Source organism: Mytilus edulis, chromosome 12 (assembly GCF_963676685.1).
Source record: "Mytilus edulis chromosome 12, xbMytEdul2.2, whole genome shotgun sequence".
NCBI classification, from domain to species: domain Eukaryota; kingdom Metazoa; phylum Mollusca; class Bivalvia; order Mytilida; family Mytilidae; genus Mytilus; species Mytilus edulis.
Window position 1 is genome coordinate 39,495,355 of NC_092355.1, and position 120,835 is coordinate 39,616,189.

Here is a 120,835-nt window from a genome sequence, read left to right on the forward strand (position 1 = left end):
TTAGGTTTTATACTGTAACCAAGAGATAGGTGGCATTTCAACTTGTATAATGATAATAGCTAGATGCTTGAGCAAACATTTATGCATTTATACAAACAAAACAAGCAAGCCAACCAAACCATTAAACTAAATGCAATTAGGAAAATAGCTGTAATGAAAAAAGATGCAAATAGTGAATGATTTGCAAAACAAAAACATATTCTATATCTATTATGTCTATAGATGATTTCGAAAAAAGTAATTTGTTTAACCTTATGTTTTAAAAATGTACCTAACTGGTAAACAATCAGTATGGGCTTTGCTCATTGTTGAAGCCATACAGTTACCTGTAGTCATTAATTTCTGTGTAATTTGGTCTCTTGTGGAGAGTTGTCTCAATGTTAATCATACCATATCTTTCTTGTTATATACTAGAACACACCCGTGATATCACGGGTCCGTGATTGAATTAAAGTATATAACTATGCGCAAGCCTTATTTTAGTATTAGTATTGTCATCTGTTAAAGTCATGCCGATTATAAGATACACAGTTTTTCTCTGCTTTCAAGTCTTTCTGTTTGAACCCGTCGAACTGGAATTAATCAATTATTGGTAATATTAATTATTTGGAAAACAAAAGATCCTGGAATGGAGTATTTTTAATCAACAGCATTGTCCTATATAAGTTTTAAGTAAAGTTGAATTCTTTGCCTCGCTGTTTTACGTCATGCCCACTAACAAATTGAAAACTGTACCTATACGCCTTATGTTTAGTCCGGATTTTTAGTATTCGTATTGTTATCTTAGAAAGTCTTACTGATTAAAAATACTACAATAGGTAACAATTTGACAATTTAGTAGTGTCAACCCTGTGGTTATGACCCGTGTATATATAGCATATTAATCCTGAATACAACGTTTGGTGGTGCGCCTGTCAGATGCGGAACGTACAGATAAGGTAATAGGTAGCAGGTGAATATACTATTGGTATCGGTAGCGGACTCGACCTGGAACTTCTTCATTATTGGCAATATTAATTACGTTGAAAACAAAAGGGCCTGGAGTGGTGTAATTTTTAATCTACACCTTTGTACTATATTAGTTATATATAAAGTTGAATTCTGTGATTCGTCGTTTTTACGTGATGACGGCTGACAAATTGGACCTCGTAATTTTAGTATTATAAATATGCAACTTTTAAATTGCCATGATCATTTTAGATTGAAAATACCACAACTACAAGTGATGACAAAAAGCCAACCAAGACACCATGGATTCACAGTAAAGTTCAACCTGATGTTTTAGCTCAGCTTGTTTGTGAAATGCTTGCTGAATGCCACAACTCAATATTTGTACCTGAAATTCTAGGCATTGTGTGCATAAAAACCAAGGTAATGTCTAAGCTTGAATTTGTTAAAAAAATCTTTTTATGTAAATGTACCTGAAATTATAGAATTGGTGTAGCTTTGGAAAAAAGGTTTCTGCTCCTCTATTGCAATTTAAGGTGGTACCTAACACCTTTACTAAAATTAATTTGGCTCGTTTAATTCTCTTAAAATTTTGATAACGTATTTACTTTGAACCTTTGACAAAATATAAAAATTTCAAAAAATTTGAACCAACCGTTTTGTCAGAAAAAATACACTGGTTATATAGCAGTTTGACAAACACCAATTTTGATCATTGAGAAACTTAATATTCCCTTTACAAAACAACGTGATTAGAACGTTAAGCTGACTTTACGGAGTTATCTCCCTGTAGTTGTAGGTACCACTTTAATATTGATATATATGAAGTGTTATACATTCATTATATCTGTCACAAACTTTAAAGAAAAGATATACCTTGCAGCTCTTCTATAAAAGCTTGTAAAGCAAACCTTTGGTCAACTTGCTTTCTCTATTTGTCAACAATAGGTAAGCAGTCTGTTTCAGTCTGTTTACTATATACTTGAATTTGAGCCAATAAACAGGAACTTCATAAAATTGAGAATGGAATGAAATTCATAGTATGTTAACTTTTATTGTACAATCAAATGCCAGTATATTTTAAACAGACTGAAACTCCGCCTACTTATTGTTTACAAACATCCAAACAAACAAAACAAGCAAGTCAATCAAAGTTTTGTTTTGCATGCTTTAATAGAAGAACTGTAAAGTAAAAGCACCAGTATCTGTGCCAGTGTGTCCACAGACAGCTCCAAAATACACATACAGTCATATAGTATGCAATAGTGTTTTTTTCATAATACTTACTTTTGACTCCATATTGAATTTTTTTTTGACAGATTACCTAATCTGTGTTTAGACATCCTGGTACTTTGTAAATAGATAGCAACCAAAAAAAGTAAAATCAAACATACCATCTGTGCTCTTTGGGTGGACCTTTTAGCACAAAATACAATCATGCTCAGTAAAGTAGACTTAAATACATTTCATCATATGTGTTTACCTAAAGCTTGTGTATTAAGCTATCAAAAATAAAATCATTGCTCTTACCTTTAAAGAGAGCTGAAGTATGCCTCTATGTGCGGGATGCTCCCGTGTATTGAAGACCCTTTGGTGGCATTCAGCTGTTTTTTGTTATTTGGTGTTTGTTGTTTCTTTGGCACATTCCCCTTTTCCATTCTCAATTTTATTTAAATTCATTTATAGAACTATAATATTAGATTTATAACCTTTAAGAGATAGTTTATTTTAATCCTTACATATTTACTTTTCAGGTTATCTTCAACTACCTCCAGCTTTCAAACAAACATTTTATGGCTATAAAAAGATCTGAAGATATAGAAAATATGAGTTCACATGTACAGTACACTCAAATATTTGACATAATGAAAGCTGAACATAGGAATGAACTTCTAGATATTTTGTTCTGGTTAGGATGTGTACAGAAAAAAGGATTAAAAAATCATTATATTCTTAGGTAATACATGTAATAAAGGCAAAGGAAAGCAAATCTGAATCTCTCTTGCAACAATCATCTCAAATGAACTTCTGGATATATTATTCTGGTAAGAATATGTACAGAAAAAGGATTACAAAATCATTATATTCAGAGCTAATAAAGGCAGCAGATATTAAAATCTCACTTGTAACAATTATCACAAATGAAATTGTCCTTACAAGCATGGCAATTTTTATTGATGGTGGAGTGGTGCTTTTTGAACTTGTTACCAAAATAAAATTACTCACATTGGAACTAAAGGAAAGTAAAGAAAATTGACAAGACAATTTCTTTGAGTCACTGTTTCAATTTTATTTTGCTTAAACCTGTAAGAAGAAGAAAGATCTGTATAATAAAATGTGTAAGAAAAAAGGATTACAAAACTTTTATATTCTTAGCTAAAACACACAGAGGAAATTTTAATCTCACTTGCAACAATTATCACAAATGAAATTGTTTTTACAAGCATTGCAAGTTTTATTGATGGCGGAATGGTGCTTTTTAAAACTTATTATCTTACGCATTGACATAAAGGAAAGTAAAGAAAATTAAAAGAACAAAATCTTTGAGTCATTGTTTAGATATAAAAAAGAAGATGTGGTATGATTGCCAATGAGACAACTATCCACAAAAGACCAAAATGACACAGACATTAACAACTATAGGTCACGGTATGGCCTTCAACAATAAGCAAAGCCCATACCACATAGTCAGACTTTATTTTGCTGGGAAAAAAAGATGATGAATTATCTGTATTATACACTAATTTTAAAACCAACACCAGAATATGCCATCAAAGTGATTTTTCATACCCCATTTTTGCATTCTTTTATTAGATATTATACATAGGTAGTTATTGAATAAATATTAAAAGCAATGTCTAATGGTGCTCAGTTGATAAAAAAGTTAAGAATATGTCTGACATGGTAGTACAATAAATGACCTACATAAGCTTTAGTTGTAGATTACAACTTTAGCTTAAATAGTTTGGAGAATTGTAAATGCACTGGCTACAGTTACATGGAAATGTAACACTAATAAAATAATTATTATTACATTGGAGACTTATTCATGTTATTGTCGAAACACAGGGTTATGTAAGCAACTAATTAATTACGAATGTAACATAATATTTGTGTCTACGGGTACATTGAGTTATTGTTACATTAAAGACTGCAATGAACGCTAGATTCATTAAATTTAAACCTTCTATAGTTAATAAATACTAGACATGCTAGATGATATTAGTAATAAAAATAATATTATTTAAGATATCTTGACTTTCTCAAAAGACGACCAAATGAAAACTAGAAGAAGGTAAATAACTTTACAAAAATTTGGGACAGTTAATATTGAGGCAACCTGTCGGCAAAAGTCAACATCAAGTGCTTTCATTATTGACTTGCATTTGTAAATTTAATTTTTCAGCTATGCTAAGTTGTATAATGAAATCAGAGGTGAACATAAAACCAGTAATGCACGGCAATACAATCAAAAACAACATAAAACAACTGCACATGCTTTTAACAAAAATATTGGACAAAAATATAAATATTTTTCAACCAAAGTATATGGCGGACATTAAAAGTTTCTCCAACTTCAAAAAAGGATAGTGTAGAATAGACGTTCACATTGCGGAATCACTGGTTTGTGATGGCTGCTTGGAGGAGGTTTTACCAAAAATGTGTAGAACTAAAACATGACAAATAAATATCAAAATACTTGATTTGTAGAAACTGTCATTGTAAATAAAAAAATAAAAATAATAAATTGAAAAATTCAAGTTTTATTCTAATACATTTTATTAGTCCAATCGTACATTGCAATGCAGTAATGTAACTAAAACACAATGCAAAATATGTAATAAAATTAACGGTACCAATTTTCTTGCACCAGATGCGCATTTCGACAATACATGTCTCTTCAGTGATGCCGTAGATACAAATTTTATTGTTACATTCGTAATTAATGGTTCTTTAACCAACCCTGCATTCTTGGATTTAGTCCCTAATGTAACAATAATATTTTTAGTATTGTTACATTTCCATATCGCGCACGTAACCGTTGCCAGTGCCAATTGTAAACAAAAACATATAATCTGTGGTTAAGGATTATACCTAAAGCTTATTAGTAGACGTATAATCGTCCTAAAAAGCTGTTGAGATGCAGTACACCGTTAGCTTAAATTGTAAAAGTTATAACGTCCTACAAAAGTTATGGTAATTGAGTATTTGTTTAGCTCAGTTGGTTGAAGTATAAACGTCATATAACTAAATATGCTTCGGCGATGGAGTTGACCTTTAGCTTAGTTGACATGGTTGAAGACGTATAACCTGCTACATAAGATGTGGTGGTGGATTACGTCTTCAACACATTCGGTAGAATAACAAACGTCCTACAAAAGCTTTGGTAGCTGTGTCCACCTTTAGCTTTGTTAAAAGAGGTTTAAACAGCCAACATAAAGTTTTGTAGAGATTTAAACGTTCGACAATATTTAGAAGAAATACTAAAGTCCTTCATAAGATGTGGTAGTTGAGCTCACCTGTTGTTTCATTGCAAGAGGTATTAACATCATTGATAAGCTGTGGTAATTAACTTTACCTTTTACTTGGGTTGTAAAGGTATTAGCGTTATACACAAGCTGTGGCGATGCAGTACACCTTTAGCTCAACTCGAAAAAGTATGAATGCCCTACAAAAGATGAAGTAATAGATTTTACCTTTAGCTCAATTATTCGAAATAAAAACGTCATATAACTAAATATATTGTAATGATAGAGTTCACCTTCAGCTCGGTTGGTGGAAGTATACAAATCCTACATGATGAGGTAATTGATTTAACCTTTTGCTTAGGTTTTAGAAGCATAAACGTTCTACATAAGATCTGGTGATGGAGTTTACATTTAGCTTCATTGGTAAATGAAATAACATCCTACATAAGATGGGGTGGTTGTTTACAACTCCAGCATATTTGATAGGATAGAAAAAGCTGTGGTGGTTGATTTCACCTTTAGATCTGTTGCTAGTGGTCTTAACATCCTACATAAAATGAGGTCATTGACTTCACCTCTGCTTATGTTATAGAAGTATACAAGTCCTACGTAAGCTTTGCTGGTGGAGTTTACCTTTAGCTTCATCCGTAGAGGTATTAACATCCAACATAAGATGAGGTAAATGATTCTACTTTTTGCGTAGGTTGTAGAAGTTAAAACGTCGTACAAAAGCTGTGGTGATGGATTTGAAGTTTAGCTCCGTTCGAAGATGTATAAACGGATATGAGGATCCAAAAGGGATGGGCGTACCCCTTTCGTGGAAAGAAATGGTTGGTTATATAGGGAATCACTGAAGCATGACTGGAGCCCCTCCCCTTTAGGTCAGTCAGCGCCCTTTTTCTCCTTATGAAAAGTTCTGGATCTGCCACTGAAACGTCCTACATAAGATGGGCATATTTAGTAGAATTGCAAAAATACTACATTAGCTTTGTATAACTAATAGATTACCTTATCCGTATTTGACACAACTTTTGGGTTATTTGATCTGAGCGTCACCTGTGAGTCTTATGTAGACAAAACGCGAATCTTGCTGATTAAATTATAATTCTGGTACCTTTGATAACTATTTACACCACTAGGTCGATGCCACTGTTGGTGCACGTTTCGTCCCCGTACGTTGGTATCATCAGCCCGGTTATCAACACTTCGGTGTTGACTTGAATATCACAAATCTTTTATTTTTTTTGAAAAACTAAGGATTTTCTTATTCCAGGAATAAATTACCTAAGCCGTATTTGACATAACTTTTTGGAAACTTGGGTCATTAATGCTCTTCAACTTTGTACTTGTTTTGCTTTATAACTGGTTTGATCTAAGCATCACTGATGAGTCTTAGGTAGAAGAAACGCGTGTCTGGCGTATTAAATTATGATCATGGTACCTTTGATAACTATAATGTCCTTTATAAGCTGTGGTCATTGAGTTCACCTTGTTGGTAAAGATATTTATATCCTACATAAACTGTGGTTACTTATTTACCAATTTGCTTCACTTAAAGGATTATTAACGTCCTACATTAGCTGTGGTAATTGAGTATATCTCAATTGGTAGAAAAACCAAACATCCAATCATAAATATGAGACTATTTACAAATTTACAAATGTATGGGGAGTTAGATATGAGTCTGTGTATCTGTTTTGTGGTTGCAATATAAACCGATCCAGTTTAATTGAATCATGATAATGTCGATATCGTTAGATAGATAAGAGAATATAGGTAAACTGTCACAATATTTTCTGGGGCAATATCCTTCTACCTTCTTTTCATTCATTCTTATATACAGATACATCAATCTCTGCAGATCATTATGAACTATTGTTTTTTCCTATTGGTGACTTGATTGACTACGGCTATTAAATTCGGAGCGTTAAAGACGATAAGACACATATATAAACGACAATCAGGTCAGTCATTTTGTCAAAACGTGTTACTTATCTAACGGCGAAAAGGTTAAGAAACTATCATTTCTGTTTTTCTCATACTTTTGTCATTTCAAAACTTGTTTGCAATAAAACAAAATAGTCAAAAAAAAAAGAGAGACCAATAGTAACAAGTGTAAATATGAACTCGAAAGTCAAATACAAACTGACACTACAATGGCAAAAATAAAAAAAAATGTCTAGGAGACATAAATATATACAAATTGAAACAAAACAAATAGCCTAAGAAACAGACTAACTAGACAACTACCAATAACTAACATTTAGTGACGGGAGAGAGAGGATGTTAGTGACTTCATCTTTTTATTCATGTAAATACATAATTGTTTTAATCTCATTCAATATTTCCAACGAGTGTCACAGATGAAAATGAACATATTTGTATTTATTATCTTTTATTATCTTTAAGAAGTCGTAAATAGCAGGGAGATAGCTAGGTGGAATTAAAAAAGTAACAGGTAGAAGATACATTGAATATGTGTTTGCAGAACAAAAAAGATAATAAAAAAAGAAGATAAAACAGTCAGCAAAACACAAAAAAAACAAATCTAAAGACGACAAACACGAGTTCAACAATGATTATGGTCGATCATCCGAATTCCTTTGAGGATATTTGTCAGATGTTCTGACTCCTTGTTCTATCCTACGATACAAGGTTAATATTCTGCCCAATATCACCCTTTTTTTTTATTTCATTTAAGACTTCCATTACTCATAAAAGCTCGTTTTCCAACATTTGAGCAGGTTCTTTATCTCTTTTCATTCGAAATGAGACCCATATAATGTCAAATCAAATATAAGGTATAATAAGTTGGTTTCTTAATCGGATATTGTATTCGTGACACGTAGAAAGCTAAATTTGTTAATGAAAAGTTAAACTTTAGAAATTTTGTGAATAATTTATGATCGAAATAGTTGTTTAAAGTTCCGTTAGTGAATCAAAACAGGATGAGCAACCCAAATGTGAGGGGGTTCATGTGTGTATGATCAAAATAGTTTACTAAGATCTTTCATCCTTTACAACGTAAGCAGAAATATAACCGTTTGCATTATATTGAAATAAGGGGGTGGGGGAGTTCAAATGCATCTATCTTTATTGATGTTAAACGTAGTATAATAAGTTCCCATTATTTCCAGATTGAGAATGTTTCTTTTTAAGAACTAATTTTCTACCAGAATTTCTTAAATAGATGTTGTATGTTGTATGTTTTATGTTTTTCTTTAATTAAAACCAAATATAATTAATGCATAAGTAGTAAAATGTCTCATTTAATTGTGTGTATCAGATTTTGCGTTCAAGCAACCTTCGCAAATAATTGTAGCACGAAGATTTACTATATAAAATTATTTCTCTGAAATTGATAAGAGGGTGGTAAAGGGTAATTTTCGTGCAACGTGTTTTGCCATTTTTATTTCACGTGCAGTCGTGAAAAAGGTTTGTTATTCACCGTGTTTCGTGAAATCGGTAAAAATATCAACGTGCTGGAAAGTTTTGATAGTTCGTTCATCGTAAAATGGCATTTCGCGTTCTTCTGTGCAGATACCCTCCCTTTACGCTCCTCTGATAATGGCAAAACCAATCTAAAAATGTGCAATTCATTTCTAATTTATCAGACCCTGTTATATTATTATAACAATACAAATTAAAAAGTTAAGAATTGAATCGTTTAGAAAACATTTACAGATGGCGTTTGCGCATAAAATATTATGATCCTTATGGGTAATGATTTAATCATGTTAATGATAAGAGAAGCAGGTATAACACTATATTATATTAATACATGTAATTACTGTGCAAGTTTATCTTTAATTGCTAGAAATATATGTTATCATATATGATACCACGCGTGTGTGAATACTTTGCATTCTTTAATGTAATCAGACATTGTTACTTGTTAACGTCGTTCATTTACTTTCTTTACTACCATTTTTTAATTTGTCTACATTTTTACGAAAAACATCTTACATCGATTTAGCTAAGATTTACATTTAACGAGCCTTTTGCTACACATTATAAGGAAGAGATGTGTCCTTTGAAATAATTTGTAAAAATAACACAGGTTTGAAATTAATCTACAGTTTATCCGATGGAAAACGTTGTATTATCAGTTTGTTTTCGGTGGTTTTCGAGGAGAGAATGATATTATTTGTTAATCTGAAGGAAATTGTTTCACCTTATTTGATATTTCAAAAGTTGCAAATTATGATACGTTTACTTTTTTGTTGATTTTTCATTAATTGTACTGATCGTTAAGAATTTATCACATATTTTGTATAATACATTTTATTGCATCATGTACATAGGTTGCAAGAACAATATACAGAACTGTCATGACTACGGCCATGCTGTATGTGTGGAGCCGAAATATGAATATTGGGTGGCAAATAACTGTGCGCTATTTTGCAGAAAATGTGGTATGTGATATCTTAGGGTACAGCTCATGTGAAGGTTTTTCAGATGGATACGTTTAAATCATATTTTTGTTGATAATTTCTTATAGTTTTAACTTATTTTAACTCGTATACATATATCAGCAAAATGTTTCCCACAGATTGCCATGATAACATATATAATTGTAAAGGCTATGCCATGTGTATAGACCCGACATACGACTCTTGGTTAACAGATAAATGAGCATCATTTTGTATAAGTATTGATAAAAACCGTAGGCTTCTTTTGTTTTAATTGTTCTCATAGTGAACACCAATATAAGTATAGTAGTCAGGCAATTTTGATGAGTTTAAAAACTGCTGAGTCCACAGTCGCTACTGATGGGTGCTTCATTTGCCTTTTCGTAGATATGTAATTTAGTGGTTTTGCCAAAGTCTGTATACGACCTAATACTGATATAAAACATGTAAAAATTAACCTTCGATGAAGATTTGTGGTTCACCTGAACCCATGAAAACAACGAAAAATTGTATCCAACTATGAATAATAAATGAATCCGCAGTAGGTTTGTTCTTATTGACATTCTATTAAGTTGGTGTAAGTATCACATTAGGAGTCGGAACTCTTCTTTAAGGAGTAGTTAATGGAGGACACAATGGTGTAGAGTTTTATCATTTGTTAACATACATTTTGTAACCTTAAAAAAGATTGTTTCGTTTACTAAATTTTTTTTAAACAAAATTCAAGATTGAAGAAACTCATCATATATCTTATCATCTTTCAAAAATTCTATTTTGTGAATAACTGTTTAAACCATGCATTGAGTTAATCCTTTCAATTGATATTTTAAAGTGTGTATTCCTATGTTCTGATGTTATACTACTGTTTCAGAAAAGGGAGAAGGTTTGGTACTATTATAACGTTTAAACCCGCTGCAATTGTTTCCACCTGTTCTAAGTCAGGAATTTGATGTTTAGTGGTTGTCGTCTGTTTATGTGGTTCATTAGTGTTTCTCGTTTCTCGTTTTATGTAGATGAGACCGTTGGTTTTCCCGTTTGAATATTTTACACAAGTATTATTTTGTGCCCTTTATAGCTGGCTGTTTGGTGTTAGCCAAAGCTCCGTGTTGAAGGTTCTACTAGTATTCTTCAAACATGACGCTCAGTTACGGTTTTATAAAGAATGTGTATACTTATATTTAAAACATATGTTTTAAATGTTGTGTTGGCTATTATATTATTTGTTTGTGTTGTGTTTCTGTCAAATAGTGGTGTCATTCTAGCCAATATTGTTTTACATTGTCATAAAGCGGGAGGTTGACAACAAATAAAAACCCAGGTTCACCATATATTTTAAAATGTCCTGTACTAAGTACAATGTTCCTGTTGTTCTTTTGAACTCCAGTATACTGCTGTATCTCTATTTATATATAAGTTTTAATTATCCAACACGCTGACCAGGTCAACAATTGCATCGACGATGCAATGACTTATGTTTTGAATCAACATTAAACTCGATAAATCATAAGTTTTGTATCAGGTATATCATTAATGCGATATTTATACAGTGACTTGTGTCGACAAAAGAACAAACTGTGCCAAGTATGCTCGTTGTGAAACATGTACTGATTCTAAATAAATTCTGTATACAGTATGGGTCAAAGATAATTGTGCAAGAACCTGTTTATGTTGTAATTATATGAAACTAAGACGAATTCGAAATGCATTACTATATCTTTTTTTTATTATTACACGAAACATGTTTATGTTGTAATTATATGAAACTAAGACGAGTTCGAAATGCATTACTATATCTTTTTTTATTATTACACGAAACATGCACATTTATGACGTATTTGTAAGAATGTAAATAGTTTGAAGTCTAAATTACACTTTACAGACGCCATCACGAGTTGGTTGACCGTTATGGAATAACCGTTTCACAAATGATATCGGATATGTTCCTGACGTCGTAACTACAATCCCCTTCCCTTTTATGAATGTGACCTACCGAATTAGACTATTTACCGTATTCGTTATCACATAAGCAACACGACGGGTGCCGCATGTGGAGCAGGATCTGCTTACTCTTCCGGAGCACCTGAGATCACCCCTAGTTTTTTGGTTGGGTTCGTGCGTGTTATTTATTCTTTAGTTTTCTATGTTGTGTCGTGTGTGCTGTTGTTTGTTTGTCTTTTTCATTTTTAGCCATGGCGTTGTCAGTTTGTTTTAGATTGACGAGTTTGACTGTCCCTTTGGTATCTTTCGTCCCTCTTTTACACAATTCTGTAAATATTGATTTTGTTGTAAGTTCATTAAATTATGAAAATGCGAACACAAGGTCATGAATATTAGATAATTAGCATATATTTAACTTCAAAATCTTCTCAAATCACATTATGTTGCATAATACAGGGAAAAACAGAAAAATACAAATTTTCCGTATAAAAGTGCATCGATAAAAATAAACCTAGAACAATAGACGCAGTCATTATCACACATTATGTTGTTAATCCCCCTAAACTTAGCATTGCAAATGAAATCGGTGTCATTGGTTAAAAGTAAACAGCAAAAAAGAAAGAAGAAAAACCAACACAATATTCAATTAATTTATCGATCACAAACATGTCTAATTAGTTAATTATACTGAACAATGTGAGATTATCACCATTATTGCAATCTGTCAATTTTAGCTGTTGGTTCTTATTACACTGGAAGTTTTGTAGGATCAAGCGGAACTGGATCAATGACAGGAACTGTAAGTGGATCAATGACCGGAACCGGAACTGGATCAATGATAGTTACCGGAACTGGATCAATGGCCGGAACCGGAACTGGATAAATGATAGTAACCGGAACTGGATCTATAACAGGAACCGGTGGAACTGTATTATTGACTGGGGGTACTGGAAAAGGAACAATCACCTGTATTGAAAAATAAATTACTTTTAATTTGCTTTTGTAAGCGGAGTATAAATAGTCCCAATAAAAAACAATTTAATAAACAATTAAAAACCAATTGTTCAGAGAACAATTGTAGGTCTTTCCACTAGAAAAGATCTTTTTTGATATTGAAATATTAGAAATCAGTTTAAAATGTTAGTTCCTATGGCTGTATGATGTATTTATATGAATTTAAAGCAAAGGTCAAAATCTAGAACGTCATATTAACCTATGACCTTGTCCTCAATTTCAAGTTCACAAACCAAGGACCTTAAATCAAAAGACCCAAGGTCTTTAATATGTTTGGTTTATTAGTAATATCACTTTACGCGTAATTCTAAATGTAAGATGGGCAAAAACTCCTATTTATTGTCTGCGCACCCTTTCAATCAAAATATACAAGTAAGGACATGTCGCAACTAACAATTTATGAAAAATTATTTGTCGATATGTCATAAGGTATTTGAAAATAAATGAAAATAAGCCAAAATCAAAATTTAGAATATGACCTTGACCTTTGACCTTGACCTCATTTTTATTATTTTCGACCAAGGACCCCAAATCTAAAGACCCTATGTCTTTATCACTTATGGTTTACCATTTAGAAATGCATATCACTTAATTTAAGGGAAAAGGGGGAATAACTCTCATATGAAGTCTCCGTAAAGCTTCGGTCCAAATGAATATCCTAATCCTGAAGATGTAACGAGCAATTTGGTAAAATAAATTTGTCGTAATCTTTAACGGTTGCGAAGGAGTAGTGGCCACAAGAAAAACAGTGTTTGGGGAGATAACTCTTACAACGTAAAGTATTTTGTTACACAGTTGTAAATTTTTAAAGCGTATAAACTATACGATACCATATTCCAAATATCTAAGCGACATCTTTTGAAACATCAATAATACGCAAGAAAAAAAATTAGGCGGAAGAAAAAAAAAAAAAAAATAATAATAATAATTAAAAACCAATTGTTCAAAGAACAATTGAAGGTCTTTCCACAAGTAAAGATCTATTTTATTATCAAAATATTAAAAATCAATCTAAAATGTCAGTTCCTATAACTTTATAATGTATAAATATGAATTTAAAGCAAAGGTCAAAATCTAGAACGTCCTATTAACATGTGACCTTGACCTCAATTTCAAGGTCACCAACCAAGGACCTCAAACAAAAAGACCCTAGGTCTGTAATATGTATGGTTAATGAGTTATATCACTATAGGTATGATTTTAAATATAAGATGGGCGAAAACTCTCATTTATTGTTTACGCACCCTTCCAACCAAAATTTATAAGTTACAACATGTCGCAACTCACAATTTAGTAAAAGGGATTTGTCGATATCTTTCACGGTTGTTGAAAATAAGAGGAAATAAGCCAAAATCAAAATTTAGAATATGACCTTGACCTTTGACCTTGACCTTATTTTCATTTTTTTGGACCAAGGACCTCAAATCTAAAGACCCTAGGCCTATATCACTGATGGTTTACCAGTAAGAAACACATATCACTTATATCAAATGCATAAGGGGAAATAACTCTCATATGGAGTCTCCGGATAGCTTCGGTCCAAATGAATATTCTAATCCTGAAGACGTAACGAGCAATTTGGTAAAATAAATTTGTCGTTTTCTTTTACGGTTGCAAAGGAGTAGTGGCCACAAGAATAACAGTGTTTGGGGAGATAACTCTTACAACGTAAAGTATTTTGTTACGCAGTTGTAAATTTTTAAAGCGTATAAACTATACGACATCATATTCCAAATATCTAAGCGACATCTTTTGAAATATCAATACTACGCAAGAAAAAAATTTAGGCGGAAGAAAAAAAAAAAAAAAAAAAATAATAATAATAATAATAATCAGAACAAATTCAATAGGTCTTTCCACGGAAAGGTGGAAAGACCTAATAATATTAAATCAGAACAAATTCAATAGGTCTTTCCACGGAAAGGTGGAAAGACCTAATAAGCGTTTTTATCTTAGTCAGGTTTTGTTAAATATAATTTCACAAGAACCTCTATATGTATAGTTCTTCAATTTTGTTTTGATTTGGACTGTAGAAAGTAATACTTTGCGATCGATCGTCACTGATAAGTCTTATGGAGACAAAACGCGAGGCTGGCGTACCAATTGATAACCCGTGTATTTTCATTAATTCAATCAATCACCGCGTTTTGGATTTTCAAATATTTTAGCCTCGAGCATCACTGAAGAGACAATGATTGTTGAAATGCGCATCTGGTGCACCAACATTAGTTCTGTTTATGTTATTATAAGAAATAAATGTGTATCAGATTTTTCGTTCAAGCGACCTTCGCAAATAATTGTAGCACGAAGATTTACTGTATAAAATTATTTCTCTGAAATTGATAATCGCAAAACTAAGCTAAAAATGTGCAACTCAACGCAAAGCAGGTGTAACACTATATTATGATAATACATGTAATTACTGTGCAAGTTTATCTTTAATTGCTAGAAATATATGTTATCATATATGATACCACGCGTGTGTGACTACTTTGCATTCTTTAATGTAATCAAACATTGTTACTTATTAACGTCGTTCATTTGCTTTCTTTACTACCATTCTTTAATTTGTCTACATTTTTAAAGAAAAACATCTTACATCGATTTAGCTAAGATTTACATTTAACGAGACTTTTGCTACACATTATAAGAAAGAGATGTGTCCTTTGAAATAATTTGTAAAAATAACACAGGTTTGAAATTAATCTACAGTTTATCCGATGGAAAACGTTGTAACATCAGTTTGTTTTCGGTGTTTTTCGAGGAGAGAATGATATTATTTGTTAATATGAAGGAAATTGTTTCACCTTATTTGATATTTCAAAAGTTGCAAATTATTATACGTTTACTATTTTGTTGAATTTTCATTACTTGTACTGATCGTTAAGAATTTATCACATATCTTGTATAAGACATTTTATTGCATTATGTACATAGGTTGCAAGAACAATATACAGTGCTGTATGTGTGGAGCCAACGTATGAATATTGGGTTGCAAATAACTGTGCGCTATTTTGCAGAAAATGTGGTATGTGATATCTTAGGGTACAGCTCATGTGAAGGTTTTTCAGATGGATACGTTTAAATCATATTTTTGTTGATAATTTCTTATAATTTTAACTTATTTCAACTCGTATACATATATCAACAAAATGTTTCCCACAGATTGCCATGGTAACATATATAATTGTAAAGGCTATGCCATGTGTATAGACCCGACATACGACTCTTGGTTAACAGATAAATGTGCATCATTTTGTATAAGTATTGATAAAAACCGTAGGCTTCTTTTGTTTTTAATGTTCTCATAGTGAACACCAACATAAGTATAGTAGTCAGACAATTTTGATGAGTCTAAAAATGCTGGGTCCACACTTGCTACTGATGGGTGCTTCATTTGCCTTTTCGTAGATATGTAATTTCGTGGTTATGCCAAAGTCTGTATACGACCTAATACTGATATAATACATTTAAAAATTAACCTTCGATGAACATTTGAATTCGTGGTTCACCAGAACCCATGAAAACAACGAAAATTTGTACCCAACTATGAATAATAAATGAATCCGCAGTAGGTTTGGTTTTATTGACATTTTATTAAGTTGGTGTATGTATCACATTAGGAGTCGAAACTCTTCTTTAAGGAGTAGTTAATGGAGGACACAATGGTGTAGAGTTTTATCATTTGTGAACATACATTTTGTAACCTTAAAAAAGATTGTTTCGTTTACTAAATTTTTTTAAAACAAAATTCAAGATTGAAGAAACTCATCATATATCTTATAATCTTTCAAAAATTCTATTTTGTGAATAACTGTTTAAACCATGCATTGAGTTAATCCTTTCAATTCATATTTAAAAGTGTGTATTCCTATGTTCTGATGTTATACTACTGTTTCAGAAAAGGGAGAAGGTTTGGTACTATTAAAACGTTTAAACCCGCTGCAATTGTTTCCACCTGTTCTAAGTCAGGAATTTGATGTTTAGTGGTTGTCGTCTGTTTATGTGGTTCATTAGTGTTTCTCGTTTCTCGTTTTATGTAGATGAGACCGTTGGTTTTCCCGTTTGAATGTTTTTTACACAAGTATTATTCTGTGCCCTTTATAGATGGCTGTTTGGTGTTAGCCAAAGCTCCGTGTTGAAGGTTCTACTGGTATTCTTCAAACATGACGCTCAGTCACGGTTTTATAAAGAACGTGTATACTTATATCTAAAACATAGGTTTTAAATGTTGTGTTGGCTATTATATTATTTGTTTGTGTTGTGTTTCTGTCAAATAGTGTTGTCATTCTAGCCAATATTGTTTTACATTGTCATAAAGCGGGAGATTGTTAACAAAATAAAAACCCAGGTTCACCATATATTTTAAAATGTCCTGTACAAAGTACAATGTTCCTGTTGTTCTTTTGAACTCCGGTATACTGCTGTTATCTCTATTTATAGATAAGTTTTAATTATCCAACACGCTGACCAGGTCAACAATTGCATCGACGATGCAATGACTTATGTTTTGAATCAACATTAAACTCGATAAATCATAAGTTTTGTATCAGGTATATCATTAATGCGATATTTATACAGTGACTTGTGTCGACAAAAGAACAAACTGTGCCAAGTATGCTCGTTGTGGAACATGTACTAATTCTAAATAAATTCTGTATACAGTATGGGTCAAAGATAATTGTGCAAGAACCTGTTTATGTTGTAATTATATGAAACTAAGACGAGTTCGAAATGCGTTACTACATCTTTTTTTATTATTACACGAAACATGCACATTTATGACGTATTTGTAAGAATGTAAATAGTTTGAAGTCTAAATTACACTTTACGGACGCCATCACGAGTTGGTTGACCGTTATGGAATAACCGTTTCACAAATGATATCGGATATGTTCCTGACGTCGTAACTACAATCCCCTTCCCTTTTATGAATGTGACCTACCGAATTAGACTATTTACCGGATTTGTTATCACATAAGCAACACGACGGGTGCCGCATGTGGAGCAGGATCTGCTTACCCTTCCGGAGCACCTGAGATCACCCCTAGTTTTTTGGTTGGGTTCGTGCGTGTTATTTATTCTTTAGTTTTCTATGTTGTGTCGTGTGTGCTGTTGTTTGTTTGTCTTTTTCATTTTTAGCCATGGCGTTGTCAGTTTGTTTTAGATTGACGAGTTTGACTGTCCCTTTGGTATCTTTCGTCCCTCTTTTACACAATTCTGTGAATATTGATTTTGTTGTAAGTTCATTAAATTATGAAAATGCGAACACAAGGTCATGAATATTAGATAATTAGCATATATTTAACTTTAAAATCTTCTCAAATCACATTATGTTGCATAATACAGGGAAAAACAGAAAAATACAAATTTTCCGTATAAAAGTGCATCGATAAAAAAAAACTAGAGCAATAGACGCAGTCATTATCACACATTCTGTTGTTAATCCCCCTAAACTTAGCATTCAAATCAAATCGGTATCATTGGTTAAAGGTAAACAACAAAAAAGAAAGGAGAAAAACCAACACAATATTCAATTAATTTATCGATCACAAACATGTCTAATTAGTTAATTATACTGAACAATGTGAGATTATTACCATTATTGCAATCTGTCAATTTTAGCTGTGAGTGGATCAATGACCGGAACCGGAACTGGATCAATGATAGTTACCGGAACTGGATCTATAACAGGAACCGTTGGAACTGTATTATTGACTGGGGGTACTGGAAAAGGAACAATCACCGGTATTGAAAAATAAATTACTGTTATTTTGCTTTTGTAAGCGGAGTATAAATAGTCCCAATAAAAAACAATTTAAAAAACAAGAAGCGTTTCTATCTTAGTCAGGTTTTGTTAAATATAATTTCACAAAAACCTCTATATGTATAGTTCTTCGATTTTGTTTTGATTTGGACTGTAGAAAGTTATACTTTGCGATCGATCGTCACTGGTAAGTCTTATGGAGACAAAACGCGAGGCTGTCGTACCAATTGATAACCCGTGTATTTTCATTAATTCAATCAATCACTGGGTTGATGACACTGCTCCGTTGTCAGCTCTTTAGTGTATATGCCTGAATCAAATAGATGTATTCTTCAAAATCCGTAAGTTCATTGAAATATAAGATGTCATTTCATATAGGGGCAAATGGAAGGGAAACATACACGCCAACAGAAGGGACCAATGGAACCCCTTTCTAAAAATGGGACACGTTCGCGTTTGTTACTATTTTTTATTTGTTGACCTGTGTGTTGTGTGTGTTTCAACTCACGGAACAAATGGTTTGCTATAGTGTATCTTAAATACCAAAATAGTTATTGAATATGAAAATTAACCGTCTACATTATGTATACAATCGTCAGATTTTTTTTTACTCCGTCTAGTTTTACTAAAATATGAAACAAAATAACTCAGTCGAAGCATCCGTTCTACATGTAGCTCTTTTCTGAATTCATTCTATTTCCTTAGATTTGTTTTCTCTTGGTACATGTATGCACATATTCAAAACAGATTTATGAGTCTTGACAACTGATAAACTACTATTCTTCTTATAATCGCAATTCATCTGTCTGAAAAAGGCAAGTCTTTATAATTTTAAACGACTTTTTTCAGTCACGTGTGTCGACAAAATACCAAACTGTTCCGAATATGGCCTTAGAGGAACATGTACTGATCCTAGATATATGGCATGGGTCAAACTAAATTGTGCAAGATTCTGTCTATGTTGTAAGTATTTATCTCTCGGACCTTGTAGACCTGCGTTACATGTATAATTACACGAAACATTTAGAAAATTGGCAATTAATATAAATTATTTGTAAATATCTAAAACAAGATCAAGTAAATTAGTAGCTAACATTTTGCTTTTGTTGTAAGTTCAATCAGAAAACTCACAACAGATAATCAACATATGTGCACCTTGAGAATATTGTAAAATCTTATCAAATTCCTTTTGCTAACTATACACTTTGCCCAAAAAATTATTGCAAAACAGAATCGTACATTGTATTTGCGTTCAAGAACTAATGATATTTGGATAAATTCACAATCATTTTTTGGTTTATTGTAGCCTTATTTACAATGTAACAACACTTAAAATTAAGAATTATTTTTTTAATTGATACGATTTCAATTCAGTTGTGTTACACAGGACAACAATTTATTAATAGGTGTATATATATTGACAAAATTTAAGCAATTATAAAGTTGTTTCTTGTGTGTGTACATACTATGCAAATAAAATATATACCTAAATTTTGATGAAAATCAAAGAAAAGCCTGATTGACCCCTACTTCTTTGTAAATTGTAGCCGGCGGATCTTATTACACTGGCAGGTATGTAGGCCAAAGTGGATCTGGAACCATAACATGAACTGGTGGATCCGTAACAACGTCCGGTATTGACTTTTTTACTTGCTTTTTATTGAATCCAAAATATCAATGTGTAGACATTCAATAAGAACAAAACTTACCTACAACAAAAACGTCACACACAGTCTGAGAAAAGCATGACCTTCTATAATGCCATGCTGTACGAACATAGTATTGCATAGTGGGGCAAATACATAATGTCAATCCTAAAATCTATGATAAATTTATTTACATACTGTGGATTCATTATTTGACATTAAATACAAATATTCATGAGCTTCGTTGGGACAGGCGAACCACAAAGGAGTAGGTCCAGTAAGACCCCTTTTTCGACCGAAAATATAACAGTATAAAATTGTTAAAATGTAAACTTTTAGTTATTTATAGGCTAGTTACATGCTTCTGCTGCATAAATATGGGCTGTTTTTGACAATACAATGCACATATATCGGGTACTAGCACCATTAAGTCATGCTAAATTACTGAAATCTTCACAATTCTAGCATTTTAGTTAAATTTTAGACGATTTCTGTGTAAAACGAAAGTGCCCGCATTCGTGTTCATCCTTAATATTGAAATGTAAGTTGTATTTGATGATAATACATAACATATATAAAGGTTGAGGATGAACAAAAAATCTTTCGTCAGATGAACCTGAAATTTGAGGCCAAAATCGGTCCTTACTTTAAAATTTCAATGTATGACTAAAATTCTATAGGTTTTGTGTTCAGATTTTGCAAAACCACGGAATGATATATCCACGAAAATACAAGAATTAAAATAGGTACCCACGAAATTAATAAATCAACAGTATCAAGTAGGATAAAGTCAATCAAAACAAAATGTATATTGTATTGTATCCATAAGATAATAATACAAAACCCACTTGGGTGGTTATTTGATAACCTTTAAAGATCATATGTAGCGTATCTAAATTAACGGGCTTTACAAAACAAAACAAATACTAAATGAGGGGCGAAAAATACCAGAAGGACATTCAAAGTCATAGATCGATAATAAACTGACAACTTCATGGCTTAAACATAAAAAGACAAAATAGTATGTCATATGCCGTTTTACTTGCAAAACGACTCTCACAAGTAAAGCTTAACTCAAAACATCAGTATTGTATCTATAAAATAATTTATAAAAATTCAAATCGCACGTACATACAGTACTACCTGTGACATTATCTTACTAATGGTGGCCACAAAAAATATGATCACTATGATGGCCCTATATGTTCATCACTATACCACCCCCTGTTGCTTAATTAATAGGTAAAATATTACTGAGATTACGTCAAGAAATTTAAATATAAAATTAAATAATAAAACAAGTTGAACATAAAGCTTAATAAATCAAAAATGTCTCCTTATTGTCTTCCTTACATTTTGAATAATTTTATCAATTCAAGTTAATTTTATCATGTATTTCTTGGCAAGTGAAGAATAAATGAATATCATCATCTAATATAATGCAAACTTTCACAATGCCTGCCTTTTCTATTGAAAAGGTGTTTCTCCAATTAATTTTCTAAAATCAAAATTGTTTATACATAGATAGACTGATCTGCATTCAACATTGATTGTTAAACAAATCAAATGTTTAAGGTTATCTCCAGGACTTATTCTAAATAAAATTTAGGCAATTCATTATTTCTCTATTCAATAAATATATTAAAGATATTGATTACAGCAAAATTTGATAGTACTTGTATTGTCATATAAGCATTTTTTACTTCAATTGTGACAAAATAAAAACCAAAACAAACATTATGATGCAAAGAATAACAATTCTATACATGCTATAAGAAATCAAGGAAAACGTTATTAGGTTTCTGCCCTCAGTTCTAATTACTATTTTATAAAGGAGCAAATATTGTAAACATGTTCTATGTTTTAGAGGTTTATAGCTTTCTTTTTAAACGTTTTACTCTTGGGTTAGATACATTATTATGAGAAGCTAAGGTAAAAAAATTTCAAAAAGATTATCTCTTAGTTGTTTTGTTAATTTTACAATCAATTAGAAAGTGTTCTTGACCATCCAGTAAATGGTTCAAAAAGAACACAATTGCAAGATACCATCATCAATTTGTTGATGGTTTGCTGTATTAGCATGATTAGATCTTAATTAAAAACCAAAGTAGTTTTTGCAGTAGCTTGCGTCGATAAACAAGGTAAATGTACAGAGTATGCACGTGAAGGAACATGTACTGATACCAGATATACAGGTTGGGTCAAAGATAATTGTGCAAGAACGTGCTTATGTTGTGAGTATATGAAACAGGAAGAAGTTGAAAATGAATAGAGGTTATGATATTTTATGATTATGAATCTAATTTGTTAAAAAACGGAAAAAAGGAAATCCTACCAGAAGTTTATATATTTGCATCTCGAGATTAACTTTTTATCTACTAGCGAAGTCCGCACTGACGTTTGGAAATTCATGGAACAAAAATCAATAACACTTAAGAAAAGTAAAAACGTCGAATCAAAAGATATTTACTAGTACAGTTCACATAGTCTTAAGGATGGTCGTTTGTCATGTTTTGGGATTTTTGTCAGATTTTCGGGAATGCTCTGTTTTTTATTCATTTGAATGCCTAAAACAAATTTGCCATTGACCCAATTTTTCTTTTATAAATCTTTTTTATGCATAATTATAAGCCATCTGTAAAAGTCTTTGTTATTTTTTAGTAGTTTTTAAGAACTACAACTTGTCAATCATAAAGCTATGAAAAGTCGATAGAGAGAACATTTTACCGCCAAAATTTCAATGGCTAATATCTCGAAAACAAGCACATTGACCTATATATATATATATTGGCTTCTTTGGTTCCTTTATTAAACCCCCTATGGATTCTTTGGTTCCTTTATTAAACTTCTATCAATATACTAGTGTTATGAAAAGTTTGTTACTTTGAAACTGAGTAGAGAACTTCCTTAGCAATATGAATGTATAGCAAATATGGCAATTTATAAATTTTAGCTGGTGGATCTTATTACACTGGCAGGTATGTAGGATCAAGTGGAACTGGAACAATGACAGGAAACGGTGGATCCGGAACAATAACTGGTATTGACTTTTTATTGAATCCTAAATATCAATTAAATTGAGAATGGAAATAGGGAATGTGCCAAAGAGACAACAACCCAACCATAGAGCAGACAACAGCAGAAGGTCACCAACAGGTCTTCAATGCAACGAGTAATTCCCGCACCCGGAGCCGTCCCTCAGCTGGCCCCTAAACAAACATAAACTAGTTCTGTGATAATGAACGCCATACTAAACTCCAAATACACAAGAAACTAAAAGTTAAAATAATACAGACTAATAAAGGCCAGAGGCTCCTGACTTGGGACAGGCGCAAAAATGCGGCGGGGTTAAACATGTTTGTGAGATCTCAACCCTCCCCTATACCTCTAGCCAATGCAGAAAAGTAAACAAGAGAAGTCAGAATCTGATGTCAGAAGATGTAACCAATGTAGACATTCAATCAGTACATATCTAACAGATCTACAAGAATACGTCACACAGTTTGAGAAAACCATGACCTTGTAACCATTCATTGTTTCGAAATATAAATTTTATTTGTATAAGGCTAAATAACAGGTAGAAAACGCGGCTTTGCCCAGCATTTGTATCCAATTACGAGCACAAATAAAAATTTATGTTTCGAGACAATGCATGGCTATTCTTCATATACTGCTACAACTGTTTCAAATGAAATATTAAGGGTAAAAACCATCATTTTTTTCATTTTGAGCGGACAACGTAAAATTTCCACGAACCTGTATGTTTTATTGACGTCATAAATAACATACGACGGAAACACATTTGCAACGTCATAAACAAGGCGATATATGCGGTCAGTAACTATATCACATTTGAATATACGGTCGATGCAATTTTACTACGCAAGTAGCAGGGCTGCAGTATAAAATCATGATATACATGATAAACATACATTTTATTGACAGTGTCGGATAATAGATTTATTAAGCGACACTGATGAGTCTTTTGAACACGAAAGGCGCGTCTCGCGGAAATACAAAATGTTAATCCTAGTTTCTTTGATGAGCTTATTTACATAACGTATGGTTAATTACTATTTGTTGGACACCAATTTCCATGGGCTTCGTTGTTTAATATGTTACAGAGTTCCTATAGACTTTGTGTGCATAGATTGCAAAACCACGAAATTATATAAAAACTAATAATTAATAAAATTTGGTACCCACGAAAAATAAATGAATTATCATGCAGTATCTATTAAGGATTTAGTCGGTTAAAAACAAAATGTATTCTGGTATCAATAAAATAACATTCAAAAACTCATTAGGATTGTTAAATGATAGTCTTAACAAACATGACAAATATGCATATCAAAAGATTTAAGAAGTTCACATTGATCGTAATTAACGGGCTCCCTAAAAGAAATTTTATTATATATATATATAGTTTTTCTCTTGTTATGCATATATTCAATACAGATATACGAGTCTAGATAATTGATAAACTACTGTTGTTCTCATAGTCGCTATTTATTTATCTGACGATGGCAACCCTTTTCGCAATAGGCTGCGTTGATAAAAGAGGCGACTGTGCCAGTTATGCAATTGAGACGTGTACTAATCCGAAATATACAGAATGGGTCAAAGATAATTGTGCAAGAACGTGCTTATGTTGTAAGTATTTGAAACTAGAACAGGATGAAAATAGACAGAAGTTATGTCATGGTGATTTGTGATAGTGAATCTGATTTGTAAAAATGCAAAAAAAAAAAAAAATCACAGCATATCAATATAAAAGAGAGGCGTAAGATACCAGAGGATATTCAATCTCATAGATCGAAAAAAACTGCTAACTCTATGGCTAAAAAAGAAAACGACGAACAGACGTACACAAGGCACAACATACACAAATGGTTGGAAAGACACAACATAGAAAACTAAAGACTAAGCAACACGAACCACACCAAAAAACTTGGGATTATTTCCGGAAGGGTAAGCAGATCGTGCTCCATATGTGGCACCTGTCATGTTGGTCATGTTATCACAAACCTGGCAAACAGACTTGTTTGGTAGGTTTTAATCGTGAAAAGGGTACGGAATATATCCGACATTTTCAGTGAAACGGATATTCCGTAACGTTCAACTTTCTCGTGATGGCGTCTGCAAAATTTACAAAAGGATGATTTTAACGTTAGAAATTTAGTTTAAACAAGAATACTGTTTTCTTTCTTACTGTCTGATTAGTTTTCTTTTTAGGTTTTCATGAATGACCGATTTTTTTAGGACACATTTCTCTCTTAAAGTACACAAATAAAAATAAATCAATGTACATTAGAATAAGTCTAGAACTTTTTAATCCTGGTACCTTTGATAACTATTTTCAACATAAGACTGTATAGCAAACACTATTTTCCTTTAAAGTGATAAAGATATTGTCCAGCATGCATCTTAGTAGTCTTTAATGTATGGTATTTAAAAAATGACGAATATTTGATTTAATAATAGTTCATGTTTTTTTTTTTTTTTTTTTTTTTTTTGGTATTTTATAAAGTTATAGTTTGTACCATTTGAAGAAAGAAATGAGTTAATGCATTTTGGTTTGAAAAAAAAAAATCAATATCCATTTTATTTTTAATCATATTTATGTATAGTGGATTGGAAAACAAGTTACTTCAACATATATTAATCCCTTTCCTCTTTTCGTGTGCGAGTGCTGCTTTGTAGCGGCATTAGCCTGCTTTTTATTTTATTTTGAAGATTTTGTGTACATCCTTTTTCATAGGTTCAACTGTCTCATATTACCTCAAATACACAACAAAATCAACAAAATCATCCAGCTGATGAGTTAAGCTTTTTTCAACTGATTTTATAGTTCGTTCTTATGTTGTACTGTTATACCACTGTCCCAAGTTAGGGGGAGGGTTAGGATCCCGCTAACATGTTAAACCCCGCCAGATTATTTATGTATATGCCTGTCCCAAATCAGGAGCCTGTAATTGAGTGGTTGTCGTTTGTTTATGTGTTACATATTTGTTTTTTGTTCATTTTTTTTACATAAATAAGGCCGTTAGTTTTCTTGTTTGAATTGTTTTACATTGTCTTATCGGGGCCTTTTATAGCTGACTATGCGGTATTGGCTTTGCTCATTGTTGAAGGCCGTACGGTGACCTATAGTTAATGTCTGTGTCATTTTGGTCTTTTGGGGATAGTTGTCTCATGGGCAATCAAACAACATCTTCTTTTTTATATTAACTACTAATATTCAAATTTGTAAATTTTAGCTGGTGGATCTTATTACACTGGAAGGTATGTAGGACCAAGTGGATCTGGAACCGGAACAATAGCTGGGAGCAATGTACAAGTTACAATAACTGGTACTGAAAATGAGTTGTTATATATATTTACCTTTCGATACATACCTATTAGAACTAGAGGCTCTAAAGAGCCTGTGTCGCTCACCTTGGTCTATGTGACTATTAAACAAAGGAAGCAGATGGATTCATGATAAAATTGTGTTTTGGTGATGGTTATGCGTTTGTACATCTTACTTTACTGAAAATTCTTGCTGCTTACAATTATCTCTATCTATAATGAACTTGGCTCAGTAGTTTCAGTGGAAAATGTTAGTAAAATTTACAAATTTTATGAAAATTGTTTAAAATTGGCTATAAAGGACAATAACTCCTTAGGGGGTCAATTGACCAATTTGGTCATGTTGACTTAATTTTAGGTCTTACTTTGTTGTACATAATTGCTGTTAACAGTTTATCTCTATCTATAAAAATATTCAAGATATATAGTAACAAAAACAGCAAAATTTCCTTAAAATTACCAATTCAGGGGCAGAAACCCAACAACGGGTTGTCCGATTCATCTGAAAATTTCAAGATAGATAGATCTTGGCCTGATAAACAATTTTAATCAATGTCAGATTTGCTCTAAATACTTTGGTTTTTCAGTTATAAGCCAAAAACTGCGATTTTGACCCAATGTTCTATTTTAGCCATGGCGGCCATCTTGGTTGTTTGGCCGGGTCACGGGACACATTTTTAAAACTAGATATCCAAAAGATGATTGTGACCAAGTTTGGATTCATTTGGCGCAGTAGTTTCAGAGGAGAAATTTTTATAAAAGATTACTATAATTTGCGAAAAATGGTTAAAAATTTACTATAAAGGACAATAACTCCTAAAAGAGTCAACTGATCATTTTGATTATGTTGACTTGTTTGTAAATCTTACTTTGCTGAACATTATTGCAGTTTACAGTTTATCTCTATCTATAATAATATTCAAAATAATAAACATAACAGCAAAATTTCCTTAAAATTACCACATAGGGTGTGTTTGGATATACGCCTGAGGCATCCTATGGCTACCAATAGGTACCTATGGTTTGATATTTTGTGTATAAAATATCAAACCATAGGTACCTATGGGTAACTATAGGTTGCACTTTGTAAATACAGCTGTTTCTCAAAACACGCCTCTTTTGGGGAGTAATTGAATATTCATAGAAAATTGATTTTGTTTGCATACTGGTTCCCAGTTATACTCTATGTGTTCCATTTCACAGAGACAGAACTTGGGAATGTTACCAGTAAATAAACACGTGCATATTGTTTACATTGAAATCTGTGGTAACCTTTCATTCGAGGTAGGGGTAGTTATGAAAATTAGTGTAAGTTTAAACTCTGAGAAGTTCAGGGCATATAAACGTTGAAAATATGCCGCACAGCCCTATATTTTGACCTTTGAAAAAAATTGTGGTGCATATGAACTTTCAATTCTAGGATAAGTTTTTTTTCAAAACTTCATAGTAAAAGTTGTACAGTTTTAGCCGTAAAAGGAATTCCTAAGGAAAATTGCATTGTCAATATTTACAGAAATGCAACCTATATAGGGTGAAAAAGGGGAACATTCAGAATTTAACCAAATTTGCTTTATTTCACAGATTTTAAAGAAATTAACTGAAATAAGAAGTTTTATAAATATTTAATGAAGATTGATAGAATCCTGGGCCTTAAATATGATGACTCAGCATAAATTCACAGTTTACAGTATGCATAGTTTACTTAAAGTCCTGGATACAAAATTAAATCATAATATTTGCATATTTGTAAGTTAAATTGTTAAGAAGTGCTTATATTTACTCTTCGCAGTCATTGAAACTCATAGATCCTTCCTGAATATTATTTATGGGGTATTTGTGTCCTTTCGATAACCCAAAAGTAAGCCGCAACACCTAAGTCTGCTTTTTTGTCACCACGGCATAATAAATACAAGCTAGAAAAACAAAAATATCTCAAGAAAACTTACAATAGTGTGTTCTATTCTGAATATGTACTAAATATTCCAAATTGCTAGAAACAGCAGAATGATTTAGGAAATTTGAGGCCCTAGGGGCAAAAAACATAGCAAATTGTCTACCCCCTAGGTCATAAAACAAATAATTTAACTTGTAAATGCTATGAATTTATGATTTTAAAGTTCTTGATATAGAAAACAATAACTATGCTAGGAAGTTATGCAAAAATCAGATGTTAGCAGTCATCTCTACAACATTTTAAGTGAATTTATATCTCAGACTGGTATCTGCATACATACAACTATTGCAAATATGGCTTTGTTTGAACACTTCTAGTATATATAGGAGCTAAATTGTGTCAGATATATGGTTACAGATGATACTGTTGTGACAAGAATTCTAAATTGACCATTTGAGGCAGAAAATGTGTTCTTTAATTGACAAATAGGCATACAGTAAGATGTGGACTGGAGATAGAGGCTGGATTGGATACTTTATATAATCTTGAATGTTGTAATGATTGACTGCTGAACATTACAATTATGATATTCTGATATGCTTTCAATATGTTATAAAAACAGTTTTTAACAGGTTTTAGGCATTTTTTATCAGAAAATATGCAAATAGGGTAAGCTGGCAATAATTAAAGTCTTGTTTTCAAATTCTTTAAAAAATTGAAACAGGGGAGGGGGTATAAAATGTATAGTAAAGAAAAACTTAGAGTATACACAGTGATTTCTTTAAGACTTTAATTCTGATAAATGAGTATTAATGTGAGAAAAACTGATTTTAGAGAGTTTTCTGTTTGAATAAATGTCTGTATAGGTTGCACTTTGTAAATACAGCTGTTTCTCAAAACACGCCTCTTTTGGGGAGTAATTGAATATTCATAGAAAATTGATTTTGTTTACATACTGGTTCCCAGTTATACTCTCTGTGTTCCATTTCACAGAGACAGAACTTGGGAATGTTACCAGTAAATAAACACGTGCATATTGTTTACATTGAAATCTGTGGTAACCTTTCATTCGAGGTAGGGGTAGTTATGAAAATTAGTGTAAGTTTAAACTCTGAGAAGTTCAGGGCATATAAACGTTGAAAATATGCCGCACAGCCCTATATTTTGACCTTTGAAAAAAATTGTGGTGCATATGAACTTTCAATTCTAGGATAAGTTTTTTTTCAAAACTTCATAGTAAAAGTTGTACAGTTTTAGCCGTAAAAGGAATTCCTATGGAAAATTGCATTGTCAATATTTACAGAAATGCAACCTATAGGCCGCCTCAGGCGTATATCCAAACACCCCCTTCAGACTGACATAGCAGTGATTGGCACAAACCGTATATATTGGTTTTCAGTGCTGATATTACCAATGTTATTTCAACTGATTGGGCGGAGCTAACGTTTTAATTTGCATAAGGACAGTCTATTTGAAGATGTGTGTGATAATGATGATTGCCGTTATAATTATACATGATTTCTAATCACCTATCAGTGTCATCAAAGGAATTTACAAAAGTATGACTGGACACTTCATTGATGAGTTTATTCTAAAAACACCTACCTATAGATGGACTCGTTTATTATGAGCGAACCGGTTAAACTCCGCTCAGTCAAGTGAAATAAATTTAGTAATATATATGTAGACTAAACGCACAAATGGAGTACTAACCTTTCAGATTAGTACAAATGTAGTATTAATGAATAGTTTCTGAAGATTAAATATTAAAAGAGGCAAAAGTTGCAAAACTAACATTTAAAATCATAAGTAAAAATAGATAATAACCCCATGGTTAAAGATATGAACATATTAAACGGAAGCTGGGTACACATACTGCTCCGTACGTGGCCTCTGTTATGTTGCTCATGTGAGTACAAACACGGTAATAATTTTAATTCAAAGGGAGGTGGAACGGAATTACTGTTAGGATAATGAAAGCATATCCGTTGTCATAAACAAATTTTTGATGGTGTCTGTAAAAATTACTAAGGGATGATATAGTTCATTGAACATCATTTTAAAAGCATGCATTAGTATTCGTGATTTAGGGCGGTAAAACGTATGTTTGAATTAACATTAGACACATGTTTAACACGCGCTGTAACATATGTCAAATGTGCGTTCTATTCCAGCATTACGTGGCTAATCTTGCACATATATAGATATAGGGAGATGTGATGTGAGAACCAATGAGACAACTCTCCATCGAAGTAACAATTTATAAAAGTAAACGATTATAGGTCAAAATACAGCCCCAGGTACTGCCTTCAACACGGAGCCCTTGCAAAAATGTCTTCTTTGGGTCCGTCTTATAGATGATGGTTCATCCGTACGTTGTTATTCTTTATATGTACACAGTTCGAGAATCTACTTGTCCTCAAGTAATGCAAATACTGACATCAACCTTTTTTCCCGTGACTCTATGTTAATAGGGTTTTTTGCAAAAAAATCCCGATGAATGTGGCTTTGCTGTTTCGACTTGCACACGGAAACGCATATTCTGACATAATTCCTTCATTGACAAATTAGTAACACGTAAAATAAAATATTTGACAAAAAAAGTGCCACAAGGATCCTCTCTAAACAGGTTTGACAAATTTTGCATTAAGCATTGTGCTAGTCGATCCTTTCTAGTTCTGTCTCCAAAAATAGGAAATACTGAGGTGTTGTTCCTTTACAATTTAAAAAAAGAAATCAATCAATACATGAACACAAATATACCCTGTTATAATAACAATGTATCATTTCAGCAATAACTACCCCAGTTCCAAAGAAGACTACTACATCAAGTAAAACAACTCCTTCAACAATGGGAATATCTGCTTCAACAATTAGAAAAGCTACTTCAACAGTGGGAACAACTGCCTCAACGATTGGAACAACTACTTCAACAGTGGGAACAACTGCTTCAACAATTGGAACAACTATTTCAACGATGGGAACAACTACTTCAACAATTGGAACAACTATTTCAACGATGGGAACAACTACTTCAACAATTAATGGAATAACTGCTAAAAAACAACCCTGCATGGATGATCCACGTCTTGCATGCGATATATCTGTGTGCAATACTGACTTAAAAATATTTTGTCAGCTTACATGCAATAGATGTCCGTGATGTACTCATGCATGTGTTGATATTAAAGATTAACGTATAGCTTTTAGTTTATACGAGTTTATATGTCACCTTATACAATATCATCTTAAGCGCTTAGGTATTTGATACCGATACTTTTTTTTGGTTGATTAGAATATTCAATTTTTTTATATTTATAATACAATCTATCAATTTTGTGCATGTCTCACCTAGTTTCGAGTGATTTGAACGACTCAGAGAAAATTTTACAACCCATAATAAGAAACAAAAAGGCAACTAATTCGATGCAATTTTTCTGCTATCTATAAATAAAGAAATTGCATGACCTTCCTGGATCCCCGAACTTTTTCCTTGCCGTTAGATCGCTGACATCGTTTATATTTATCAAATCTGTATTGTTTGTAACATTTTTAATCCATCTCCAGCATATAATAAAAAGTTTTTAACTATTTGACTACTTTCAAATTTACGTGCCCGAAAGTTGACTGTTTTTCCCGAACTTTTTCGGAACATCTCTCCGAATATCATTATTTTTTATAACCTTCAACAAATTGTTTTGCTTAATAACTGTTTCAGTCGGGCTTTCTTTAGAAATTGAAGAACCAATATTGTAATATAGTTTGAGATACTGATTTAGAATTCTACCCTCCCAGACAAAACCGGGATCTTTCCGGATTGTGATGTGGTACAAGTTGTTTATTCTTTGTTTCATATGTTGTGTTTTACAAGCTATTGTACATGTTGTATTTGCGTGTTTTTTTGGTGTTTTTTGTAGTTTTTTTTTGTGGCCATAATATTTTTGTATAATAAGAATAAGGTTGTATAGTTATATATGAGACTAATAACCATCAACATTCAATGAAACATATATAAGCAATTATAGGCAACCTTATGGCCCTCAACAATGAGAAAACCCCATACGGTATGGTCGGCTATAAACGACCCAACATAAAAAAAATAAAATAAAAACGATTCATTTGTGAAAATTAACAGCCTAATGTTTTACAAGAAAATGCAAGAAAAAGATTCCGGAAAAGTTAAACGATGATGACTGATGTACCCATATTTTGACTATTTTATTTATTGTGTCTGTTTATTTAACGCATCAATGTAAAAATATCGGAACTTGATGAGACTGTCATTAAAGTGAGAGGGTTAGCGCTATAGAACCAGGTTTAATCCACCATTTTCTACATTTGAAAATGCCTGTACCAAGTCAGGAATATGACAGTTCTTGTCTATTCGTTTTTGATGCGTTTTGTTTGATTTTGCCATGTGATTATGGACTTTCCCAATTGATCTTCCTCTAAGTTCAGTATTTTTGTGATTTTACTTTTTAATGTATAAAAAAAAGGGAAAGAAATTATTTAACAAAGATCTGTATGTGTATTCACAATATTTATTTTATATAATTGTGAAATCAATTGTACTATAGATACTAATATTATGAATAAGTCATATCTTACCAAATAGTGCTTTCCTAAACTATTAGGTAAACTTACATGAGGGATACTAAGTTACAAGCTGTAAACTAAGTAAATTGTTACAGCAAATATGCAATAAAGATATTATTACGTTTAAAAAAAAAAGAAAATGCACAAGAAACAAAAAAAAACAAACACGAACCAACGACAACCAATTACATGCTCATGACTGGGGATTGACACATAGTAAGTTTGTTTTTGACTTATGTCTTAATTCTTTTAGATACATGTATCATAAACAAGATCCATTTGCTCTATATTTAGAAAAAAAAAACCAAATCAAATGCTTGTTTTATATTTTATGTGCAATGTATAAGTGTAATGAGCACATTTTGCGGTAGCACGTCTGGCTAAAAATGTGCGCACAATCGCGCACAACAATCGACTAAAGTTTTACAGTTTAAAATACAAAGAAAATTCATTCAATTCATTAATTACATTATATCCTATAATCACAACGTTATATCATGTGTTACGTTGTTATCAGGATCAAGTGCAGTGATAAATATTGCATTTCTGGGAGAAATTATGTAATTCGGGGTTGCCTGGCGATTGTCATCCATAGAAAAGTACGGATTGTTACTTTTCATTATTAAAGTGTTGACCTTCATAATGTATACACTTATTTCTATGAAATGAATACACAAATTTCCTTCATAATGATTGTCTTGTTGAACATAAGAAAAAAAGACATTGATAAACATGTTTTGGTGAGTCTTATGTAGACGAAACGCGCTCCTGGCGTACTAAATTATAATCCTGGTACCTTTGTTAACTATTGACATTAAAATTAACAGATAAAGGAGGTGTGAAATATACCAGGACACTCAAACTCATAGATCGGAAATAAACTGACAATGCCAAGGCACAACAAATGAACACATACGGACACATAATAATACAAGAAACACAACATAGAAAACTGAACACTATGCAACACGAACACCACCGAAAATCGGGGGTGATCTAAGGTGCTCCGGAAGGGTAAGCAGATCCTGCGTTTCGTTTTCACGAACGTTCGAGACTAACACTTATAAACCGTTTGAGAATTTTAGCAGTCTTAATGTAATTAATAGCATCAATTCATTATTTCACAATAATCGATGATATTTTTGCTAGTGTACATTACAAAAAAAACCAACAACAAAAAAATCAATCAAATTAAAAATAAGCAGACAATGTATATCATTATGCAGGATCATGATCAAAGTAAATATTTGTGGTTCTACTAAAAAAGCGTCCCGGAGAGCCCGAGAGCTCCCGGGAAAAGAAAAAGCGCCCGGGGAAGGAAAATTAGCGCCCGGGAAAATAAAATAATGATATTTTATAAAAATAAATTGTTTCCTTAAAAAGAAATATCATTGGTTGTTTTGTCCTTAATATAAATGGGGATATGTACAATGCTACATCTAAAGTGTTGTTGCACTTATACATTTTAGATTTCAAAATTGTACATAAGTAAGTAAATACATATTAATAAGAATATATAGAAGAACGATATTGTCCTCGATCAAAACGTATATTTTGTTATTTAAAAATAATCAGTGCCTGAGGTCTAATATTTTCTCAACTGCATGGTGAACACTTTGTTATGCATATGCTGATATATACATATATTTATTATATCTTTTTATAAAACCAAAACTGTTTTTAATGGCTATGCTTATCAGGGTTTTAATGCTTACTTTTGACTTTAAACCAAACTCCTGCTTTTAATCCCCTTGTTTTAACAACGGAACATGTACAGTACTGCTTTATTTGCTGATTTATTATGTGTAACTCTTTTAATTTTGATTAAATAAATATTTATCTGTGGTTTTTTTTTATGTCGTGTTCATTTGAAGAACATGTCTTTTGATGTCTTTACATTTTATAAATCTTCCGCATAAACTGTGATCCATTATTATCTGTCTTTCGAAGTAGTATTCATATAATATTGTTTGAATTGAAACATTTATACTTGTTTTTGTGCTTTATTACAAGTGTCTATAATCTGAATTTGCAAATCACTTGTTAAATTAAAAAAGAAACATCAATGTGCATACCTTATTTCATCGACAAAAAGTTGTCTCATGCCAATAAAATATCTATTATATATTTTACCCGGGCGCTTTTTCTTTTCCCCGGGCGATATTTTATTTTCCTCGGGCGCTTTTTCTTCCCCCGGGCACTTTCGGGCGCATTTTAGTACGATCGAAAAATTTGAGGTATTCAAAACCTAGATTTTTTTTTAAATCACAGAAATATTTTGTTATACAAATGAAGAGAAATATTTCTGATTACATGTGTATTGCATGTATTTTATATACATAAAGACTAATACATCAATACAGTACTTTTGTGGAAGAATACGGTAATAGCGGAAGCCATTTTCGTCAATGCCGTCTTTTTCCCAAAACTAAATTCAAACAGTTTTTGTTGTTGATGAAACAGCTATTCTAGAAAACTGCATGTATACTCAGAGCTAGGTTAGATACCATTATGAGTAAAACATGAATCATTTTATCTGTCTAACGTTTAAGATATGAATATTCAGTACTGATCAGTTTTTCCAGCCGATAAAAGGTTAATTGAGAACACTTCATGCGTAAATAATCAGAACGAGGTTATATACATGGTTATATCCATGGTTCGATCTGGATGAAGGTTGTGAAGTTTCATTAGCACTGAAAAAAAAAAAGAATACTGAACTCAGAGAAAAATCCAATCGGAAAGTCCATAATCAAATGTCAAAATCATACGACAAAACACATCAAAAACGAATGGACAAGAACTGTCAAATTCCTGACTTGGTACAGGCATTTCCAAATGTAGAAAATGATGGGTTAACCCTGGTTTTATAGCGCTAACCCTCTCACATTGTTGACAGTCTTAAAATACAGTAGTCATTATATAAAAAAAGAAGATGTGATATGATTGTAAATGAGACAACTCTCTACAAGAGACCAAAACATGACACACAAATTAACAACTATAGGTCCCCGTACGGCCTTTCAACAATGATCAAAGCCCATACCGCATAGTCCCCGAAATGACAATGTAAAACAATTCAAACGAGAAAACTCACGGCCTTATTTATGTAGCCATTTTTTGTTTGCAACAATCGAATAAAGTACCCCTATTTAAGTTATTGCCTGAGGGACTACCTTTACATTGCAACAAACATCTAAATCTTCCATCACGAGGAATTGAAATACACGTTTGGTAAAAATATTTACAAAGATACGCGTTAAATATGTACATATCAAATTTTGTGTAAATAGAAAGACAGCCCTACATTAAATACTTGCCAAAGAACACTTATCAATCAAAACAACAGTATGGCGGTGTCTTATTTATTTTACTGCATCTATTTATTGGGTATCTTCTTATCTTTAATAAAAAAAATTATATACATTCAAATCTTCATTCATTTGTTTTCCGTTTTTGTCGAGCATGCAACTTTTGCAGAAAGCTCGACATAGGGATAGTGATCCGGCGGCGGCGGCGTTAGCTAACTTCTTAAAAGGTTTATATTTTAGAAGGTGAAAGACCTGAATGCTTCATACTTTGTATATAGATGCCTCATGTTACGAAGTTTCCGTCAGTCACATGTCCAATGTCCTTGACCTCATTTTCATGGTTCAGTGACCACTTGAAAAAAAACTTCAGAATTCATGTAATGTTGAATTCTCTCTTATTATAAGTAATAGGATAACTATATTTGGTATGTGCGTACCTTGCAAGGTCCTAATGCCCGTCAGACAGTTTTCACTTGACCTCGACCTCATTTAATGGATCAGTGAACAAGGTTAAGTTTTGGTGGTCAAGTCCATATCTCAGATACTATAAGCAATAGGGCTAGTATATTTGGTGTATGGAAGGACTGGATGGTGTACATGTCCAACTGGCAGGTGTCATCTGACCTTGACCTCATTTTCATGGTTCAGTGGTTATAGTTAAGTTTTTGTGTTTTGGTCTGTTTTTCTTATACTTTATGCAATAGGTCTACTATATTTGTTGTATGGAATGATTGTAAGGTGTACATGTCTAGCGGGCAGATGTCATCTGACCTTGACCTCATTTTCATGGTTCAGTGGTCAAAGTTTAGTTTTTAAGTTTTGGTCTTTTTATCGAATATTATATGCCAAAGGTCAACTTTATTTGGTGTATGGAAATATATTATGATCTATATATGTCAGTCCCACAGGTTTATTTGACCATGACCTCAATTGCACGGTTCATTGCACAGTGTTAAGTTTTTGTGTTTTGGTCTATTTTTCTTAAACTATAAGTAATAGGTCAACTATATTTGTTGTATGGCAGCTTTGTTAGCTGTACATGTCTGCCTGGCATGGTTCATCTGACCTTGACCTCATTTTCATGGTTCATTGGTCTTTGTTTAGCTATCTTGGTTACTGTTAAGTTTATGTGAAAGTTGTAATATAGCTTTATACTTAGGACTATCAACATAATATCAATGATTAGTAAAGAAGGCGAGACATTTCAGTGTGTGAACTCTTGTTGTATAAGGGTGTGATTTCTTTCGTAAAATATGAATTATTAAAAAGTATTTACACACAAGAAGTGTGTTTACAGTACTTCATATCACGCAAATTTCGGATATTTGTATTTCCGTCCACTTCAGAAAAATGTGATGTAATTTATAATTACTTTGCACTTGGACTTAGAACTAACAGCACGAAGCAAAATTTTAAACGAGAAAATGAACGCCATTTTACTTTTCAATCTAGCTGGATTTGCCATTTCTGTTGTATGCGGAGACGACGGTTCATGTCTAACAAAATCATGCAACAACAAAATGGCAGCACCATTGCTTGATGATCAAAACGCACCTCTTGTAGTGATGATCGACCTGTCAAAAGCTGATGAACACATCAAAGAGTATGTCAACACAGCTTTAGAAACAAAAATGGCGAATCTAGTTAAAACGAAACTTGAAGATGTTTTCAAACCATTACAGATTGAGGAAGATGTTAAACTTTATGTTGACGAAGTAAGACAAAATGTGACTTTAAACATCACGGACGATATTAAACGAATAATAGAGGAGGTTCTTGAACGAAAACGTATGTAACTTAAAGCATTTTTTCTGTAATGGAAGAAAGTTCCTAGTGTGGGTATTTACTTTTGTATAAAAAATTATATTCATTACACCTAACCATAACTTATCTAAATGTGTTTCCCATTTATTGATATACAATGATTGTCCAGCATAAACTAAGTTTCTTACTAAGTTTTATTATGATCACGGTGTATACGTCATTCGGGTTTTTTCAGAGCCACATAGGATTTATTTTTATGTGATATACAGTCATGGATCGAATATTTCGTTAGACGATGCTTTCGCGACCGACGACACTTTCGCTAATCGGTTGTTAGAATAGTTTTCAAAAAGTTAACACAAGAAAGGTTTAAATCTGCTTGAAACTTCAGTTTCAACATGATAAAGTCAACAGAAAGTGTAAAACGTATTTAAAAAAAAACTTAAAATAGTTTATTAAAGCAATGGGTCCCTGTAGCTGTATTCGACCAAAATTTTTGAAGTTGGGTCTAGTACATGTATTTATTACAAGTTTATTTGTAACAAATGGATCGAATTCGACACAAATGGTATCACAACCCGCGGTTTATTAAACTTTGAATATGTTTTTCTACCCAGGAAAGAGATTATATTATCTTAATTTGACATAATCTGCTGACTGTTTGGTCCTTCAATTCTTTTGTAGACGAAACGCGCGTCTGGCGTATATAAAAAATTTAGTCCTGGTATCTATGATGAGTTTATTTTCAACTTCGTACTATAATCTAACTTTTGTATATACATATATATATAACTCGTCTACACATCAACCCTACAATGTTAGATCTGTAAATTTGCTTTCGCAATTGTTTTGTTCTTCCCTCGCCGGGATTCGAACCTATGCTATTGGGATATCGTGACACCAAATCGCCTGTACTGTAGCCGTCCCGCTAGACCACACCACCACCTGGGCTTCACAATAATAAAGCTTTCGGTGGCCGTGTGTTACCTTTCCTCGTCAGTTTTAATCTAGCGTCGTACTACAGTACATGATATATAAGGCATGGAGATGTTATTTTTATATATAGCGTCGGTCTATTGTAGACGGATCGGTGGTCATGCGTACACAGTTGTAAGCATTGTTTGTTTGGTGAGTTTGATTATTGATTGAATGACAGGTAGACAATGCAGTATTTTCTCGCTGTATTGAACACCCATTGGTGGACTTCGGCTTTTTTCTGCTCTGTGGTCGGGTTATTGTCTCCTTGACACATTCCCCATTTCTATTTTCAATTGTATTGCATGTTTCCCCGTTTGAAAGACGTAGCATTAAAACGTTTTATGTCCTTATTTGTTCTTTGCACGTGATTTCATTGATTTTGATATACCCAAACAAAAATGTATGTGTGTTTACTATCACATGCTAAAAAAAACCAGGGGAGGTAGGTTGGGATCTTTTTTTTTTTTTTACATTGAGTCTATAGGACCAACATTGTGACTAAACAGTGCTTAATCAAAAACGGCCAACCAAACTTTTGGGCAAGGGATAAAAATTAGGGCCAGGTAGGGGTACAGTAAACACACATACTTTTTTGGCCTAAGCCATATTCTACCAGTTAGAAGGTTACAGACCAAAATTAGTTTCCTTTATTTGTTTTTTATAATGTTTTGTCTCAAATTTATATATCCTGTTAACGATTTCTGCATTTTTTTTGGAATTTTGCAATTTTAAGTATAAGTGCCAGAATCTACATGAAATTTAGAAACAGGATACTGATCGATCCAGTTGAATAATTTTGCCAAAACACATACTTACTTTTATAGACAATGCAAAATATATCTCGAAAACTGTAAATATTACCATTTTGCACCAGACCTAGCCACTAAACAGTTAAAATAAAGCATACAAAAGTTTAATTTTACTCACTTCTTTTATTTTAACCACAACAAAACGTAAAAATAAACGAAAAAGGGAAAGTTAAAGATTTAAGAAATAAAACACTCTGATTAAAAGTTTACTATGACGACAACGAAAATAGGAGGCACTAATTGTGATCATAGGATAGTACCTAATCGATTCATTATCAATAAATGCACGAGAGGTATGTATAGTAAATGTAAGAGCTTTTAATAATGACCGTTTTTATTAATGTCTGGTTATTGTATCAATAAATACTAGAAGGACTATCAAAATGCTGACACACGTAAAGCTATGATAAATACCATTGTGTTTTGTTTTTTTTTCATTTTCAGAAATGAACCCAGCTTTCTTTTCAACATTAAAGACAACTCAAAACCTTGGGAGAAATGACGTGCTAATATTTCCAAACGTAGTAACCAATAATGAAAATGGTTATGACGTCAACACTGGCATTTTTAATTCACCAAAGACGGGGGTATATGAGTTTTCCGCAAATTTCATTTCAAATGGTGACATGTGGCTTGAAATAAACTTAATGAAGAATGGACATGTTATTGCTCGGGCTCATTGTGCAAAGACACATGGCGTTGCTGGAACACTCCAAGTAATACTGACACTACAGAAAGGTGACACGATATATCTACAACATCCACGAGATTCCGGATCGATTGATGGTAGCGATTATTCCATGTTTTCTGGACATATGCTTTGACAAAAAGTATGACTGATCCATGAATTCATCCGACAACATTGTGTTGCGAATATATTTGATTTAACCGCCTAGAAATTAACGCTTCAGTACTGGCATGATTTAATGACACATCGTATTTGCTGTATTTCTATTTTATCTTGTGAAACATGTTATTGTTATCCCAGACACATTTGATCATTTGTTGATTCTATCTAGACCTTCTTCTGTTGACTTAATACTTTTCTTCTGTTAATTGAGATAATTTAAACCATATATATTCACAAAAAGACCAGTCTTTTCTTACCTTCAAATATTCAGAAATAACAAATGCTTTGATAATGAACTTTTGAAAATTAAAACACAATGGTTTTTTTTCGGATTCGGGTGTCAGTGATGAGTCGTGTGTAGACGACATACACAATATAAGTTCTTGTATCTATTTTAAGATTATCTTTATAATTCATATAAGGTTTTATTCAAAATTGTCTGAAGACAATAACAAAAATGAATTTACAAAAATGTTGACCTGGGATCAAAACATGAATTTCGCAATAGATGAAACAAATGTTGTCTTTTCCTTAATATTGAGTAAATGCCTTTTGCAAAAGGTCGTCGCAATTTAGAAAAAAAATATTCTGGATTGTATTGGTTTTTTTTTCAGAATTGAAAAATTAACCGTTATTAAACAAACTTTTTTTTTCGAAAAAATAAGGAATTTCTTGTCCCAGGAATAGATAACCTTATCCGTATTTGGCACAACATTTTGGAATTTTGGGTCCTCATTGCTTTCAAACTTTGTACTTGTTTGGCTTTATAAGTATTTTGATCTGAGCGTCAGTGATGAGTCTTATGTAGACGAAGCGCGCGTCTGGCTTATTAAATTATAATCCTGGTACCTTTGATAACTATTAATTGACCATTCGGAATCAAACACCTCGTCTGTTTTTCATCCGGATAAGAAAAAACAAAACAATATTTTTGGTTTTTGTATACAACTTTTACATTTATTTAAAGATAGATTATCAAATGTTATACTGGATCAATTGATTACAATTTATCGTGTGATTATCAGTGTTAGGATTAGAAATGTGTGTTGTTTTACGTTGTAACTTTTCTCTGACTGCCTTTTTTAGCACCTGAAAAAAAAATAACGAAAATTATTCAGATATTTTGACTCCATTCAGCTATGTCCTTGCTTATTCAATTGAAAGTACTGAATACTGTAAAGATATCAACATGCAACATGTAAATAAATAGCTTAAGCTTATATGTATCTACATTATGCAAATGAATGAGAAAGAGCAACTTGACGTGTTTCACCTGTGGAACGAGACTGACTAACCATTTCCGGAACTTCGGAGACCATTCCCGGTTTTGCTTCGGGTTTGTTTTGCATTTCGTTGTTATATTGTTTTTTTTTGTACAAATGTGTGTCTATTGCCGTTTGAAGGGGATTTTTTTTAGCATGGCTTTTCCAATTTCTCTTTGAATAATGGGTTTAAATATCCCTTTCTTATCTTCTGTCTCTCTTTTACTTTTCTTAACATAATATAACTTAATGTACATAAACCTATTTCTTTACAGGTTCCTAGACAAAAGAAGATGTGGTATGAGTGCCAATAAGACAACTCTTCATCCAAAACGCAAAATTAAACCATTATAGGTGAAATTAGGGTCTTCAACACTGAGCCTTAGGTCACATCGAACAACAAGCTAAACAGCGTCCCAAAACAATGACTAGTGTAAATCCATTTAAACGAGAAAACCAATGGTCTAAACTACATGTATGTATAAAAACGAAAAACGAGAAGCAGTTATAAATCACATAAACAAACGACAACAACTCAACATCAGATTCCTCACTTAAAACAGATGCGAATGAATGCAGTAGGGTTAAACGTTTAAATAGGTACCAAACGTCACCTTTATCTGAAACAATATTGAAACATCACAACATAGAAAAACATACCTATATGTATCGCCATCATTGGGTCATCTGAATTACTCCTAATATTGAAATGAGCATTTCCATCTCCATTTACATGTACTTCTTTACCAGTGCATTTGCTACCATCATAACTTCCGGATATGACATCACAGTAAGTGCCTTGTGGGAGTCCAGTTTGTAAGTTTCTATTAATGTCAGACGTTTCCAAATTTATCGCAATAAATCCTTTATTTCCTCGAGAAAATGCTATTTGGTAGTTTCCATTATCCCACCAATGTTGCATATTGGTTCCCATTACAACATTTCTGAATGCCACCATGTTAAATATTTGACGCCATCTATGCTCGCACACCTGTAAAAAAATCGATGGTTGCATGGTTTGAAGGCAACTGTTTAATAACAACTGCAGTTTTCTTATTTAAAAAAAACAACATTCATTTATACTTTAAAATTTATCTTTTACAATCTGTTGACCAGAAAGTTACATGTTCCTCTTCATTTTGTGGTGCATTCTGTTATAAATAAATTGGTTGATAACGTATTTCTTTCATAGAAGATTTCAGAAGCGACGAAAAAAACAGTAGTTTGTTTTCCTTTGATTATAGAGTTACAAAACAAACTTTTCCTGTATGAATATGTATACAAGCAATTTGTTCTGTATTCAAATCGAAACATACATTTTGCTATATCAGCAATAATTGCATAGCCAATAAACACGAATATCAGTGCGGAATAGTTATCATTTGATCTCGATGATTATAAAAGATACCATCAGAACCAATTGTCGTACAATGTATAAACATACATCTTGAACAATCTTCCTTTTCAACATTGTATTTCTTACGTAAAATAAACCTTTATATGTATATGGTTAAGTCTTTAATGATATAGTAGAACGGTATCGACAACTCGTATATCGGTTAAACAGACCATATTGTACTTGAAGCGCCATGTCACATTAATTGTGTTTTCTTCGGGAGGTCCTGAATTTTACGTAATAATGAGATGACCAATACCAATGGTGTCCTTTTTTTATGAACTGTTAAGATGTTGTTGTTTTCTTAAATATATACATACATGTAATAGCTCAACTATAAATCTGTTATTTCTTATGAGTTTGTAGCCATAGTTTTATTATTGTAAACTAACTTATTTTCGCGGAAACTTTGTTCAGCGTGTTTTCCTTTCTAGTTCACTACGCGGCTATCTAGTTTCTTCTTTACTTGATGTAGCTTAACAAGGAAAGGTTTTAGTTTTACATATTCGCAATAATTTTTCTACTCGCAAAAATAAGTTGGTTAACAGTATTTTATCAAAATTTAATCATAACATACCCAGCCATTGCCACATATCGTTTTCGTTCCCAAGTTAACACTCTTTGTAGACATATCTCCATTATGAGGAGGTCCGTCGTCGGAACTATAAAATATATTTGAACATTTTATTGATTGAATCATTTACGTAAAATTTTTTATCAAAGACAATATCAACAAGGTATGGGGCTATAGTTCGGGTTGTCATAAAATCAAAAGAAACACAAACAAACAACAGTGTTAATATTTTGATCATGTTATTTACATTTAACACACATCATTTGTTTTCTAAAAAATGAATTATTTCCATATCTCAGGAAATGACTAGGGATAACAGATGTCCGAATCACGTAAATGGACTAGGAATGCACACATAAAGATAAAAAAATCAAAAGAAAAAGTAAAGTCGCAAGAACTCGGAAATGACAGAGAAAAGTTGCTTCGTCAGGGTAAGCGTTCTAAGATATGTATGCATCACATGCCATAAAAACCAAACTCATTAAAAAAACACAATTTGGAAAGGAACACAATCGGCTAAAGACGAGGTATGAGGTCTATTATATATGATATCCGCAAAACTTGTAACTAGCGAGTCAAGACAATGACATACAGTATCGGTCAATCTATTCGTGATGATGACTTTAATCTTATAAAGGAACGGTTTCATTTGCTCTTCTTGTGACATCGTGTTTGAAACTAAGAAGGAAACATATGTCTGCTTGCATATGACGTATATTTTTTCTAAGCGAAGCCATTAGTTTTTTTTTTATTCATGTTGAAATCATTACTTAACAAATATCGATTCTGATTGGGGACCTTATTATTGGCATATATTCTATTCACTTGTACAGGATAAGGAAATAAACACATGTTTTGGATATGACAACTGTTTACAAACGAATGATAAGTATTGGCATTCAAGACCTTATAAACTAAAATATGTATAATGGCTTCATGTTGACATAATTTATTTAACCTATCTTTTAAGAAATTGTCAATAAATAATCGTTTTTATTGTTCTATGTTATATTTATGCAGCATTTTTTTCATGTGTATCTGTTTTGGTTTTTTTTAGCCATGAATTTGTCAGTTTATTTTCGATTTATGAGTTTGCAACAATGTTTATTAATGCGTGAGACAAAGATGAATTATATGTGTGAGACTTGAATTTATTTTTGAGAAAAATAAATCGGTTAATTAAAAAATGTATGGAACTGAAATAAGGATTACCTTCTCGATAGAACATTATACCAGATAAATTACAATAAGTTGTTGTAACTTTTATTTTCCACTTAGAAAATGAAGTTCTGTGAACAAATTATCTTTCAGCGTTTTTCCTCGACACCAAAGCTCAAATGGTATCTAGCCATGTCCTGTGTTTGTTTTTTTTTAAATTTTATTATTTGGATTTTGCTTTAGGGGTTAGTTTGAAGTCATTGACTTAGTTTGACCTCCTCCATGTTATCAAATACAATAATAAAAAGATAGTCTAATTAGCACATTTTACAATATTTATGAAACTGTTACCAAGGGTATTCTATGTATTAAAGTACACAATCCTACTTTTTTTTTTATTATATCCTAATACAGATTGAATAATGAAACACCATAAATAGATAATAAAAATGACCTGCCAAAACTGAAACTGCTCATCACTCTTGTGAAACCATAAGGATGTGCCAACATAAAAGCAGTTGCCATTTTATATCTTTTAGGGTCGCTATGTGTCAGTACACCTCCTGAAAAAAAAAACAGATTACTGTTGAAGAAAAATTAGTACCATTGGTATAGTTTTAAATTTCTTCCTTTACAGCCTCTTTTACTTGCCTCTTTCGAAACAGTCCATATAGTAGTTAGCTTTCCGTGAATTATGAATTTTATTCGTCTGAACATAATATAACTGAAACAGCTTAAAGCATGACACATAAAAATATTGCTTATGATTTTATTACTTATTGATTTATTCATCAAGTATTAATCAGGCCATTCGTTTTTTTTTTATAATCAAACATTCCGAGTTATTGTCAAACATGGGTTTCCAATATGGGATTTGCTCATCGTTTATGTGGTTTTGTGAATTCAAATTGTTCACATGGCTGTACTCAGATTTTAATGGAAAGTAGTCTGATTTAATGGCATGTTCACCCCGTCTACTTGCATGTTTTTTTTTACATATATATTGTTTAGTATGTATTAAATTCCGTATATCGTCAGATTATCGGAATTCCAATGGCGACTAACTGTGCACCACTTATTGCGGACCTGTTTTTGTATTGTTATGAGTTACAATTTATGACAAAAATAAGCAAAGACCCATCGAAACAACATCTGATAAACAAATTTAATAATACTTTTAGATATTTGGATGATATTTTGGCTCCCAATAATGACAATTTTAGTTATATATTAATGAAATTTATCCTGTTGAACTTACTATAAATAAAGCTAATACAAACAATGACCACTGCCCTTTTCTCGATCTTGATATCTATATCACTAATGGAAAGCTGAATACTAAAATTTATGATAAAAGGGATGATTTTTCATTTCCTATCGTTAACTATCCGTTTTTAGATGGTGACGTTCTCTTGTCACCATCTTACGGTGTTTATATATCTCAACTTATACGATTCGCTCGTGTATGTAACAATGTTTTAGATTTTAACGAGAGAAATTTATGTATTACTGAAAAATTATTACACCAGGGTTTTCTTGTCATATATGTTATGATGGTATGATACTAAACCCCTAACGGGAAGGATTGTGCCTAATGTTCATATGATGAAATCATAATTTTTCAGTCAGTTTAATTGGAGTCTGGAGCTGGCATGTCAGTTAACTGCTAGTAGTCTGTTGTTATTTATGTATTATTGTCATTTTTTTCATTTTCTTTGGTTACATCTTCTGACATCAGACTCGGACTTCTCTTGAACTGAATTTTAATGTGCGTATTGTTATGCGTTTACTTTTCTACATTGGTTAAAGGTATAGGGGGAGGGTTGAGATCTCACAAACATGTTTAACCCCGCCGCATTTTTGCGCCTGTCCCAAGTCAGGAGCCTCTGGCCTTTGTTAGTCTTGTATTATTTTAATTTTAGTTTCTTGTGCACAATTTGGAAATTAGTATGGCGTTCATTATCACTGGACTAGTATATATTTGTTTAGGGGCCAGCTGAAGGACGCCTCCGGGTCCGGGAATTTATCGCTACATTGAAGACCTGTTGGTGACCCTCTGCTGTTGTTTTTTATTTGGTCGGGTTGTTGTCTCTTTGACACATTCCCCATTTCCATACTCAATTTTTTTTAATCTTGACAGTATTCTTGAATTCGACACTATTAAAAAGCAATAAGTTAACATCGGACTACTAAATGAAATTGCAAGCAAACAAGCATTATTAATTCCACTTTTCATAGACCATACATATCTTTGTTCTTTTGTCACTGCTGTAGACCTAATGACAAATCTGTTCCAGACAAGACCAGGCCTAAAGTACATTCAGACAATATGTTTTCTCCAAATTTTCATCAGGTTCTAAGTGTGTATTTGACTACAGGTTTAACGTGTGTATTTGACTACAGGTTTAACGTGTGTATTTGCCTACAGGTTTGACGTGTGTATTTGACTACAGGTTTAACATGTGTATTTGACTCCAGGTTTAACGTGTGTATTTGACTAAAACATGCTATCAGTTCGTAATGGATAATAAATATACATTTAAGTTTAACCCACCTCCTCCACCATGACCTCTCTGGTTGTCATGGTTATCAATGAATACGACAACATCATTGCTACTTGGCATATTCCAGGGTCGACCCCAATTCCTTAAATATTTTGCCGCATTCTGTCTCCTGAAAACTTGTGCAAGTTTAATTCCATAGATGAAATTCGTAACACGTGCAAATCCTGTGTATTCCGAAGCACTGATAGCTTCTCCACCCATATCAATTACTTCTTGAAAAATGAATGGTCTCGGAGAACCAGGGAAATACTGTGAATTTAAGCCATGCAGCTTTCCATATATAGCTTGTAGGTCACCGGGCCACATGTGTTTAGCAGCATCCATCCGGAAACCAGCAACACCTATGGAGATAAGGTGGTTCATATACTCTGCTATCTTGCTTCTTACATATTCTTTTCCTAGTTTTAAGTCTGTCAAGGACACCAGACGGCAGTTTCGTACTTCCTCTTTGTTTCCATAGTTATGGATATTCAAATCTCCAGAATGGCATTCCCTGTTTCCGTTGAAATCCCACGATGAAAAAGGAACGCCTGGGTAACTCATGGCACCACCATTCCAGTGGGACCCACCTGTTCCTGTTCCATGCCCACCGGCTCCTGTCATGTGGTTTATTACAGCGTCAACGTAAATCCTAGAGAAAATTTTGATATATTGATTTCGTTATAGTTTGCTCATACAGAACTTAAAGAACATGATATATCTGAAAACGTTTGCTATTTTTCAACAAAGAAGAAATAAACAACGTAAAAGGCACACAAAATGAATGCATGCTACTCCAGTGATATGTATATTTCTTTGAGAATTTGTATGGAAATAGTCAAACCATCATTTTAAGAAATATTTCAGAAATCAACTAGCCTTTAAATACGACAAGCAAGCTTGTATCTAGTGTAAGATCTGTAGTTAAAATAACATATCCATCCATGTTATCAATAAGTCATTGATTAAGAATTTATTTTTTAAAAGTTAACACGATCAATTGAAGAAAATCTAAAGTAACATATATAATACAGTTAAGAAACGATACCGTGTGTTGACCTCTTTTCTGTTTGACGGTTTCTGTATCATTCATATCAAACTAAATTTGTAATTACAAACGACAAAGTCAAGAGGCGTTCTAATGATACTATACAAGAGTGTATGAATGAAAAAGGATTGCTGTTACAATATGCTTGATAAATTTCTCACCTCACATTAGCTTTATTACATCTTTGTACCATATCAGTGAACTGAGCCTCGTTACCACTTCTGGTGATTAATTTATAACTGACAGGTTGATATCTTTCCCACCATGGTCGATTTGGTGACGTCACAACACGGTTCTCGTTTGGCGGAGAAACCTAATACATTATTAGAATATAACAAAACGTAAAAATTAATTAATTGACAATTGGTGTCTATCGTCAATTTCACCACTATTGTGTTAATTCTTTGCGGTAAGTGTTTTTTTTTTTTAAAGAAGCCGAAATGTTCGGAAAGAACATTCGACTTTTGGTAGGAGAATTTATAATCCTAGTCAACTAAGATATGAGTGGTGCGAGATTCAAACTTACAACTTCACATGTTTTAGTGTAAACAGGGTAGTTATACAATACGTTAGGATCAGGTGTTTTAATCTTAGAATAAACTTAAATATAATACATTTCGATCAAATTAGAATTCTTACAAAACAGCTATTAATTGACTGTCTTTTCAAATGATTCACCAGTAAAAACTGGACAACTAGCTAGTTGTGAAACTGAAATGACTAAGTTTAATCCACATTTTCTACATACAGACTGCCTGTACCAAGTCAGGAATATAACAGCTTTTGTTTTTGTTTGGTGTTTTTGAGCTTTTTATTTCTCCATTTTCATTGATATGGGAAGTTTCGTTCTGAAACTATTCATGGAGTTAGGTATTTTTGGTTATTTGATCTATAGCTTGTGTATAAGGTTTAATGTACAAGCTGTTGGCATAATAAAAAAAAGATGCGGTATCATCGTATAATGGCATATCAATTTACGAGAGACATCTAGGGGTAGTTAACCCTGACATTACAACATTGGAAAGTGCCAATTAGAACAATAATTAAAATAAAAAACAATAGAAGGACTTTTATCATAGACAAAAATAAATAACAGACTCCTTTCTTCGGTCAGACTTCTAAAGAATATAGTTGTATTATAACTTTCAAATTCTGCCCGTACAGTGGTATTACAGCACAAGAGAACAAACTAGAAGTTTATTTAAAATAGGTTTGGCCATCCGATCCAATCAAAGCAGATCTAAAGACAGTAAGAACAGTTGTTAAGTGTACCTTTAGTTGAAATTATTCATAAATAAAATTTCTGTTTCAAAGAATACGACGAATATGTTCGAATTTTCTACACCGTAATTCCGTCCTCTTTTCCTCGAACGTAACTTAAAAAATACGAAATATCGTTGGGTTTATTCTTACATGAGAAACACGACCTTGCACAAGGTGGAGCAGGATCTGCATACAGTTCTGGATCACCTGAGATCACCCACTGGGTGTTTGGTGTTCCGTGTTGTTCAGTTTTTAGTTTTTGTATGTTGTATTTGTGTACTGTCGTTTGTCTTATTTTTTTGTCATGCTATTGGTTGGTTACGACAGACGAGTTTGAATGTCCCTCTGGTATCTTTCATCTCTTTTAACAGAAATCAATTTATAAAAACATTATGTTTCCTAAGTTGGCTCATCAATCAGTGTTATCACTTGTCAATTATTATTATTGAATAAATATAAATATTTTTGATAATAAATATTACTATTTTTGATAATAAATATTACTATTTTTGATAATAAATATTACTATATTTGATAATAAATATTACTATTGTTGATAATAAATATATTCCAAATTGAACGAAACGTTATGATAATATATTGCCAAACAAATCCTCGGTAGTAATTGTCACTATAAAAACATAATTATAAAAAAAACTAACACATCAAATAAAACCTCTCTTCGAAGCCAAATTTGTATGTAAATATAAAGATAATTATATGAAAATCAGTAACAGACAAACCCTACAACATGGCATTACAATTCGTTTTATTTACAATCATGATACTCTCGAGGATCGTCTGCCAGCCTGTGAATGTATAACCACTCATGCAAATCATTTAAATATTAGCATTGTTTTAATTGCTATCGATCGATTTTGACAGGTAATGCTTTATACACAATCACTAACGGGCCTTTAAAAAGCGTTCGGATTTCGTAATTAGTAGGAATCGTTTGGTGGTTTTTTTTTCATGTTCAAATAACGTTAAAGGAGCACTAGCTTCGAGATATATAACAAAAATCTAATATATTATTTTTTGGGCTCAATCAATAATGAAATGCAAATAATGAAATAATAATTCCCTTTTAGCAGCCAGTATGGTTCAATTTTGTCAAAATAACTAAAAAAAAAAACATTGAATATGAATAATTCACTTGCAAGTGAATAATTGGACCTCATTGAATCCGTATGCATGTGAACATCAATTTAATCCCTTGGCTTGAGATCGATAACACTTAAATGGTACGTGTAAAATTATTTAAAGGAAAAGAATCGTCAACATTGAAAGTGAAACAAAGGTAATTTTTTTATCACTGATTCGATCCACAGAAAATCATTTTTATACAGATACAAACGATAATAAACATTTATTTTTCATCTCTAATATGAAATTTAATAGACCTATAATAATTCAACAACACGAGTTTGCTTAATCTATTTATATCTATATTTATGTTTACATCGCTTATATGGTCATCAGATGACTAGAGAGGTCAACTCGATAATTGATTAGATGACGTCTAGACTAAAATACACACGAAAGATACGTATGTTCATGTCAGTTCCTTGTTAATTGTTATTTGAGACTTTTAATAGTTTGGATAAATGTTTTACATTGTTATACATCAAATATCAGAATTTGATTTAAATCGGTGAACATGAATTTGACAGCTAGTGCCCTTTTAAATAATATAGAAATTTGATGGGACTTTAAAAATTGTTCGGTTTCATCGGGGTTCGATTTTTACAGGTTTCACTGTATTACATAAAAGATCGTTTGTCTGATAATATTCTGCAAATGCTGTGCCTTTAATCTTAAAAGGCGTTTTTTTATATCAAATTTGCTATGACCAATTGCAACTTCCTGAAACTAAATGATTCTTTCAGAAATGATGTTCTAAAATTCGAAGACTTCTGAAACAATTTTTGGTGCCTTTGTTATAATCTTGTGTTTTTTTAAGACATAGGCTTACCTGTACTCCGCAATAACCATATGGTCCCAGGAATTGCTCGCATTCTGTTGCAATATCTGACCATTTCCATTCAAAAAGATGAACAATGGTGTTTCTACCAGGAGCGCAATTAGGATTACTCCATGTTCCAGCAAACACTGATTAACATAAGTTAGTAGTTAAGAAGGCTTCAATCAAACAAGGATGTATCTGTTTTATCTAGTAATAGTTCTAACCAATACCATGCATTATGAATGTCCAAGAGGATAATGAATATAACAGTAATCGATTTGTTTACAAAGGAGAATTGTCCAAACAAGTTTTGAGCGCTACAACCATATTTGACCTCCCAACGTCTTGGAAAGCTTCTTCAAAACGCATATCGTTTGTTTTCTTGTTTTAATAGGTTTTTTTTTCATTCAAGGATCTATTGTTGATTACGATATGGAATACGATTTTGTTATTGTTGCAGGCCTTAATATGTACTATAAAAGATGTAATACGCCAAAACGCCATATTTTTACATTGCATTTAATAGAAAAAAGTGGTAACAAGATAAATAAAAGTGTATATTGCTAACGCTATGCATAAAGATACTAACATATTTTAGTTCTTCGTTTCACAAAACAAACATCGAGCTTTACTTTTTTCGTGATCCGATATTTGAGGAGGAAAACATGTTTTGCAAACTGACGTGAATGACCTGTATTTATAATTACAGTTTATTTTAAGACAATGTCAACATGTAAAGGTAATTAGATAATGTAAATCTTCTTTCACATGTTACATAGTGAAACATTACAAAACTTAATTCTATATAGTACTACACTGTAGATGGCATATGTGAGAATTGAAAAAAAACATTTGACGAATTACTTAATCTTGACCGAACGATTACGCGTGATTACAATTATTTGTTGTGGGTGGTATCATTTCTGTTCAATGCAAAATTAGTATATACATGTATATATATTTACCTGAGGAACAAATACTAAGTAAAGATATCCAGGTAGCCAACATGGCGTTCAAAGACCCAACAGTCCGGATATTCATGATATTGTAAAGGTCTTATCAGACTGGTGTTTTATATAAAGTCGATTACGAATTGGAACGAAGTCAAAAGGCATTTAGGTAAACAAATTCAAAATTTTAGTGTTATAAGTTAGGTCGATCTTAAAGTTCTTACGTGCATAAATAGGCAAAGGATAAAAAAGGACATTCCAATTCATAAACCCAAAGACTAACAAACAACAGTACACAAAGCAACTTAGAAAAGCAAAGACCGAGCAACACTAACTGCACAAAAAATGGGGATGTTCTTCGGTGCTCTAGAATGGTAAGCAGATCTTTCTCTGCAAATGGCACCATTCGTGTTTCTCGTGTAAGTAAAAATCTGGTGATATGTGTATTTATTGAGGTCTCGGTGGAAGGAAATAAGTTTGCAGTTACGACAATTATAACATATTACACAACATAGTTCTGCAAACAAACCTGGTAAATTTGATGGCTATCTGTCTGTTTTTAACAATCATAACAGAAATTTACAGCTAATTATGGAGAAAATTAAATTTCTAATGTGCCTGGTTGTTTTTAAAACACACCTGCATGAAGTCTTAAACTATAAATTGAAATTAAGTTTCCTCAATGATTTGCAAATCTTCAATTGTCTCGAAACTCAATGCAATGGCATGATTTGAGACTAAATATTAAAACATTAACTTTACTTTAAAGTTAACATCTATGCACGCATGCTATATGCTAGAGAGGAAATTATTGCTGAAATGCTATCCGGCTATCCGGCTATTGACCCTTACTTGATACGAAAGACTGATCAATTTAGTTACATCAAGGAAAACCGTTCTTATAAACATCCTATTGTGGGAGTAAATTTACTTTGAGGTTTAATAAAATAAATTATTAAAGCTTCGGATACATCAGTTTAACATGTTCACCTGACATATTGTGGAAACATATATAAATTTTTTAAATCTACCAACAATGTTTATTCTGGCAAGGTCTTGTTAAAGTCGACCACCTTTATTGCAAATACCTTTCGTGACGTATGACAGTATTACTATTTAATCATGTTGTCTGTAAGAAATATTAAGGTCATAAACTCGTACACACTTTCTAACCTTTTGGTGTTAATTTTAGTGTTGATATCAATGATGTTCAATTACATAGTACTTAGTATCTTAACTTATCTATAGTTGTTAATGTCTGTGTCATTTTGGTCTCTTGTGGAAAGTTGTCTCATTGGCAATCATACCACATCTTCTTTGTTATATTTACGTTTAAACGGAAACGGACGAACATAGTTTTATACGTTAACCTCAGATCTATGCCCAGTCTCAGATCTATATTCGCCACTCATAAATGTGTCCTTTTAATGTTGCATCACAAATATCCCACCTTCATGTTCTGTCTCTTTTTGAATGTGTGTCCTTTCAAACAAATATCTTGACGCGAGAATTAACAGGCCGGTATCGCGTAAAGATAGTGACGGGGAATCAGGACACGACCGTAGATGAGAGAAACATTATTTCAAGCAATAATGTTATAGGTATGAATTGGTATTTGTGTTTTTAGCCTCAACTCTAATGTGTAGGTTTATATGATTGTTGAATGCCGTACGGTGATGACCACAAGGTGCTTATATTCACCTCCGTAAAAAATATATATTTACTATCAGATGAATGTTATGGATTGTTTTTTTTTTTTTTTTTTTATTGTCCCTTTTTTTGCCATGGCATGACATTGTTAGGTTGTATTCGACTATTGTGTTTGAATGTTTATTTTGTATGTTCAACCTCTCTTACAACGTCATTAATAAAGCATGAAAAAATTATTCCGCCCAAAGAAGGTACAAATTTAATCGATGAATTAATCACCAATTTACAATTTTGAATAGGATCGATAACTTACTCTTAGTCAATATAATTAAATCTTGATGGATTCGATGTACTAGTACACCAATTGTGTGAAAAAGTAAACCTGTTCCGAGTTCTTTAACTCGTACGGCCTTTTTAACATTTTAAACTCATGCGTCACTGATGAATCTTTTTTAGACAAGTCTGGAGTACACAATTTTAATCCTGATATCTATAATGAGTTCATTCGGAGCAGGCATTCGTATAATTTCTATGGTTTAAGACCATCATGTAAAGCATCCAAGCTAAAGTTACTTTATTACATATATCATCTTTAGAAATAATGAGTAAAATAAATTTACAAAAAACAAGCATATTAAGTTAGTACGTTGCACGTGTCGTTAGCATGGTTAATGGGGTATGTGTTTTGTACATGTCTGATGAGGTAAGCACTTTTCCCCGTATTTATTCTTGTGCGCGCTGTGTTATCACACCACCTTCTTGGGAAAGATTGGGTTAAGTGCTCACAAAACAGTCACATTATTATCCTTCCATCCAAATTCAAGCGCCAATATTCAGGAATAGTTGTTTGGGATATTTTCCATAATTGTTTTTCGAAAATCTTTCAGTATTTAAAAGTCGATATATATTTTTTCTCCTTTCCAATTATTTTATTATAGCTTCATATACAGTGGTTAACTTATTTAGTGAATATAAACAATATCAAAAATAAAAATAGTCGATCAACTATGTCTCTATAAAAATCATCAGCTTTAGAGTAAACTTACATTCGACATTTAGTGTCTTTAAATTATGTTTTTATTTCTTCACTTTCTTGTAATTCATTTTTGTTCTATAAACATAAAATCCAAGAAAATTGATTCCTAGTGTATTAGGTTGGGGTTAAATTTTAAGCACAGCAAAACAATAGAAAAATATGATTGCTTCTAACGTTATCTTCATCATGTCATCCAACATTATTAAGTACTAGTATACCTGCAATATCACCTCAATTATAACAAACTTAAAAAGCTGTTTCCACAACGGAATCCCCGTATTGTGCAATTGTTGTTATTTTGGTAACATAACTAGGGACTTGTGCATGCTTCCTACCAAAACATAACTCCATCAATGACATTCTGAGATCCCTGTTTCCTATTCCGTATATTATCGGATTAACTGTAGAATTGAAATAAGCAAGAAATACGACAGGATACCAGAAGACCGGATATCCGGAAGATATGCATTGTTCAATAACAGCAATAGTAAAAGGTGTCCATGATACTATGAAATAACCAACAGTTACTATTAATACACCGACAATTCTGAACTCACGTATATTGTTAGTGCCCTTCTGTTTACATATTCGAAAGTTCCTACATCGAATTTCTTTTGCATGACGACAGGCTATTTTCAATATAATTCCATACAAGAAAGTAATTATTATACAGGTAACGCCAATAACGGTGAACACAAATGCAATGTAAGGACAGGAAAGTAGATCAAGCGTAGAGCATGATTGGTCAGAGGAATTTCCTGTGGAAAAAACGTCCGAAGTTGTAAAGGGTACTACAGACACACAAAGTGGAACAGTCCAAGCAAGAAAAATCAATACTGCTACTTTATTACTTGTTATAATGATAACATAACGAAGCGGATACACAATTTTTACAAATCGTTCCAATGCAACTACCAGTAAATGAAGTATAGATACAAGTGGTATATATATCATCACGACTTGATGTGCTAAGCATCCATAACCAACAATAGTAAAGTTTTTCTGTAGAGTATGGGCTACTTCTACAGGTGCTATTGTCGCTCCTAATAAGAAATCGCTGATTGACAGACTGGCAATGATAATGTTACTACTCGTGCGAAGACGTCGTTTACGAAATATAATCCAAACAAGTAGTGCGTTAGTTGAACAAGACGATATCCCAAGTACGACATAAGCAACATGCATATAGGGAATCGTACTGTAAACCATGGTTGTTTTTCTATTGTATTACCGTTGACTGTGTTTCATGCTATAATTAAGTCTGCTATATTTCTGGGAAATTGATTGAATGGTAACTATACAGATATTCCTGTCATTAAATCACTTAGTTTTGAATTTCAAATTTAGTGTTTGATTTCGCACTAGTATCTAATGAATATTTTCCGTAAGTGTTGGGAGTGTCAGAGAAAACGTCATTCTTATAAGGATACGGATATCGAAGATAGTGATAAGTTTAAGATTCCTGTTTGTTTAGTGTAATGACGAACCATAGTTTAACACGTTCCAGACAAGGATTCCTCATCTACGTTGCAAAATTATCTTTTATATGGTCTTTAATTCTGATCCATGAGGGTGAACGAATATTCAACAGGATGCATTTCAAATGTCACATCCAATTAAGGCCTTTTAAAAATATCTTGTCAGTTTGAAGTATTTACGTAAGCAAAGTATTTCAATTGAGGATTCTGAAGGCATTATTTTCTTATTACCTTTTAATGTCAAACAGTATGTTCACAAATTCATTAAAAATGTCTTCATATTGTTTAACCGGAAATAACAACATTGTAGAGATTTTTAATTGAAAATGCCTGTGTTTTGAAATGTTATTCTGCTTTTTGCTTCATCTATTCGTGATATTTGTTATTATAAAAGGTTTTGAAATTATCACACGTTTTAAAAATATGTTATATAGATATCCTTATTAATTATTAGGGATTTTAAGACTTCCTTGATTGCCTAGGTGTTTTTATATATATATTCATAAAATCTCGAGAATACATTGTTATTAATAGTTTTTTGTTCTCGTTATGATCCAGACAGAATAGCTATTGCGAAAATGACAAAAAGAAAAAGAATTGACATCAAAACATGAGCACAAAAAAAGTATTAAATAATATAAATCTAGTTATCAAAGGTACCAGGATTATAATTTAGTACGCCACACGCGCGTTTCGTCTACATAAGACTCATCAGTGACGCAAGAATCAAAATATTTATAAAGCCAAACAAGTACAAAGTTGAAGAGCATTGAGGATCCAAAATTCCAAAAAGTTGTGAAAGCGGAGATGAGTTTTGTTGCTTCGGTCTGGTAGGGAGTTACTTCTTGACGAACGACACAAATCGTATACCTCATGCATTTGAAATAACATACATTTCAACCAGAAAACACACAGTCAAATATAAAAGGAGGTTTGTTATAACATAATCATGTCAGCAAACCACACTAAAAATATTTAAAAAAAAACATATGAAGCCAACGACCGGTCTAAAATAGACATATCCTCAAACCCTAGGTTATATATTTCTTTATTGTATTGACGTATTTTACAAAATATTTCCCGTTACATCCTCATTAAAATATCATTTCCACGCAAGCGATTTCAATAATGAACGGAAATTTGTGAACAGAGAGATAATAAAATTGTATACCTTTGAATGCAGGTATTCCTTACAACATCACGTACGCAGCTTCTTGTACTAATCAGCTATCATACCATATAAACGGTAATTGGATAGTTTTCTATGTTTTACAGCCTCGATAAGAACGAACATGAAACTATAGATATATATAGCACGCCAAGCAATCGTTTACATATATAAGATTTGCCAAAATTGGAACCATAAGTACGCTTGGTGCTTATATATTTATCTAATTGATACTGTCTATTTTATACCTTGATTTATAAAATCAAAAACCAAAAGAAGCTTTTGAATATGAAAGGCCTACTTGAAAACAAGTTAAGTATAGTTTTTCAATTATACAATTGTTCATTTCAATATAAAGTAACAAATAAACTAATCCATGGACTTATTTTCTAGACTCATATATACAAATTTATTTATAACTCTCAGATATTTCGATAAACGAGTTCCAGACGTGTCCTTCTCACCAAATCGTGTCAATCTTGCTCAGACGAGGACTTAAAATCACAAATTTTACAAACCTGTCGAAGACACCCTCCCCCCCCCAAAAAAAAAAAATGTCCATTATTTTTTTCCAGTCAAACGTATGCACTTATTTTCATCCGCCTAAAAGTTTCCTCTTTGTAATACCCAAATCACTCAAAAGTTTCAGCGTTTATATGTCCAGTGTAACCTCAAACATTTCTACGGTAGGCATAACACAATTGCAAACATTGGCAAAAGGGACAAAAAATGCAAAACCGATAATAAGGACACCAATACCTAAGTAATTAGGGTACTCGGAGTTACTGAGTCACAAAACATTAAATGCAACGCATATTGTATTAATAGAGCCACATTTTATAAACTATAAAGACCCATGTCATCATTAATTTGTTGGGTTTTGTCAAGGCAAAGTTCAGGTCTTATACAAGTATACATATATTCAAGTCGCAGATGAATACATCTATGTCTCACGTTTTTGCAAAATGTACCCCGTGTATTTTTTTTCTATCTTGTCCTGGATATACATGAAATATTTGCCACTTGACATCAAGCGAGCAACATTTAATCACCTGCCAACAGTTGTATCAATGAAATTATTTAGACGATGATATATATGTAGGAAAATCCGGATATTCCTAATGTTAAACCTTTGTTTCTTATTATAACAATGTGTGTGCTGCATTCATTATGCTTTTATAGCCATTAAATAATTTCCTATCTTGCTCTAGCCGTCTTTGAAACGATACTTTTAAAGACACAGAAATCAATTGACGATCTTAATATATATTAATCAATAAAACTCTAGTCTTTGAAAAGGAAAATGTTTTGAAATCAAAATCAAACAAAAACAGAAAATGATTTGTGTAAATAACAAAACAAAGTTCAATGCCATGTCAATTACCTTGAAGAAATCTTAAAGGAGAAATATAGTTTTAAGGCAATGTTATATGGACATATTTAAAATAAAATCACCATATAGGTGAGTAAAAACTTAGAGTTCATTATAAAACAGCTAATGTTGATTCATTAGCGAGACTCATTAACGAAAAATGTAGATATACATAATGTCAGAAAAATTATCCATGATAATAATGCATATGTCTGATGATTTTAGTTTCTGGAATAATTCTAAAGTGATATAATTCGTCTGAAAGTATTCACCAATAAAAATGCAAAAATATAGGGGGGGGAAAATTAACATAAAAAGCAACATTAACATGACTAATTCACTAATGGGTCCAAAATCTTTAAATTATTTTTCACAACAGTTGCACTTGCTCGTTGACATGTTCATGTTGATGGAATCTATCATGCTGTAAATCATGAGTTTAACTGCAAATGTGTAGTTATCAAAACTGAACGCTACGACAGAATATATTTAAATAGGTTTGGTTTTCGGTTGGTGATACTCCAACGACTTCTTTTCCACATTTTAATTGAAAATCGCACAAAAAAAATCCCAAAACTGGCCAGGGTCCTTTCTTCCATAATACCAAAATAAAAATGATCTTTTTACACTGTGCGATTCAAAACAAATTTATTCTGCCTGAGGTAGAACGTCAAACGTAATTGATGAAAACTCAAAAAGCTTTCTTTGCACTAACTATACATAAAGGTCTTGATGGCGGATAGAGAAAAGAATTATGGGCATGACCTTAGAATTTGAAAAATAAAGAATGGAGGGACAACCCATTTAAACCTTCATGTTTAAGAAGTAATTAAAGTATAATCATTTTAATATATTCTTCTTTTGGACACATCTAAGGGTCAGATTGTAAAAAAAGGATTCCGAAATTTAAAAAAAGGGGCGAGTTAAATACACATAACTTGTTTTCTACAAAACTATGAAATTACGACGAGTTATAGGAAATTGTTTGGATGTCCTATACAAATCAGAAGATGTTGTATGAATGCCAATGAAACAACTCTTCACTAGAGACCAAACGACACAGATATGACAAGTATAGGTCACATACTTTACTACCGTCCTCAGTCAATATACTTCTTTCAGGTCAATAGATATAGGAAGATGTGGTGTGAGTGCCAATGAGACAACTCTCCATACAAATAACAATTTAAAAAGTAAACCATTATAGGTTAAAGTACGGCCTTCAACACGGAGCCTTAGCTCACACCGAACAACAAGCTATAAAGGGCCCCAAAATTACTAGTGTAAAACCATTCAAACGGGAAAACCAACGGTCTAATCTATATAAACAAAACGAGAAACGAGAAACACGTATATATTACATAAACAAACGACAACTACTGTACATCAGATTCCTGACTTAGGACAGGTGCAAACATTTGCAGCGGGATTAAACGTTTTAATGGATCCAAACCTTCTCCCTTTTTCTGAAACAATAGCATAACATCACAACAAAGAAAAACATACGATAAAATATCAATTGGCAGACTTAACTCAATCAAAAAACGTATGATTAAACAATGAACGAATAAATTTGATCTGCGATATCTGAATACAAATGCACAGTTACTTAAATATTAGAGACAAACATTCATGACCAAAAAGCTAACAAACAAATTCAAAAACAGGACATGACTGAGAAATATTTAACCAATCAATGTTCACTTTAGAAAAAAAACCGGTTTTTTTATAATCTTGAAGTTTATACAAATGTTGTAAGAATAAGTGAAAAATTGAAGATATTACAAATAATCAAAGCTGGTGTACAGACAAGATCCATATAAATAAAAAATAACAAAAAAGCATTATAAACAGTATCAACAGGTAGAATTAACAAGAAAATACGATTTGAGAGTACTCGCAGTTACTGACAGCTAGTTAAAAGCCAAAACCAATTAATAATAAAAAAATCATGCATCAGAGACTACAATCGACTAAAACACATCACAGGGATTTAGTATTTTAACGTCATTAATAGTCAAAGAAGACACGACTTGTGCAATGCCAAAATTAAATGTATCGACAGGTAGTAGTATAGTGAAGAGCGACTTCTATAGAAATAAAAGTTAACGTGTCTGTGTCTCTATACATATCGCCTCAAAAAATAATGAAATTTAGTTATGTTTTAATTTGCTAATGACAATATCAATACTAGTGCCAATGTGAACTATATTCAGAGATCTTATTACAATATTGGTACGATAACCCTTACTTATAAGTTTGTTTAAAGATTCGATGAGTTTACAAGGATCACATAGTGATTTCCTCGCTTTACGTACAATATTACCATAAAATTTAGGATGTGAAATACCATTTTTAATAAGCTTTCTACAGGTATAGCCAAATTTACTAATCAAATCTTTGTATCTATGAAAGAATTTAGTAAAAGTTTTAAGTAATTTATGGTATCGAAATCCCTGACACAACAATTTACCAGTGATGCATTGATTACGTTCGTTAAAATCTATGACATCAGAACACACACGGGCAAACCGAACGAGTTGCGATATATAAACACCGTATGATGGAGCCAAAGGCACATCGCCGTCTAAAAAAGGAAAATTAACAATAGGAAATGAAAAATCGTCTCTTTTGTCGTTAATTTTAGTGTGAAGTTTCCCGTTTGAAATTGAAATGTCTAAATCTAGAAAAGGACAACTGCTGCTGTTTATGTTAGATTTAGTTAAAGTAAGTTCGTTTGGGTAAATTTCTGAAGTATATTTAGAGAACTCTGGATTATTCAACGAAAAAATATCATCCAGATAACGGTAGGTATTTTTGAATGTATCAACCAAATGTAACAATGATGGGTCTTTACTGAGTTTGGTCATAAACTGAGATTCATAGCAATATAGAAATAAATCTGCTATTAAAGGGGCACAGTTGGTGCCCATAGGAATACCTACTACCTGACGATACACTTTATCGCCGAAACGTACATAAATGTTATCAAGCAGAAAGTTTAAAGCTTCAATCGTATCCTCACATTTCCAGTAAGTGTATCTAGCATACTTTCCTTTTTCGTTACAGAAAAAGGCCTTAAACGAGTTACAGCAAATAAAATTACAATGAGATTTTTCGAAAGACCATTTTATCAAATACAAAAACTTTTTCTTTATAAGATTGTGTGGAAGTGTAGTGTACAGAGTAGAAAAATCATAACTGTCAACAGAATTGTAAGGACCATTGAAAGCATGTATTTTATCTAAAACCTCTAAAGAATTTTTAACACTCCAAAAATAAATAATTCCATTATTTTCATAAGCTTTATTACAAAAGTTAATAACCAGTTCTTTGATAGTAGTAAGGGAGGTGGTTAGAAGCACTGATAGATTAGTAGTAGAACACTTACTGAAAGCGGAGATGAAACGGAATTTAAATGGTTTTTGTGTAATTTCGGTAACCAGTACATGGTAGGGACTTTCAAATGTTCGGAAGATGCTTTAAGCTGGGCAGTGGCAGTGGTATGCTTGTTAACGATTTGACTCTCTGTGGTGCGCACTGACCTGAATGTAGAGGAATTGATAATTTCGTTTTGAAGAACTTTCGTGTAGTATATGCGTCACACCACCACTACATTATTTGCTGCCTTGTCTGCCGGTACGAACACAAACCGCTCTGCGAGTACCTTGAGTTTGTTTTTTATTCTAGAAATGGGTATATCATGGTTCCTATCATTAATTTCAGAATTGTTTTCTAAATGAGATATTCGAATATCAACCGTATTCATAATTTTATTCAAATAACTGTCTAAAGATTTTTTATCGGATTTTTCACGTTTGCACCAATTTTTACAATAGGCAGACAGAGCGTCTTTAATGACCTGACGACACTGTTTCCAATCTATTGTAGATGGAGGACGGTATTTCGGTCCTTTCTTTAGAAAAGTTATGACTTCACGGTCATCGACGATGTTAAGGTCTCCTGTGATAACATGACCATAGGGAACATATTTAAAACTAGATGTTTCGCAATCTCAAGTGGAAGGAACATTATTTGCTATATTGACGTCTGTTGTAATTGACGTATGATTGAAAATCAAATTTCTGCTTGGTTTTTTATAAGAATACGAAATAATGGGTTGTTCTATATTATCAAAATATGGAGGTATTAAGCTATAGACAGAAGAGTCATTGAATATGCTAGACAAATTAATAAAATCAATACCTCTATTTATATATTTTAATTTGAGAAAATGTCGTTTATGATTTTCAGGTTTATCAATAATAGGAAAAAGCCTGTGATGACAAAAGGCTGTAATAATACGGGTGTATTCATAAAATGGGCTAAAAAAAGAAATTTTATCACACTCCAGAAAAATAGCATATAATTTACTTATAGGTATCTGACCCAGTTTGCATAATACTTAATGTCTGCCATTATTCTTTATTATAGATAACAGATCAGCAAGTGTATAATTTATACGATGTTTAATACGTTGATTACGGTTCTTGCGTTTACCATGAGACCTATTATTTCTAAGTCGTTTATCAACAATATTAATGACATCGATATGAGTTTTAGATATGTTCCCCTGCCCTAATATTTTATCATTTAGACCGAGAGGATAAGCTGTTTGAAGTCTTTTTATCCAAAACAATTCGCGAACTTCGCGCGATTTTTCAAATTGCTTGTGCGATTCTCCAGGTTGTTTTTGAACGGTTTCGAGCGGTTAGAATTTTATATATTTCAGATTATGATTATGCTTATCTAAAAGCTGATATACTAAACTTTTGAATTTTTTGGGTCTACGAAAGCGGTAGAGATGTTCTTGATTTCTTCTGAAATACTCTCGTCCCGTCTGTCCCACATATTGAATACCACACTTAGGTTGGGTTCAAGTTACCACATATATTAGGTTTTGAGTTTTTCAGGTAATATCACAGGAAAAGGAGAGCGAAAAGGTTCTCCCGTTCACTGTTGACCTTATAGTATTTTGAGAAGTTAATCTAAAACAGGTTAGTCATTTTTTGGCATTGCACGGGAAAATTTGTGGATATCCACGTGCATTTTTGTTAAATAATATGGCTGTAGTGGCATTACCAATACGTTTATTTATGCACGTAGATAACCTAGAAGTTGTGTTGTTGATAATATTTTTTCCATTGTATACTTGTATCGACCTCATACAAAGGCTATAATTGTTATATAATTAATTTCCGAACATATTTGTATCAAAATCGTCATTTCATGTAGTTTGAATTTTATAGATATCATATTGTCTCCTTATTACTATTAGTTGTTTTTTCATTAACTTTTTAAATTGTTTACATCTTATGTATTTGATAAAACTGGGAAGGTTTATTTTACTAATTAGGTCTTTCCACTTTTCTGTGGAAAGACCTATTGTTTTTCTTCTGATTATTTTTTTTTTTTTTTTTTTCTTCCGCCTAATTTTGTTCTTGCGATAAACATTTGTTTCGCAATAAGTCGCTTAGATATTTGGTATATGATATCGAACAGTTTATGCGCTTTTGAAATTTACCCTGCGTAAACGAATACTTTTCTTTGTAGGAGTTATCTCCCCAAACACTGTTTTCCTTGTTAGCGCATCTCCTTCGCAACCGTAAAAGATTATGACAAATTTATTTTACAAAATTGCTCGTTATATCCTTGGCATGATTTGTCCAATTTTGACCGAAGCGATATGACCCCTCCATATGAGAGCTATTTCCCCTTATGCATCTGATATAAGTGATATGAATTTCTATCTTATAAATCATAAGTGATAGAGACCTAGGATCTTTTGATTTGAGGTCCTTGGTCCCAAAAAATGAAAATTAGGTCAAGGTCAAAGGTCAAGGTCATATTCTAATATTTGAATTTGGCTTATTTTCACTTATATCCAAAGACTGTATAAGATATCAACAAATTATTTTTACTAAATTGTTAGTTGCGACATGTCGTAAGATGTAAATTTTGATTGCAAGCGTACGTTGAATGTAAAAGGGAGTTTTCTCCCCTCTTGTATTTAAAAATACGCGTTTGGTGATATAACTCATTAACTAAATATAATTAAGACCTATGGTCTTTTGATTTGAGGTCCTTGGTGTATGACCTTGAAATTGATCTCAAGGTCATAGCTTAATTTGACGTTCTAGATTTTGACCTTTGCTTTTATTCTATATGTATACATGATAAAGATATACAACTTTTAGAAAAAGGTTTCAAACCATTTAACCTTGAAAAAAACAACCGGAAGTGACCTTTTGTAAACCGGAAGTAGCTATTTTTTTGTACTTTATTAATATAAAAGTATAAAGAACCAGATATTTTTGGAATTAGTGTCAAGTAAATATTCAAATATAATCGGAAGTAACATTTTTCAAACCGGAAGTAACAAATTATCTCCCTTATTTAAAAAAAATGTATGGAAACAATATATTTTTGGAATCAGCTTACCAGGAGCTATCATTTGACGATTGAAATGACATTTTAAAGTTAGTTTTTTCCATATTATTAGGTCTTTCCACTTTTCTGTGGAAAGCCTATTGTATTTGATCTGATTATTAGGTCTTTCCACTTTTCTGTGGAAAGACCTATTGTTTTTCTTCTGATTATTTTTTTTTTCTTCCGCCTAATTTTGTTCTTGCGATAAACATTTGTTTCGCAATATGTCGCTTAGATATTTTGTATATGATATCGAACAGTGTATGCGCTTTTGAAATTTACCCTGCGTAAACGAATACTTTTCTTTGTAGGAGTTATCTCCCCAAACACTGTTTTCCTTGTTATCGCATCTCCTTTGCAACCGTAAAAGATTATGACAAATTTATTTTACAAAATTGCTCGTTATATCCTTGGCATGATTTGTCCTATTTTGACCGAAGCGATATGACCGCTCCATATGAGAGTTATTTCCCCTTATGCATCTGATATAAGTGATATGAATTTCTATCTTATAAATCATAAGTGATAGAGACCTAGGATCTTTTGATTTGAGGTCCTTGGTCCCAAAAAATGAAAATTAGGTCAAGGTCAAAGGTCAAGGTCATATTCTAATATTTGAATTTGGCTTATTTTCACTTATATCCAAAGACTGTATAAGATATCAACAAATTATTTTTACTAAATTGTTTGTTGCGACATGTCGTAAGATGCAAATTTTGATTGCAAGCGTACGTTGAATGTAAAAGGGAGTTTTCTCCCCTCTAGTATTTAAAAATACGCGTTTGGTGATATAACTCATTAACTAAATATAATTAAGACCTATGGTCTTTTGATTTGAGGTCCTTGGTTTATGACCTTCAAATTGATCTCAAGGTCATAGCTTAATTTGACGTTCTAGATTTTGACCTTTGCTTTTATTCTATATGTATACATGATAAAGATATACAACTTTTAGAAAAAGGTATCAAACCATTTAACCTTGAAAAAAACAACCGGAAGTGACCTTTTGTAAACCGGAAGTAGCTATTTGTTTGTACTTTATTAATATAAAAGTATATAGAACCAGATATTTTTGGAATTAGTGTCAAGTAAATATTCAAATATAATCGGAAGTAACATTTTTCAAACCGGAAGTAACAAATTATCTCCCTTATTTAAAAAAAATGTATGGAAACAATATATTTTTGGAATCAGCTTACCAGGAGCTATCATTTGACGATTGAAATGACATTTTAAACTGAGTTTCACAACTTTTCATATCAAAATACATTGTTTTGATGGAAAGACCTTCAATTGTTCTCTGAACAATTGGTTTTTAATTTTAATTTGTATTTCTTATTTAAAGGATTACTAGCTAAAACTCTAACAGTATGTCCTGTGATAATTTGATGCAAGGTGAAGGAAAAATGGATATGAAAATCTTTCAATATAAGACGTATTATTTTTTTTTTTACAACGCAATTGTCAATTAGTGGCCTTCCATGTATCGGAAGCTTCCTTTTTTAAAACATGTTTAACACATCCGTGATTTTACACAACTTAAATATTTTAATCTAAACTGTCAACGCTCTATCTGCTAGGATGGATTCAGCAAAGATTTTTACTCTGTTTGTTATGATATCGTTTTTCAGATGTTTGTAATCATTACATTTATAAATTCAGAAATATTTTTGGGCATTTTATTACTACGAAAATGGCGACAGAGTACCTTTGGAAAACCTCGCCTTTCTCAAATTGCTACAATTAGTCTCGTGTTTGTGTCCGTAGTTCAACATTTGCACCTTTAAATACACGAAAAAAAATCCGAATTTTCGGTACATGTACATGGATTTGTTTGATTCATCTAACTTGTATCTTATATATTTTAATTGATAAGTTAAAAATATATCATGAACATTAAACGTTCATTTTTGTATGCCGTATGATGACATAAACATTATTAATTAACGTGGATTCAGTAGTTATTGTTGGTACCATTTTTCTTTGTTTTTTTGGATATAAATAAGAGTAAATTATTTTACAAGATGAAATTATCCTTAAATCTTTAACTTTACGTAGATAACAAAGTATTTCTTATGAAACCAAAAGATTATGTATTTCAACAAACGTTTCAAATAAAATCAAATTTTGAATTTTAGGATATCAATATAAAACGTATTATTTTTTTATTTTTTTCACAACGCAATTGTCAATCAGTGACTTTCAATGTATTGGAAGCTTCCTTTTTAAAACATGTTTTATCGGAAGCGTCCTTTATGTAAAAATATGTTCAAATACATCCGTGATTTACACGACTTAAATATTTTAATCTACACTGTCAACGCTCTAGCTGCTAGGATGGATTCAGCAAAGATTGTTACTCTGCTTCTTATGATATCGTTTTTCAGAGGTTTGTTAATCATTACACTTTTACACTTTTAAAAATTACACTTACACTTTTAAAAATTACATTACACTTTTAAAAATGCAGAAATATTTTGGGGCATTTTATTACTACGAAAATCGCGACCGAGTAGCTTGGAAAACCTCGTCTTTCTCAAATTGCTACAATTAGTCTCGTGATTGTGTCCGTAGTTCAACATTTGCAATTTTAAATACACGCAAAAATTCCGAATTTACGGTACATGGATTTATTTGATTCATCTAACTTGTATCTTATATATTTTAATTGGTAAGTTAAACATATATTACGAACATTAAACTTTCATTTCTTTATGCCGTTTGAAGACATAGACATTATTAATTTAACGTGGATTCAGCATTGATCGTTGATAACAATATTCCTTGATTTTGAAGATATAAATAACAGTTAATTATTTTACAAAACTAAATTGTCCCGAGAAAACTATAACTTTACATAGATTATGTAGAAAACAAAGTATTTTTTAATGAAACCAAAAAATTATGTTTTTTTTACACACCTTTAAATTTTTTTTTAAAGAGCTATGGCCAATTTCCCCTCAATTTTTTTCATTCGATAAGATAGGTAAATCATGTTTTGAATAGCCCGAAAGATGCTAATTATAGTACATTAAAATACGTCACATCATCTATGTTCATACCTTGAACAGGTATACCTACAAAAAACAAGGCCAAGACTATTGATTTTTTTAATACTGATTTTATCTAATTATTAAACACTCTTTATGACCATAAGGTACCATACCACGTAACTTGTCAAAAAGCCAAATACTATTAAACAAATTCAAATATGATGTTGTTTTTCTCACACTGAATAGTCCTGGTCTTTTAAAATTTATCGTCTATAAGATAATATAAGATAATAAGATAATCGTGATGATGATTAAACACATATTTGAATATTGTGTGATCATACGTAGAACTGTACAGTTGTTGTACATAATCGGGCATGGAAACTATTATGATCTCAGATCTCCTTCAGGGATAAATGAGAAATATATACAACACTACAGTCCGACGTTAGACTATGGGCTAAAACCATACAGTATACTAGCTATAGATTGTCAGTATCTCATAGTACAAAGCAATAAATACAAATGCAAATAAACTCATCATAGATACCAGGATTTAAATTTGAATTTTCACCAGACGAGCGTTTCGTCCTCCAAAGACTGAACAGTGGCCCTCGAATGAAAAAAAAAATTAAAAAAAGCAACATAAAGTACGAAGTTGAGGAGCATTGAGGACCAAACAGTTCTTACCGTTTTGCCAAATACAGCTACGTTTAATATAATCCTGTAAAACCATTTGAATAGGATTCGTTATTTAAAAAAAATTTACATTTAAATTTTCTAAATATAATATTAAGTCTCATTTGTATTTTTTAACATATCTATGTCATTTCATTAATATATATACAAAAAATATAAGACCTCCTCTTTTACAGGTGGTTTAAGCAGGTGTGATATTGGTTGGGTTAATGAAAATCAGTCATGTTACTACTTTAGTCGATTTTCTACAAACTTTTACACGGCACTGGTATGTGTTCATTAATGTCTAAAGAAATAAAATCGTTTGATTTATCAAAACAATTTCTCACGAAGAGCTAAGTCGAAAATATTGAGTTCCATTTATATAACAGAGAAAATAAAATAATGTAAAATCAGACCTTAACCATTATCATTTGTTCCATAACATGCATAAGGTCCAATGCAATGATTATTATGTTTTTCGTTTAACCATGGGTTTGGGCATTTTAAGCGAATATTTTAATATAAAACTCCAACCCATGGTCATTTTGATAACAAATATCCGTCTACCATTAACTATTTTGATTCTAATATGAAAAATATGGTATTATCATCAACCAAGAAAGCCCTATTTACACAAGACTGGTTTGACTGTTCCGTACTGCCCACCATATATAAAGGTGAATTTTGGTGTTTTTGTGCATGAATATATAAATTATTGTATAGTTGTGACACACTCATTTGACAGAGAAAAGGAATAATTACTAAGACAACATCAACTCAACAATGTTTAAAGGAACACCAATCAATGATTAAAGCATGAAATAGTACATGGCAGCCGTAGATTTGTTTTCATTTAACAAATGAAATTTATATTAAAATAATCGAATTTGTATCCGATGAATCGTTCTTACTGGATAACAACAAATCATCTATATAACTGTCTGAAGCTAAAAGAGGCCGATATCGTAAATTGAATGTATTGACATATAAGTTTATAAATTTTGAAAAATCCCATTTTCACTTTAAAATGTTCTTTTTATCTACGTTTACTATATCCTGATGCGTCTTAAACACGCCCGGTGTTTTCATTTGACACCGGCACCATATGTATGACGTCACCTTTTTTTTTAATAATAATTGAAAATGCACTGATTTGTTTATTTTGTGTTAGAATAGAAATAACCTATTGTATTTGAAGCTTCGCCTACATAAAACCTGGGTTTTGATGTCGCAAATTGAGTTCACCTGGTCGTATACATAAGACTGGAATAACGCGGAACAACCAGTTGGCTGCTTGAATGATTGTCCGCTAACAGTAGATATACTTTGAGTATATTTGTTAATGATACATATATAGGTCGTAATATTAAAATTGTCATCAACGTTTTATCTATCATTGTGGTACTTTTGTTTTTGTTAGAGTTTTTGCAAATCTGTTGGTGGGAAATTGATTGAGATCGACAGTCGATTTGAATGGAACATGATAAAAAGACATGTGCAGGGACGACGTAAGTATACATTTACCCTTCCTACGACCCCCCCCCCCACCGAGTTTTTGGTGAGGTTCGTGTTGCTTAGTCTTTTGTTTTCTAAGTTGTGTCTTGTGTACTATTATTTGTCTGTTTGTCTATTCCTAGTTTAGCCATGGCGTTGTCAGTTTATTTTCGATCTATGAGTTTGACTGTCCCTTTGTTATCGTTCGCCACTCCTTTAAAGACATAACCTCAACCCATAGAAAAAACAACAAAATAAGGTCGAATCAAGTGTAAATTTTAGAAATAAACCAGACTCCAAAACCTCTCGTAAAAAAGTGAGAAAAAATATAAAAAAGTAAAATTTCAAACAAAATTGACAATTTAATTCATTTCGTGCACCAAAGCACTACTTTTGTATGAATATATATTATTTTAGAATCGAATATTGTTATGGAAATGTTATGCTATAACTGTATGCATGTATATTATTATAAAAGAATCTTTAGTTGTGGAAATGAGAAGCTTGTTGCTTGAAGCATTGTTCATATAGGTGGTTTGGTTTTGACACTTACAAACAGAGAAATTTAATAAAGATATCTTCTATACAATCATACGTATAAATGTACATAAGCTTTCATCTGTAAGCACTTGAATAAGTGTTTTAGTTCTTCTATATATACCAACTGTAACATGTTATATTTGAAATAAATAAAATAAACGTTCAATTTTTAGAAATGCGTGAAAAGAAATAAACATTTGAAAACCTTATCAATAAATAAAATACAACATAAGGTAAAAAGAAATAGCGACAAACAGTAGTTGCGCAATGCTGATTGTGTTATGGCAAAGTGTTCCTGGTCCAAAATCTTATGCTACTACAAATTGGAATTGATGCCAATTTACAAGACTGTACAGTGACAAGTTAAACAATCTGAATAATATCGGTAGGAACAAGGGCTTTGAACGCAATACCTTTTGTAGAACATGGTGTGCTCTCTTTAAGTATGTTCGCTTGTCATGTTTGGGGATTTTTGTCAGATTTTCGGAATCCTCTGGTTTTATCCATTTGAAGGTCTTAAAAAAAAATTACCCATTGACCCTCATTTTTCTTTTTATAAATCATTTACATGTATAATTATAAGCCATCTGTAAAAGTCTTATACAATCTTTGTTATTTTTAATAGTTTTTGAGAACTTGTCAATGACAAAGCTATGAAAAATCAAGAGAGAACATTTTCCTGCCAAAATTTCAATGGCTTATATCTTGAAATCAAGCACATTGACCTATATATTTGTTTTGCTTTTTTGTTTCCTTTGTTAATCCCCTATCAATATATACTAGTGTTATGGAAAGTTTGTTATTTTGAAACTGAGTAGCGAACCTCCTTAAGGAGTCCGTTGATGAACTGTTACAAAGTTGTTGTTTCCGTTGTGAACAGGCATGACATATTTGCCATTAGACGTTACAAAATGAACTGTGAAACATAACTGTCAGTTAATTTTTTTTTGGTATTAATGTTACAAAAATTGATTTATGTTTTTGTAGGTTTTCCGGACTTTTATATTGGTTTGACTGACTTATTTAGCGAGGGTGATTGGCAAAAGGCAACAACACTGGGAAGACAAACTTTCCTACAATGGGGAAATGGGCAACCTGATAATGCGGGCAATAATCAGCATTGTGTTCAAGTGTATGTCTCAGCAATGAAATTTGATGACCTTTGGTGTCATTATGATCGTCATTTCATCTGCGAGAAATAAAGGGTCAATTCGTTACTAAAGAATCCACGTTGCAACAATAACATGTGAATAAAATGAAAAGTTTTCTTTAATGAACATGCATGTTATGAAGCCATTTGACCAACGTGTTCTGTAATTGTCAATGTATTAACAAATAATTTCTGAGGTGTCCAAACTCCAGGCATCAGTGACGTTGACCGGATTTTGCACTCGTTTCTATTTTGACTTTTGAATCATGTTCAACAATTCTATTGACTAGATACTTTGAATTCCTCTGTTTTGATTCAAGCATAAGGGATGACAATAGGCCATTTCTCAACGATTCTTTCACCGGAATGAATCGTCAAGTTTGCACGCCTTTATGACGTCATTTTCCAGAATGAAGGCGCGCCTGTATCTCTGCTCTATTAAAGTTTCAATCACTTTCATAATCGTCATTCTGCAGGGTGGTTTAGAAATAATTTCTGTTCCGTAAGTACGTTATCCTAATTCCTGTACCACTCAAGGCAAGGTGGCCAACTTAATAGATTTTAATTTTATTATTTTGTGCAGTATAAGATCAAACTTCTCACGCGTTCGCTCAATATACGTGGGAAATAATAATGCCTACATTTTAGTCACATGGTGATGGAAGTCAAATGACAGATTCAACTAACTACACCATCCCGTAACTGGCCTATTATGTAAACAAAAAGCACTGATGGTGTTCTAAATTATAAACCTGATTTATTTCATGAGTTCAAACATATCAAATTTGTAGATCGTCTTTGAGAAAAGTTCTTTGATATGTCACTTTTGTTTAGTCGGTGAATTTCCAAAATCACACAGCAGAATAAAATCGATATAACGACATATGTAATAATTTTTGATCAAATGACAGTTTCTGTACTCTTTCAGATATCGGAGTATTAGACATATGGTTTGAATTTCTCGCTACATTGAAGACCTGTTGGTGGCCTTCTGCTGTTGTTTTTTTCTATGGTCGGGTTGTTGTCTCTTTGGCACATTCCCCATTTCCATTCTCAATTTTATTACTTATTAACGTCGTTCATTAACTATCTTTACCATTCTGTCATATGTCTACATTTTTACGAAAATCGCCTTAAACATGAAATAAAAATTTAACTTATAAACTTATAAACTATATTTCTAGAACACGAGTGTCAGTGCAATTTGCAATAACTATATGACAAGTGATCTGCTTCTTTTTTAATTTAATGATTCTAGACATTGGTGGGATTTTTGTTGGCAAAAAAGATGAAGATATTCATTTTCTATTATTTTTCGATTTACTTTTAAAATGCGTTTCTAGAAAAAAAATCTGGAGTTGTTGATAAAACAAAATGAGAAGAATGTCCTTTTTCTCACTCACTATGAAATCCTAGCTCTCTCGTCTTTTCAAACAAAAAAAATCTGCTGTAATGATCGAAATAGATTACTTAAATAATAATAGCTAAATTTAAAATCATACAAGAACTTAAGAGAAATCAACACATTTTTTGTAACGTATATAACCAACATCAGTAAAACGACGTGTTTAAGAAAGTCTTGCATAGATAGTGTTTTGATTATTCCAAATTCTGTTTATACATGAGAAACTTTAATATGTTTTTGTTTTCTCTATATATAAACAAGACAAAACCAAAACCTTGAACAAACAGAAACTCAAATCTTTATTTAGAATCTTAAGGCCGTGTCAACTCAGTTCGTGTAAGGTCTGTTTAATTCATGAACGTGTACTCTAATTAAATAATCTCAAACAGATTCATAAACAAAGTGTTCTAGAAACGGTGAAATCGTTGTTAATGAAAAGTTACTGTAGTTTTTGCTGATATTCAATTCATTTTCCTTAATTCTATCATGATAAATAAAATAATCTCTCGCATTAAAAGATACCTCCAAAACAACACTAACGGTTGAGTTACGTACCAACAGTATCTGCATGATGATACGTACCAAATCTGAAAATTCTACTGGGAGTTAAAAAAAGTTTTGAAATAATAATTCTTTTAATTTTTGTGTATTTTTTTATAATTATTTTATTGGTATTTCGTTTCAAAATTATAACAACTCTTGTATAAGCATAATATACTCCCCAGGTTGTCATGACAATTTACAGAATTGTAATGATTATGGCCGTGCTGTATGTATGGACCCGACATACTCTCTTAGGTAACAGATCATTGTGCAAGATTTTGTGGAAAATGTGGTATGTGATATTTATACAATCTGTACGATTCATCCATGTTATTGCACATGAAGCTTTTACTTATGGAGTTATCTTTCATGGTCATGGCAATCATCAAGCATTATTATGATTATCATATCCATTTATATCGGTAATGCAATGCATATGGGCAATATATTTCCCTAAACATTTGGTATTCAAAAGCTTGCAGCTGCTATTCAGACTTTATCATGTTTTGTAGCGTAATACGGTTGAGCATCTATGATAAAAGAAATTATCAAAATAGAATGTAATCGATATATAAATAAATTTTTAAATGACACGTATGTAAAATAGGTATACAGCTGTTTCTGGGTATCGGGTCATTCGCTCCCAATACACGTTCACCCCTATGTATTATATGTCCCTGGTATCACATCTATACGACGGGTGCTGCATGTGGAGCAGGATCTGCTTACCCTTCCGGAGCACCTGAGATCACCCCTAGTTTTTGGTGGGGTTCGTGTTGTTTATTCTTTAGTTTTCTATGTTGTGTCGTGTGTGCTGTTGTTCGTTTGTCTTTTTCATTTTTAGCCATGGCGTTGTCAGTTTGTTTTAGATTTATGAGTTTGACTGTCCCTTTGGTATCTTTCGTCCCTCTTTTGTAATACATTAATAGATCCTTAAAATCTACTTTTCGTCAACTGGTTTAAAATTACCACCAAACGATATTCATGCGCATTTTGTCATTTGGCAAATCATGCAAATGTAAACATACACATCTTTAACATTGTTATCAAAAGCATAGAAGATAAAAATCAAAATGTAAGACTCTTCATTGAGCACTATTTTCAATGTGCAACGTTAACGTCATTGATTTTTGGGGTTGTTCGACTATCATTAAAGGTTATAGTAGACATATTTGTTTTGTTCAAGACCTAAAAGCATGAAAAAGTGTCAAATTAGTTATACATAACTTACCAGCCTGCTAGATACGGACAGTGACACCTATTTCAGAATTCCCGGGGTGGGGTGGGAAGCAAACCTAGAGTGAAAGCATAATGCAGCTTAACTGCCTAAACTGATATAATTTGTCTTACTTTGTCTGTGATATGTTCAAAAATATTTCACCGAGCTTTTTCTCAAGCTACAGGTTGTGAAAAAATTACACATATTGTATGGATTATATAGGAAAAGGCATCATAATGTGAATAGAAGCTAAACTAAATGATATAATTATAAAATAAAAAGGAGAAGATAGCTTTTAAGAAAATGCTTTCAGGATATCAAAAGAAAAGATGGGCCGCCGTACGTTTTTTCTTGCAAAAACATAAAACAGCAAAGTTCATGTAGAAATTTACTATTTCAGAGTTACCTTCCATTAATACTCAAAGGTAAAAACATTGAAAATCAAGCAAAAATAACCTATGTTTGTAAAAAAAAGTTAAAATCCTACACATTTTTTTCTTTTAAATGCAAATTCACATTAGTTAATTGTGTTCCTCATCAGATTTTGCTGACTTAATCGAAAATCTGGACCTTAGGTGCTATGCTATTTTACAATGCAAGATGGCGAAAGACACCCATACTACCTTAACAATCTTTTATACGGTTTTTGTGTTATTTTTGTTCTTCAACTAGTAAAACGGATAGGTTTGAGATCTAAAATTAAACTAGCTTAAGCAGGCCATAATAATTGTATATTAAAGTTCATGTTATAACACGATTATTTAATTGTTGATTTTCTTTTGTTTTGTGTAACGTCCAGTGACAAATATTTCATTAATGTTCAGGATGATTTTTTTAAACATGGATTGTTTCTTATGTTTTGTTTTGAGACCATGTTAATTGCTTTATTTTTGTTTGCTTAACGATCAGTAGCAAATATTTCTTGTGTATTCAAGACAAAAAAAAATCAAAAATCAAGAATGTAGTGCAGAGTGAGGCAACCAGAATTAATTCGAACTATTACGAACTGGAGAAATAAAAGCATACGTCGAAGAAAAAAAAAAACGACAATACCATGGCTAAACAGAAAAGGAGAAGAGTCAAAAACTTGTTTGACTTATCATGAGCAACACGACCCCATCTAAAACCGTGGTGGTCTTAAGTGCTCCGCAAGTAATCATTGTCGATGTTAAAATGATTCCGTCGTGACTGATATTGGTGGCCATGTTGGTTGATCACCCTCGATGAAAAACACAAATTTCATAATAATAATCTTTTATTCGTAAGCAATACAGCTTATAGAATATAAATATTACAAATATTCAATTACATCAGTGAAATATATTTACATTTAAACAATTAGACAAAAAATCATTTAAGTAAGTATACCCATGTACCAGTACAGCAGAGTATGATAATACATAACACATATTAAGCATTTATAATGATTAAATTAAATACGTGCCTTCTCGGCCAGAAATAAAAACTTCCCTAAATTGTTAAGTTCCTTAACATTATGAACAGATAGCAGTTGTGTGAGTTTAAAATTAGAAGGTTTTCTCCAATAATAAGGTTTGATAAATTTCTTTCGAAGTTCATTATACTTTTCACATACTAAAATAAAATGAAAATAAAATGGTGGATAAACTAGATGAAAAAGAAAAACTTTGATATCAATCCATTGAGCAGTTTCAGAAGAGAAGATTTTTAAGAAAAAATAACGGACAACAGACGGGCGGACGACGGACGCAAAGGGGTGACAGAAGCTCACATAGCCTCATGTACAATTGATTGGAAAACAGGGTCTTAATGACTGTGCTTGCTACTACAAGAAGCTTACGAAAAGAGGGACGAAAGATACCAAAGGGACAGTCAAACTCATAAATCTAAAACAAACTGACAACGCCATGGATAAAAATGAAAAAGACAAACAGAAAAACAATAGTACACACGACACAACATAGAAAACTAAAAAATAAACAACACGAACCCAACCAAAAACTAGGGGTGATCTCAGGTGCTCCGGAAGGGTAAATCAGAAGGTAGCCATATATGATGGTTTGAAACTGATGCTCATGCAAACTAAAACAAAACAGAAAATGTTTTTATGTTATTTTTGTTGTTCATCTAGTAAAACGGAAAGGGTTGTTATATAAAATAAAACTAGCTTAAGCAGACCATAATAACTGGTTTTTTTTATGTTCATGTTATATCATGATTATTAATGGTTGATTGTTGGTTTTGTGAAACGTCCAGTGACAAATATTTCATTTATGTCCAGGATAACTGTTTAAAACATGAATTGCATCTTATGTTTTGTGTTTATCGTCATAATCATGATAATGATTGATTTATTTTTGTTTGCTTAACGTCCAGTGGAAAACATTTCTTGCATATTCATGACAAATCAAAATAAAAATTAAATAAGAATGTTTTGCAGAGTGAGGCGAACGGGATTAATTATAGGAATTTGAACGACAACATACTGGGAAAAAAAATCATACGTCGAAGAAAAAACGACAATACCATGGCAAAACAGAAAAGGCGAAGACTAAGAATTAATAACAATACATAGACTAATCATGAGCAACACGACCCCACCTAAAACCGTGCGAGGTCGGTGTCAGATGCTCCACAAGAAATCGTCATTGACTTCAAAATGTATCCGTCGTGACTGATATTTTACCTATATTTTATTAGCACATTATTTAGAAAATGGTCACCAAATTAATCAACGTGGACGAAAATGGCAAATTTCATAGTAGATAAAGTATATTAAACAGATAAACTTTGATGCGAATCCATTAAATAGTTTTAGGAGATTTTTTAAAAAAAAGTGAAACGGACAACAAACGGACGGACGACAGACGTAAAGGGATGGCAGAAGCTTACATTACCCCCTTTCAAACTGATTAGAAGGCAGGGTCATAATGTGCTCGCTACTATAGAAAGTTTACATTTCCCTTTGTTAAACTTCTTTTAAAGCAGGGTCATCATGTGTTCACTACTACAGGAATAAAATTGAAAATGGAAATGGGGAATAGCTCACATTACCCCCTGTTAAACTGATTGGAAGGCAGGGTCATAATGTGCTCGCTACTACAGGAAGCTCACATTGTCCTTTGTTAAACTGATTGGAAAGCAGGGTCATAATGTGCTCGCTAGTACAGGAAGATCATATTGCCCTCGGTTAAACTGATTTTAAAGCAGGGTCATAATGTGTAGCCATATATGATGGTTTGATACTGATGGTCATAAAAACTAAAACTAAACAGAAATATACAAAAAGTTGTATTCGATTTCATTTTTGTTTTACAGTTTGCTTGTTACTCTTCGTCTGACACTTGTTAAACCTGTTCCATACAATTCTGTTCTTTTGTTACATCCAAATTCTTCGACAGCGCTAACCAGAAATGTCCAACTAGTTCCTTGGCTTGATATACCACGAATTAATATATATTCACTCATTGGCCGACAAAGAAACTTAGAAAAGTGTAAAATGAGGTGCTCTTTGGTATTCTCAGACAAACAGCCATAAGCGTTGAAATTAAAAACCATTCCAATTGGTGCTTGCCAGAAATTACTTATTGAAAGTAAAGTCCTTTGTGGACAATTTAAATCAGACACCACAACAGTAGTTCGTTTAGAAAAAATCAGGGGAGCATTCGATTTGATAGCCCTATATGGTACCTGGTCAACAACTATTTCGTCTTCTGGGAATAAGTACTGCTTATGGTCAGTTGATGCTAGAATTTCACCAAGCACCTTTTCATCGATACTTTCAGATTTTAACGAAGGATTTTCTTTCCTTATGACAGAGTATTTATTTTGTAGTGTACTTTTAAGTGTGTCGTAAAATCGAAAATCCTGTTAAAAAAGAGAAATTCTTGATTCATTTATATCACATAAACAATTATACTTTAAAATGTAAAATACCAGTTCATAAATCAAGAAGTTATTAATAAAACGACGCTTCCAACTCTCTCAAGCCAAGTTGACCTTAGGTGAATTTGTTTATTCTGTTTATGTCCTTTTTGTTCATACAGTTCCTGACGTAGCAGCGTTTTTACGTATCACTGACTTTCACAAGTTTACGTTTGCGCTTTCTCGATAAAAGCAAATCCATAAATGCCTTTATTTGAATAAACGAAACGTATAAGGTGTTTATTTCATTTAAAGACGGAGAGCAACGATTATCTGTAGTAATAATAATAGTAATAACACATATTTTGAAGGAGGTTATAGGTGTGTTAAGTAAACAAACTGAAGAAAGTCCGAGGCACTATTCACTATTTTCGAACATGTCGAATGAAGGAAATTTACACAGCATTTAATTGCGTAAAATTTAACTAGTTTATTCCTTTAAATCCATATAAATGAACTAAACGTTTTATTCTGATCCAACTGTTATATTAACAGCAACAATAATAATTTCGCTTATTTAGAAATGCTTACTTTATGATTAGACGGCATGCGAGTCTAGATAGGGGATTCTGTATTTTTTATTTTCTAAGTCTTATTCCTTATAATTTTTCCCCATTTTCCTCTATTTTCTATATTTTAGCACCCCAATATTCTCTTTTTCTTTTTTCTTCCTTATTTTCTCTATTGTGGTTTCTTTTTGGGGTGGTGGGCTATTTTTTTCTGCACCTTCGACCTATTATTCTCTATTCTGTAAACGCCATTCAGACCCTCATGCATGTATAAATATACAATCAAGATAAAATATTTCAATATAGATAACCTTACTTTTCGAAATTTTGGTTTAAAATGCTCTTCAACTTCTTACTTTATTTGGGCCTTTTAACTTTTTTTATTCTAGCGTTACTGATAAGTCTTTTGTAAACAAAACGCGCCTTGCTTACAAAATTTTAAGCCTGTTATCTATGACGAATCTATTTGAAACATATCTAGTCGTGCTAAATTTATATATGGTCAATGATAGTTATCGAAGGTACCAGGATTATAATTTAGTACGCCAGACGCGCGTTTCGTCTACATAGGACTCATCAGTGACGCTCATATCCATGAACCATGCAATTAAGGTCAACGTAAACAGGACTGTCAGACATGCATGTTCATCTTACAATGCATCTGTATGGAACGCCGGACCTGTCTTATAGTGTAAATATTTAATGTGTTCTGTCGTTTTGTCTTTACGTACTGTCGTTTCTTCTTTATGTTATGTGCAAATGTCTGTATTTCATGACACGGCATCTCTGTGTTATGTCAAATTAGTTATTTGTTTGGTAAAACAGTAGTATATGTCATTGCTAAAGTTTGCTGTGTACAATCGGCATTACATCAGGCTTTGACTTCTATATATTCTGTGAATACTTCGAAACTTTATGATCAACCACCTTTATACTTTTTGGACCTTTTGGATTATAGCTCTTCATCTTTTATATAAGCTTTTGATTTCAAATATTTTGGCCACGAGCATCACTGAAGAGACATATTTTGTCGAAATGCGCATCTGGTGCAACAAAATTGGTACCGTTGATTTTATTACATTCTCTCATATTTCATCTATGTTGTCTCTATTCTTCTTTTACGTAAGTCAGTTAAAAATTACGTCCTGTCTCAACTGTGATTGTTATGCCGAATGTTCTAAACGTTTTGTTTTGATACACCTTTGTTCTATGTAAACCTCATGATATTAATGTCTTTTGGCGTTACGTTGTGTTTATACATATGTATCTCCAGTGAAAAACACAACACATCATGGTATAATTCATATGCGTTTTGCCGAACAATTGATACTCTCTGTGAGCATTCATTACGTCATGTGCAAATGCCTTTTACATTATGTGCAAACAACTTTTACGTTTTGTGCAAACCTCGTTTACCTTATGTGCAAACATCGTTCCCCCTATGTGCAAACTTCGTTTACCCTATGTACAAGTATAGTTTACCTTATGTGTAAACACTTATTGATCCCTTATTGCGTTATGTACAAATACCTATTAAGTTATGTATAAAAACTACATCATTATGTGCAAACACTATTACGTTATGTGCAAATGCCGCTTACATTATGTGCAAACACCGATTACGCTATGTGCAAATGCCTATTACATTATGTCCAAACATCTATTACGTTATGTGCAAACACCTATTACGTTATGTCCAAACACCAATTACGTTATGTGCAAACACCTATTACGTTCTAATAAACGCTTTTTTGACACAGATTAAAACAAAACGCATCAGTGATATACACTTTGAAAATTAAGAAAATTATAAGTTTTAGCTTTCTAAAAAGCTCTGAACTACTTCGCCGTATTCTTTTTCAAGGTAATATCTATTAGATGCTGAATGTGAACTATAGGTAATATGTGTGCATCGGATTGTTGATTTAGTATTGGAAATGTGGTATTTTTATATATTGATTGATATGAAAATGTGGTATTTTTATATATTGATTGATATGAAAATGTTATATAAATATTTAGTTTTTAGGGGAAATTATGTTGTTCTACTTAAAGAGTGTGCGTTGTACATCCATTCTTTTTTATATTTTGTTCACTTTACTTGTAGAAAATTAAAATATCTACAAATATATAGAAATGATTCTCGAGGTGTGTCTCTCTTGAGGTGTGCCTAGATTGACAAAAGTCATAAAATACATTTAATGCATTTTTGAAAACATTGTACAGGAACTTTTTTTAGCAAACAAATCGTGCATATTGCAGATTAGCAATGCAAATAAAGACGTATAATTAATGATTGATATTTTAATTTTCAATTTCAGTGTGTAATATATGCATAATAAAATGACCATAAATTAATAACATTTGATCTGAAATTTAATACACATAGTTAGTTTTCCGCCATTTGATGGCTTAATATCCTCAGAAGAGAACAGTCTGTAATTCTTTATCTCATTTAAGCCAATAGTTCTTGTTGAATATCAGCCACATCAACCAAACAGAATTTATATGTGACAAGTAGTTATTTCAAAATGGCGTGTGTATCGACTGAAACTAAAAGCTCTGCCCTGTTATTTGAAGCAAAAAAAAAGCTTCATTTAAAAAACAAAATGCAACCTCATTTCTTTACGGAAAATAAGTTGATTTTAAAAAAAAAGACGTGGTATGATTGTCAATGAGACAACTCTCCACAAGAGACCAAAATGACAGAGTAATTAACAACTTTAGATCACCGTACGGCCTTCATCAATGAGCAAAGCCCATACCGCATAGTCAACATTAAAAGGCCCTGAAAAGATTATGTAAAACAATTCAAACGAGAGCACTAACGGCCTTATTTATGTAACGTTCTCTTTCATCAGCACCAAGCGGATCATTTCATACGTCGCCAAATCTTGCATACATAATCATAACATGGTTTTGGAAGGCGCCGAATTACATTTATGAATTATAGACTTTTGACAAGGTCAACACATTATATATGCGTCTATTCAGATTAAATTGACCGAGGACGAATATATTGTCTCGCCACCTCTTATCTTGTATTTTTTTTTTTAATTAGCAGGGAGTTTTGACAAAACTGAGTCCCGAGCCCCCTCTTAATCAAACTGCTTATAGATCCAACAAACGCCGCCACATCATTTAAAAAAATTCGGGTTCCGCCACTAGTCGTTGAATAAGAAATCAAAAAGAGAAACAAAAATTAGGTCCGTGTGTTTGTTTATCTAATGATATCTGAATGAACAACTTCCTTATTCATTTTTACATCGGATGACCGTGAGGGCATTTATGTGTATTGCTGTCGCCTAAATTTCCATTCTTCGTTTTGAGATTGTAACCGATCTATAAACATGATAATAATAAATACGCGGACATTATCGAGTGCAAATTTACATTCTATCACTTGTTCTTAATTCATTTTAAATGGATACTCCTAAAAATATTTTTTTTGAACATAAATTAATGATATGAAAATGTCGTTAAACTCGTTAGAAACATAAATAAAGTAAACAATCTTTAATATTTATACACACGTACAGAACAAGTGTGTTTCCGCATCGGAAGAATACTTCAAGAACGTTTGTAATCTCACATGCAGAGTTATCTGTTTTTGCCCCCTCTCTCTGCGTGGGACATTAAATGTTTTGCTGGAAAATATGAATGCCCACTCAAATTCAATCTATAAGAAAAATCGAATTATTACAGAAGAGTGTCCACCATGCACTTGTACAGCACTATAATTAATATAGTGCAATAGAATTATATACATTGGATGAAAATTATATATACATGTAACTGTAATTTACAAATATCAAAATAATGTATATAAAAAAAACCAGAGTTTACTGATTTGTATCACTACTACGATGAGGTTGAATTTATCATCCACGCACGGACTTGTCTCAGAAAAAATACATAGCTGTACTTTAACGTCACTTTCAGGTAAAGATATGTGATTTGTTTTTCTGAGACAAGTGCTTTTGACCGTCCACAAGAACTTGCGGTCATCCGATGTTCAGTACTTCAGTACTTTGATTCATATCTTTAGCATAAAGATGTTTTTAAAAGGTAATAAAACATAACAAGGGGTTTATATTTTTTACAAATGTCTTATTATCCTTATTTTATCTTAATTCATTTTGAGAACTCAAATTGCATCAATGACATAGTTTTTTAATGCACATTTAAAGATTTTTGAAAACTGGGAGTTAGCTGGCAATTGTTTCATGGTGCTTTAAACGGATGAACAAGAGAGTTCCGAAATTCCAACAATACAAAACATGACAAGTGAACTTTCCTAATTTATAATCAGTAGCAGGAAAATAACAGAAGAAGTAAAGCCGTCCCTTTCGAGTTAAAGTCTGTCACAGTTTTCTTTTCGTTATATAGGTGATTATTTTAAAGAATTTCAAGGCGAACAAGATTGCATCAATTCAAGATTGTTTCCGCACTTTGAGGATACTTTGGATTGAATCATATGAACTTCATGCCTCGCTAACTATTAATAAAAAAAAAACCGTCTCGCTTTAACAGTAGCCAAGAAAAGGGGGACCGATATATCTAAAAATGGCATTATTTAACGGAAACTTTTAGAATGATAACATTTAGATCCAATTGATTATATTTGTATTAAATTTTATATTTTTTTATAATAATGATCTGCAGCAAATCCCTTTTATAAACATTTAATTGTGTATTTAGCTATATTTATAGAACCATTCGCGTTCATAACTAAACGCATCGAAGCTTACCGTTTATACCGTATATCCCGCAATAATGTTCATTGAATTTATGACTCTCCGTTCGGAAAATAAGTTGATGTTTCTAATTTATACGAATATCGTTGAAATATTGAACAAAAAGATAAATTCATATCAACAACTGTGGAATAATGTATTGATTTTAAATGCACTTTGTCAGTAAACGTGAAATTAATTTGTACGAGCTTTAGAAACAGGACGAAAAGCGAGGCTTGCCGAGTTTTCTCCTGTTTCGCAGCGAGAACTAATACATTTTTTTATTTCTGACAATGTACATATATTGTTTATAATTTACACCTGGTATTTGAGCATAAGTTGTTTAAATCTTAACCATTGTCTCTGATTTTTACAATTATTGAAACGCGGACTCGAAGAAAACCCCAAAATGAACTATTACCCAGAAAGAAATATCCATATTACCGATTGATCAATATGAAAGCGGGTAGCAGGAAAATTTATTTGTACATGTACAAACAAAGCAAAAAAAATGTTGTTTATCTGTTATTTGTATACAATAACTAGCTAATTGCAGGATAAAAGCGAATTACTTAACTGTAACCATTTTTTTAAAACTGGTGGAAAAATTGAATGGGGTAAACACATAAATAGATTAGCTGACTATGCGGTATGGTTTTTTTTTGTTAAAGGCCATAAGGGGATCTATTGTTATTTATTTCTTTGTCATGTGGTCTCTCGTGGAGAATTGTCTCATTGGCATTCATACCACTTTTTTTTTTATAGATAGTCAGTTTTTTTTCTGAAATTCAAAGGGAAAATTATGTTATGATGACCATTTTAGCAACGAAATTATTTATTTATTCTTATAGACAACAAAAGAAACGATATGCACATCACTTATAAAAAAAATAATAGAAGACAAATTTTCTAGAATATGTATTTTTTTGTATCGTTGCTGATGACACGGTTCGAAAAGTTACCGTACCAAATACCGGGATAAATGAGAGATATTATCCACAGTGTGGGAACGGAACTGTACTGTTTTCTAATAATTTGGTCATTCGGTAGACTGTCAAGCAGGGCTCCGACATTTGCAAAATAACAAGTTGCTTGATGGAAACTTTGATGAACTCTTATGCTACTATAAAACGTTTCTGTTTCAAGTTTTGATAGCTAAAACATTCTTTATGTAAATATGAACCAATAAAATAATAAGAAAGATATATGCATCCAAACGTTTTCCTAAGAATGGTGGAGCTCCGTGTAAAACGATCAAAATTGTCACACAACAGCGATCGAAAATGTCAAAAAAACATCGAAAAATCAATGTTTGCTACCTGAATTTTTCACATGTACCTTTTCTGATATATAGTCTTACCTGTCTGAAAGTTTTAAAGCCATTGTCCCAGTAGAAATACAAATATATTCATTTTCTCCATGTCGGATATTTTTATTGACTGTACAATCGCTTGCAAGTTTATTGTAATATCACTCGGAGCCTTCCTGTACAATCACTTGGAGCTTTTCTTTTCATCGTTTGGACAACTAGACTACTAAGAAAGGAGGGTAACCTACTTTACCTTGTAATGACTTCATGGTCCAGCTAACAAGCATGCTAGTAAAAGGTATTACCTTTACTTACACACTCATTGTATTTTGCTGTAATAGTTTCTAGTGGCATATGACTAATTATAACTCTTAAGTAGATAATGCTTACTACTATCTCTTCTGCCACATTCATGATCATTTTATTTTTTTCTATGATACTTTTGTCATATAAATATTTATAAAAACTACTGCAATCCAATACAATATATGTCTGGCATGATTTTTCTCTCCTTTTTCTGTTACGATTTAATAACTTACAGTTAGTTATTTGGTATTGTTATCATTTTTTTAAATTACACACTCAAAAGTGTTACTGATGTTTGAAGCTTTTATTTGAATGGATGCAGCCTGCATTAGCGTATCCGGTATGCGGGGAGAGGGAGTTTTAGTGGTTGAAACCCCATTTTTTGCGATTTTTTTTTATTTTGTGGACGTTTCAGGGTGTTCCGTGGTTTGGACCCCCCGCCACCTTTTGCAGAAAGGCGGGATCCGCACCTGGTCTGATATCGTCAATGATAGTATTAAATGATGATCCGATCATTCAACAGATTTTTTTAGTTTGGTCTTGTGCTGTGCTAGTTTTGGGTAGAAATGAGCGCACAAATATACAAATATTTTTTAACCCTGCCAATTTCTTTATGTACCTGTTCCAAGTCAAGAGCCCGTAGTTCAGTGGTTGTCGACTCGTTGATTCATGTCTGTCATATATGTTTTTCGTAAATTGTTATTATGAATTAGACCGTCAGTTAAATTCGAATGGTATTGATTCTTATTTTTCATGTCGGGACCTTTTATAGCCGACTTTAATTGCTTAAATCCATTTATTTTTTTAACTTTGACAATCATATCACATCTCCTTATTTTTATATTGAAATATAAATGTGATTTAATAAAATGTTGTTCTCATTAAAAAAAAAAAAATGTTTCGTTCGTTTGTCGGATGCTATAGTTGGGAATATTGAAAAGTTCCTGAATCATGACATTGATATAAAAAAAAATCATGTTGAAGGATTTTGTGTTTTCTCTGTCTTTCAGATAACAAGTCCTCTCCTATCCTAGATAAAATTTGATTTACTGGAGCTTTTTTTACCAGTAGCTATAGCTTGTAATAAACAGACATCTCATTTGAAATTATACAACATCATCTTATTTTAATATCATGCTTATTTACATATACGTGTCTTTTCTTGGATCAAGGGTTAGCTACCATCATTCCACATTCGAATGCCTTTATCAAGTTACAATATCCCGATCCTTTGATGAAAAATTCTTTGTTGTATTGTTCAAATATGTATTTATTATCTTTTTTTAAATTGCTGGTAAATAATATATTATGTAAAATTCAAAATATGCTAATTACCCTCCTATGGGATCTAGTCACCTTTCGGTATATATAAATATTTATTTTGTACGAGGATTATTTTCATTTTTATTTTAGATTATATTCTTAACATATTTTGTACTGTCCTTTTCTTTTTGTCTTGTATATTTATCCAGTGGTTGTTTGTTTATGTGTTACATATTTGTTTTTCGTTCATTTTTTGTACATGAGCTGTTAGTTTTCTCGTTTGACATTGTTATTTCGGGACATTTTATAGCTGACTATGCGGTATTGGCTTTGTTCATTGTTGACAACCGTACGGTGACCTATAGTTGGTAATTTCTGTGTCATGTTGGTCTTTTGTGTAGAGTTGTCTCTTTGGCAATCATACCACACTTTTTTTTAATATCTATTGTACACATTTTGTTTTCGTCTCTGATATAGTCACCTTAAAAGGGTTCCTTGATAGAATCTTAATTGTTAAAATGACTGGTTTTGAATACCATAGATGAATATAATAGGACAGCAAGAAACAACCAATGCAATGCATATACAATGCATGTGCAATGTATTTAATAAATTTGGCCAAGCAATTCTACAGGAAAGCTACAAGTGATTGTACAGGAAGGCTCCGAGTGATATTACAGTAAACTTGCAAGCGATTGTACAGTCAATACAAATATCCGACATGGAGAAAATGAGTATATTTGTATTTCTACTGGGACAATGGCTTTAAAACTTTCAGACAGGTAAGACTATATATCAGAAAAGGTACATGTGAAAATTCAGGTAGCAAACATTGATTTTTCGATGTTTATTTGACATTTTTGATCGCTGTTGTGTGACAATTTTGATCGTTTTACACGGAGCTCCACCATTCTAAGGAAAAAGTTTGGATGCATATATCTCTTATTATTTTATTGGTTCATGTTTACATAAAGAATGTTTTAGCTATCAAAACTTGAAACAGAAACGTTTTATAGTAGCATAGGAGTTAATCAAAGTTTCCATCAAGCAACTTGTTATTTTGCAAATGTCGGAGCCCCGCTTGACAGTCTCCCGAATGACCAATTTATTAGAAAACCGTACAGTTCCGTTCCCACACTGTGTTATCTGGAGTATAAAGTTGCGGGATTTAATTTCGAGTATGGCCAGTGATGGTGAAACAAGGCTGATAACCCTTCCATTCAGAAGAAATATTTTTTTAAGCGTCATTTTTGTTGATTACAGGATAAGGCAGCTTTTAATATGAAAAAAATAGTTTTTTTAGAGAAAATGCAGCTTTTTGTTACACCCTCCTACCTGTCTTATCCAAATTCGGATCAAATTCTTCCAAAATCCCTGTTAGTTTTAAAAAAAAATTGACAGATAAGAGGGGAGGGTCACCTGACCACCCCTTTTCAGGACACCCACCCGTCTCAACACGCCTTGTCAGGGATAGAGGAAATAGTAAGTATTATGAAGGTTATTCAGAATAATATTCACAACAGTTTCTGTTAAAGGAAATGAACGAAAATAAAATCTTAAACATTTTGTAGGATTCCTTAGCTGCTACATGAATCGTGGGAGACGTCATTACATTTGTAGCATTAATCTAGTACACGTTTCTCGTTAGATGAAAACCCTACTGGGAGGGTAATAACAAATCATCCTGGTCACTTGTGAAGATTTGTTACATTGGCATTCGTACCACATCTTCCTTTTTATATCGTATTGGTTGCACCTCTTGGAAACTAAAGTCGTGTCTGTATATTTGTTAAAATTTTCAACAAGTAAAGTGAACAAATTTTCAAAGTATGGATTCACTTATAGGGGCTTTGCATCGGAACTAAACACATTTATTTAAAAAAAAAAACAGTTGTTGGCATGACACGGGTTATGTTCTTCTCATATATTTTATGATAGTATGATACATGTACTAAACCCCTGACGGGAGGGATTGTCAATGCCTGATATTAATATGATGAAGATATAATATTTCTATCAGTTTAATTGAGGTCTGGCGCGGGCATGTCAGTCAACTACTAGTATAGTGTGTTGTTATTTATGAATTGTTGTCATTTTATTTATTTTCTATGACATCGGACTCGGACTTCTCTTGAACTGAATTTTAATGTGCGTATTGTAATGCGTTTATTTTTCTTCATTGGCTAGAGGTATAGGGGGAGGGTTGAGATCTCATAAACATGTTTAACCCCGCCGAAATTTTGCGCCTGTCTCAAATCAGGAGCCTCTGGCCTATGTAAGTCTTGTATGATTTTTAATTTTAGTTTCTTGTGTATAATTCGGAGTTTAGTATGACGTCCATTACCATTGTACTAGTATACATATTTTTTAAGGGGGCAGCTGAAGTACACCTACGGGTGCGGGAGTTTATCGCTACATTGAAGACCCATTGGTGGCTTTTGGCTGTTGTCTGCTCTATGGTCGGGTTGTTGTAACTTTGACACAATCCCCTTTTCCTTTCTCAATTTTATGCATAACGCACACTCTTAAAAGAGAGCAAACTAATTTCCAAAAAAAATTAGATACATTGTATGTTTATAGCATTTTTACACCAATCAATATATAAAAATCCGCAGTTTGTTAGAAAGGTCAAACTTTTAATTTTCTTTATTTTCAAAATGCATATATCATTGATGCGTTTTGTTTTAATCTGTGTCAAAAAAGCGTTTACCAGAACGTAATATATGTTTTCACATAACGTAATAGGTGTTTGCAACATAACGTAATAGATGTTTGGACATAATGTAATAGGCATTTGCACATAACCTACATGGTGTTTGCACATACTGTAAGCGGTATTTGCACATAACGTAATAGTGTTTGCACATAATGATGTAGTTTTTATACATAACTTAATAGGTATTTGCACATAACGCAATAGGTGTTTGCACATAAAGTAAACCATGTTTGCACATAGGGTGAACGATGTTTGCACATACGGTAAACGAGGTTTGCACAAAACGTAAAAGTTGTTTGCACATAATGTAAAAGGTATTTGCACATGCCGTAATGAATGCTCACAGAGAGTATCAACTGTACGGCAAAACGCATATATGAATTATACCATGATGTATTATGTTTTTCACTGGAGATACATATGTATAAACACAACATAACGCCAAAAGACTATAATATCATGAGATTTACATAGAATAAAGGTGTATCAAAGCAAAACGTTTAGAACATTTGACATAACAATAACACTTGAGACGGGACGCAATTATGAACTGACTTACGTAAAAGAAGAATAGACACAACATAGATAAAATATGAGAGAATGTAAAGGTGGTTGATCATAAAGTTTCGAAGTATTCACAGAATATATAGTAGTTACAGCATAATGTAATGCATATTTTACACAACACAGTTTAGCAATGGCATATCATACAATTGTTTGACCAAACAAATTACTAATTTGACATAACACAGAGATGCCGTGTCAGGAAATAAAGGCATCTGCACATAACATAAAGAAGAAATGACATGACGTAAAGGCAAAGCGACAAAATACATCAAATATTTACACTATAAGACAGTCAGACGTTCCATACATCTGTATACTACACTATATCGTCGTCAAGCGTGTCGAGGCAACACATTTTTGGACGATTTTTTGAAAAGAAATATATTTTTCTCAATCAAACAGAGAGGAAAGTAAGCAATCTAAGCCCTCCTCCCCCTGAATTCGCCACTGTTACTGTTATGAGATTAGAAGTATATCTAAAGATAATTACTTGTTCTAAGGTTTTGTAGTATGTTCCTTTGTCAATCAATTGAAGTAACGGTGAATGTGTTCTACTTCCGGTTATTTTATGAAACAAGACTTCCGGTCGGTAAAGAGGTCCTCCCTTTTCCATCCATTTTAACACTATTCCAGCAATGCCTTTACCAGCGTATTCTTTGGAGACTCTCCCTGCCCTACTTATTACACTTCTCCCATCATCCACAGTTGTCATTAAAGTAAATCCTACCTAAAGTATGAAATATCTATTTATTATCAACACAGAATATTTAATCATTATAATTGCAGGCTCCTAACTTGATTTTTGTCATATTATATATAAAAAAAACATGCAATTGACAATAATACTGTAGAGGTCCGATCAAAAACAAGCAATTGACAATAATACTGTGGAGGTCCATTTAAATACAAACAATTGACAATAATACTGTAGAGATCCGATCAAAAACAAGCCATTGACAATAATACTGTAGAAGTTCGATCAGAAACAAGCAATTGACAATACTACAGTAGAGGTCCAATCAAAAACAAGCAACTGACAATAATACTGTAGAGGTCCAATCAAAAACTATTAGTTTAAGAAACACAGAAAAAACCACTGTCATGGGAAACCAAACAAAACAAAAAACAAAACAAAATCAATCACTATACACAAAGAACTAAAGATTATAATAACGATCCCCAATAAAAACAGTGTTGGACTCGTCCATTGTCGAAGAGTCAGCAGATTCTGTTCTACTATTGACACCCTTCATATAACTCTTTTTTGACTTATTCCTTGAACATATCCGGTTTGAACAAAGGGCAAAATGTAAAATCTGAAATATTGGAAGTTTATAAGAACATGAAAATCATTATTGTTAGACACTGATGACCAACAAAGGTTATCGTTAATAAGTTTATGTTTTTCGTGAGAAAAAAAAAGATATGTTAAAAAACAAATTGTAAATCAAGATAGTTTATACACCTTTTTTTTTTTTAAAGATATAGAAAATTTATAAAAATGCTTTGAAATTATTTGAAGTGTTTACAAACATACAGCTTATGGACATGTATTCCAATCCGGATAAGTTCTGAAATTATACAAAGTTTGTCATGACGTCACAAACCAGTTGAATTTAAAGGGAAAATGTACAATTCATTTATTAAATGAAATGAGTATGGCGCAATATTTGCCTACCCTTCCAGAGCACCCAAGATAACACCGGTTATTGGTTAGATTATTGTTGCTCAGTCTTTAGTTTTTGTCGATTTTTGTTTGTAATCATGTCTTTTTCGTTTTTTGCCATTTTTATTTTGATGTCTATTCATTTTTTTGATTCCCCTTTTCGTATTTGCCTCTTTTCTAAAGCATGCATTGTTAACGATTGATTACATAGAATAAACATACGTTGTGATGATGTTAAAAGATGAAATGTATAAAAGTAATGACGAATTATAAAACATAACGTGAAACGCATTTACTGGGTTCCTGTCTTTATGTTTCGGTTTTACTCAAACATATATGACAAGGGTATATCAGATACCCGCATGTTGCAAGGGAGATAACCAATCATTTTATCTTAATATTGTGATTCTAAAACTTAACAAAATGATCATACAAATTTATCTCCAACGACAGCAGCATACATCTCGTTGTTTGGCATATCAATCAGCATATGGAAATAATCAGGAAGATAGTCACCGCCATTATATATCTCTGATGAAGGAAATATTGCCATCACTTTTTCATAGTCTTCTTTTGTCACCCTTTTACATCTTATCAGGTTGCTGTCCATTGTGTTAACTTATGCAGTTAAAGTTATCAGGTTCTTCTTTCGTATCTGTCAAAATAAAGTAAGACACCAATCATTATGATTTTAGACAAATGAATACATCATGAATAACTTACTTGTTCCTGTAATTCTCTGACTTCACATAGAGATTATAAATAAGAATGGAAAGTAGCTAGCATAATCCTTAAATTTCTCAGTCCGATTCAAACATGACAGTTTTCGCAGAAATATAATTATTGATTTAACCGATTGAGTCCCTGCCCGATTGCGACATCCTTAAGATTGAATTTCTAATTAAAATGAGTTTATGGATTTGATTTTCAATAGTTAATGTTATTCAACACACTCTCTTTGTGTGGCGGTTGAGTGTTCTACTGTATTACTTGCATGACAACACTAAGGTTTTTATTTCGAACCTCACAAGTGACAGGCGCCTTTGACTCCAATCTTAATTCACTATGATTGCCAGTTTTCCCGCCGAAGGTCGGTGGTTCTTTCCGGGCACTCAAGCTTCCTCTAAAACAAAACAAAAAACAAACAAAAAGTAGCCGCCACCTAAAAATGCTTACATTCATTATCCATATCATTTGATGGATAATTGTCTTTGATAATCATATTATATTTCCTTATTTTATTTGTATGTACATTAGTACTCTTATAGGTTGCACTTAAATACATCTGTTTATCAAACCACGCCTCTTTTGGGGAGAAATAGAATATTCATAGATAATTAATTTTGTTTACATACTGGTTCCGTACTGACCTGTAGGTTGCATCTCATAGAGACCTAACTTTGGAATGTTACCAGTTAATATGCATGTGAATATTGTTTAAATTGAAATTTGTGGTAACCCGATTGTCGAGGTAGGGGTACATGTGTAGTTAAGTAATTTAGTGTTAGTTTTAACTCTTAGAAGTTCGGGGCATATAAACGTTGAAAATATGCCGCACAGCCCTATATTTTGACCTTTGAAAAAAATAGTAGTGCATATGAACTTTCCATCCTAGGATATGATTTTTTTCAAAACTTCATAGTAAAAGTGGTAGAGTTTTAGCCGTAAAGGGAGTTCCTATGGAAAAATGCATTGTCAACATTTACAGAAATGCAACCTATATTGGGTGAAATAAGAGAACATACAAAATTTAACCAAATTTGTTTATCTCACAAGTTTGAATAAAATTAACTCAAATATGAAGTTTTATAAATATTTCATGAAAGATTGATAAAATCCTGGGCCTTAAATATGATGACTCATCATAAATTCACAGTTTACAGTATGCATAAGTTCAATTAAAGGCCTGAATGCAAAATAAATTCATAATATATGATCCTTCCTGAATATTATTAGTGGGTGTTTTTATCCTGTTGATAACTCAAAAGTAAGCCGTAACACCTAAATCTGGCTTTTTGTCACCGCGACATAAATCAAAGAGCTGAAGAGCAGTGAGGGAAAAGACGGCCGTTATTTCTTTTGATAGTCTTACGTAGACGAAACGCGCGTCTGTCGTACTAAATTATAATCCTGGTACCTTTGATAACTATTTACACCACTGGGTCGATGCCACTGCTGGTAGACGTTTCGTCCCCGAGGGTATCACCAGCCCAGTAGTCAACATTTCGGTGTTGACATGAATATCAATAATGTGGTAATTTTTTTTTTTTTTATAAATTTCCTGTTAACAAAAGTTTAAATTTTTCGAAAAACTAAGGATTTTCTTATTCCAGGCATAGATTTCCTTAGCCGTATTTGGCACAACTTTTTGGAATTTTGGATCCTCAATGCTCTTCAACTTTGTAATTGTTTGGCTTTATAAATATTTTGATATGAGCGTCACTGATGAGTCTTACGTAGACGAAACGCGCGTCTGGCGTACTAAATTATAATCCTGGTACCTTTGATAACTATATGCATATTTGTAAGTTAAATTGTTTAGACGTGCTTATATTTACTCTTTGCAGTCATTGAAACTCATAGATCCTTCCTGGATATTATTAGTGGGTGTTTTTATCCTGTTGATAACTCAAAAGTAAGTCGTAACACCTAAATCTGACTTTTTGTCACCGCGACATAAATCAAAGAGCTGAAGAGCTCTGAGGGATAAGACGGCCGTTATTTCTTTTGATAGTCTACATACAAAGAATGAGCAAAAGAACAGCTAGAACATATAGAAAGGTTGACAATAATGAAAATAATTGTTTATTGTTATTTCATTTCTTAGTCAAGGATTCATCATAGAGACAATCATGACAATTTGGACCAATGAGAAATGAACCTTCTAAATCAAAACATTTGATTAAAGTTGGTAGTTAATTATCTAAAATTCAATTGAATTTAACAACTACTGCAATATATTTTAGAATTTTAATTATGTACCACTGAACGGCAGGCTAAGACCATTCTCAATTTTTTGTGACAGTACTCTCAATTTTTTTAATTTTTTTTCTAAAGAAAGTGAGGACTGAAAAATCTATTCAGTTTTAATTTCCAGTGATAAAGTTGCCAGTTACAACTCTCATCACAGGGATACATGAACTTATAAAATCCAATATGATTGATATAAGATGCGTGAAGTTTGTTTCCAGATCTCACATTTTGATATTTCTGAAAAATTCATGAATAAATAGCTTTAAACTACAACAAGCAACATTTTAAAAAAATGAAAAAAAAATTACCACTGCAATAATTATGTTGGTACACAAAATTATTTTTTAATTGAAGACTACTTATCATATACTTAATGTCACATTTTTAGTGTTCAGATACATTAACTTTCATTTTAGTGGGTAATTACTCATCAATTGAGGTGCTCCTGAATTGGAGAAAGATTCTAAAAACATCACTTTACAGAAAGAATGAAAACTGCAGTTGCTCTCCCCAATCTCAATAGGCATAAACTACAAAAAGCAACATTTTATTTTTTTTTATATTTTTTTTTAACCATAACATTGATTATGATGGGACAAACTTTTTTTGTTTATATAGAAGACTACTTATCATATACTAAATGTCACATTTTAAGTGTTCAGATACATTTACTTTGATGTTAGTGTATAATTACTCATCAATTGAGGTACTCCTGCATTGGAGGAAGATTCTAAAAACAGAACTTTACAGAAAGAATGAAAACTGCAGTTGCTCTCCCCAATCTCAATAGGCATAAACTACAAAAAGCAACATTTTATTTCTTTTTATATATTTTTTCAACCATAACAATAATTATGATAGGACACAAAATTTGTGTTTATATAGAAAACTATTTATCATATACTAAATGTCACATTTTAAGTGTTCAGATACATTTACTTTGATGTTAGTGTATAATTACTCATCAATTGAGGTACTCCATGTATCCCCATTGACATTGTTTACGGCGAAAGTTGACCTACAAATTATAGCCTCAGATTAAAGCATTGAATGTTGGTGTGTGAATCATCTACACTGCAGCAAACATCATTAGGTTTATATTAAACAAATACGGATTTTAAATTAGTATACAAATACTGTGAATGATTTTTAAAATGAATAAAGGATATCCCTGTGTAGTGTGGCATTCCAACAATGACGTCACTAGGCTAGATATATTTAGAATATTTCGTAATACGGATTTTTCCGGACTGTAAAAGAAACGTATATAGTGTAAGGGAAAGCTCAATATACGATAATTTCACGAGAAACAGAAGGGAAATGTGTAAAAAAAGTGTTTAAAGTCAATCTGTTCTCATTGTCATCAATTTAGGTATGACTTTTTGAGGGGATTTCCAAAGTATTAAAACAAAATGATTGACGTGAGGGCACGGAACTCTGGCCAACCACATTAGGGAATTGACGGCTTCAAGCCGTCTTTCCCTCAAAACACAAGCTAGAAATATAAAATATCTCATCAAAACTTACAATAGTGTGTTCTATCCTGAATATGTACTAAATATTCCATATTGCTAAAAACAGCAGAACAACTTAGGAAATTTGAGGCCCCAGGGGGAAAAACCAGAGAAAATTGCCTACCCCTTGGGTTATAAAAACAAATAATTTAACTTGTAAATTCTTTGATTTTATGATTTTAAAAGCCTTTATATAGAGACCAATAATTGTGCTTGGAAATTATGCAAAAATCAGATGTAAAAAGTCACCTCTATATCATAAGTGCATTTATACATCAGACTGGTATCTACATACATACAACTATTGCAAATATGGCTTTGTTTTAACACTTCTTATTACTATATTAGCCAAATTGTGTCAGATATATGGTTACAGATGATACTATTTTGACAAGAATTCTAAACAGACCATTTGAGGCAGAAAATGTGAACTTTTATTGACAAATAGGCATACAGTAAGATGTAGACTGGAGACAGGGGCAGGATTAGATAATTTATATAATCTTGAATGTTGGAATGATTGACTGCTAAACATTACATTTACAGTATTCTAAAATGCTTTCAATATGTTATCAGAACAGTTTAAAACCGGTTCTAGGTATTTTATGTCAGAAAATATGCAAATAGGGTAAGCTGGCAAAAATTAAAGTCTTGTTTTCAAATTCTCTAAAAAATTGAAACAGGGGAGGGCCGGGGTATAAAATGTACAGTAAAAGATAACTCAGTGTTTATGCAGTGATTTCCTTAAGGCTATAATTCTGATAATGAGTATTTGTGTGAGAAAAAGTGTTTTTAGATAGTTTCTATTTGAATAAATAGTTGTATAGGTTGCACTTTGTAAACACAGCTGTTTCTCAAACCACGCCTCTTTTGGGGAGAATTAGAATATTCATAGATAATTAATTGTGTTTACATACTGGTTCCCAGGTCTGATCTGTAGTTTGCATCTCATAGAGACATAACTTGGGAATGTTACCAGTAAATATACATGTAAATATTGTTTATATTGAAATCTGTGGTAATCCGACAGTCGAGGCAAACACACGTTAAAAATATTCCGTACAGCCCTATATTTTGACGTTGAAAAAAATAGAAGTGCATATGAACTTTCCATCCTAGGATATGATTTTTTTCAAAACTTCATAGTAAAAGGGGTACAGTTTTAGCCGTAAAGGAAAAGAAATGCAACCTTAAAGTATCAATTTTCTTGGGAGAGAGGTAGGATGATTTTGAAGTGGATAACTTGGCATGGTAAGGACTCATAATAAGTGATTTTGCACAAAACAGAATGGAAATGAATATTCTGCAACACAAATTGCATGAAACTTATGTGTACAAATATCCATATCTTTTGGTGGATAATTGTCTCTGATAATCATACCATATCTTCTTATTTTATTTGTATGTACATTAGTCATGTTAGTACTCTAAAGTATCAGCCGCGAGTCTCACTGTCTTCAGTAACCATTTGATTTTCTTGGGAGAGAGGCAGGATCATTTTCAAAATGGATAACTTGGCATGGTAAGAACTCATAATAAGTAACTTTGCACAAGACAGAATGAAATTGAATATACTGCAACACAAAATGCATGAAACAAATGTGTACAAAAGTTAAAACAAAATGATCAATCCGGTAAAATCCACCCCCTCCTCCCCCAATATTAAATGGTCGATTCCTATATACGTGAATTGTATTTGTATTCTGTAATACGTACGTGTAATTATATATAAGGCGTATAATTAATGTATTTATTGTGTACAGTATCGTTTGTCCTCGTAAGAAAGATCGTCTAATTAATTAAGCATTTAATATATACAAATAACATTACAAACGCACACAATTATTTGCGTTGTTGTGCTGCTGTTTCATTGATTGCACCAGCACATCTGATGATCACTACAAAAGTGAAAAAGTCTGGAAAGACCAGTTTTTGTCTGTATTTGCATGAACTTTTACTCGACTTTCTTAATTTGTCGGAATAATTTTTAAAAATTCTTGACATAGTATTAATTTGTCTAATAAGCTTCTTGATTTTTCTTGACAAGTGTCTTGACAGTATGAACATTGAATATTTTGAATGTAGAATGATATATGTATACAGTATGGTTGGTTTTGATTATTTAATTAATAAGATTTAGGAATCAAAATTTGAAATTTTTAAAAACCCACATTTAAATTGTTTTATATCAACACACTCACATTTAAATTATTTTGTACATTAGATTTCATAGCCATATTTGCATTTGTTAAAATATTTAGATACCCAAATTTTCAATTATTTTACATGCCTAACTTTCATAATTTTTGTAAGTAGTGTAACTTAAAACAACAGTATATTATGTAAAGGGAAATATATCATGAATATTGGTCATGATTTGTTAAACTCAGAACTGTCAAGTACATTTAAGACACAATTCAAAATATTCAGAATATGTCAAGCCATACTGAGAAAAAATAAGAATGTCGAGAAATTTCAAGACAGTATTTAAATGTCAAAAATTTGTCAAGAAATTTTAAGACCATATTCAGAATGTCAAAAATATGTCGAGTAAATTTCATACAAATTTGATATTAATGAGAATTTGTCAAGAAAAATTAAGACACAAGTCATACTTTTTGAGAATGTCGAGTAAAAGTTCATGCAAATCAAGACAAAAACTGGTCTTTTCAGACTTTTTGACTTTTGTAGTGGTTACTACTAACAATGTTTACGTATCTGACTAGTTCATGACAGGTATATTATTTTGAATGAATGATCCAATATTTTGACTTGTAAAAATGTTTGTCTTTTAATCGGCAGTGAAATTAAATAAACAAATGCAACCACAAGTTTCCAGCCAAATACATTTTAAACGATTACTTACAACATGTACTAGTTAGCGTTTGAAGTCCCCTGTATAATTTATGCATAAAATATTTGACCTCGATAGTGTAGTAAAGAAGTATGATGTAATATATGAAAAAGGTCACAATATTTTGTATGCAGATCAAAATGGTGTCCCGAAATAGTGATTTGTAAATTTGTGTTATCTTTGAATAAATATCTGTCTGTGACATTTTTTTTAAATACAGTTTGCTTTTAACTTTCTTTTTGATAAATAATAAACCTGATGTATGACATTCTGTTCTTTTGAATCCTAATTCTACAGCTGCGCTGTTAAAAAATGTCCAACTAGTTCCTTTGAGTGATATTGCATGAAGTAATATATATTCACTCATTGCCTGACTTAGAAACTTAGCATAGTGTAACTGAAGTGATCTTTATTTTCTCAAACGATCAACCATACATAAAAAGACTAAAATTCGATACTACAGGTGCTTGAAAGAAGTTACTTACTGAAGGTAAAGTTAACCTGTCCTTCAGTTGATCAATGGACAATGTAAATGAACCGTTGCCGACAAGCAAGCATGTATTCCTAAAATATATTCCAACTGTTGTTAATCCATTAATTTATAATAATTCCGAAAATAATCATTAGAAAATAGGGTCAACAATAGATGAATTTTAAGACGGGGATATACATTAAATTTCACAATAATTATGTATTCAAAATGCAGATCGCTTATTATTTTTCAACGAAATTGAACAGTTTTAGGAAATATAAATCAAGAGGCTGAAGGTTTTAAGGGGAGATTCAAAACTGATTTGTCGAAGGAAGACAAATGATACGTTCTTATACTGCATATTGAGATTGTTGCAAGAATAAAATGGGATATTTCAAAGGCATGAATTCATAATTATGTTCATCAATTCCAACAATTACGTAAGTCTCATATCTCTGGAGTGACAAACCAGAAAATTCAATACATTAAACGGTAGCTTCCGTTCATCAATCCCAACAATAAAGTAAAGTTTGGAGGAAAACTGGAAAAGGTGTGTAATTTGTGAATAATTATCTTAAATGTAAGAGTCAAAGTTCCTTAACTCCTTAACGACAAACCGGAAAAATAAAAAAAATTAAAAAAAATAAAATTAGAAAGTTTGTTATAAATCATGTCAGTAAGGAAGTACTGATTACTGAGCTGATGATACGCTCGGGGACTGATATTTTGGCCTCGAGAATCACTGAAGAGACATTGATTGTCGAAATGCGCATCTGGTGCAGAAAAATTGGTACCGTTTATGTTGTAGTCCTCCAGCAGAGGTATCGACTCAGTGCTGTAAAGAATTAAAACAACACGTTATAAGTTGCATGCGTCCGAAGCGGTTTTCTTGATTTTTGTTTGGGGAAATCAATTCAGGAATCCTGGATTTAGTGCGAGATTTATGGAAAATTGCCTTTCATTGAAGGGTCAAAATCTGGAACGACATATTTCAATCGAAAGGGAACGAAAAAACGAACAATTTTACAAACTGAGGTGATCCGGGAGGATTAGCTGTTCCTGGTCCACATGTGGTACCCTTCGTCTTATCAACATGTTTATAAAACGTCACCATCGTCTGAGCAGAAAGTTGATAAACCAGGGTTATGTCAAAGAACGTCTCGTCTTTTTTCTTATATTCATCGGAAGATATCAGAACCCTGTTGATAAATATTCCATATCAACTTCACAAATAATACATGATGGTCTTCATACTACAAAAGTCTAAAAGTCTGAAAAGACCAGTTTTTGTCTTGATTTGCATGAACTTTTACTCGACATTCTTCAAAAAGTATGACTTGTGTCTTAATTTTTCTTGACAAATTCTCATTTATATTAAATTTGTATGAAATTTACTCGACATATTCTGGACATTCTGAATATGGTCTTAAAATTTCTTGACAAATTCTAAACATTTGAATACTGTCTTGAAATTTCTCGACATTCTTTTTTTTTCTCAGTATGGCTTGACATATTCTGAAAATTTTAAATTGTGTCTTAAATTCACTTGACAGTTCTGAGTTTTGCAAATCATGACCAATATTCATGATATAAATTTAATCTTTATTTCTCTTTATATAATATACTGTTGTTTCAAGTTACACTTCTTCCAACAAAAATAAATGTTGGGCATGTAAAATAATTGAAAATTTGGGGATCTTAATATTTTAACAAATGCAAATATGGCTTTGAAATCTAATTTATAAAATAATTTAAATGTATGTGTGCGTGTTGATAAAAAAACAATTTAAATATGGGTTTTGAAAAAAATACAAATTTGATTCCTAAACCTTATAGATTAAATGATTAAAACCAATCATACTGTAGACATATTTCATTCTACATTCATAATATTCAAGGTTAATATGGTAAATAATTATTGTTAAAAAATGTGGTTTATATAAATAGCAAATTATGATGATATACAAATAATTCATTTAACAGTAGAAAAATTTGTGTAATGTCATCTGTTTGAATAAAATAAGTATTACACATAGACAGGATGTTCCCCATAAAATTAAGGTATTCCCCACCCAGAGTACACACAACTGTTAAATAGAAATTACTGATTAACCTGTAATCAGTTGTACAACTTATCTGTTGACCGACCATGCCACTACAATTTAAACAGTTTGTTGGTAAAAGAAAATCATGAAAATCATCATTTTGTTGAAAGAAATTGAATTAAAATTGATTTTCTTCATCAAAATTATGAAGTTAATTATTTTAACAGAAAAACAAATTGAATAATTCCCATAGATTAAAAGAAATTTATTATCTACTCCAGGAATAATAGAAAAATGTATTTATAATGGGTCCCATAAATAATTTCTATAGAAATCATTGGTCTTATGATATGGATCTCAAACAGACATTCATAATATAGATCTAAACATTTTTTTTCTTTTCAGGAAGGAGTTATCACAAATATTTATTTTTGATAAAAAATTTAAAAATTCAACACTCAAATTTGAATAAAAAATGATTTGGGTTGTTCTAAAAATTAATAAGGTTTTTGAATCAAGATGAGAACAAATTCTTTAAACTACACAAAAGCCCCCCTCCCCTCTCCTTTCTTTTTTAGCCACACAAACCCCCAAAAGATGAATTGTGGGGCCCAAAAGAGACACGTGGTCACATTTTAAAACTGCCTACAAGACACCTATGCTAGAAAGCAAATTTGACTGTCAGTTTTGCGAATGGCAAAAATCTAAATGCTGTTTGTCAGTTACTTCGACTTATATTCCAAATGAAAACAATGAATTAAAGGTTTAATAAAAAAATAAATCAAAATTAAACTACATGGGGGATTTTTCAGGGTATTGCAACTTAGATGTACCAAAAGGGTATCTTACTATACTAAATTAATCCTTGATTCTTCAAAGTTTAGTTTATCCATAATAAAAAGGAGTATATAACAGCAATAGAATGTCATAAACAGTACAGAATAAGTCTGTACACATTTCAGGCGAAATTTATACTGTTGAGATAGTGTCAAGACATATTTAAGACTGTCAAGAATGTGTCAAGACATATTCAGACATTATTTAGAATGTCATGAATATGTCAAGACGTATTGCGACATTATTAAGAATGTCAAGAATATGTCAAGACAGATCGAGACAAATTTAAGACAGTCAAGAATTGGTCGAGACTAATCCAGACTATTATGAGATGATACAGGAAGTGTCGAGAAATTTTAAGACAATGTTCACACTGTCAAGACACTTGTCAAGAAAAATCAAGAGCCTTATTAGACAAATTCATACTATGTCAAGAATTTTTAAAAACTACTCAGACAAATTAAGAATGTCGAGTAAAAATTCATGCAAATTCAGTCTTTTTGACTTTTGTAGTGTGAAGTACAGGTTCTAGGTACTGACCTTTGTTTTAACCTTATTACGTGTTATAGTGTACTTTTTATTTATCCTTGTATATTTTAAACCTTTAGTTCATTTTTAGTAATATCCTTTAGGCTTGACTGGATATTTACTCATACCTACATTGTGTTTTTTCCCTTTTTGCATTCCTGTCTTTTATTTACCTTATAAACATTGAATATTTTGAATGTAGAATGATATATGTATACAGTATGGTTGGTTTTAATTATTTAATTAATAAGATTTAGGAATCAAAATTTTAATTTTTTTTAAAAACCACATTTAAATTGTTTTATATCAACACACTCACATTTAAATTATTTTGTACATTAGATTTCATAGCCATATTTGCATTTGTAAAAATATTTAGATACCCAAATTTTCAATTATTTTACATGCCTAACTTTCATAATTTTTGTAAGTAGTGTAACTTAAAACAACAGTATATTATGTAAAGGGAAATATATCATGAATATTGGTCATGATTTGTTAAACTCAGAACTGTCAAGTAAATTTAAGACACAATTCAAAATGTTCAGAATATGTCAAGCCATACTGAGAAAAAATAAGAATGTCGAGAATATGTCGAGAAATTTCAAGACAGTATTTAAATGTCAAGAATTTGTCAAGAAATTTTAAGACCATATTCGGAAAGTCAAGAATATGTCGAGTCAATTTCATACAAATTTGATATTAATGAGAATTTGTCAAGAAAAATTAAGACACAAGTTATACTTTTGGAGAATGTCGAGTAAAAGTTCATGCAAATCAAGACAAAAACTGGTCTTTTCAGACTTTTTGACTTTGGAGTGGATACTACTAACAATGTTTACGTATCTGACTAGTTCATGACAGGTATATTATTTTGAATGAATGACCCAATATGTTGACTTGTAAAAATGTTTGTCTTTTAATAGGCAGTGAAATTAAATAAACAAATGCAACCACAAGTTTCCGGCAGAATACATTTTAAATGATTACTTACAACATGTACTAGTTAGCGTTTGAAGTCCGCTGTATAATTTATTGATAGAATATTTGACCGCGATAGTGTAGTAAAGAAGTATGATGTAATATATGAAAAAGGTCAAAATATTTTGTTTGCAGATCAAAATAGTGTCCTGAAATAGTGATTTGTAAATTTGTGTTATCTTTGAAATAATATCTGTCTGTGACATTTTTTTTAAATACAGTTTGCTTTTAGCTTTCTTTTTGATAAACAATGCACCTGATGTATGACATTCTGTTCTTTTGAATCCTAATTCTACAGCTGCGCTGTTAAACAAAATGTCCAACTAGTTCCTTTGAGTGATATTGCATGAAGTAATATATATTCACTCATTGGCTGACTTAGAAACTTAGCATAGTGTAACTGAAGTGATCTTTATTTTCTCAAACGATCAGCCATACATAAAAAGACTAAAATTCGATACTACATGTGCTTGAAAGAAGTTACTTACTGAAGTTAAAGTTTATCGTGTACATGTTAAATCAGACACTACAACTTTGGTTCGTTTCGACAAAATCAGCGGGGCATTGATAGGTCTGTATGGTATAAAATAAGCAACAATGTCGTCTTTTGGGAATAAATGCCGTTTCAAGTCTCAAGATTCTAGAATTTCACCAAGCATATTGACATCAATATATTCAGATAGCAAAGATTGATATACATTTCTCATGACATTGTGATTGTAATATAAGGTTTCCTTAAGTACGTCGTAGAAACGAAAATCATATAAAAAAGAAAAAAAATATTCTTGTAGCAGTAGTTCATCATCGTTTGGAAACAACAATCAATAACATTCATGTTAAGTTAATAAAATTAAAAAAATTAAAATAACACTTCACAAATGTGTTGTGTTCGAAGCTTTTTTCTTGTTTTACCTCGGTTAGGATCGCTCATATGATACAAAAAATTGGCAACCAAAGATATATAATTATCGTACGAGAGAAATTACACACGATATACATGTACATAATTGAGACACCAATCCAACAGCAAAACAAGTGTGCACAGTTGAAATGTCTCGCTTGTTTTGCTGTCTATGACTAAATGACTAAATGTTATGTTTAGAGTCTATCTGGTCACGGACTTACTGCAGAATAAAACATTTGATCAATGGGATAATAAAATGAAAACAACACAAAAATATCGACATCAAACAAGTGTTTGTAATAAATATCATGAAAACCTGTCCTTCAGTTGATCAATGGACAATGTAAATGAACCGTTGACGACAGGCAAGCATGTATTCCTAAAATATATTCCAACTGTTGTTAATTCATTACTTTATAATAATTCCGAAAATAATCAAAAGAAAATAGGGTCAACATTAGATGAATTTTAAGACGGGGATATACATTAAATTTCACAATAATTATGTATTCAAAATGCAGATCGCTTATTATTTTTTAACGAAATTGAACAGTTTTAGGAAATATAAATCAAGAGGCTGAAGGTTTTAAGGGGAGATTCAAAACTGATTTGTCGAAGGAAGACAAATGATACGTTCTTATACTGCATATTGAGATTGTTGCAAGAATAAAATGGGATATTTCAAAGGCATGTAATCATAATTATGTTCATCAATTCCAACAATTACGTAAGTCTCATATCTCTGGAGTGACAAACCAGAAAATTCAATAAATTAAACGGTAGCTTCCGTTCATCAATCCCAACAATAAAGTAAAGTTTGGAGGAATACTGGAAAAGGTGTGTAATTTGTGAATAATTATCTTAAATTTAAGAGTCAAAGTTCCTTAACTCCTTAACGACAAACCGGAAAAATAAAAAAAAATAAAAAAATAAGGGAGCTTCCTTTCATTAATCCCCACAATAACGTAAAAAATAAAAACAACACGTTTTAAATTCCATGCGTCCGAAGCGCTTTCCTAAATTTACCTTCATCCGGAACGCACAAATCCGAATATTTGTGAGCCAAGGATGTATAAGGACCTACAACGTTGAGGAACTTTGCCTGAGGGAGTTGAAACTTAAGTTTCTTTATAATTCAAAATTTATAAACTGGCAATTTTAGAAAGTTTGTAATAAATCATGTCAGTAAGGAAGTACTGATTACTGAGCTGATGATACCCTCGGGGACTGATATTTCGGCCTCGAGAATCACTGAAGAGACATTGATTGTCGAAATGCGCATCTGGTGCAAAAAAATTGGTACCGTTTATGTTGTAGTCCTCCAGCAGAGGTATCGACTCAGTGCTGTAAACAATTAAAACAACACGTTATAAGTTGCATGCGTCCAAAACGGTTTTCTTGATTTTTGTTTGCGGAAATCAATTCAGGAATCCTGGATTTAGTGCGAGATTTATGGAAAATTGCATTTCATTGAAGGGTCAAAATTCCGTAACTCTGGAATGACATATTCAATATTTTTAAAAATCGAAAGGGAACGAAAAGACGAACAATTTTACAAACTGAGGTGATCCGGGAGCATTAGCTGTTCCTGGTCCACATGTGGTACACTTCGTCTTATCAACATGTTTATAAAACGTCACCAGCGTCTGAGCAGAAAGTTGATAAACCAGGGTTATGTCAAAGAACGTCTCGTCTTTTTTCTAACATTCATCGGAAGATATCAGAACCTTGTTGATAAATATTCTGTATCAACTTCACAAATAATACATGATGGTCTTGAAGTACAGGTTCTAGGTACTGACCTTTGTTTTAACCTTATTACGTGTTATAGTGTACTTTTTATTTATCTTTGTATATTTTATACCTTTAGTTAAATTTTTAGTAATATCCTTTTGGCTTGACTGGATATTTACTCATACCTACATTGTGTTTTTTTGCTATGGTCATTTTTTACATTCCGGTCTTTTAGGTTTGTTTAAGCTTTTTGTCTATATGTCATTTAGTTTTTCTTTATTGAAATATTTGTCTGTTTTATACTGAGTAAGATTATAATTCAAAACTGTGATTTGTTTTTTTTAGCAACTTCTGAACAGGGTTCTATCAATGGTGATAAGTGTACTATGAGTTTATACACAATTTACATCATCGATAATTAATAACCAAAAATCTCAAATTAAATTACTAAAACTTCTCTTCAATTACAAATGTGACCATGCAAAATTCCAATGCAACCTTAAAAATAGAAATAACCACGCATGACATGATAATCACATTATTAGCTAGACTCGATACATTCCGCATCTTGGAGGGATCGTCTATTATGGTGTTAATAAAGTTGGTTCAATTTGTTATTTTGAAATAATGGATTGAACTAAGAGTTACATTTAACGAGATTTTTGCTTTACAGTACAAAGAAGAGATTTGTCCTTTAAAAATTGAAATATAAAAACGGTTTAAACTGCATCTATCATTTACATAATTATCGGGTTTTCTACAAATTGATATCGTAAAATATCAGCCGCGAGCAACAATGTAAACCTTTTTAGCCAGTGAGCGCAGCGATATCTATACGGCGAAAACCCGATTATTTGCTTATCGTTCTATAACTTGTCTCTTCCCCCTCCCAAAGACAGTTTTAAGCTTGACGAAAGCAAGCGTGAAAACGTCTCCTCACACATTTTGACGTCACTGATAACTTCTTCTCAGACATTGTGACGTCACTGATAATGCCTGCTGTCGTCTCAAAGTCGTGATACGTGAATTACGGAGCGAGTCAGCAGGGTGATATAGGCATAGGGAAGGACGTTGTATCTATTACTGTTAACATCAGTTTGGTTTTGTTTGATTTTTCGTTGAGAGAACGTTATAGTATTACTTTAACACGAAATGCATTTTCATCAGCAAATTCTAACTTTCATATGTAAATAATTTATTTGTATCAGTTTAAAAAATGTATTGTTTGTTAATCTGAAGGAAAGTTTGTCACCTTTTTTGAAATTTCAAAAGTTTGCAAATTATGATACATTTACTCTTTGTTGAGTTTTTTTATTATTGTTTTTATCGTTTTAAATTTATTATAGAACTTGTATAAGACGAATTTATTACACAAGTTGCCAGGACAATTTACAGAACTGTCATGACTACGGCCGTGCTGTATGTATGGACCCGACATATGCCCCTTGGGTAATAGATAACTATGCATCGTTTTGTGGAAAATGTGGTATTTGATATTTTAAAAAATGTGAATAATTCAGCTGTCGTGAAGGTGTTTTAGATTGAACTATCATGTAAATTATTACGCAAAAGTATGTTTTCCCTTTTTGAATGGTTTGAACTAGTCATTTTTGGGGCCCTTTAGAGCGTGCTGTTTGGTGTGAGCCGTCTCATTGTAAAAGGCCGTACTTTGACCTTTATTGGTTTACTTTTATAAATTGTCACTTGGATGGAGAGTTGTCTCATTGGCTCTCATACCATATCTTCTTATGTCTATTTACATCATTCGATAATACTATGTACGGACAGACAATCAAACAAAAATCTAAACATTTGAAATCGGATATTATGCAGGTTATGTAACATTATAAACACTACAAACAACATCTTGACACAACAATAGTGACGGTAATCAATTAATAATAATCATCAAATTATGGAATGCAATTGTTTTGCAGCGACTTATGGACAGGGTACGGTTAATGTCGGTAAGTGAAATACACGTTTTGAGTTGATACAAATTTATAATCATCGATGAAATTTGTCTACGATTATCATTCCTCACATAGAAATAAGACTTTCGTAACAAATTATACTAGGCAAAAGTCGAATGGAAATATGACCTCGCAAGACCTTAATATATATCAATATTCATTAGACTGGAAACATTCTACAGCTTAGAGATTTCATCAATAATGGATATAAAAAAATAGAGAGTTCAATTTATTATCATGGAATAACAAATTGAACAAATGTTCCCTTTTTAAACATGTTAAACGAATCTCTCTTTAGAATATAAAGGAAAAAAATAACCTGTTGACATGTCTAATTATAAAAAATGTTATACACCTCATGTTTCTTAAATCGATGTGAACATGTATAAAAGTAGTCCGAACATGAAATACCTTTAAATCAGCAAATCGTAATTCCAAATGTTTAAGGTTGATGAATTTGTTACTATACTATATATAAAAATATTAATTATCGCGAACCATTTAGGTCTCGGAAAAGACCATTTTTTACCATCAGTAAGGAGTGTTCTACAAATAATGTGAATACACAGAACCTCGTTCCAATTTATCTTTTGCCAAAAGTGTTCATCATTTTCTGTTTTGTATTTTTCTTAAAAAAATACATTTTTTTTTAATTCCTATTTAAGTGTTAAAAAAAATGCTTTAAAAATAGATATTCCCAATCCGCTGATTGGTTGAACTACTGAGGTCATCCATAAAATTCACAAACCTAAATAAACATTCCCTGAGTGGTTGAACTACTTCGGCGTCGATCTAAATCAAAACAAGCCTCGATGTAAAGCAAACGCTTCCCGAGAATAAGGAGAGTTGTACAAATAATGTGAATATACAGCCTCCCGATCCAATTTATCTTTTGCTAAAAATGATCAAGTGTTCATCATTTTTTGTTTTATAACTTCTAACAACATTCCATTTTTCTATAATTCCGATTTAAATATGTCAAAACCTGCAGTAAATATAGATATATGCCCCAACTACACACTCCCTGATTGGCTGAAAAGCTGTAGCCTGTTGATGTAAAACTACGCAAAAATGTCCGTTAATATGTTAAACTTCGACACCGGGTTCAACCGATTCACAAACAGAGATTTGCTTGCGCTCAAATGTAATTCTAAGTGAAGAATACTGGTAAAGTAAAATTATATTCTTATACAGAAATATATACACATTTTTTTATTAATGTATTGTCATGCTTCTGCATATTTACTTTTATTTTCGCCGAACTTTAGTTAAATTTAATTCTATACACATTTTGTTACGTCAAGCAATAGAAGCATAGGAGTAAAAATATTTCGCGCCAAACAAGAAAATAACCTGCATCAGTATTTTATCATCATCTTTCTGACATTTCAAATAGAAAATAGCGTTTAGTATAGAGTAATTTTGGTAAGTATTACTTATTAGTTTTTCAAAAGGTGGTTCTCGAGACCTTCTTGACGGTAAATTTAATCCCATTTATCAATTATCCCTGATGACAGAAATGTTGACCCAGTCGATTTGTGTCATGAGTGAAAAATCTTAATCTATTTGATGAAATAATTAGGTCCCCGCCGAATGACAGACGCGCTCTAGTGATCAGTCTGTCCGTCCGTCCGTCTGTCCGTCCGTCCGTCTGTCCGTCTGTCTGTCTGTCCGTCCGTCCGTTACAAATTGTGTTCGCTCTATATCTAGAGAACCGTTATGATTTCAAAGTTTATACTTGACAAGTATATTAACCAACACCAGAGGGTGTGTCATAATGTATATACAACTTCCTAGGTCAAAGTTCAAAGTCAAAAACTTTGGTTTCAGTTGACAACCCTGTCCGTCCGTAACAAATTGTGTCCGCTCTATATCTAGAGAACCGTTATGATTTCAAAGTTTATATTTGACATGTATATTAACCAACACCAGAGGGTTGTAATAATGTATTTGCAACTTCCTAGGTCAAAGGTCAAGGTTAACATTTGCTTTTAGTTGACTAACCCATGTCCTATGGTTAAGATTGTGTCCGCTTATATCTTGAGAACCGTAATGATTTCCAAGTTTATACTTGACATGTATATTAACCAACACCAGAAGGTGTGTCATACTGTACGTAAAACTTCCTAGGTGAAAGGTCAAGGTCCAAAACTTTGGTTTTAGGTGACTACCTCATGCCCAATGGTAAAGTTCAAATGTTTTTACAACACATTATTCACAGCGGGGCCCACAGAGATGGCTCCCATCTCAATGATATCTAGTTTAGTCTAAAAAATATATATTGTTTGTGGTTTAGATGTAAATTGGTACAACTAATGTGAGGTTATTAAAGTTTTCAAACGACAATATATTTAAATCATATTTTTAAAATTGAGAATGGAAATGGGGAATGTGTCAAAGAGACAACAACCCGACCATAGAACAGAAAACAGCAAAAGGTCGCCAACAGGTCTTCAATGCAACGAGAAATTCCCGCAGCCGGAGGCATCCTTCAGCTGGCCCCTAAACAAATATATAAACTAGTTCAGTGATAATAAACGCCATACTAAACTCCAAATTGTACACAAGAAACTAAGGTTAAAAATAATACAAGACTAACAAAGGCCAGAGGCTCCTGACTTGGGACAGGCGCAAAAATGCGGCGGGGTTAAACATGTTTATGAGATCTCAACCCTCCCCATATCTCTCGAGCCAATGTAGAAAAGTAAACGCATAACAATACGCACATTAAAATTCAGTTCAAGAGAAGTCCGAGTCTGATGTCAGAAGATGTAACCAAAGAAAATAAACAAAATGACAATAATACATAAATAACAACAGACTACTAGCAGTTAACTGACATGCCAGCTCCAGACTTCAATTAAACTGATTGAAAGATTATGTCTTCATCATATGAATATCAGGCACAAACCCATCATAACATATATGAGAAGAAAATAACCCGTGTCATGCCAACAACTGGTTTTTAAATAAATGTGTTTAGTTCCGATGCAAAGACCCTATAAGTGAATAAATATTAACGCCAAAATATGCAATCTTTAATGACCTGACAACAGTATCGTAACTATATCCCTTCTTAATAAGTCTATTTAAAGGTTTTGTTAGCTTCTGAAGTGAATACTGACAATTTTGTGCTTTGTAAAGAATATTTCATAAAAAATTGCATGTGAAATACCTGAACGTATAAGAAGTCTACATGTTGAGCTATATTAACGAATGATGTCCTTATACCGATGATAAAATTTAGTAAATGTTTTGACTAGTTTGTGATATCGAAAACCCTGGTGTAATAATTTTTCAGTAATACATAATTTTTTTCTCGTAAAAATCTAAAACATTGTTACATACACGAGCGAATCGTACAAGTTGAGATATATAAACACCGTACGATGGTGACAGAGAGAACGTCACCATCTAAAAATGGATAATTAACGATAAGAAATGAGAAATCTTCTCTTTTATCATAAATGTAGTATTAAGTTTCCGTTATTGATATAGATATCTAGATCGAGGAAAGGGCAGTGGTCATTGTTAGTATTAGCTTTATCAAAAGTAAGTTCAACAGGATAAATTTCCTTAGTATACATACTGAAGTCGTCATTATTGAGAGCCAAAATAGCATCCAAATATATAAAAGTATTATTATATTTGTGTATCAGATTTGCTGATTTTTGTCATAAATTGTAACTCATAGTATTACAAAAACAGGTCCACAATAAGTGATGCACAGTTAGTTTATATTTTCTTATCGTTTTAACTTATTTCAAGTCGTGTATACAAATATCAGCAAAATGTTTCCCACAGGTTGCCATGACAAAATACAGAATTGTAACGAGTACGGCCGTGCCGTGTGTATAGACCTGACATTCGACTCTTGGGTAACAGATAACTGTGCATCGTTTCGTGGACAATGTGGTATGTGTAATCTACAACATGTGTATGGTTTATCGCACATAGAGCTCTTTCAGATTGATTTATCATCACGCAAAATTTCATAATTTATGTGCATCATGGGACTCACAATCAATACAAAACAATACTTTGAGTTGGAGATTCAGTAACTTTGTATATATAGAAATTGACTTTTCTCGTTATTTCTGTAGATTGAAGGTAAAAGGTTTGGAGTTATTTATGTCTTTGATTTTCTCTCCAATTGACATATATCCTACATTTGTATTTGAAGCCTAGAATGTAAATTTTTTTTTTGTAAAATGTTTTTAACAGATAATGAATATAAATATCAGGAGATGTAGTATTATTGATAATGAAACTAATCACCATAGACCACACGACGAGGGTAAACACATCTACAGGTTACTGTACAGTCGTCACTAATGACAAAGCCTCATTACTTAAAGAAAAGTGATAAAGAGAACCATCGTGAAAAAATGAGAAACAATTTAAAACGAAAACACGCAAAAACAGTATGGACAGTTGCAAACAACGACAGCATGATTACTGGATAATAAATAAATTTGATGTATTTACTGTCTTCTAATTGGTTAAAAGTATTACTTTTATTTTCAATGTTGTCAATTTTAATGGCGACACGTCCACTCTGACGTTGTGTATTCATACGCGATCATGTGTGTACGTTGTTATTGTTAATATAAGTAATGTAAAAAGTTCTTTGAGCCTTATTTTTGATAGAAAGTTTTTATAATGAATGGCAATAATTTATTTTGAATTTATTGAACCATAAAATTAATTTTTGACTCTTCACATTTTACATAATCCGCTTCGCGGATTATTCAATGTGAAGACACAAAAATTATATTTATGGTTCAATAAATTCAAAATAAATAATAGCCATTCATTAAACAATTTGTAAACATGTATGATCTGGGTACAGAATGTTTCGTGTGTAAATAAAATACGTTCCTTGATGTGTATATTGATTGACTCAGACACAAAATGAATAAAGTCCGAAGGAATGTTTTTAGTGTATAAATTGACCACCAGCTTACACCATTTTAATAAACTATGTTAAAAAACCCTTTTACTAAAAACTTCAATAAAATGCAATGATAATTATTTCAAGTTCAAATACTTCATGACCAATTACAGAAATGTTTTGCATGAGTAGTAATTAAAACGTTGGGCTTCTTTCATTTTTATTATGCCCATGGTGACTACAAATAATAGCCTGGCAATGTTTTACAACTGCTGGATCCACAACCGCTACTGATGGATGTTACGTTCCGAGGCCAACTCATCAAATTGTCAGTACTCTTCATAAAAATAAAAGAAATATTCAATGATATGTTTTCTTACCCATATACCAAAATGAGCTTAGTTTGGACGTCTGTAGATTTTTTTCATCCATGCTCGTAAACTTCATACTTATATTTACATTTGATCGCTGCTGTTGAGCTATTTTTTTCCGCATCAAAACTTCTTGTCTGCCATGTTATCTAGAGTAGGTGTGTTTTCAATTTCATTAGATTTAGGTGGTAGAAGTATGACGTTAGGAGTCGGAACTCTTGTTTCAGGAGGTGGGGAAGTAAATGGAGGAAACAATGGCGGTGAGTTATAACATTTGTGAACATAACCTTACAATTTTTTTTTCGTTTACAAAATTGTTCTAAAACAAAATAAAAGACAGAAGAAACTCATCATATATCTTATCCTCCTTCAAAACTCTCTATTTTGTGAATATGTAAACCATGCATATATGTTTTAATGAACTAAAATTAAGATATATAAATGTGAATATATTGAAAAGCATGAAGAAAATAAGGTTCCAGCTTCCTACAGAAAATTAGATGAATTAGATATTCTTCAAACATGAAGCTCAGTGTTGATTTTATGAAGAACGTGTTTACTTCTATTTACAACGTAGGTTTTAAATATTAAAGTATGAAGTTACTGATGAATATAAAAAAGAAGATGTGGTTTGATTGCCAATGAGACAACTCTCCACTAGAGACCAAATGACAAGTTTGATTCAGAAAAGCGATTCGGGCACATGAGGTCCATTCAAACTAGCAATTGAAAATATCAATCAGTTTCGGTTGTAGGTTCACAAAACTTTTTTAAAAGCTGTCTCCTTTACATGGTTTAATTGATTCAATATTAAAATAACAAAAATACCAAAGTCCAACGAAAATTCGTATCGGAAAGTCAAAAGCTCAAACACATCGAACAAATGGAATACAAGTGCCATATTCCTGACTTGGTACTGGCATTTCCTTATATAGAAAATGTGGTTTGCATGTTGTGTTGACTATTATGTTATTTGTTTGTACGTTTCTCTCTTATGAATGTTCCTGCGTGTGTTTGTGTCGTGTTTCTGTCACGTAGTGTTGTCATTCTAGCCATTACTTTTGAACATTGTCATAAAGAGGGAGGTTTGGCTAGCTATTAAACCAGGTTCCTACCACCGTATTTTTCTTAAAATGTCCCGAACAAGGTCATGTATGCTTCTTGTTTAATTTTTTCTTATAGTTGATGTGTTTCCGCGGTTTTAGTTTGTAATCCGGATTTGTTTGCCTCAATCGATCTATGACTTTTGAACACCGGTATACTGCTGTTGCCTTTATTTATAGCTAAGTTTTAATTATCTAACAAGCTGACCATGTGAACAATTGCATCGACGATGCAATGACTTATGTTTTATAAGCTTTTTTTATCAGGTATATAATTAATACGACATTAGATTACCGATGTTCAAATATGATATGCGTAAATCGATTAGGCAGAAACAAATCAGGCTGATAAATGAAGCCACAAGGTAATGCAAAACTTCAATATGAGCGAGATTGTCCATTAAATTGACTAAAGTTCTGACCGCAGTCTTCAGAAATACTGTGAAACTGTTTACTCGCGTAGTGGTATTAACAATATGTGGATTCTTAAAAATTCTGCAGAACTTCTGGATCTCGGTCTTTTTCTGAAATAAGTTCTATCAAAACTTTTGATTTTTCAACCCTGTAAAAAAAATCGCCTAAAAGAAATAATCCACAATGCCTTTCAACATAAAAATGGTAGCATACGCTATAAATTTATTACTTTGGGATACCATAAGGCATATTTTGCTAATCGTGAACAAAAGGGTAAAACCTGCTACACAGAGGAACAAGTAATCAGTATGCTGGAGTTTCCTATCGACAACATATTTGTTGAATTTGAAGGTAGAATCTTTCAACAAATTGTCGGCGTGGGGAACGAACTGTGCGTCTCTCCTTCCTGATCTCTTCTTATTTTCTTTTGAATCGAAATTCCGTCAGACACTTGTCAAAAACAAGAAGATCAAAGAAGCCGGGTTATTAAATTTCACTTTCAGAAATATCGATGATGTTCTTAAGAAATTAAAGAAACAACAAACACGACTTCCTCCGCCTCATTTTTTGACTTTTACCTCGAACTTGACATACGCAGTCATCTCAGTACTAGAATCTATGACAAACGAGACAATTTTAATTTTGAAAATATCAATTCCCCCCCCCCCCCCCCCCTTAGTACCAACTTCACCTGCATATGGGATATACATTTCCCAACTTATTCGGTATGCAAGAGCTTGCAGCTCCTACTCAGACTTTGTAAAACGTCACCAGTGTCTGAGCAGAAAGTTGATGATAAACCAAGGGTATGTCAAAGAACGTCTCATCCATTTTCGAAAAGAGTTCATCGGAAAGTACCAAGACCTTGTAGATACATATTCCGTATCAACTTCACAAATAATACACGATGGTCTTGAAATATAGATTCTGCGTACTGACGTTGTTTATCATCTTAATACGTGTTATAGTGTTCTTTCATTTGTGTTTATTAATATTACTTTTACTGTTTGGTCGTTTTTTTTGGTAATATCCATTTGACGTGGCTTTATACTTATGTTGCATCCCGTCATTGTGTTGTTTGTATTATCTTTCATTTTTGCTTTGTCCGTGTGACTTTTTGTGTTTCTTCGTTACATATGACGTTGTTCTGTCCTTAAACATCCCGCTATTGTGGTTTTTTTTCTTTTTTGTATTCTGGTCTTTCATATCTATACTTTGAACGACAAAATTATGTTATATATCTACCTGTGTGACGTTTACATTCTGACGTCAAACGCTGGATTCTACGCCAGTGTCAATGTTAATCTAATCATTCGGTCCAAGTACTTACAATCTTTCAATCGTTTATGGGTGGATTTAACATACATAATTAAAATTAAAAATTGTGATAATATAAACTTCATCACTTTTTGTGACGTTGATCCATTAATGAGACTTGCAGTTGAGATTTCGTTGGTATCCTGGTGTGTTGTAAATTCCTCGAAGATGTCCGTTGTCACTCTGCGGTTTACAGGTTGAAATGTACTATTACATTATTCATTTATTATAATGTATGTGTGCTAAGTGTTCTTGCGATTGTCTGTACTGTATTCCTGACAGATAGACATTTTAGAGGTAACTTAAAATTGCCATATGAGCAAATGGTTTTGCTAGCCATAGAACCAGGTCCAACCCTTCAATTTTTTTAAATGTCCTGTACAAAGTCAGCAATATGACAGCTGTCATCGTTGTTCCGTTGATTTTCCTTTATAGTTGATGGGTTTCCCTCGGTTTTAGTTTGCTACCCGGATTTGTTTTTGCTTAATCGAATGATGTCTATTAAACAGCGATATTCTATTGTTGTCTTTACTTATAAGTTGAAAAGAAATTGACAAAACAATACCAAATAAACTGGGGGGAAAAACAACCGAAAGACAAACACATCACAGAAACTTAAATACTGATCAACACAAACCGTAGTGATCTCAGACGGAATGGTTTCTTTTCCATAAATGCCATTTTGTTTGTTTCCTGATGAAGTCATCATCGGGAACAGCATTTTAAAACGTAAAACGTAAATTGATGTTCTTCCGAAGTTTTGACTTATAAGTATCGGTAGGAACAATTCTAGATAATTGATAAACTACTGTTGTTTCTATTGTCTCTATACATCTATCTGACGATGGTAACTCTTTATAATTCTAGACAGGTTTTTTTTTTTGCAGTAGCTTGCGTCGATAAAATAGGTAACGGTGCCGATTATGCACGTGAAGGAACATGTACTGATCCTAGCAATACAGAATGGGTCAAAGCTAATTGTGCAAGAACCTGCTTATGTTGTAAGTATGTGACACTAGAACAAGATGAAAATATATAAAAGTTAAGTTATTTTATCCTTATTTAGAGTAATTTCTCGCAATTTGATTGGCTAATATTGTCCTAATAAATTACAGTACAATTCTTTATTACGTCAATTCGGATTATATCTCTTATACATGTACAATTGACCTAAAAACTAACTTTTTTTTAGTTGCTTTATAGTCCTAACATTTTTTCTTTCTACACAGTTTTAGATTAAATATCTATATAGATTTAGTTGATATTGTCATAATAATTGAATTTAAATATACAAATTTATAATATAACAAAATCAGGATAATTTCTGTACACAGTGTGCAATAATACGGAATATATAGGGTCAATGAAATACTCGTATTAGGACAATTGCATACTGTGTAACTTATAAGTGATTATGAATCTGATTTGTAAAAATGCGAAAGAAAAAAAATGACAATCCATACCAGACAGTTATTATCTGTGCATCTTGAGAATAATTTTAAAACTTAGCAAAGTCCGCACTGAAGTTAGAAATTCAGTAAAACAAAAATCATTAACAGTTGACAAAAGTAAAACATTGAATCAAAATATATTAACTAGTACAGTTCAAATAGTCATTACAATATGAATGTATAGCAAACAATATTTGCTGTTAAATTGATTAAGATATTGTCCACTATTCAGCCTTGCGGTCAAGGATGATTGTATCTCAAAAGTTACGAATTGTTTTACTGTACGTGTGGATATTTTTGGTATTTTTTGGGTCATAATTTGTACAATTTGAAAATAATTAAACGAGTAAGTACATTTAATTTTGTAAAAATCAATATCATATAAGGTATTTGTACAAACTTTTTCATAGGTTTCACACTAGCTTAAATACACAAGAAAAATTTTCTTATTATCAATATAGAAAATTGTCAATTTTAGCAGGTGCATCTTATTACACTGGAAGTAATGTAGGACCAAGTGGATCTAGAACATCAACCGGTACTGCTTTTTTTTAACTTGCTTTTTATTGAATCCTAAATATCAATGCAGACATTCAATCAGTACATATCCAACAGACCAACAACAAAAACGTCACACACAGTCTGATTAAATCATGACCCTGTCTAATGCCATGCTATGCGTACATAGTATTGATAGGATGTAGAATCATAAGTTTAATATGTCTATGACGTACTGTGGATTCATTATTCTTCGTTGGATACCAATTTACATGGGTTTCGGGGGAACAGGTACACGACGAATTCAAATGTTCAATATATTACAAAGTTTCTATAGGCTTTGTGTGCAGCGATTGCAAATAGTTATTAAATGTACCAGGATTATAATTTAGTACGTCAGACGCGCATTTCGTCTACATAAGACTCATCAGTGACGCTCATATCAAAATATTTAAAAAGCCAAACAATTACAAAGTTGAAGAGCATTGAGGATACACAATTTAAAAAAGTTGTACCAAATACGGCTAAGGTAATCTATGCCTGGGATAAGAAAATCCTTAGTTTTTCAAAAAATTCAAAGTTTTGTAAACAGAAAATTTAAAAAAATGACCACATTATTGATATTCATGTCAACACCGAAGTGTTGACTACTGGGCTGGTGATACCCTCGGGGACGAAACGTCCACCAGCAGTGGCATCGACCCAGTGGTGTAAATAGTTATCAAAGGTACCAGGATACCACGAAATCATATAGTATCTACGAAAATACAAGTTTTACTCAATCCATGAACACTGGTACTAACGAAAATAAATGAATTCACGTCCAGTATATATTGAAAATTTAGTCAATCAAAAACAAAACGTATATTGGTATCAATAAAATAATATTCAAAAACGCATTAGGGTCTTTAATCGATAACCTTAAAAAATAA

General features: G+C 32.1%; 7 protein-coding genes across 7 annotated transcripts in view; 4 read left to right on the forward strand and 3 right to left on the reverse strand.

Annotated features, from left to right (window-relative positions):
- LOC139498432 (uncharacterized) overlaps nt 1-3,150 on the forward strand; it is a 21,218-nt gene extending 18,068 nt beyond the window's left edge. Inside the window, exons 6-7 of the mRNA XM_071286814.1 lie at nt 1,201-1,371; nt 2,703-3,150. Of these exons, the coding sequence (XP_071142915.1) occupies nt 1,201-1,371; nt 2,703-2,909 (378 nt within the window). The 3' untranslated portion in view covers nt 2,910-3,150. The remainder of the gene's footprint in view (nt 1-1,200; nt 1,372-2,702) is intronic.
- Nucleotides 3,151-12,514: 9,364 nt separating this feature from the next.
- On the reverse strand, nt 12,515-16,178 carry LOC139497612 (uncharacterized). The gene is made up of 2 exons (XM_071285846.1): nt 16,104-16,178; nt 12,515-12,733 (listed from the first exon to the last, which is right to left on the reverse strand). The coding sequence occupies exons 1-2, from the start codon at nt 16,176-16,178 to the stop codon at nt 12,515-12,517; spliced, it is 294 nt and encodes a 97-aa protein (XP_071141947.1).
- Nucleotides 16,179-24,717: 8,539 nt separating this feature from the next.
- Nucleotides 24,718-31,641, forward strand: LOC139497614 (uncharacterized). Its single transcript, XM_071285847.1, has 3 exons — nt 24,718-24,847; nt 26,455-26,547; nt 31,232-31,641. The coding sequence occupies exons 1-3, from the start codon at nt 24,718-24,720 to the stop codon at nt 31,600-31,602; spliced, it is 594 nt and encodes a 197-aa protein (XP_071141948.1). The 3' UTR covers nt 31,603-31,641.
- A 6,006-nt stretch (nt 31,642-37,647) lies between these two features.
- Nucleotides 37,648-41,967, forward strand: LOC139498439 (complement C1q tumor necrosis factor-related protein 3-like). The gene is made up of 2 exons (XM_071286823.1): nt 37,648-38,134; nt 40,342-41,967. The coding sequence occupies exons 1-2, from the start codon at nt 37,771-37,773 to the stop codon at nt 40,719-40,721; spliced, it is 744 nt and encodes a 247-aa protein (XP_071142924.1). The 5' UTR covers nt 37,648-37,770; the 3' UTR covers nt 40,722-41,967.
- Nucleotides 41,676-53,011, reverse strand: LOC139498436 (alpha-amylase-like). Its single transcript, XM_071286820.1, has 8 exons — nt 52,923-53,011; nt 51,967-52,103; nt 48,890-49,041; nt 47,692-48,332; nt 45,592-45,700; nt 43,983-44,067; nt 42,670-43,000; nt 41,676-41,836 (listed from the first exon to the last, which is right to left on the reverse strand). The coding sequence occupies exons 1-8, from the start codon at nt 52,996-52,998 to the stop codon at nt 41,799-41,801; spliced, it is 1,569 nt and encodes a 522-aa protein (XP_071142921.1). The 5' UTR covers nt 52,999-53,011; the 3' UTR covers nt 41,676-41,798.
- Nucleotides 53,012-68,288: 15,277 nt separating this feature from the next.
- LOC139498440 (perlucin-like) lies at nt 68,289-73,021 on the forward strand. The gene is made up of 4 exons (XM_071286824.1): nt 68,289-68,429; nt 69,909-70,000; nt 71,135-71,222; nt 72,736-73,021. The coding sequence occupies exons 1-4, from the start codon at nt 68,306-68,308 to the stop codon at nt 72,948-72,950; spliced, it is 519 nt and encodes a 172-aa protein (XP_071142925.1). The 5' UTR covers nt 68,289-68,305; the 3' UTR covers nt 72,951-73,021.
- Nucleotides 73,022-78,919: 5,898 nt separating this feature from the next.
- LOC139499631 (histidine N-acetyltransferase-like) lies at nt 78,920-100,429 on the reverse strand. Its single transcript, XM_071288380.1, has 4 exons — nt 100,394-100,429; nt 93,474-93,695; nt 91,865-92,101; nt 78,920-79,911 (listed from the first exon to the last, which is right to left on the reverse strand). Exons 2-4 carry the CDS (start codon nt 93,648-93,650, stop codon nt 79,357-79,359), a joined length of 969 nt encoding a protein of 322 aa, XP_071144481.1. The 5' UTR covers nt 93,651-93,695; nt 100,394-100,429; the 3' UTR covers nt 78,920-79,356.
- Between the last annotated feature and the right edge of the window lie 20,406 nt (nt 100,430-120,835).

Bases quoted from the DNA above. Each gene is read 5' to 3' on its own strand.
- LOC139497612 (XM_071285846.1), bottom strand. From the start codon at position 16,178: ATGAAGCACCCATCAGTAGCAAGTGTGGACCCAGCATTTTTAGACTCA. The intron at 12,734-16,103 runs GTTGGTGTTCAC...TTTTCAATACAG, and splicing joins TGTCTGACTACTATACTTAT to GTGATTGTTCCTTTTCCAGT.
- LOC139498440 (XM_071286824.1), top strand. From the start codon at position 68,306: ATGTTCAAATACATCCGTGATTTACACGACTTAAATATTTTAATCTAC. The intron at 68,430-69,908 runs GTTTGTTAATCA...CCTCTTTTACAG, and splicing joins TATGATATCGTTTTTCAGAG to GTGGTTTAAGCAGGTGTGAT. The intron at 71,223-72,735 runs GTAAGTATACAT...ATGTTTTTGTAG, and splicing joins AAGACATGTGCAGGGACGAC to GTTTTCCGGACTTTTATATT.
- LOC139498439 (XM_071286823.1), top strand. From the start codon at position 37,771: ATGAACGCCATTTTACTTTTCAATCTAGCTGGATTTGCCATTTCTGTT. The intron at 38,135-40,341 runs GTATGTAACTTA...TTTCATTTTCAG, and splicing joins GGAGGTTCTTGAACGAAAAC to AAATGAACCCAGCTTTCTTT.
- LOC139498436 (XM_071286820.1), bottom strand. From the start codon at position 52,998: ATGAATATCCGGACTGTTGGGTCTTTGAACGCCATGTTGGCTACCTGG. The intron at 52,104-52,922 runs GTAAATATATAT...TATGTTAATCAG, and splicing joins ACTTAGTATTTGTTCCTCAG to TGTTTGCTGGAACATGGAGT. The intron at 45,701-47,691 runs GTGGGTTAAACT...TTTTTTTTTCAG, and splicing joins GAGAGGTCATGGTGGAGGAG to GAGGTGTACTGACACATAGC.
- LOC139499631 (XM_071288380.1), bottom strand. From the start codon at position 93,650: ATGGACAGCAACCTGATAAGATGTAAAAGGGTGACAAAAGAAGACTAT. The intron at 92,102-93,473 runs GTATGATCATTT...TTCATACTTTAG, and splicing joins CTGTCGTTGGAGATAAATTT to GTAGGATTTACTTTAATGAC. The intron at 79,912-91,864 runs GTAATTATCTTT...CTTTTTTAACAG, and splicing joins ACTACAAAACCTTAGAACAA to GATTTTCGATTTTACGACAC.
- LOC139497614 (XM_071285847.1), top strand. From the start codon at position 24,718: ATGGCAACCCTTTTCGCAATAGGCTGCGTTGATAAAAGAGGCGACTGT. The intron at 24,848-26,454 runs GTAAGTATTTGA...TGTAAATTTTAG, and splicing joins TGCAAGAACGTGCTTATGTT to CTGGTGGATCTTATTACACT. The intron at 26,548-31,231 runs GTACTGAAAATG...GTATCATTTCAG, and splicing joins TGTACAAGTTACAATAACTG to CAATAACTACCCCAGTTCCA.